Genomic DNA, 144,179 nt, shown 5'->3' on the forward strand with positions numbered 1-144,179 from the left:
ACACTGAGGGATTTTAAATGTGTCTGTCATCATGAATACATTTTTGGGATGATCACTCTGACACTATGGTGAAGCATTGACTGGAAATTGGTGGGAATAGTTAGGAAAACGTTGCCATTGCCAAAGAGAGTGGGGAAGAGAAAGGTATATACTTAAGACGATAGATTCAACTAGACAGAATAACTGATTAAATGGGGGCAGTGGGGGAGAGGAGTCTAGGTTCCTTTCCAACTGGGACAAATGGTTTGATAGTTGGTGTCCTTCATAAAGAATGGGAATGTGGCAAGAGTAGAATGTCTGATGAGGAAAATGAGCAAGTGTGGCTTTGGATGTCTGGAGGTGACTCTGGAACTCCCGGGTGAAAGTGTCTGATTGATGGTTACCACTTGTGTAGGAATTCAGGAAGAAGGTTATGGATGGAGATAAAGATTTGGCAGTCATCAAAAGACAGTTAGGAGTTGAGACCAGATAGATAAAATCACTCAATAATGTGTGTAGAGAAGAGAAGAGAGAAGAGAAGAGAGAGAAGAGAGAAGAGAAGAGAAGAGAAGAGAAGAGAAGAGAAGAGAAGAGAGAGAAGACACCAATGAGAAAAGAAGAGGGATAAGGCTATCTTCCTCAGCTATATAAACATTTAAAAGAAAAGACAAGGAAATCTCAAAGAAGACTCAAAAGTGGCAATCAGATGTTAGTGAAAATGGAGATAAAGAACTCAAATGTAGGAAATGATAGGAAGGTTTGTATGAGGTGTTGCACATAGATCAGACTTGTAAAGGAGTGAAAAGTTCCCCGTGAATTTGTTAAGAGGCGGACGATGATGTTGGTACGAGCAGTTCTGCTGGTGCGGGGAGGACAGGAGCCTGTCAAAGTGGGGTGCAGGGTGAATGAGATGTGAGAATGGAGAAACAATGGATATTAACCACGAATAAAAAAGTCTGTGTTGAAGATTGAGAGAGAGGAGACAATCTAAAGCAGCACTGGCATCCGGGAAGGATTTTTCTCTTCATTCTCTTTCCTTCCTTCCTTCCTTCCCTGGACAGGTAGGCAAGACTTTAAAAAAAAAAAATCATGTTAAAGACCTAAGGTTTTGTTCTAAAATTAATGGGGGGACCCTGAGGGGTTTTGAGTGTGTCCACCGTCATGAGCATGTCTAGAATGCCCACTCTGTTAATACTGTGAGACATAGACTGGCGATGGCTGACAGCAGTTAGGGCTCGCGCCCTCCCTCCCTCCCTCTCCTCTGGTCCTTTTCTTTTCTTCCTTCCCCCTGCCCCCTTCCCCTCCTCTTCTTCCTTGTCTTCCTTTGTCTTCACCTGTCCTTCTTCTCTTCTCCTTTCTCCCTGCCTTTTCTCTTTCTCTCCCTCCCTCTGTATTAAACGACGATATTGCTGTGTTGATGTTGGGGGGGAAAGAGTTATTGTGACGGAAGCATTTGAGAAAGTTTTCTGAGGATGTAGGATTCAGAGCACAGGTGGGATCTGTTTCTCCTTTGTAAAATAAAGTCTAGCATTAATGCCACATCGTTATTGCAAAAACTGAGTAGAGATAAAATTGTGGAAAAGGATTTTCCCACAGGAAACTCCTGTATCAAGTTAGTTACTGCTACCAGTGCCGCAGCAGCCTGCGGTTCTGCAGACAAACATTAAACTGGAGAGCTACTTTTCCTTTTATTTATATTTGAGAATATTTTCTTTCTAATACTCATGGGTTTGAGTTATAATAATTTTCAGGTTTTATGAAGTTTCGCATATGGGCAAAAAAGGAAATGGCTTCAAAAGGGAAAGAAATATTTTCCCTAATCCAATATGAGTTCATTTGCTGCAGTTCCAGAGAATTTTATTTTAATGTCAGTTCACAAATGCTTTAACGGTGTTATGCTGAAGCAGTGGAGACAGCTTTATTAATTGGAATCTTTCATTACATTCATGCTTTCTTTGCTAGGGAAGCAAGGAGCTTAGATTTTGAAGAATTCATTAAAATGTCAGTATGCATCACTCAGAGAAATCATTTCAGCAATCTTTTAATCTTAAAAATAGGGTGAAAAGAACCTTTACACTCATTTCTTTGTGCCAACAAGTAGGAGCCCAGTTGATCAATGTCATGAGTTAGAGCCCAGATTATATACACTGGCTGAAGAACTACTGGCTGATTCCATTTAATGCATAATTTTTCATCATCACTTGAAATTGAAAAGCCAAGCTGAAGTTAAAAAAAAATACTTACATAAGGGAAGAAGAGCTTCTGTTGGTTATTTGCTGATTTTTCTTTTACAGGATAAAAGGCACAAGCAAACTGCAATCTCTACAGAAGCTTTGACAGGCCTGGGATCCTCACCTGTGTTGAGCCTCAGTAGTAGCTCCTACATTTTCTTTGTGTGTTAGATCATCTTGAGGGCCTAAGGACAGAAATAGATCCTCTCCCCAGAAAAATGCTCATATTTACAAACATTTTGCACACCATTTTGGAACTTTCTTGGCACATTTCCTCTCCTGAAGTCCACAAATTTCAGGTAACAAACTGCTGGTTTATGTGTTCAGTTCCCAGAAACAGTTAACTAAAGGACAATTCAGCTTTTAATCTTGAGTTTGAGCCCTAATATCACAGAAAGCTATATTAAACTTTTGTTTGAGAGGGGGGCTCTGAACCTCAAGGGACGGTGTGATTTGTACATTGGCTTTCACACTAGAATATAGCCACTCAGACCTAACTTTTCCTGGTCATTCAGAGAAAATAAAGCAGTCTTTCTATCCAAAATCAGTTTGAAAAAAAACTAGTTAATGAGAAAAAACCCTCTCTAGGGAGTTGGATATTGGCATTAGAATGATGCTCAAGAAGCATGTAGCCCTGGACTGTATGTCCATGAATGTCCTTGTAGCTCCCAGTTGGATAATGACCTCCGGGACCCCCCACCTGAAGAGCGACATGAAGGACTAGATTAGAGAAAAACTCTGTGTTTGTTCTCTGGCATGTATTTCCTAAGTGCATGTTCTCTAATTTGTGAGTTTAGTTTCTAAATTTTGCTTCAAAATAGGTCCTGGCATTTAAATTCTTGATTTTATTCTTAAAATTCCTTTTTTTAAAAAAACATTCCATTTTTCATCTGGCATGGCACCATCTAAAGTTTGGCTCAGAGGAACTGGGGGTGAACCCATTCCTAAACACAGAAGTTTGGGAACCTTGTACTATTTTAAAGTAAATATATATGGTCTTCTAAGAAGATACTCCTACTGGCAGCCAGTTTTCTTCTCTTCATATGTATGGTATTTGTAATTCACAAAAGACTTTCATATTAATGATCCATATTTTAAATAAGGGGAAGACATTACTATGTCAGACTCATGGGTGAGGGAGCAGAGGCTGACAAATTATTGAGCCATACAGTTGGTAAACGAAAGCTGGGATTCCTTCCTAGGCCTCCTGGCCTTTATTTGGATGTGTTAAGTCCTCAAAAAATCCATTTTGTTTGCTTATACTTATGTTGGTAAACTGAATGATTACTTCAAGCATATAATTATTTAACAATATTATCATTGTGATTTAATATCACCTTGGGTCTATTCCTGGCCATATTTCAGTCCTGTTAGTAGTTAACCACCCACCCCCTGGATGAATTTTAAGCCAGAACTAATCTGACTTCTGCTTCCGAATCAATTTGTCTCATGAGGAAAGTAGTTCTTTTGTTTTTCATGATCTCCATGTGAATTACTGCTCTGTTTGATGTCACATTTCAGAAGAACAATTCATCCATGAAAGGTCATTTCACATCAGCCTTTCAAAAAAATAACCTTAATTTCGTATGAACTCATTGTATAAAGTGTTGTAGTTATAATAAAAGCTCATTGTCACAACACCAGAGAGAATGCCTCTTGCTCACACACTGTGTCATTTCTGTGTTCGTAGTGCCTCCCAGAGTGCGTGGCACTGGGTGTCTGTTTAATTGAATATTTCAAAATGTCACAACATAGGTCTTGTGGAAGTAGAATTGGATTCAAGAAACCATTTCCCAAAGTTCCTAAATTTTATAGAAATGTTGGCCTCCATCAAGGAGAAAAGTCCTAAACTGGAAAAAATGTTAAAACTGCAGAACTCCAAAACTTACTTAATCCTAGAGTCATGCCTGAAATAGGACTGGGAAAAAGTAAAAGAAACTCAACAAACACATAAATATGCTCTGCACTTGACTGGACTTCTCAGTGAGCATGCAAATCAAGGCCTCCCTTTTCCTATTTATACATTTCTCTTCCAAATGTTGACTGATTGACTTTAGATTAGATATGCTTTTGTTGCTGTACTTTAAAAAAAAAACACAACAAAAACCCTGTAATGCTGACAGCAGAAAATGCATGCCTCCTTGGTCTTAACAGCTCAACAATACCTTTCTTTCAATTTTATTTGGATAGAGCTTCGTGCTTCTCTATCATTAAGCCCTAGTTGCCCAATTACAGTGCTTTGGGACACTTAGAATTATGCCTGAGGTTTTTCAGCAAATTCAGCTTTAAAGCAAATGATCCCAGTAGTCAAAATTATTTACTGAACACAGTACACAGTTTCTTCTAGAAGGATTATTTAAGGCCTATTACACTTGCTGGATCCTTATATTATAAAATGCTTGGGTACTTAGTGAGGCAGTTGCCTCTTCTCATGAGGCCTTCTTTTTTGGCACCAAATGGTGAAAGGAGCATTATCTGTTTGGGTGGAACAGACTCATGCAGATGGTTTTAATCTGAAAGCAGTTTCCATTATTCTGGGCCATTTTGAAGAGGGATAATGAGTTGTTCTGTATCAGGGCATTATCTTTAAATACAGAGTTAAAAGTTTTTTTTCTTTAATACTCTCTTTATGTTTAAATATATATAATCATGTAAGCTACAAGGGATTTGAATGTGTCCTAAATCATCATGCTGTTTCAACATATTCCTTTCTAAATCTCTGGGCAGAAAACATTGTACATGATTGTCAACAAATAATAACCATTGACGACTATGGGGCGTTTTCTCATGTGTTAGTCTTGAATAGCTCTCAGCTGGCTATTTCCAACTCCATTTTACAGAGGAGGAAATTGATGCTTTGGCTGGACAAATGGCCCTTGTAAGGTCACAGTGCTGGTAAGGGGTGGGTGAGTGAGTGTTATGTATAGGGTAATCTTTTGAGTTCTTGGACCCAATTCTAATGAGTGTGGGGGTGTATGGGGTGGGGGTCTCCCCACACACCGCTAAGGAATTCTTGGACACCAGCAGGGCGTCTGAGTGTCCAACTCAATTCTGACACTGTCCACCTGGAGATAGCATCAGGTTCCACAGGTTAAGGGGTCAGCCGTACAAGACTGTCCCCCACCTGCTCAGACACCCGTTGCAAGGCCAGGTTGTTAACCTGTACTTCTAGCTGACTGGCTATAATCAGTTGTTCCGAAGACCTCCTCCTTGAGTTTGATTTTTATTTATTTGCTAGAGTGGCTCACAGAATTTAGAGAATCATTTTGCTTATTAGATTCCCGGTTTATTACAAAAGGCTATAATCAAGAAACAGTCAGATGGGAAGGGATGCATAGGGCATGGTATGTAGGAAGGGGCTCAGAGCTTCCATGCCTCTCAGAGTGCACTTTCTTCCCAAATCTCCACGTATTCAACAGCCCAGAAATTCTGTGAACCCAGTCCTTTTGGGTTTTTATAGTGGCCGCATTACATAGGATGATTGATTAAATTATTGCCCGCTGGTGTTTGATTCCACCTTCAGCCCCTCTCCCCTCCCGGGAAGTCAGAGGGATGGGACTACAGGTTCCAAGCCTCAAATCACAGAGCTGGTTCCCTTGGCAACCAGCCCCGTCCACAGGTGGTGGCCAAAAGTCACCTCATTAACATAACAAAAGACCGCTCCCCGCCCCTTTTCACTTAGGAAATTCCAAGGATTTTAGGAGCTCTGTGCCAGAAAAGGGGGGTGAAGACCAGATATGTATTTCTTATTATAAATTGCAATATCAAAGTTTAAAAAATGAAAACAGTAAAACCATTTATAATAATTATGGAAGATAGAGACCAAAAAGAGGATTTCAAATACCTAAACAGAGATCTGTAAGATATTCTGACCTAAAGTTGAATGTAATATATTTTAAAACTTGGGACATAATTTTAATGAAGTGTTTTAACAATCTTGTAAATTATTTTTTAAATCACTCTCTATCCTTTATAGTAATTTGGGTTTCATATATCAGGTTCGTTTAAGTGGAGTCCACCCACATCATTTGGAACTATATCCATATAACGCTTGAAACATGGGCCACCCTTCACCACGTATAATCTAGGTCACTCAGCGCTCTTGGTCTTTCTTGTTCATAGAGATTGTGGTGCGCTTTGTTGTAGTGAAACTATGTAATGATATTTACATCCAATATTACCTTTCGCGGTGACCTATAAAGTTCTTTTACGCCTTCCTCTGATCTACGTGAATTTATGGTTAAGCTATAGACATCATTATGTACTTCAAATATAACATAGAAATATGATTGGCTTTTATCATCAACAGTTTCTCTTTTGGGGTATTTTTTCTAAGCCTGTATTATTTTTTTTAGTTTAGACTGCGAGAAAATCCAAAAGGAGGTGAATTTACTCAGAAGAATCACTTTAGAAGTCGGTGTCAATTATACCTGATTCACAAGATTAAACAAACCAAATCAACCAACTGAACAAATAACAAAAAATTCTCACAGGAAAATCTCAAGGAAAAACTTCCTTTGGTGTATTTTCAGACTTGCCATGAACACAGTAGGCATTTGTTAAACTGAATTGAATAGACTATTGTTTGTGCCAAAGACATTTCTTTGTAGTAACCCTGATGCTGATTGTGACTTGTCAGTGCTGCAAGTTGTACTTTTTCTGGGAAACACATTCAGATAGCAATTAGTGTGTAGGAAGTTACAAGAAGTGTTCGCAGGGAAAGAACTAGAAAGGGGCAGAGGTAGAAGTTGTTCTCCAATGTAGTCTCAGCCAAAGCTTTGGCTGACCCCTTAGGGAGATTTTAAGATGGGCTGGACTTTCCAATTTGTGTCTTATTCTGGTGAGAGCAGCTAGGCCTTTATAATCTGGCACTGACCAGCCATTGACTGTGGGCTACCCTCATCACTCCCTTGGAAGACAGCCTGACCTTGGGCAAGGCAGCTGTCTCCAGCTGAAGGCAAATTCTGGAGAGGGTAGACTGCTGAACTCGAAGGACTTGTGGCTGGTGTAATTGGAGTAATTCTTGGTTCCCTGAAAGGGGAACTTGAGAGGTGCTGCACTATATTCAATACAGAGACTATGGCCAGTGATCTAAACAAAAATGGCAAAGAGGAATATTTTGATTATGTTGTTCCTTCTCCACATCCCATCTTTCAATCTCTGATTCTGTTAAAAGACAGGCATTTTTTTGTTTGTTTCGTTGCTTTCATTTCACAGGTAGACTCATGAGGTCTGACTTGGCTAATTATTCTGACAATTTACTATTCATTATCTTACACAGCAGGGAGCCTCTTTGGACCATCAAGCCTGTAAATTTATGATTGCACATTAATCAGTGAAATATAATTGCTAGCTACTGCCTCTGGGCTTGGGGCGCATTGTATATGCCAGGATATATACAATTAGCCCCAAGGTTTGCTCAGGAGCACTCGCCCATCCAAGAAGAAAATGAACATTACAGTAATTGAGAAAATGAACACCTTGGGTTATTTTCTCGCTGGCAATGGTTAGAAATTCTTACCATTGAATCTTTGTTTTTCATTATCTTGCAAAAGCATTGATAGGCAAGAAGCTGGAGTAATCCCCCTTATCCATGGGGGATATTCCTAATACCTTCAGTGGGGTCAGAAACCCGTGGTAGGACCTGAATCCTATATATACCTTCATTTTTCCTATACATACACACCTACAATAAAGTCTAATTTATAAATTAGACACAGTAAGAGATGGACAATAACTCTGATAAAATAGAATAATTACAGCAATACACTGTAATGAAAGTTATTACTTTTATTGTGGTTTCTCTCTCTCAAAAGTCTTATTGTACTGTACTTACCCTTCTTCATCCTGTGATGATGTGAGCTAATAAAATGCCTGTGTGATGAGATGAAGTGAGCTGAATGGCATGGACACTGTGTTGTAACGTTAGACTACTGTTGCCTTTCTAATGATGCGTCCAGACCTTCTGCTTCCAGACCACAGTTGACCCCTGGTAACTGACACTTGAGAAAGTGAAACTGGGTAAGGGGGGGACTGCTGTATTTAGCACACATAGAATTTAAGCTTGTTTGGGGTGAGGAAGATGAACTGCAAGAGGAGGAAATATGAAGTTGTGATGCAGTACAGACTCAGTGCTTGGACTTCCCTTTCTTACATCTTTCACTAGGTGGAATGGGGCAGTGGAACTTGACCTGGGAGTTCTGGAAATCTTCTGAAAGTGTATGTACAATTTTAGCTGTGTATACATCTGTAGTTATTTTTTTTTCTGAGTGTATATAGCTGGCATTAGATGCTCAAAGTCATCTATAAGCAAGAAGTTTAGGAATCATTACACTAAAAACCCCACCTCATTCATTCTCTGACTCTAAGCTGTTTTCTCTGTAGCATGCTTAAACATGTATTTGGACACTCCAAACACCTTCTTCAACTTTTCTACTGCTAATTCATCTCCAGCAAGCCCTACTACTGTTTTCCCTATTTATGTTAATAATATAACATTCATTTAATCATTCTCTTCAGAAATCTAGGCATTCATTTCTCCTCTTTTCCTTTGTTTCCACTTTTGAGATCTGTGTAATGATGTGGTTGAAAGACACAGTATCTTCTCTCCTAGAATCTCACTTACTTTGGTGAATGGCTGCTCAGAGTGCTCCATGCAGCCCTTACTCAAGGACAAATAGTTTGACAAGGTAATTATAGGAGAAGAATAGAAAATGTTTCATTAGACCAAGATAGAAGGAAAGAGCCAGTGAGGTCTAGTTTGCGGGACAAATGCCTAGATAGCCTTTTGCTCTGAGGGGAGTGAATTAAGAGAGGGTCTTTCCCAAACCAGTCTAAAGCTTGCTGTCTTAGCACAGTGATTATGCAGGGGAAGGTACATAAGCTGCAACCAACCACATGCAGGTTGGGTTTTGGGAGTCCAATAATCTTTGAGATGACCTGCTGTGAATTCTGCTCAGTAGCAATGCTTCAGACTTAGTGATGCAAAAGGACCCAGGCAAGTTCACAATTTGGAAGCAATACAAATGCCAGGTAAGCAAAGAAAAGGCGGGCCACTCAGCGAAGGTTCTAGCTCTTAGCAAAGTTAGGCAGATTTTCCCAGTGTCTTTGCCTCCCATTCCTGAGGAGGAAATTGTTTTTCTAAGGCCTCCCTTTTCCACGTATTTTTACAATAGATTCATCCTTGTAAACAATCTGTATATCTTTTCCTTGAAACTCTTGAGAATATGACTTGCTGACTAGTAAAACCTCTTTAGTTAAAAGGAAAGAATTCTCTATGAAAGGTCTTACAGGTGTTTATTGATGACTGGAATTCCAGTCACTAGGTACAAAGCCTTTCTCATTCCAGAAGGAAGGATGAGGAATAAGGGAGGGGAAGAAGTAAGTCAAGTAATATTTACTGTGCATCTGTCATGGGTCAGGCAGTGGTGAAGCCCTTCATTCAACAATCTTCTTGTATCCTTGATCCTGCCTGCCAAGGTAGATGTAATTTCCCAGAGGAAGAAATTAACATCAGTGAATTGATGCAGTTTGCCCAAAGTTAGTCGCCCTCTCCTTAGGGAAATTGCCATGACTATGACACCAGCAGTGTGACCAGGGCAAGTCACTTAATGTTTGGCGCTTAGGGAAGGCTATAATGACCCTCATTTGTATTCTTTGGTTATGTTTGGACCAGGAGGGTGACAAGAGGAGCCTGGAGCTAGCTATGGAAGAGAGAGGAAGTTTGATGTAGAGCTGGCTGTTTACCTATTTCCTCTCAGGTCCAGTCACTTCCCCTGTGTGTCTTCTGGCTATTGCTCTGGCACTCTGGAAACTACATTTGCAAGACCCCTTTGCCAAGGGGGTTAGTTCTTTTTAGGATCTGCTTAGGAGCACTAGAGAGAGACAGAAAATGGGAGGAGCAGAGAAGAGACCTCTCTCCCCTCTTCACCTGTTCCTCCAGTGTGAGGCAGTGTGGGGCCCTAGCTGCAAGAGCTGGTTCCGACCTGTAATCACCTTCAGCGCTCTAAGGACTGGTGTGCTCAAACCCACTCAGAGGTAACAGCCGTGGCCAATGGTCCCCCCACGCCTCGGAGGCCTGAGCACCAATTCCTCAGGCTCCTGGCCCAAGCTCCTGGTTCTTGTAACCCCACCTCTTCCTTTCCTTCTTCTAGCCTTAGCTCAGGGTGTTAACTGCTTCCCCCCCACCCACCTAAACTCCCTTTTTCTTCCTTCAGTCATTTGTTCAACATTTGAGGATGTAACCAATTCCCTGTATGAAATCCTTTGTATTTTGAAATGTGGCATTGGTTTGTTTCCTGACCAGATGCTGGTTGTGTGTGTTTGTGTGTCTAAGCTGTGGAGTAGATGGACATCTTGGGGCCCCAAAGGCTGGAGAAAAATAGAATAATCTCTGACCTGGTCTGGCAAACTGCTTGTCCCTTCAGGGGACTGTGAGAGGAGGCATTGTCTTGACTAAGACCATCTTGGAAGAAAATGTCTGAACTCCGTGTTAGTCTCAGCAAGAACATTGCTTATGCATGGAACATGTGAGGTTTGGAGAGAGGCTGTAGATGACATGTCTCTTTAAAGTAAATGTAAGAGGCCACACCAGGGGAATCAGATTTTCATGTTGTAGCCTCTTTTTGTATGTCAAGTGGAAAAGAGAATCTTTTGCAATTTGATCCCTTTCACTAGAGACACCAAAGTGGTCTGCCCTCCTGTGTCCAATCCTCTTACCTTCAGAGAGCTTGAGCTGAGATGGTGTGTAAGACTTGATCCTTCCCCCACCACAAATTACCCAGTTTTTCTTTTTACTCAAATGTCAGTGAACGCTTTCAACTGTTTTCTAAAGGAACAAATTACCTATTTATTAAAATGAGTTAACTGTAGCTTGCTGACAAACAGCATTTCATTTTCAGGAACAGCTGTCAGACTTTTAAAACATTAAGAGCTCATCAAAAACATTTCAGAAAGTACAGCCAAAACCATTTAAGTGACTTTCTAAAATCTGTTCTGCTCATATGTACTCAAGGTAATTAACTGGTGTAGTAGTTTTCATATTCTGGGTAGAGATTTTTTGTTTTTTAATGTGTTTCAGAAATTTTCATGGATATATTCACCTTAAGGTCAACAAAGGTACACCACGTGAAGCAATGAAGATAAAATGACCATGTTCCATTGGAAACTTAGACTCTCTCCAAAGGTGATGAGGCCTTGTTCCATGTTAGGGAGGCATATTTACTCATACCTCTCCTTTGTTTAGGCTTCTCCTTCACTCTTTTCTCCAAATGTTTTCTCTTGTAGAGCCCTCCTGGGGCCCACCAGATGTAGTGATCAAAAGGCCCAGCTGGGAAAGTCAAAAGACTTCTGCACGCTAAGCAGTTTGGAATAGAAAATCTGGAGTTCCAGCTGGATTCCCGTTTTTTGAAATATATTTCATATATTCTTGTCTCAATTTCTCAATGTAAATAAGATTTCCAAAACCAAACCCATGGAAGGGTTAGGCATGCTATGACTATCCCTTGGAGATTTAGCACATAAATTATGTGTGAAAGACTCTGAGAAGTCCTGCAGTAAAGAAACAAATTTAACTTTCTGGAAGGAAGTGATTTCCACATTTATATGACCTTGCAACATTTCTTTCATTTTACATTTTGAACGGCACAATACTCTGAACTAATTTTCCTTAGAACACATTTTTTGGATACTGTGTATAAGTGAAAGAAGGAAGACGAGGACATTTTCAGCAAAAGAGTGAAGTCTGGAGAAAAATTAAATTCAGTCGTATTTACTTTGTGAAAAATATGAGGCATCTTACATCAAGACTCTCTGAAAGGGATAGAAAAACTGTTTTGAAGTAGTTTACAGTGAAAAGGGAATTTAATATTTCACAATACTGAAAAACCCAGGGTAGACTTGGCTTCAGACACTGCTAAATTGAGAGAATGAGCAGTATTTTACTCCACCTCCAGTGCTGCCATTATCCTGAGTCCTAGCCCAGTCTCTGCAAGCCTATACTTTCTATCTGTGGCAGCATGGTAGATAGCTGTAGAATCTCCAGCCATCTGTGTTTTCAGGATGGAGTGCAATGGGAAAGAGACTCCTTCTTTGGTGGAATTAGTGATGGAGACTCTTTGAGGTCAAATTAATTGAGAATGGAGGCAACAAGGACCTAAAATGGAAACTGAGGATTGTTGCTATAAGAAGAGAGAATGGGTGCTAGAGGAGGGACACAATCAAAATACCAGAACAGTAATCGAGTGCATCTTCCTGGTCTATTTTCTGTTGTGTTAACAGGAAAGAACAACCCTTAGAGCATGCTGTAAAAGTATGTGTGTTTACTTGATTGACAGGACAAGAGGAGAAGCTCACAGTGTTGACTGGATTCCCCTGCTGCCCTGGCAAAAACTGGAAAGAGATCCTGGTTAGAAGCAGTCATTGGTGGAGTGGAAAGGAAAGCAGAAGCCCTTAAAAGAAAAGGATGTAAATGACCATTGAGCGCCTCTACATTGAAAATATGGCTCCAGTAGTTTGCACTTGCAGGTGTCTCTGAGCCAAGGAAAGAAGATGAAAAAGACAAACAAGGAAAAAGGGAAGCCTGTGACTCGCCTTTATTGAATCTCATTCCTTCGGTCTCCACCATTTCTCTGCATCCCAGTGTCTATTTCCCTACAATTTTCCACTGCTTAAGGGTTACCCCAGTTCTTCACTTTACCATTCCTTCTTCCCCTTTGAGGTCTCCAGGAACTGGTCTCTGCAAATGATCACACAGCCCCTGACCTCTGTCATTTGGATCTAGAAGTCTTCTTATTTCTGCTGCCTAATAAGAGGTGGAATGTAAATTATTATTCATTGTAAATAGGGAAGATACTTCCCTTGCATATCAAAGATGGCAGTCTAAGTGATTTCCCTTCTTCCCACTTGGGTCAATATTTTACATGTATTAATGTTCAGTCTTTGTGTGTATGTATGTGTGTGAGAGAGAGTTACACTGCTTTTATGGATTGTTGCCCAAAGTACCTCATAGACTGGCCCCTGCCTCCCTTCTAGCTTTCTCTCTCATCATTCTCTGATTTACACTTTATGCTCCATCAGGGCAAATCTCCTGTAGTTCTCAGTGCATCCTTATACCATACATGCTGTCTTGGGTTGGGTTCCCCAGAAACAGCCTAAGATGGGAATTCTTGTACCAGGGTTTTTTTTGAGGGAGTGCTCTCAGGAGAACCTGCAATGCAATGAGGGAAGCAGGATAGGGCAGGGGACGAATCCAGGCAAAGATATGTGTTCGTCTGGAACACGGATTATACCACCAAATTTTTCTATTTTGAGGTAAGAGGATTGGCTTTTTACACTTACATTTCCTTATCAGTCCATTATTGACTGTGGGCTGCTTTTGGAAAAGGGGGAGCCTGGCAGACATCCCCCAGTGAGCCACCGCCCCCAGGCTGAGAACGGCTCTCAGGAGAAGGCGTAGCTGTGAGATGGCTGAGCAGATGGGAGCCCTACCGCAGCTACTCCGAGCGTCTGCTCACATGGTTCACTCCACGGAAAATCATCGGCCCCTCCTGCTCCACTGCCTGAAAATGTGCCTTCGTACCAGTGGTTTTCAAACCTTAATGTGCATCCAAATCACCCTGAGGGCTTGTTAAAACTCAGAATGCTGCCTCCCACCGCACAAATTCTGATTCAGTCACTCTAAGGTGGAGCCCCGTGATTTTTATTTCTAACTAGGTTCCCAGGCAGGGTTGAGGCTGCTGGTCTGAAGCCCGCACTTCCTGAGCATCGGTGGTTTAATAGGTTCTTCCCATCCTTCACAATTCAACTGAGGGGTCATCTCCTATCCATTCCCACCCCACCCCCATCTGGGATGAGTACCCTTTTTGCTTCACAAATACCCTATACATTGGTCACACTGCACTGGAGTTATGGAAGGGGAAGACTTTGCTCCAGGTGTAGCTAGAAGGATATGAGGAGTCCACCAGGAGAGTAAAGGATGATACATGCTTAGACTTCCAAGGAAAAGCTTTGAATGGATTTCCCATAAAAATAAATTCTGTGTCATTACCTTGGAAATTCTTGAGGACAGCACACTGTCTTATTCGTCTTAATATACCTGACCCTTGAACCTCACCTGATACCCTGTAGGAATCCAGCACGGGTTTGTTGAATTAATATCAATCTTGTATAAAATTAGTTTTATGGGAAATATGTTTAACTTATGTAAGTTAACTACTTACATAACTTAAAATTTATTAAACTTATTTATGGGAAATTACTTCAATTTATAAAATTTTGGAAAATAGTTTAATTTTTAGTTGAGGGTTGCCTCCTCTAGTACTCAACATCTATCCCTAAATGTCTGTAGAAAGACATCAACCTGACATTTTTACACACACAAATGAGTCACTTCCAAAAATAAGCACCATTTCTGGCCCTACACTTACTTAATTCATGAACCTGTAATTTGCCTTTGGAAAAATCATCTCATAAAATGATGATGACTTGAGGTTTAAGAAATTTGGCGCAGAGCTAGAAAAAGGTAAACTTTGTGGCACCACTGCAAAATACAAAATGTAAGCAGCATTTAATGTCAGTAGCTGTTTAATGCAAGCATTCACTGTAGCAGACAGTCTTCCTTTAGAAAACACAGGCCAATGACAGGGGATAACAAATAGATGCCATTTCCAGAGAAAGTAGGAGTGTTCTTTCCAGAAGAAACATGATAACTGGGGAAAAAATTAGCAAAAGGTGACTTTGGAAGAGTGTCTAGGGAGTATATAATGCAATGGCTATTCAGGTATATATTCATCAAAGCTGTTGACATACTTCTCTTATTAGTCAATGTTTAAAGTGTTGTTTTAAGAAAATGTTGCATCTGGGAAGTACCAGAGGCAAGAGGGTCTGGAGTGGCTGCCGCTAAACCCCTTGCTAATTGGACACACCAGCTACCACTACAACACTTGTCTACAGCCTTACCTGACAGGTTCAACAGCCTGCATTAACTCAACATTTAGAATTAACATGTTTACTTAAGAAACACAAAGTCTGATTCAATTAGCATCCAAAGTCATGGAGGTTACAGAATTTAATGTTGGAGGTTCTTCTTAAAAAATTATAATCCGATGTTTACAGAACGTAATGATGAGATGTATGTTTTTTTTGTCTTAGAGGCTGAAAACATAAAATATTGGATTAAAATTATGAAGCTACTCCGACATGATCTATTAAGAGCTCTGAATGATGCCTAAGGATGTAGAAGAAGAGAAAAACACTTGAGTAAGTCAACAGGGTTCATGAGACTTGTTTATGCCAGGAAAGCAGGATGAATATTTCTGTCTAAAAGTTAATTAACTATTTTGCCTCAGCGAGCCAATTTGTCGTCTTAAACTTTGATTCATTAACTATGAGATGAGAGGGCTGCTTGTTCCTTAGTGTACTTGGAGACTGAGTTTGTGTTAAATGATGCTGTGAGATATTGTCTGTTCTTTCCAATGGAAACTAACCAAAAAGGCTATTATCCTGAAAGTAAGACATTTTAAGTGGCAGTAAGTAGATGGGTACTCTTTCTTAGCAAAACCTAAAAACGATATGCAAAGCTAATCAGCCCTGATTAACTAAAACAAGGGTAAATCCAGGATTTCCAAGTCTGCACATTTAATGGGGCATGGAAGTTGCCCAGTTGGCAATTCTGAAGTCCTAAGACTCGTGAGCTTATGGGGGATGCCCCTGCAGGTTTTGCCACTTGGAAACTATAACTTAGGGGGAAAAAAATGTTGTGATGAAAAAATAAATCTCTATATGTCACTATATTGGCTTCATTTCTAATTGCCACATGTTTTCTGAAAGCCCATTGCTGGTTATGGAGCATCTTTGAGCTCATGAATGGACAACTGGAAAGAAAAGCATATAAGGGAAAAGTCTGCCATGATACCCCGTCCTCCTAGGATAATGATCCTTATGATTGTAACCACAGCTGCAGAAGATATTTGAGGAGTCAGAGTATATGATTTTTAAAGGGAGAGTTTGAACACAAACACATGACTAACTCTGTATCATAGGACGTATTTGAGAATATCTGTGAAAACTCAGGTAACTTAGGGAAGTTGGGTCTGTAAATCCTGAGTCAAGTAGAAATAGAGAAAATGGTATTCTTCATAAGAAATGGTAGCTTTTGTCTCCAGCATACCATCTCGACTTTCTGTCTTGCACTGACCCCCTGGCCCTAGTGAAAAAGGAGGGAACACTCCTCTGCCTCTGTGTGAGAAGCCTTTTCACATGTGCCGATACTAAGGCCCCTTGAATCTGAACTAGGCCATAAGTGCCACGAGGGTGGGGACTTCGGGTGTACATACATGTATGCCTAGGACCTGGAGCACTGCTGATGGGATGAATAAAGGGGAGTTTTAAAATATATTCATGAGGTAATAGTGTTGTTTCTGTGAAATGAATAATGAATTAAGCTGGTTTTCCTGCAAGGCCTTGGATGTTGGGGTTTATAGACAGTAAAACAGTGACTAAGCACAGAACGTGTAGTCAGATGAGTTATAACCTCTGCTCTTCTACTTCCTATGTAACACCAGGCAAGTTACTTAGTGTCTCTAAATCTTAATTTTATCTTTCATAAATTAAGGTTAATAATGATAATATCTTTATTATAGGCTTCCTTTGAGGAATGAAAAAGGTATGTTTATAAAGTGCTTTGCAGAGAACCTGCTACTTAGCTGTAAGAATTTATGAGGCTGCCGTATGCTATGAGGTTATTAATCCAAAATGGAATTTGTCTCAGAGAGAGTAAGAAAATACCAGTATTTACAGTTGAGGCTTTATAAAGACAGAAAAATTCAACTAGCAGACATTTATAAAATAACATTGGCATTTCCAAAGATTCCAACTTATGATATATTCTGATAATAACTTACATTCATGCCTGCTGTCTTGGTTTAACAAGAAGAAACACAGAGTTGAGCAAATCGGATGTGTCTCATTATATAAAATAAATAAAGGCATGTCTGATGATAGAATGAATAGCAAGAACATTGACAAAAATGGGCAGATCCATTATTAAGATTAACTCTCTCAAAGTTATGTTATCAGCAATGTAATCACAGTGGTGAAATAGAATTTTTTTCAAGATTCTTGAGGTATTAAACTTTAGGATAGAATAGTGGGTGTGTAGGCGTGTGTGTGCATGCATGCACGTGTGAGAGAGAGAGGGAAAGAGACAGAGAGAGGGACAGAAAGAGAAAGGAGGGGAGGAAGTCGGGGAGAGAGTGAGACAGAGGGAAGGGAGGAAAGGAGACAGGCTTTCGGGAGATAGATGCCTGGAACTTCTGTTGGGCATACTCAAGGGAGTGGAGCTTGGTCCTTGTTGGCAAATATAGTGCAAAATATGAATACTCTTTATTATTTACCAAGCAGTTTCACATGTTAACATAAGTAATGAGCCCTGCAACATTATACAGGACATGCTTTTAATTCTTAACTAGGCACTAGGTAACTAGGCACCAGGCACTCTACCTTTGGTTCACAGTGGGTACCTGTAAATTCTTCTCTATAGAGGGAGAAAGAAGAGATGGCGCTCTGCTTCTTGCAGCTGTTTTCCCCTTGGGGGGATTCCCCTGAGGCTTCCTCCCCTGCACTGAAGGTGTCAGGACAGGCTACTGTTGTTTGGGGTAGTTGTGGTGGTTGAACACTGTGATATACTCACTTCTTGCAGCCAAAAGAACACAGACAAATACACATACACATACAGAATGCTGAAGACAATTCAAGCAGATCTTTTAAAAAACAATTGTGATAAAAAGCACATAACACAAAATTACCATTTTAACCATTTTTAAGTGATTAAGAACTTTAAAACAGCTTAGTCATGTTACATGTATTCACATTGTTGTGCAAGAAATCTGCAGAACTTGTTCATCCATAAAACTGAAACTCGGTACCCATTGAACTAACAACAACTACACCTCTGGCCCATGGAACTCACTGTTCTACTTTCTGTTTCTATGTTTTTCAGGTGAGTGGAATCATACAGTATTTGCATTTTTGTTACTGACTAATTTCACTTAGCATAAGCTCCTCAAAGTTCATCCATGTTGTAGCATCTGTCAGGATTTCTGTCTTTTTTAAAGCTGAGTAATGTTCCATTATATGTACTTACCACGTTTTCTTTATGCATTCATTCATCAGCAGACATTTGGTTGCTTCTACTTCTTGGCTTTTGTGAATGATGTGATGAACATGGTTGGCTGTAGAAATGTCTCCACTTGCAGTACACTCCTTTATCTTACTTGTGCTTAAAAAGATAAATAATGAATAAATGAATAAGTGAATGACTAAATGATGCCTTTTGGTTTTGGGTGTCTGTTGAGCTGACTTGTAAACTGGATGGCTTGTATTTGAGAAGTATGGAAAGGGCAGTTTATCAAGCAGAGACTTAGAATTCAAGAGCCTGTGCCCATCTCCTTGCACATGAGAAGTCAGGATTGCCTGTTGTGGCTCTATTAGAGAGGATGTGGCAGGACCAGTAGTCAGGGCAATGGAAGAGGCACTATCTGTCATTACTAATGTGGAATATGGTAAAAGACAACAGAGATCAAGAACAAAGAGTAAGAGACCAGGGCAAATGGATGTGTGCAAAAAACTAGGCAAGACTTTGGATATCAGGAACGGGACAAAAGCAGAAAGAAATGAGGCATTTATAGTTGATAAATTAATAATAGAAAACTATTAATAGTGCTAATAAGAGTTAAATTTATTGATTACACAATCTGTGCCAGATAATGTTAAGTATTTTTTGTGCATTGTGTCATTTAATCCTTAAGACAATCCTGATGAGGTAAATTCTATTGTTACTTTCACCTTACAGATGAGAAAACTAAGTCTCAGAGAAACTAAGTAATTTACCCAAGGACATGGTTACTAAGTGGAAGAGTTGGTTTCCAGACTCAATTCTGGTTGTAAGCAGATATGAACTGGACTGTGTGCATAAGGGGATAAGTAAAACGTCACTTATTTCTCCGTAATGATCTTTGTAATGCATTTCCTGATGTGTAACAAGTACCATTTATCATTTGATTAAGATTCAGTCAATGATCTTTGGATAAATGAGATATTAGCATAGTTTCTCTCAAATTCTGAAGCTGTTTCCGTATAAACAAACAAATAAAGGATGTAGGAGTGGAAACCTTAAGTTCTGAAGTTTTGAGAGACCCTGTAAACATTTTGTCCCCATATATAGTCCCATACTTACCATAATTAAGTCCTTGCTCAAAAACACTGTCACTGCAGAGAAGGGGTTAGTGTTAACTGATGCCCATTTTAAGAGTTAAAAACATCTAGCTTCCAAGTCAGTTTTCTTTTGTTTTAATTTTGCAATCATATATCTGGCATGAAAGTTTTCATCCTGTGGAATAGAAGGACATTTGAGACTTTGGGACAGTGATCATAGACTTTCAAACATGTGAAGGAATCGCCTAGGAGGAGGAATTGCAAGATCTGTGGATGGGCAAGGGTTGGGTGGGATGGAAAGAATGATAGTTTTGGTGCCAGAAAATGTAATATAATATTAGTTCTCTACTGACTCCAAACCTGCAATTAAAATGTTACCACATTTTCAGAGATACTGTGTGGTTCAAGTGAAATAATATGTGATTATACTTGGTAAAATGTAAATTTAGTAAAGCAAATTGTAGACATTTATTGTCACAGCTGAATTACTGATGTCCAGAATAAGCCCTTTAAATTTTTCATTTTTTATGCATGATAATGGTTCTAAGATTGATTCAAAGAGTCAAGAGAAATCCCTGAAGCAACTCAGCATAGCTTGAAATGGGGATTGTTCAACTAGTCAGGATGGGACACGGCACCATGCCTTTTCTTGGAGAAAATAACTTAACTGCAAATTCACCGATGTGGAGTTTGAGTGGCTGGAGCTTCAAGTTTCAGAAACCACTCACAAGACCCACAAGAGGGAGCTCATGCACTTCTTTGGCACTGATGGTTAGCTTTCCAGTATCTCATTCAAAGCAGACAGTAATTTGGGAGCTGAGGTGTGATAGAGAAAATGGATCATAAGAAATGAACTCCTTCAAGAAAAATTATTGGGAGATATAAATTTAAGTTCTTTAACGTGTTTGATTGAAAGTTCTTGGGAAAATTCTGGCCATAATCCCTTTTAACCAACTCCCTTAAAGGAAAAAAGAACCGCTGCTATCATTTTAGATTAATATTTCTGGCTTAACATCCATTACAAATATTCTCTTCCTGGAAAAGAGCATTGAGAGCTGATGATCCAGTAGAAGTGATGCCCAACTCCACTTAGCCCAGGCAGCTTTGTGAAGCAACCAGGAATGTCACAATTTTGGCATTTGAAATCACAGTCTGTTTCAGTTAAACATTCATGGAGGAAGAAATATATGCCCACAAATTTTAAAACATGCTGATTGCCTGATGTACCTCTGTAAAGATTGTCAGAGACTAGAAAAGAAGTTGTGTGTGTGTGTGTGTGTGGGTGTGTGTGTGAGTAGGAAGGCCTGATGGGTGGAAGGCAGCATGTTACAATGGCAGTGAAGTCCTTAGTTTTGATTTTACTCATTATATGATGTGGCATACTTGTAAGGGCTGTGCAACATGATCAAAGGAGAGATGTATAAAAAGTCTAACCCCTCTGCTTGTGAAGCAACACACTCAATGGAAGAGATGAGTTTTTGGCTACCAGTATCTTATAAATACTACATTACAGTGGAAAAGTAGGTACATCTATAAATTCAGTGTATTATAAATTTTATATATATTAACTTATAAATAAGTCATTCGTTTTATGGAATGCTTATTTTCCAGAAGAGCTTTGTGTAAATTGAATTGGTATATATGAAATGGAAGTTTTTTCTTAAATCTCATAATAAAATTGGAAATGTATTTCACTGAATGCATTTTTGGCCCAATAAATAATAAAATTACTAAGGCAGTAAATCTTTTAAAAGCAAACAATTAAAGGAAAATAATGATTGTTTTTGACCAACCATTAACAAGGAAATATTTTACTATCCATTAGTAAGTCAGTAATGAAACAAACCACAAAACGCCAATTCATACGGTTGAAGTTTAAACTGAATGAGATGCAGAAGGTCAGTTGTTATCAGGTGAGGCTCCCAAAGGGTGTACATAGAGGGGTGTTCATTGTCTGCAAAATTAGAAACTGGTTTAGGCAACACTTTCAAAGTGAATCTATCTTGCAGAGATGAACTAATATATGAATTTAAAAAAACAATGAGAAATGTAACTTGCATTTTCAAATCATCATGATCAGAGAATTATTTTCTATTAGGAAAAACTCCAAGGGAAGTCACTTTTAAATCAGAAGACTGATTTGCCTGCAGTCAGAATAGAAGGGCTGACTTGGACAGTTGGAGGGGGTTTCTCAGGTAGGCCCTCTGAGTTACTGTTCCTGACCAAAGGGATAGTTTTTCCAATAGGATAGAAATATTACATACCTGGGGTCAACATCTTCTTTTCTGGATGCTATATAGATGGTAAGATACAGCTCCTGCCCCCTTAGGATTTCCAGCCTAGTGGGGGAATAGACAGTAAACAGGTAGTGAATTCACTGTTTTGATGAGGATGCTGTGGGACCACATGAGAAAAGGGCACCTCATCCTGCCAGAGGATGGGGGAAGGATGAAGGAATCTATTAGAAGGAAAGATGTGAACTAAGCTCTTGATTTATCCAGAGAATTGCACAGAATTAACAGGCGTTTTTCTTCAAGGATGTTTCAAACCCAGTTGGCAACAACTTTTACCTCCAATGTGATTTAGGATGTTAGCATTCATCAGGTCAGGGTAGGGCCAGTTTATTTGGAATCCCTGTTCTGTTCCTCTGAGTGTTGTTATGTAATTCACCTCAGTGGAATTTGCTGAGGCATGGGCTCCTGAAAAATTGGATATGGTACATATTTGACTTGAGTTTTTGGCTTTTGTTGGTGTAGTGATCAGCTTACTGCATGGTCTCTGTGGTGGTTTCATTGTTCAGCTTGGTGTTGATAGGCATTGCTAGTCTGGTTAATGGTTCACAAAGGGAATCCATTAATCAGGAGACTGAGGCTTATTAAGGAACACATAACTGATACTGTAAAATGAAACTTGGGATTGCAAAGGAAACTTTCTTTCAAGGGCTGTATTGTCAAACACACATGAGCAAAACTGAATCACCTATATATTTTTCTGCAAATATACCCACTCAGGGCCTCATCATAATCCATTCAGCTACTCAGGCCAAAATCTAGGAATTATTCATGATTTCTCTCCTTCCCATATAATCTATACCTAATCTCTCAGCAAATCCTATATGCTATACCCTCAAAATATACCCCAAATCCTGCCACTTCTTATGATATCTGTTACTAAACCTCTAGTCTAAGGAATCATCAATTCTCACTTGGACCTTTACAACCAGTTGGTATCTTTTCTTCCCATCTCCCCTCACTCTTCCTCTCCTGTCCTAACCCATCTTCTATACACTAGTCAGAAAGATCTTTCTAAATATAAATTGGAGAATGTCATCCCAGTCCATTCGGAATGAATTCAGTCCTGCCCGTGGCCTAGGAGACCTCGTCCCGATCTGGGCCTGCACTTCCCATCACAACAGCTGCACTCATCTTCCTGGCTTGAGAAGTCTTAGATCTTGCCTTCATCTTGGGGCCTTTGCACCAGCTATTCCCTGTGCCTGGAACATTTCCTCCAAGATTTTTGCCTGGCTACTTTTTTTTCAACATTTTGCTCAGATTGTTATATCCAAAATAAGTCTTCTTTGGCTATTCTAGTTGAATTAGTCTTTCTTCTCTTCCCCAGTATATCTAGCATATAACCTTTTTTCATCTTTGTATCATTTACTAGTGACTATTGCTAGGAAAGGCTTTCTACTTTTAAAGACCTCTGTGATTAGATTGGGTTCCTTACCTTAATCACATCTTCAAAGTCCCTTTTAAGATATTTTCAGGTTCTTTTTTAGGTCATGGACTTCATGGGGGGGTGGTCCTTATTTGGCCACATCCCTTTGGAGGTGAGGGTCTAAGCCCCACCCCAAGTAACTGATCAGTGTACTTATTCCGTGGAAAGAAGCCTGTTAAATTTATTTTTATTCACCTGGTTATACTTCCATAATATTTGTATTTAAGATTTTGTACTTTTATAGCAAAGTATAATGTAGATTGAGAAAGTGCACAAAATAGGAAAGAATATCTCCATGAATTATGAAAAGTCTGTTTCAGTAACACTTAAATCAGAATGTTCCACTATCCAGAAGCCCTTCATGACCCCTCCAATCACAAATTCCCTCCTTTTCTCAAAGATATCCAGTCACCAAAGATAAGTTTTGTTCATTTCTGAACTCGACATTAATGGAACTACAGAGTATAAAGTACTTGCTTCTGTCTTCTTTGATTTAACATTATGTGTGAAGGTTTATTTCTATTGTTACATATAGGTGTAGTTAATTTGTTTTCATCATTGCTATATAGTATTCTACTTTATGAAAATACCAAAAAAAAAAACATGTTTAAGCTAGTATCCTCTAGACCAGGAGTTAGCAGACTTTTTCTGTAAATGGCTGGATAGTAAATATCTTAGGCTTTGTGGACCAGATAATTTTTATTGTAACTATTCAGCTCTGACATTGTATCATGAAGGCAGCCCTAGACAATGTGTAAATAAATAGATGTGGTTGTGTTCCAATAATTTACAACATAAGTAACAGGTTGGATTTGGGTTTATGGGCCACCCTTGAATATTTGAATTGTTTCCAGTTTGGTGCTATCACGAATAAAGATGTGTAATCTCTTGTACATGTCTTTTTGTGTTTTTATATATGTGACCTTATAAGATACCCAGCAAGGAATAAATTACTTTAATCAGTTTTAGTAGATGCTGCCCATTTTTCCAAAGTGATTTTCTTTACCAGTGTACATACTTCATATTCTTATCAACAGAATTTTCAATTGTTGAAATTTTAGCCATTTTGGTGGGTATGTTGTGGTGTTTCCCTAATGTAATCCTTTTCAGATATGTCACCTGGGAAAACCAGTGGGTGAAGTCTGTCATCTCAATATATAAAATGCACTGGTTGTTCTAACGCTTTGTTTTATTTTTATGCAAAATATTATAGGAGATTAAATAAAAATCAGAACATTGAACTGTGTATAGTTTTAAAAAAAGAAAGCACTGGAATTTGGCTTGGCATTGAGAACAAAGAGGTTTAAAATTAAGTGGAAGATTAAAGAGCCTGTAAATTGCTTTGACTGGAGAAAATTTTCAGTTTTCAGTGTGGTACTAACAAGAGCCAAGAGTGCTAGATTCAGAATGAGTTCTAGGTATCTAACAGCTAGTGTCCAATAGGTTATATGCTTATGAGAGAGAGCAGAATGGATGACTCCCAAATTCCTGACTTTGGTATGTGGATTATTTTGAGCTGAAGGCAATCAAGACCCAGTAGGCTCAAGAAAAGCTTTTACCTTTTTCTTCACTATCTAAGAGAATTTATATAGGGGGCCTGACTCAGAGAGAGAACTGTTACCTGAGATAATTTTGTTGGAATGACCTATGTGGATGGCAGGGCAAATACTAATTACCAAACATCTGTTCTTCTTATTGTCCTATGAATTACCCTCTTCCCCTTTGAAGCCCATGCCCCTGTCCCATTCCTTAGCTCAGTGTGACACATAAGCCCCAATTGCCCAGCTTGCCTCTGGGTCTCATATTTTTATGGGGCTCATGTACATACAAAATTAACTCTGTTTTTTTTTCCCATTAATCTGTTTTATGCCAATTTAATTATTAAACCAGCCAAAGAACCTAGATGGGTAGAAGGAAAGATTTTCCTCCCTTGTACTTACAAACTGAATGAGCTTGAATAAATTGCTTTAATAGTATTGTTACAAAGTAGAATTAATATCTGCCCCATCAATTCCACATAAATTTTGTGAATATCAAATATGATTATATTTATAATAATACAAAATATCCAAAGAGAATTAAACTTCATTAAAATGTTTTATCCACCCAGGCACACCAAATCTTAACTGTTAAGAATCTCCCAAGTTTCATGTAGTTCACATACATCTGTAAAAATAGTTGAAGGAATTCTTTTAGTTAAAGCACTCTGAAGATAACAAAAGGGTCAACTGAGATGAAGGAAAGTGTGATATTATAATTTATAATAAGAAATGTATATTGCATCTTTATTCCCTTTTCTGGGACGGAACTCCTAAAACCGTTAAACCCCATCTAAAGATAGGGGCTGATTGCCAAAGGAACCAATCATGTGATTAGAGGGTTGAACTTTCAGGCCTATTCCTCTGACCTCTGGGGTGGGTAGAGAAACCAGAGGTTGAATCAGTCACCAATGGCCAACGAGTTAATCAAGCATGCCTCTGCAGTGAAGCCTCCCTAGTAATCCAAACGGACAAGGTTCAAAGAGCTTCCGTGTTGCTGAATGCATGGAGATGTGGGGAGAGTGGTGTGCTGAGAGGGCATGGAAGCTCTGTGCCCTTTCTTGCTACTTTGCTCTATACACGCCTTTTTTCTGAATTATATCCTTTTTAAATAAATGAATGATCGAGTGAGTAAATAGTTTTCCTGAGTTATGTGGGCTGCTCCTTAATCAAATTAATCAAACCTAAGGAGGAGATCGTGAGGGAACCTCTGATATATATATAGCTAGTCAGTCAGAAGTACATGTAATAACGTGGGCTTGTGATTGGCGTCCTGAGTTGGAGGAGGTCCTTGGAACCTCCAATCTATAGCAGGTGGGTCAGAAGCATAGGTAACAACAGGCTTGTAATTTGCATCTCAAGTGTTGAGAGGGGACACCTTACAGCACTGGATACTTAACCTTGTTGAATCTGACGGTATCTCCAGTTAGATAGTGTCAGAATTGAGTTGAATTGTAGGACTCCCAGTTGATGTCCAGAGAATTGCTTGTTGGTGTGGGGAATCCCCCATCTCACTTTCTGCAATACACTTTAAAATTGGTCCCAGAACACCAAAAAAGACAGTCAAGTTACATAATAGGAGCTATACATAAACAGCTAGCCTATACCTAGAGAGGTACATTATTCTACTATGAAGTGGCATTTTGGAGTTTTCTAGTTCTCTGTCACAAAAAAAGTGAAAAAGTTGGTGAGAAAATTCAGTGATGAGGCTAAGAGAGTACTTATTTGGTCTGGATTTATCTTTACCCAGGTGCTAAGAATTCTTTCTGTTTTCTAATTTCAGTGGAATTTGATGCCTTCCTGCTTCATTGGATCATAATACTCTTTGCAGATTATTCTCAGACTCTGATAATGTTATTGTCCAAAGTTCAAAGCTTTACCATTTAGTTTCAGTGAAGGTGTAGTTTTTCCATTAAGTTCTGCAGAATGACTGACCATGCTTTTTAATAGGGATGACATTCTTTCTTCTAATTCTCTTTGTTTTTGCTGGCTCTCCAACTTCAGTAATTGAAAAAGTCTACAAATCTTACTCCTTTCAGCAAGAACAATAACTTCTTGCTTAGGGACCAACCTGATAATTAACTTATCTCCCACCAGGAGAGAAAATGGATGTCATAATGCTTTCTGCAAAAAAATTATTAAACATTCCTCTGCTAGGAGTATGTTTGTTTTTGACTATTTCGTTGTCAATATTGCCTAGCCTTCAAAAAAAGTTTGTAAAATGTGACATACTATACAAATATTAATTTGTAATATTGTTAATCTTACTGAACCTTGAAAGACACATTCCTTTTTCTTTTGCCCTTTGCAATTCTTTGATCTTCTGCAAAACCAAGAGAGAAGGCCATGGGGATGGATCCTAGGCAAACAGAAAGAAAGAAAAATTTCTCATCTGTTTCTATTATTTCCAGATTTTACAAAATGAGTACCATAAAAAAATACATCTCCCAGTTTCTTTCTTCTAAACAGCTTTATTGAGGTATAATTGATATACAAATAATGGACATATTTTATATTTATAATTTGATGAGTTTGGATATTTGCATATACCCGTGAAAACAATTGCTTTCCTTGCACCTAGTAATTCTATGTATCCTCGGAACAAAAGAAGTTTGGTTTGTGGAAGCTCCTAATTTTGTTCTTGCTTTTCAGCTCATACGGTGAAGCGTTCCAAATTTGTACAGTCAGGCTATTGATTCCAAGAGTTCTGGACATAAAGTCTAACTTGGTCTCAGTATATAAGATTTTCGTTTTTCCCTTAAACCTGGTAAAATTCATATTTAGAGTAAGTTCTAAATAGTTTCATTTTTAAGAGTCTAACATGGGATCATCAAAGTAACAAGTCTCAACTGTACCACTTGACATCTCATTAACACTGGTGTTACAATATCCAGTGCCTGGGTGCTTTGAGTTAATGTGGGTGTCAACAAGGTGGTGGAGGTGAGGTATAGACAGCAAAGTGTTCCTGGCACTTGACATACTACTTTAAGGAAAATGTTACATTTTCTGAGCATAGCAGATGGTCGCGAATGTAATAGAATCTCTAGGTAGAGCAATTTAAATGAATACTGTGTAAATGCTTCTGAAATGCAAGTTAAAACATTCCTGACACCAATATAATACAGCACAATATAATTTGATGGAGAGCTGCCATGTTTTGGCATATTTATTACAGAGGAAACTGTGATCTAATCAAGTTCATTACCTGCAGATATAGATATAGTATTTATAGTTATTATTTTATGTGTCTCTGCAAAAAACCTAAGTTCTTTCTTCATGCCTTAGATACAAGTATTTTGACTAATTACCAGCTACAATTCACGCACATTTATTGAACAAAGTGTATGTTTATTTCATCTGAGATTTGTTTTGTGGAAGGAGGGAAGAAAGAGAAATCTTTATACTGCTGGTTTATAAATTAGGTTTATACTAGTTAAAAATCAAAATGTTCAAGTGCTTTTACTTTAACTATTCATAAATACTTTTCAATTAGTCTACATGGTAAGTACTTCACTGAACTCTACAGCCTGAGGTGACCAGATGGTAGAATTATAGGATTTGTAGCTCACAGGGATTAAGAGGTCATTTAATCTAACATCTTAACTTTACAGAGGTGAAAACTAAGCCTCAAGCCGTGACTTGTGTTTTTTAAGCAGTAGTTTCTTCCTTTATAAAATAAAAGAGCTTTAGACAGACAAATGAGTCTACGATGAATAGATGGAGACAACTGATTTGCTTATGACATTGTATTTAACATTCTAAACAAATCAAAGTAGAGCTCATGGGAAGTTATGATACAGAATGCATTAAGGTGCAGCAGATCGTGTGGTGATATTACTGTAGGTGGTGATTCCCAAGTCCCAGAATAAAAAGTGTCATTTCCGAAGTAACTATAATTGGCTTTCAAACTGAGACTAGGATCTCAAGGTGTATGTTCTGTACATTAGTATATGCCACCCTGGGTAAATGTCCTCCATCAACGCTTTCTCACTCTTCTGTGTCACTGCTTAACCTGTGTAAAGCTGCGTAACCTTTTCTTTAAAGCTTTGTCATGCTATTTGTCATGCTCTTTAGCATCCATTTTTTTTTGATACAGTACTATTTCCATAAGGATACAGAATAAAATTTCAAAGTAGTCCTTTAAACTCCAGTGATGCTTAACTTGATCACAGTGTTTTATTTATTTATTATTCATCTATTTATTTATTGCTATATAGAAATTACTCTTATGGATAGGTTATAACATGAGGAGGAAAAATAGACAAATGCCGCATGACGTCCTGCATTCTTTAAGGTCTATTCATGTAGTGTTGGGTAATATGGAAGCAAAAAGGAAAATATCAGCATATACAAAAGTTGTAGCAGATTGTTATCATTCAGACAATGTAAAAAAGTGTATATGTAGTTTATTCTTTTGTTTTTCTCTCAATTCCTTTAAATTTGCAGTTATTTTTATTTTTCTAATGTTATAAACAGCATGTTTTCATTGTGAGAAAGTTTTGAAAATACAGATGATATAATTGAATATATTCTCTGTAATTATAAATATCAAGAATAAAATATTATTTAATGGTTTGTCTTGAATATGATGAAAACTTTGGCATGTAATAATTTCATTCCTTCTTTCTCTACCTTCTAAATTTTTTGGTGTTAACTGGGATTTAGCTCCAGATTACTTCTCTTTCTTTCAAGACTAATTTTGAGATGCCATTTTGATAATTACTTTGAAGTTTAAAGACATTAATAATTATATTCTAAGATGAAATGTTTTATAAACACAAAGAGTATTTGATTAGATTGTTTTATCACTATCAATTCTTTTATTCTGAAATTTCCACAGCTGATTTCTTTATTTGGTTTCCCTCTTGGTGAGCTAGTGTATGTTCCTGAGCAATTTCTCAGGAGGAGAATATATGTGTCACACTCTCTTTCTTACTTGCTTAAAAGAACTTTTAGTTACTTTTGCACCTGTAAGACCAATGATTCTTGTTTCAGAATCATTTCTTCCATGTACCATTGGTTTCTGGTATTCCAGAGACAAGTCTGATTCCAAACGCATTCCTTTTTGCACCTTCTTAGGTAATATTTTCCTTTCTTTTTTTTTTGCTGTGGTAATTATAAACCTCTTAAAAAAGACATAAAAAATATCAAGATTAACAGAAATTGTCCATATGCAATAGATCTAGGATTTAACCTCTTCCGTCGTAAACACTCTTACTTAATAAATAAACCCTTTTTTTCTGAAGACCTATGTCTTGCTTCATTCCAGAACTTGTCCCCATGTTCTTTTTCTCAGTATCCCTGTGTTCTGTTATTTCCAGTACACATAGATGTTTACAAATCTCTTTTCTTTCATCATGTTTATTTATCTATTATTTTTGAGTTCTGGAAAAAATTCTTGAGTTTCTTTTATCATTTTTAATGGCATCATCTGCATTTTTGTTTATGTTGCTTACTATCACCATTGTGTTTGGTAATTTTATAATGTAGTTTTAATTTCCATGCCACCTTCTCTGGACTCAGAAAGCATTCTGTTTTCTTGAGCTTATTTTGATATTAGAAGCTGGGATTTTTTTCTCCAATATTACTGAGAGCATGAATCCAGACTCCCCTTGCATTTTTCTCCTGTTTCTTGCTGCTCATTGATCTTCTCTGATTCTTAATGTCATTTTTCCTCCTTTGAAATACAGTTCTTCATACATTTTATGACTTTTTCCTCTTGCCGTTTTCCATTTTGATAGATGGAGACACCTTCCATTCTAACCGCCTTCTGGCCTCCAGGCCAGGGACTCCGGAGGAACCTCAAACCTAATGGCCTTGGCCTGATAGTTTCTAACTCCTCATAGTCCAAGGTTATAGAGTAAGGGTCAGTTAGAGTTTCTTTACCTCCTTGTCATTGCTTGCTGTATCTTATTCTGTCTTGTTCACTCTGCATTGTATCTAGCAGAAATTCCTTATATTTCTGACGAATGGATAAAATTCTAGTTTTCACAGCTGATAAAAGTTATTGCTTATTTTTATATTCTGTGGCCCCAATACTTATCTATGGAGCTTTAGCAAGATACCTTTATTATCTCAACATATTACTCAGAAATACTTGGTATATTTTAGAGACCAATTACTCTTTACTTCTTTTTCTGGACAAAATAAACAGTCATCTGACCTCCGACTCTCTGATCTATCAGCTTTCCATATGTCATGGTCATTGTACTTAACTTCCCAGTCTTTTAGAATCACCTGCTATTCCCCCTAAACAACCACATGTCATATCTCTGTCACACTCTTGAAAATGCATCCATCAATTTTTAGATCAAAGACTCTCTGTCTTCTCCCAGGCAGATCTATTCTTCACTAAAACAATTATCCTGTTGTTTAGTTGTTACTCATATGCAAATAACCCTTCCCACTAGGTTATAAACATTTTGAGGGCAAGTAGTATGACTTGTTCAATTCTGTATCGCTAGCTCCTAGCAAAATGCCTGGTACATGGAAGGTAACAGATGATTGAATGGAGCGAGCCTGTCATGAGCACTTTGGACAAGCATGTCAATAAATCATGTTTGTTGAGTATGGAATGGTGGACATTGGTCATCAGGTCAAATGGGAAAACATCTCAATAAACAAATCCAAATATTACAACCAATTATTGATCTACTTTTTAATGGACTAATTCTGGAGATGTAAAGACCTACAACCTCATATTTCTCCTACATCTTTCAGAGGTTCTCATAAATCTTATAGAACATAGTTGTACAGAATTTTAATTTTAGTGAGTAGTAATTATGAATTTATATATATAAATATGTGTATATATATATATGTATGTACATGTGTGTGTGTGTGTATATATGACTGATTTGAAGTTTCCCTTCCCCTTGAAACTATGTAAAAGTATAGGGAAAGTATAGTTTTTCTTCACATTACTTATATGAGGAATTTTTTTTTTTTTTTTTTTTTTTTATTGAAGGGTAGTTGACAACAGCATTGCATTACATTAGTTTCAGGTGTACAACACAGCGACTCAACATTTATATACATGATATTTCTAGGTACCAGGTATCACCATACCAAGTTGTTACAATATTTTGACTATATTCCTTATGCTATACATTACATCCCGGTTACTTATTTATTTTACAATTGGAAGTGTGTTTATATATATATATATATATATATATATATATATATATATATTGTGAGGGCATCTCTCATATTTATTGATCAAATAGTTGTTAACCACAACAAATCTATATGAGGAATTTATATCTGAAAATAAATTAGTATCATTAATATCACAAAATTAGAAAGATAACTCAGTCAAATTTAAATTTGACTTGTGCTTTTAAGATTAGTGGGAAGGATAATCCACACATCCTCTTAGTTATGGTGTGTCCACAGTATTCCAAGTTTATTAATCATGAAACATTTATTGGTGAGGTTTCAAATAGCCTCTTATTTGGTGCATCATTTAATACTAATAGTGGAAATAACAGATAACCCTGTTTCATAATTTCACAGTTTGCAAAGCTCTTTCATACACATTTAATCCTTTGATGCCAGCTGGTAATGAAATGTTTTCTAATTATTATGCATCATTGGACAGGGGGAAGCCTGAAGGCCAAAAGCATTTAACAGGTATTAATTATAGCCATTTAGTTTCCTCTGAACTTTAATTGACATTCCCACAGGTTACAATCCTTAAATATTCTATACATTTGCTTCCTTCAGTCTTTCCTCTCTTCATTTATCTTTTAAATATGCCATGTATTGTCCATTTTATACATTTTTGTGGTTCAATCTAGGGTGTTTCCTACTGCAAGTGATAATGTAGGTGCTACGATATCCTTGATTTCTAATGAGCATATAATAATGTGTGCTGGAAACAAAATAAATAAATTCCATAAATGGTTATTGAAACTGAAAACTTAAGGAAGACTATTTTTGCACAACCCAACCACACAGATATAGTGTAATATTTACAAATTAATGTAAAACATTACATTGATTTGGAAATCATAAAATATATGGATCACTGATTTGGGAACATAATTAAAAATTGAAAACCAAGGAGATCTGCAGGCCTCTGTGAGGGCATTGAGCTCAGTGGCTCTCAGTGTTCCTTGTCGTATAGACCCAATCACACAGTCAAGAAAATTCAGTCTCATCATCATGAGAACAGAATCTCTTTTTCTCCCCAAGATGATTCACATTTACAGTTCACAGACACACATACACACACATACATATATTTAGGGTAAATGATAATGACATGAAGTTGAGGAGGAATATTTGGAGTCAGTTTTCTTACCATGACTTAAAACACAAATAGACAAAAATGTTTATCTCATTAGTAGCTGAACCTTAGACTAAGAGTGCTCAGGATAAATTTCCTCATACATAAGTGTAAAACAAAAATGATAACCAACATAATACATCATGCATGATGTTTTCAAATCAACAGAAAATAGGATGATGTAGAGAACTACTTCTTTACAAATGCCATGAAAACCCTACATCCTGGGTGGACTACTTCTGTACCTAATTAGTAGTATATATATGCACTCTGCTTTGATATTTCTATTTCCTAATTCTTATAGTATGTTGCACATTTGTCCCAAACTTTACTTTTCCCCATGTACATGCCCTTTGTATGTGACTGTGTTTCTTCCCATTAAACAAGTATTACACATTTCTCTGGCCCTTGACTTAAGTTCCTGCATTCACTTGCTTTGGCTAATAGAATAAGGAAAAATGACAATATGCCAGCTCTACATCAGGCCTTAAGTGAACTTGCAAGCTGCTCCAAGCATGCCCAGCCCAGAGCAGCTGACTTCCAGCAGACTCATAGATGTATGAACAAACCAAGTTAAAAACTCCATGTATATAGCTATATTTCTGCTTGTCTCTATTTATCTTTCTATCCATCTATCAATCTTTTGATCTATCAATCTATCCATCCATCTCTTTATGTATTTATCTATCCCCCATACTGTGTTGTGGGTTAAAGCTTGAAATATATATGAATCGAGATTCCCTTCAGGGAAACAAGAGATATTATTTGTCCAGTACTCTCTGAGTATGACTCTGAGTAGAAAGAAGGCAGAAAAGGCTTGTAGTACTCTAAAATAACATAAGTATATACCTTGTTTTATAAAGATATTTATTCCAATTTCAAAGTAACTAAAGGCAAGAATTTTTTTTGAATGTTTCAGGTAGTTTTGATGTGTTTCATGGTATGGCAAAGAATATGGACAAGCTCATTAGATCTCAGAATTAATTAAACTAATGTTTTTAACTAAGACTGTAAGGGAATTTGGGAAGTAAACTTAAAAATTTTATGGTGGATTGGAATTTGAAGTGTTTAGACTAACCCTTGCTGTATGACAAGTATTCCAAAATCTCGATAGCACACCACAGGAGCATTTATTTGGCTCTCACATCTGTGGTTGGTTGGGTGTCTCTGCTGGGCTTGGAGGCAGCTATGCCACGTGCCTTCCTGATTTTTAAGTCCAAAATTAAGCACTATTACTTAATCCTGTGCTGGCTGTTTGCTGTTGTGGTTTCATCCTTGTCTTTTCACTTGGCTTGATTACAGCTTCTTGAGTGTTTGAACCTTTGTCCACAATTTAAAAATTATCTCCAATATATGGTTAAGCATATGACTCAAATGATAAGCCCTTAATAAGTATTGGTTTATCTGGCAATTTGTATAAAGTTAGAGGAATTGTTCAGAATTTGGAAGGGGTGCATTGAATCACTTCCTAATTGATTGATTGATGCATTAATGTATTAATTTACCTAGCCTTTTGTTTAGCAGTCACTGTACTAGGACTTGAGGATTCAGAAAATTCCAGAATCTTACCCCCATCCTCATGGAATTCAGTCAGTAGGGGTGAGATCTCTAATGGAAAAGAATATGTGCATTTCAGAGTCTAGATTATTATTGAGTACTATTACTTGAGCATTATAGAAATCACATTTAAAATACACTCTTGCAAAATTACTATTAAAGCCTAATTTTCTTATTAAAATATAAACCTGAATTATATAGTCCAAATATAAGTGAACTTTGTCTATATCTTTTCTAAAATCAGTTAGCCTCATTCCAAACTCCTGATCTTTGGTTTTAATATAAATTAAAAAATCCTCCCGCTTTCTGCCTTCCACACACAAACCTGTTCTTGCCCCTCAGGCCCATTCATTGCAGCTTCCAGCAATGGAAGTGAGGAGTGCTAAAAAGAATTTTATCCTTTACAAGGAGCTCAAAAATCTAAATGCAAGAAGAGAAATAAGTTGATAGATTCTATCTATGTCTCCTAATTTCAGATATTATACGAGCATCGTGAAGATCCTTAAAACTAATACACATACACACAGAAAGAGAATTTTGTAGGTCCTGATTAGAATCAAACAAGAAAAATCTTTCTTGAGGAGATTTTATAGTGAAAAAGAATGATGTTTTGTTCCCAGTTTTTATCTAACACAGAACTGATACTGAAATCATATAGGAACTTTCTGTCTACTATTTTTAGTTTGAAGACTTAAAGCAAATGAAGAGATCAATCTGTCTTTAATTTTTGAAAGAAACTGTAAGACTACCCAATTTGTAATGTTATTTTATAACACCGGTGAATAAATTATGTCTACAGGAAAAGGCGAAATGCATCAGCTAGCTGTATATTAAATTATGTTGGGAAATCTTGCCAAGTATGAACATGATGGTTTTCCTGGCCAAAATGGAAAGTATACAGTTATTTTTGTTATTCATACTTTAAATTCATTTGGTCTCAAATGTCCAAGTAACTAAAGCAAAATTAGAATTTTTATCCATGGAATGAGTGCTAAAATGATTTAAGGTCTAGTAAAAAGCTGTGATAAAATTTAAAAAGGGACATTTCCGTAGCTAAGTTTTTAGAGTATTTTTCTCCTACAAACCAATGTTTTGTTTTTTATTTATGTATTTTGCTCTCTTGGTTTGAAAGTAAAAAATGGAACGTGATTCTACATGATTGAATAACTAGTTGAACTGCAAATGTTGTATTTTAAACAAAATTATTGATTTCCCAGATTTCAATTAGGTGTAAAAATGTAATTTCTGTTTATGAAATTTCCATAAGATATAGGAAGAAATGTGTTTGCTAGGGGAAGCCTATAAAATGAGATAATTTTTATTAGCTGATATTCAAAGACTTGCTTTAGGCCTGTAGGACAAAGTTTATGTACCTTAGGTTTTAATATCACACAGAGAGATGATATTTAAAAATCTACTAAATACCTTATGAAAGATAATTTCCCTTCCCCAATTCAGCCACTCCTCTGCCATCAAAATCTTTATTCAAAATAATCCACTATCTCTTGCATTTGCATACACATTCTTTTTTTCTTACATGTATACACTTTCACATACACATATTTGAAAAATTTAAATGCGATCTTACCCTACACATTTAGGAAATGTATTATTGTCACAAGAGTTTATTTTGGTGACTCTGTAGTGTCAGTCTATGCAAATAAACATCATTACTTACTAAGTGCAGTGTATTCCATAGAACTGATGTGCCATGATATATTTAGTTACTCTGACAGGAATTTGATTGACTTGATGTACTTGCTTGAAGAGTACAGCAATGGACTTTGTTAAACATGAATCTCTGGGCAAATAGGAATTTCTATGGGCTAAATATATGGAAATAAGATTTATGCATGTGGTTTACAGAAATGTTAAATTTTGATAGATATTTTCAAAAATACCTTCTAAAAATGGTTTGTGACTTCAAACTCCCACCAGTGGATTATGAAAGTACCTGTTTCTTTATGCCCTCCCCAAAATGGATATTATCAACCTTTAAAAATTTATGTAACCTAAGGAGTAAAAATTGTATACTGATTCTATTTTAGTTTCAATTTTCCTGTTTATTTTAGGGTTTATATATAATAATAGTAATAATATATAAAAATTAATTAATAATCTATACTAATGTTAAGGTTAGTATTAAATAAATATAATTTCATATATATTCAGTATACCATTTTTCCTTCTGTGAATTTTTCCTTGTATCTTTGATCCAATTTCTTGTAAGGTCATTGCTTCTTAATAACATAGAGATCTTCATATGCAATGATAATTACTTAAACTTTTTGGGAATATATTTTCTCTCAATATTGTGTTTTATTGTTATGGTTGTGATCTTTGCTAAAAGGAAATTTTAACATTTTTATATAGTTGATCTGTGAATTATTTTTGTTAGTTTGTGGGACCCCCTTTCTCATTCCCAATATTAAAAAGTCATTATTATATCTAAAAATTTTTGAAAATAGTTTTGTTATTTACATTACCACTCTAATCATTCTGTGATTGATTTTGTGTATGGTGTTCAGTAGGGTTTCAATGTAATCATAATTTAAAGGGCTATAATACTTTTAAAATAATCCAACCTTTCTCTGCTTATTTAAATTTCCATTTTCTCTTATATATGAGTACACACACACACACACACACACACACACACACACACACACACACACACACACACACACACACACACGCCTCTTCTAGATGTTCCAGTTTGTCCACTTATCTAATTGTCTAATATACTGCTTGCATTTTCAGAGCCACATAATATGTTTTGATACCTGCTACGGCAAGTCATCCCCCTTGTCCTTTCCAAAGAGCCTTGTCTGTTTGCATAAAAGTCCACTTTATGAATTCGAATGGGATCGTATTGAATTTATAATTACTTTATGGAGAATTTTTGTTTCTTTGGTCCTGAGCTTAGTGACTCTTTGTTACACAACCATCCTTATGTTTGAAATTCCTTGTTTACCTGTCTAGGGATGGTATTTCTACTTAGCTTGCTCCCAGAATATGAGGGAGCTACAGAACATGTTGCTGCGCTTGCCACCAGCTACCTTCCAGGCGTGGGGCGAGCTGGAACCACGTCCTGTCGCTTGCCCCTCCATGCCCATAGTTGTGGCTGCCACCTGGGTGCAGATGCTGCTGCACCCGGCAGTTCTCCAAAGACTCACCTGCTGTTTCCCAGGGCCAGGTGTGGCGTCCTTCATCTGCTGATTCTGGCTCTGAAGATCTTCGAACCACTCTTAACTCTGCTGCAGTTTTCACCTCTGTGTGTTTTTTGAACTGCGCTTTCCTCCGGTTTGACTTTCTGAGCTATAACCCCACTGACTTCCTGTCATTCAGGAGTTGCTCTCATTTCTTTTTATTTATTTATTTATTTATTATTTTTATTTTGGTATCATTAATCTACAATTACATGAAGGACATTATGTTTACTAGGCGCCCCCTTCACCAAGGCCCCCCCACATACCCGTTCACAGTCATTGTCCATCAACATAGTAAGATGCTGTAAAATCACTACTTGTCTTCTCTGTGTTGCACAGCCCTCCCCGTGTCCCCCCTACACTATACATGCTAATCATAATACCCCCTCTCTTTTTTCCCTCCCTTATTCCTCCCTTCCCACCCTTCCTCCCCAGTCCCTTTCCCTTTGGTAACTATTAGTCCATTCTTGGGTTCTGTGCTTCTGCTGCTATTTTGTTCCTTCAGTTTTCTTTTGTTCTTATACTCCACATAGGAATGAAATCATTTGGTACTTGTCTTTCTCCGCCTGGCTTATTTCACTGAGCATAATACCCTCTAGCTCCATCCATGTTGTTGCGAATGGTAGGATTTGTTTTTTTCTTATGGCTGCATAATATTCCATTGTGTATATGTACCACATCCTCTTTATCCATTAATCTACTGATGGACATTTAGGTTGCTTCCATATTTTGGCTATTGTAAATAGTACAGCGTTAAACATAGGGGTGCATCTGTCTTTTTCAAACTGGAGTGCTGCATTCTTGGGGTAAATTCCTAGAAGTGGAATTCCTGGGTCAAATGGTATTTCTATTTTGAGCCTTTTGAGGAACCTCCATATTGCTTTCCACAATGGTTGAACTAATTTACATTCCCACCAGCAGTGTAGGAGGGTTCCCCTTTCTCCACAACCTCGCCAACATTTGTTGTTGTTTGTCTTTTGGATGGTAGCCATCCTTACTGGTGTGAGATGATATCTCATTGTGGTTTTAATTTGCATTTGTCTGATGACAAGTGATGTGGAGCATCTTTTCATGTGTCTGTTGGCCATCTGAATTTCTTCTTTAGAGAACTGTCTATTCAGCTCCTCTGCCCATTTTTTAATTGGATTATTTGCTTTTTGTTTGTTGAGGTGTGTGAGCTCTTTATATATTTTGGATGTCAACCCTTTATCAGATCTGTCATTTACGAATATATTCTCCCATACTGTAGGGTACCTTTTTGTTCTATTGATGGTGTCCTTTGCTGTACAGAAGCTTTTCAGCTTGATATAGTCCCATTTGTTCATTTTTGCATTTGTTTCCCTTGCCCGGGGAGATATGTTCAAGAAGAGGTCACTCATGTTTATGTCCAAGAGATTTTTGTCTATGTTTTTCCTAAGAGTTTTATGGTTTCATGACTTACATTCAAGTCTTTGATCCATTTTGAATTTACTTTTGTGTATGGGTTTAGACAGTGATCTGATTTCATTCTCTTACATGTAGCTGTCCAGTTTTGCCAGCACCATCTGTTGGAGAGACTGTCATTTCCCCATTGTATGTCCATGGCCCCTTTATCGAATATTAATTGACCATATATGTTTGGGTTAATGTTTGGAGTGTCTATTCTGTTCCATTGGTCTGTGGCTCTGTTCTTGTGCCAGTACCAAATTGTTTTGATTACTGTAGCTTTGTAGTAGAGCTTGAAGTTGGGGAGTGAGATCCCCCCCACTTTATTCTTCCTTATCAGGATTGTTTCAGCTATTCCGGGTCTTTGGTGTTTCCATATGAATTTTTGAACTGTTTGTTCCAGTTCATTGAAGAATGCTGTTGGTAGTTTGATAGGGATTGCATCGAATCTGTATATTGCTTTGGGCAGGATGGCCATTTTGATGACATTAATTCTTCCTAGCCACGAGCATGGGATGAGTTTCCATTTGTTAGTGACCTCTTTAATTTTTCTTAAGAGTGTCTTATAGTTTTCAGGGTATAGGTCTTTCACTTCCTTGGTTAGGTTTATTCCTATGTATTTTATTCTTTTTGATGCTATTGTGAATGGAATTGTCTTCCTGATTTCTCTCTTTTAGTTTATTGTTAGTGTATAGGAAAGCCACAGATTTCTGTGTGTTAATTTTGTATCCTGCAACTTTGCTGAATTCCGATATTAGCTCTAGTAGTTTTGGAGTGGAGTCTTTAGGGTTTTTTATGTACAATATCATGTCATCTGCAAATAGTGACAGCTTGACCTCTTCTTTACCAATCTGGATTCCTTGTATTTCTTTGTTTTGTCTAATTGTTGTGGCTAGGACCTCCTGTACTATGTTGAATAACAGTGGTGATAGTGGGCATCCCTGTGTTGTTCCCGATCGCAGAGGAAAAGCTTTCAGCTTCTCGCTGTTCAGTATGATGTTGGCTGTAGGTTTATCATATATGGCCTTTATTATGTTGAGGTACTTGCCCTCTATACCCATTTTGTTGTGAGTTTTTATCATGAATGGATGTTGAATTTTATCGAATGCTTTTTCAGCATCTATGGAGATGATCATGTGGTTTTTGTCTGTCTTTATGTTGATGTGGTGGATGATGTTGATGGATTTTCGAATGTTGTACCATCCTTGCATCCCTGGGATGAATCCCACTTGGTCATGGTGTATGATCCTCTTGATGTATTTTTGAATTTGGTTTGCTAATATTTTGTTGAGTATTTTTGCATCTATGTTCATCAGGGATATTGGTCTGCAGTTTTCTTTGTTGGTGAGGTCTTTGCCTGGTTTTGGTATTAGGGTGATGTTGGCTTCATAGAATGAGTTTGGGAGTATTCCCTCCTCTTCTATTTTTTGAAAAACTTTAAGGAGAATGGGTATTATGTCTTCCCTGTATGTCTGATAAAATTCCGAGGTAAATCCATCTGGCCCGGGGGTTTTGTTCTTTGGTAGTCTTTTGATTACCGCTTCAATTTCGTTGCTGGTCATTGGTCTGTTTAGATTTTCTGTTTCTTTCTTCTGTCTTGGAAGGTTGTATTTTTCTAGGATGTTGTCCATTTCTCCTAGGTTTCCCAGCTTGTTAGCATATAGATTTTCATAGTAGTCTCTAATAATTCTTTGTATTTCTGTGGGGTCCGTTGTGATTTTTCCTTTCTCGTTTCTGATACTGTTGATTTGTGTTGACTCTCTTTTCCTCTTAAAAAGTCTGGCTAGAGGCTTATCTATTTTGTTTATTTTCTCGAAGAACCAGCTCTTGGTTTCATTGATTTTTGCTATTGTTTATTCTTCTCAATTTTATTTATTTCTTCTCTGATCTTTATTATGTCCCTCCTTCTGCTGACCTTAGGCCTCATCTGTTCTTCTTTTTCCAATTTCGATAATTGTGACATTAGACCATTCATTTGGGATTGTTCTTCCTTCTTTAAATATGCCTGGATTGCTATATACTTTCCTCTTAAGACTGCTTTTGCTGTGTCCCACAGAAGTTGGGGCTTTGTGTTGTTGTTGTCGTTTGTTTCCATATATTGCTGGATCTCCATTTTGATTTAGTCATTGATCCATTGATTATTTAGGAGTGTGTTGTTAAGCCTCCATGTGTTTGTGAGCCTTTTTGCTTTCTTTGTACAGTTTATTTCTAGTTTTATTCCTTTGTGGTCTGAAAAGTTGGTTGGTAGGATTTCAATCTTTTGGAATTTACTGAGGCTCTTTTTGGGCCTAGTATGTGGTCTATTCTGGAGAATGTTCCATGTGCACTTGAGAAGAATGTGTATCCTGTTGCTTTTGGATGTAGAGTTCTGTAGATGTCTATTAGGTCCATCTGTTCTAGTGTGTTGTTCAGTGCCTCTGTGTCCTTACTTATTTTCTGTCTGGTGGATCTGTCCTTTGGAGTGAGTGGTGTGTTGAAGTATCCCAGAATGAATGCATTGCATTCTATTTCCTCCTTTAATTCTGTTAGTATTTGTTTCACATATGTTGGTGCTCCTGTATTGGGTGCATATATATTTATAATGGTTATATCCTCTTGTTGGACTGAACCCTTTGTCATTATGTAATGTCCTTCTTTATCTTTTGTTACTTTCTTTATTTTGAAGTCTATTTTGTCTGATACTAGTATTGCAACACCTGCTTTTTTCTCTCTGTCGTTTGCATGAAATATCTTTTTCCATCCGTTGACTTTAAGTCTGTGCATGTCTTTGGGTTTGAGGTGACTCTCTTGTAAGCAGCATAGAGATGGGTCTTGCTTTTTTATCCATTCTATTACTCTGTGTCTTTTGATTGGTGCATTCAGTCCATTTACATTTAGGGTGATTATTGAAAGGTATGTACTAATTGCCATTGCAGGCTTTAAGTTTGTAGTTACCAAAGGTTCAAGGTTAGCTTCTTTACTATCTTACTGTCTAACTTAACTCACTTATTGAGCTATTATAAACACGGTCTGATGATTCTTTATTTCTCTCCCTTCTTATTCCTCCTCCTCCCTTCTTCATATGTTGGGTGTTTTGTTCTGTGCTCTTTTTAGGAGTGCTCCCATCTAGAGCAGTCCCTTTAAGATGCCCTGTAGAGGTGATTTGTGGGAGGCAATTTCCCTCAACTTTTGCTTGTCTGGGAATTGTTTGATCCCTCCTTCATATTTAAATGATAATAGTGCTGGATACAGTAATCTTGGTTCGAGGTCCTTCTGTTTCATTGCATTAAGCATATCATGCCATTCTCTTCTGGCTTGTAGGGTTTCTGTTGAGAAGTCTGATGATAGCCTGATGGGTTTTCCTTTGTAGGTGACCTTTTTTTTTCTCTCTGGCTGCTTTTAATACTCTGTGCTTGTCTTTGATCTTTGCCATTTTAATTATTATGTGTCTTGGTGTTGCCCTCCTTGGATCCCTTGTCATGGGAGTTCTGTGTACCTCTGTGGTCTGAGAGGCCATTTCCTCCCCTAGTTTGGGGAAGTTTTCAGCAATTATTTCTTCAAAGACACTTTCTATCCCTTTTTATCTCTCTTGTTCTTCTGGTATACCTATAATGCGGATATTGTTCCATTTCAATTGGTCACTCAGTTCTCTTAAAATTATTTCATTCCTGGAGATCCTTTTATCTGTCTCTGCATCAGCTTCTCTGCATTCCTGTTCTCTGTTGTCTTGTCCATTAAAGGTCTCTTGCATCTCATCCATTCTGTTTTGAAGTCCTTCCAGAGCTTGTTTTATTTCTGTATTCTCCCTCCTTAGTTCTTGCATATTTCTCTGCAAGTCCATCAGCATGGTTATGACTTCTGTTTTGAATTCATTTTCAGGAAGACTGGCTAAATCTATCTCCCCAGGTTCCTTCTCAGGGGAAGATGTAGAAGATTTTGAAGCTGTCTGGGTTAGTCTTGTCTGGATCAAATTTTTTTGTCTTTTCATGTTGATAGGTGCAATGGTGAGCTATTGACTTTCTGTCAGCTGGGAGAGCCAAGGCTTTCCACTTGCTCCTGGCCTTTCTTTACTGGGACAACTGCGACATCTAGTGGCTCGTGTTGGGCAATTGCGTGTAGACTGGGTCTCTGTATCTTGCCCGGCTGTTATGGAGGAAGCTCCCTTGCTGTGGGCATGGCCAGCCTCAGGCTGCTGCTCTTCTATGGTGGGGCCCTGGAGGGGTAATGGACAGGGGGCTCTTTGGCTGTTTACCTCCGTGAGGGGTCTCAGAGCTGTTGCCCAGGGGGTTAGTGTGCCCAGAGTTCCCTGGAATTTCCAGCCACTGGACTGTGACCCGGGATGCTTCTATCCAGCTGTGGGATCCCTGTCCCTTTAAGACTTTCAAAAAGCATTCGCTTTTCTTTGTCCCAGGGACGCCAGCTGCGGGACCCACTCACAGGTCTTACTGCCCTGTTTCCCTAGTTTCCAGCACCTCACGCATGCACTGTGTCTGTGCTCTGGTGCTGATGGCTGGGGCTCGGTGTTTAGCAGTCCTGGGCTCCCTCTCCCTCCCTGCTCCGACTCCTCTCCTCCCTCTGGGAGCTGGCGTGAGGGGACTCGGGTCCCGCCGGGCTTCGGCTTGTATCTTACCCCTTTCATCAGGTGCTGGGTTCTCGCAGGTGTGGATGAAGTCTGGCTGTTGTCCTGTGTCTTCTGGTCTCTCCTTTAGGATTAGTTGTATTTGTTGTATTTTCAAAAATATATATGTTTTTGGGAGGAGATTCCCACTGTCCTACTCACGCTGCCATCTTGGCTGTGCCCCCCAAGTTGCTCTCATTTGTTAACAACATTTGGATAAAAAAAAAATGCCACTGAGGGGCGGAAGATGGAGGCGTGAGTAGAGCAGCGGAAATCTCCTCCCAAAACAACATATATCTATGAAAATATAACAAAGACAACCCTTCCCAGAATAAAGACCAGAGGACACAGGACAATATCCAGACCACATCCGCACCTGAGAGAACCCAGCGCCTCGCGAAGGGGGTAAGATACAAGCCCCGGCCCCACGGGAGCCGAGCGCCCCTCCCCCCAGCTCCCGGCGGGAGAAGAGCAGGCAGAGCGGGAGGGAGACGGAGCCCAGGACTGCCGAAGACCCAGCCCCAGCCATCCGGGCCAGAGTGCAGGGCGCTCGATACTAGGAAAACAGGGCAGCAAGAACAGTGAGCAGGCACTGGAGGCCGGGTGCCAGAGGACATAAGAAAAGCGCGCGAACATTTTTTTTTTTTTTGCTTTTTTGCTGTTTTGTTTTGGCAAGCGCTTTTTGGAAGTCTTAAAGGGATACAGACCCCATTACTAGGGAAACAGGGCAGCAAGACCGGTGAGCAGAGGCCTGAGGCTGGCACCGGAGAATAAAGAAAAACTAGCGACCACCTTTTTTTTTTTTTTTTTAAATTAAAAAAATTTTTTTTTCTTTTTTTTTTGTGGTCGTTGTTTTGTTTTGGCGGGTGCTTTTTGGAAGTCTTAAAGGGGCAGGGCGGGTCACTTAATCCAGAGGTAGGGAATCCAGGGATCTCTCCGCACCCTAACCCCTGGGCTGCAGGGAGCAGGGACGCCCCTTATGGAGATAAATAGCCTCCCAGCCGCTCCTGCTCCAACGCGACTCCACCACTTTGGAGTAGCTGCCTGAGCCAGGCCACGCCCACAGCAACAGCGGAGATTAACTCCATAGCAGCCGGGCAGGAAGCAGAAACCCTGTCTGCGCGCAGCTGCACAGCACAAGCCACTAGAGGTCGCTGTTCTCCCAGGAGAGGAGGGCCACAAACCAACAAGAAAGGAAGTCCTTCCAGCCGTCACTCGTCCCAGCTCTGCAAACTATTCCTATCACCATGAAAAGGCAAAGCTACAGGCAGACAAAGATCACAGTGACAACACCAGAGAAGGAGACAGACCTAACCAATCTTCCTGAAAGAGAATTCAAAATAAGAATCATAAACATGCTGACAGAGATGCAGAGAAATACACAAGAGAAATGGGATGAAGTCCGGAGGGAGATCACAGGTGCCAGAAAGGAGATCGCAGAAATGAAACAAACTCTGGAAGGGTTTATAAGCAGAATGGATAGAATGCAAGAGGCCATTGATGGAACTGAAATCAGAGAACAGGAACGCATAGAAGCTGACATAGAGAGAGACAAAAGGATCTCCAGGAATGAAACAATATTAAGAGAACTGAGCGACCAATCCAAAAGGAACAATATCCGTATTATAGGGGTCCCAGAAGAAGAAGAGAGAGGAAAAGAGATGGAAAGTATCTTAGAAGAAATAATTGCTGAAAACTTCCCCAAACTGGGGGAGGAAATAATCGAACAGACCACGGAAATACACAGAACCCCCAACAGAAAGGATCCAAGAAGGACAACACCAAGACACATAATAATTAAAATGGCAAAGATCAAGGACAAGGAAAGAGTGTTAAAGGCAGCTAGAGAGAAAAAGGTCACCTATAAAGGGAAACCCATCAGGCTAACATCAGATTTCTCAACAGAAACCCTACAGGCCAGAAGAGAATGGCATGATATATTTAATACAATGAAACAGAAGGGCCTTGAACCAAGGATACTGTATCCAGCACGACTATCATTCAAATATGACGGTGGGATTAAACAATTCCCAGACAAACAAAAGCTGAGGGAATTTGCTTTCCACAAACCACCTCTACAGAACATCTTACAGGGACTGCTCTAGATGGGAGCACTCCTAGGAAGAGCACAGCACAAAACACCCAACATATGAAGAATCGAGGAGGAGGAACAAGACGGGAGAGAAGAAAAGAATCTCCAGACAGTGTATATAACAGCTCAATAAGCGAGCTAAGTTAGGCAGTAAGGTACTAAAGAGGCTAACCTTGAACCTTTGGTAACCACGAATTTAAAGCCTGCAATGGCAATAAGTACATATCTTTCAATAGTCACCCTCAATGTTAATGGGTTGAATGCACCAATCGAAAGACACAGAGTAACAGAATGGATAAAAAAGCAAGACCCATCTATATGCTGCTTACAAGAAACTCACCTCAAACCCAAAGACATGTACAGACTAAAAGTCAAGGGATGGAAAAACATATTTCAAGCAAACAACAGTGAGAAGAAAGCAGGGGTTGCAGTACTAATATCAGACAAAACAGACTTCAAAACAAAGAAAGTAACAAGAGATAAAGAAGGACACTACATAATGATAAAGGGCTCAGTCAAACAAGAGGATATAACCATTCTAAATATATATGCACCCAACACAGGAGCCCCAGCATATGTGAAACAAATACTAACAGAACTAAAGGGGGATATAGACTGCAATGCATTCATTCTAGGAGACTTCAACACACCACTCACCCCAAAGGATAGATCCACTGGGCAGAAAATAAGTAAGGACACGGAAGCACTGAACAACACAGTAGGGCAGATGGACCTAATAGACATCTATAGAACTCTACATCCAAAAGCAGCGGGATATACATTCTTCTCAAGTGCACATGGAACATTTTCCAGAGTAGACCACATACTAGGCCACAAAAAGAGCCTCAGAAAATTCCAAAAGATTGAAATCCTACCAACCCACTTTTCAGACCACAAAGGAATAAAACTAGAAATAAACTGTACAAAGAAAGCAAAGAGGCTCACAAACACATGGAGGCTTAACAACATGCTCCTAAATAATCAATGGATCAATGACCAAATCAAAATGGAGATCCAGCAATATATGGAAACAAATGACAACAACAACACTAAGCCCAACTTCTGTGGGACACAGCAAAAGCAGTCTTAAGAGGAAAGTATATAGCAATCCAAGCATATTTAAAAAAGGAAGAGCAATCCCAAATGAATGGTCTAATGTCACAATTATCGAAATTGGAAAAAGAAGAACAGATGAGGCCTAAGGTCAGCAGAAGGAGGGACATAATAAAGATCAGAGAAGAAATAAATAAAATTGAGAAGAATAAAACAATAGAAAAAAATCAATGAAACCAAGAGCTGGTTCTTCGAGAAAATAAACGAAATAGATAAGCCTCTAGCCAGACTTATTAAGAAGAAAAGAGAGTCAACACAAATCAACAGTATCAGAAACGAGAAAGGAAAAATCGCGACGAACCCCACAGAAATACACAGAATTATTAGAGAATACTATGAAAACCTATATGCTAACAAGCTGGGAAACCTAGGAGAAATGGACAACTTCCTAGAAAAATACAACCTTCCAAGATTGACCCAGAAAGAAACAGAAAATCTAAACAGACCAATTACCAGCAACGAAATTGAAGCGGTAATCAAAAAACTACCAAAGAACAAAACCCCTGGGCCAGATGGATTTACCTCGGAATTTTATCAGACATACAGGGAAGACATAATACCCATTCTCCTTAAAGTTTTCCAAAAAATAGAGGAGGAGGGGATACTCCCAAGCTCATTCTATGAAGCTAACATCACCCTAATACCAAAACCAGGCAAAGACCTCACCAAAAAAGAAAACTACAGACCAGTATCCCTGATGAACATAGATGCAAAAATACTCAACAAAATATTAGCAAACCGAATTCAAAAATACATCAAAAGGATCATACACCATGACCAAGTGGGATTCATCCCAGGGATGCAAGGATGGTACAACATTCGAAAGTCCATCAACATCATCCACCACATCAACAAAAAGAAAGACAAAAACCACATGATCATCTCCATAGATGCTGAAAAAGCATTTGACAAAGTTCAACATCCATTCATGATAAAAACTCTCAGCAAAATGGGAATAGAGGGCAAGTACCTGAACATAATAAAGGCCATCTATGATAAACCCACAGCCAACATTATATTGAACAGCGAGAAGCTGAAAGCATTTCCGCTGAGATCGGGAACTAGACAGGGATGCCCACTCTCTCCACTGTTATTTAACATAGTACTGGAGGTCCTAGCCACGGCAATCAGACAAAACAAAGAAATACAAGGAATCCAGATTGGTAAAGAAGAAGTTAAACTGTCACTATTTGCAGATGACATGATACTGTACATAAAAAACCCTAAAGACTCCACCCCAAAACTACTAGAACTGATATCGGAATACAGCAAAGTTGCAGGATACAAAATCAACACACAGAAATCTGTGGCTTTCCTATATACTAACAATGAACCAACAGAAAGAGAAATCAGGAAAACAACTCCATTCACAATTGCATCAAAAAAAATAAAATACCTACGAATAAACCTAACCAAAGAAGTGAAAGACTTATACTCTGAAAACTACAAGTCACTCTTAAGAGAAATTAAAGGGGACACTAACAGATGGAAACTCATCCCATGCTCGTGGCTAGGAAGAATTAATATCGTCAAAATGGCCATCCTGCCCAAAGAAATATACAGATTTGATGCAATCCCTATGAAACTACCAGCAACATTCTTCAATGAACTGGAACAAATAATTCAAAAACTCATATGGAAACACCAAAGACCCCGAATAGCCAAAGCAATCCTGAGAAAGAAGAATAAAGTAGGGGGGATCTCACTCCCCAACTTCAAGCTCTACTATAAAGCCATAGTAATCAAGACAATTTGGTACTGGCACAAGAGCAGAGCCACAGACCAATGGAACAGACTAGAGAATCCAGACATTAACCCAGACATATATGGTCAATTAATATTTGATAAAGGAGCCATGGACATACAATGGCGAAATGACAGTCTCTTCAACAGGTGGTGCTGGCAAAACTGGACAGCTACATGTAGGAGAATGAAACTGGACCATTGTCTAACCCCATATACAAAAGTAAACTCAAAATGGATCAAAGACCTGAATGTAAGCCATGAAACCATTAAACTCTTGGAAGAAAACATAGGCAAAAACCTCTTAGACATAAACATGAGTGACCTCTTCTTGAACATATCTCCCCGGGCAAGGAAAACAACAGCAAAAATGAGTAAGTGGGACTATATTAAGTTGAAGAGCTTCTGTACAGCAAAAGACACCATCAATAGAACAAGAAGGATCCCTACAGTATGGGAGAATATATTTGAAAATGACACATCCGATAAAGGCTTGACGTCCAGAATATATAAAGAGCTCACACGCCTCATCAAACAAAAAACAAATAACCCAATTAAAAAATGGGCAGAGGAACTGAACAGACAGTTCTCCAAAAAAGAAATACAGATGGCCAACAGACACATGAAAAGATGCTCCACATCGCTAATTATCAGAGAAATGCAAATTAAAACTACAATGAGGTATCACCTCACACCAGTAAGGATGGCTGCCATCCAAAAGACAAACAACAACAAATGTTGGCGAGGCTGTGGAGAAAGGGGAACCCTCCTACACTGCTGGTGGGAATGTAAGTTAGTTCAACCATTGTGGAAAGCAGTATGGAGGTACATCAAAATGCTCAAAACAGACTTACCATTTGACCCAGGAATTGCACTCCTAGGAATTTACCCTAAGAATGCAGCAATCAAGTTTGAGAAAGACAGATGCACCCCTATGTTTATCGCAGCACTATTTACAATAGCCAAGAATTGGAAGCAACCTAAATGTCCATCGATAGATGAATGGATAAAGAAGATGTGGTACATATACACAATGGAATACTACTCAGCCATAAGAAAAGGGCAAATCCTACCATTTGCAGCAACATGGATGGAGCTGGAGGGTATTATGCTCAGTGAAACAAGCCAAGCGGAGAAAGAGAAATACCAAATGATTTCACTTATCTGTGGAGTATAAGAACAAAGGAAAAACTGAAGGAACAAAACAGCAGCAGAATCATAGAACTCACGAATGGACTAACAGGTACCAAAGGGATAGGGACTTGGGAGGATGGGTGGGTAGGGAGGGATAAGGGGGGGGAAGAAGAAAGGGGGTATTAAGATTAGCATGCATGGGGGGGTAGGAGTAAAGGGAGGGCTGTACAACACAGAGAAGGCAAGTAGTGATTCTACAACATTTTGCTATGCTGATGGACAGTGACTGTAAAGGGGTTTATAGGGGAGACCTGGTATAGGGGAGAGCCTAGTAAACATAATATTCGTCATGTAAGTGTAGAGTAGTGATACCAAAAACAAAACAAAACAAAACGAACAACAAAAAAAAGGGCAGTTCCTTTGTGGTAACCTCCAATGAGTTCTACACAAGGGTATAAAGGGCATATAAAAGTGTAGGCAAAGGGTCTGTTTGCGTTTATACAGAAGATCAAAACCTAATTGGGCTACCCCGAAAATAAACTAAGATACGATATGAAAGAGAACTTCCAACATCTGCACTCTCTGGAAGACTCATGCCAGAAGATGATCATCAAAAAACCCCAACAAAGATCCACGCACTGCTACAGCTGTAGATGCACTCATCCCACCAGCTCCTGGACTTGCCATGGGAATGAGGAAGGAGATATCTAAGCTGGCCTGTGCATACAGTAAAACAACAAATTTGACTGGATCTATACTGTTGGAACTCAACCAAGAATTAGGAGAAGTGCCAATTGTAGCACTCCAAAATCTTACAACTACAGACTATTTACTGTTAAAAGAACATAAGGAATGTGAACATTCCTCAGGAATGGGTTGTTTTAATTTGTCTGATTTCTCTCAGACTGTTCAAGTTCAGTTGGACAATATCCACCATATCATAGGTAAGTTTTCACAAATGCCTAAGGTGCCTAACTGGTTTTCTTGGTTTCACTGGAGATGGCTGGTAATTACAGATATGCTTTGGTTATGTAACTATACTCCTATTATGTTAATGTGTGTGTGCAATTTAATTAGTAGCTTAAAACCTATATATGCTGAAGTTACTCTACAAGAAGATATGTCAAAGAAATAATCAATCTTCCCATGTTTCCTTCCGCCTGCTACTTCTATAGCTTTTCTTCTTCCTTCCTAATTACAACCCTTAAATAGAATTCGTGCCTCATATCAAATTTACCGAGTATCATAATTCTTCCAAGTGGTAAAGATACCTCAAGACAAATGCTGGGCATAGAAGCTACAGGGCATAAATATGCAAAGAAATAAAAAGCTAGCCATTTCAAACAATAAGGCTTCTCTCTCACTTACCAACTCTACATTTCCCTGTATGGCCCCGGAAGATGACTGGTTAGCCAGAGACGGGTAAGATTCCTCAAGGGAGGAACAACCTAAGACAGGCACAGTCACAGGGGGGTCATCAGGTGAGAAATTGGGGATCAACAGAGGTGAGGCTTAGAACCTCACCCCCCCCCCGTTCTGAGAGAAATCCTCTGCATCCGTGGATGTTTTATTGCCCTTGTCTAGCTTGGATTAACACATAGTCTACAGGCACACACCTGATCATCTACATTTGCTCTCTTACAACACTAAACTATGTTTTCTACCTTTATCTTGTATCTACCTACCACTTCAGCATTTTATTAAAAATAATAATAATAAAGAGAGGAATGTGGTATCCACATATAAATCAAGTATAAAAACCAAGTGAGTATTCATATTTGAACTGACTGTTTATAGTTCATAATGCATGAGCAAAACCAAAAGTTTCTGTGATGGTTGCCCTTGTAATGTTCACTATGTAACTTATTCATTATGTAAGAATTTGTTCTCCATGTAAGAACTTGTTTGTTATGCCTCAGAAGATTGGAGACTGACGAAAATTAGGCTTGGGGTGGATTAATGATTGTGCATTGAGCATTGACTCCCCTATACAGAATTTTATTGTTGTTAACAACCATTTGATCAATAAATATGAGAGATGCCCTCAGAAAAAAAAAAAAAAGGACAGACTTCCAATGGTAAAAATAAATAAGTAACCGGGATGTAATGTGTAGCATAAGGAATATAGTCAAGATATTGTGACAGCTTGGTAGGGTGATAGCTGGAACCTAGAATTATGTATATAAATGTTTTATCACTGTGTTGTACACTTGAAACTGATGTAATGTAATACTGTGCATCAACTACCCTTCAATAAAAAATAATTATCTAAAAAAAAAAATGCCACTGTTTAGATAATTTTCAGTAGGATGGTGGTTCCTCTTCCTGTTACATTTTCAGTAAATTAATTACATATTTTCTGGAAGAAAATAAACAACTTCCCTGTGAGACTCGTGCCTGTAAAGCAAGGATGAGATGCCCTCTTTGACAGGGCTATTTTGGAGTTTAGATGAGAGACACGTAGATCTTAAACTCTCACATGGATCTTAAACTCTTACCATAAAATATGTTCAATAAATACCAAAGAACACCGTTTTTCTTTAATCTTAATAGAATCTCAATCTCATATAAAAGAAAGTCCAGTCCAAGGGGTGCAAAGTGTTATTGGTGCACAATAGATTGCCTTTTGAGAGCATCTGCAGCACCTGAAATTTCCCAGGTAAAACCTGTTACTAGGAATTCTGCAGGCAGAATGAGAGGCGACTGAAATTTGGTAAGTATTCTGGATGTGTCTGGCTCCATGGCTCTATTCTAATAGCAGCAAGAAAACTTCATGAGAAAAATGATGCTGGGGTATTCCCAAGAAATGATAGTGGCGCTGTGTGTGCCGTCAAGCTTCTTGTCTGTTGGGCAGGTGCTGCCGTAGCAATTCACTGACAGTCTGTGCAGGTAGGTCCCAGAGCAGCAGTTAGAGCACTGTGACCTGAAGGGCCATGAGACATCACTTAGTGTGATAATATCATAGTAGCAGCTTTGAAAACACTGACAGTTGGTTGTTCTAATTAAAATCTAGTTTTTAAAAGTGATCGTCTGTCCTATTTGTAATCCAAGCAGTGAGTGCATGAGTTCTGTCAAAATTCCAAGTGAAAAATGTACAAGTCCATGTAAAATACATAAGCTTTTTGCTTATTGCTTAGTTTTTTGAAACTCAAACCTGAATGAATGTAAAAAGTAGAGGCTTGTAGCAGGTATTAATATGGCCATCACGAATGAGAAACAGAAAAGGTGAGTGATGTTCCCTGAATAATTGTGCGGTAAGTCAGGGTAAAGCACGGATTTGTGATGAATTTTACTGGTGTTTAGACCAGCATTTTCCTCCTGGGTCTGTAGTGCTGCTTTTCTTTTCCCTTTTTGATGTACATGAAGGGCATTTTGCTCTGATACTAAATTTTGCTCTTTCATAGCAGAGTTGGCATCCAAATCAAAACATAAATAAATAAAACAAAAAAAGAGGTACTGTACGTGTCTGGAAGCATCTGTAGTGAATTTGAAATTTCAAGGACAACTTGGAGGTACCAGTGATTCATGAAACAGGAATGTTAGCCAAGTCTGATGTAATATTTTATATGAAGGTCTTTTCACTTACAAAGGTCTCAGTATTTAACAAAATTAAATATCCAAAGGCATCCATTTCATCCTGCACAGACTAATGATGTGCAAATCGGATTGGATGGACCTGAGAAGTCATTTAACATACAGCAAGTGTTTATAGCAACTGAGCTAAGCAGATAAAAAAGACCCTGTTCTTTTGAAAGTCCAGGGGATGGCTCTAAGCAGGCGGCCGCAGGCAGCCAGCTAAACTGACTCTGTCCAGGGCTCCAGATTTCAGGAATACCACCATGGGCCGGCTATATTTGCTAACCACACATTAAAAGTTATGAAATGTTTATTTTTGGTTTCTCAGGCTAGGGAAAGTTAAAGATCATATCTGTAACCAAATAAGCTTATGAGCCTCCTATACTTCAGATCTTCTCTGTAACCTCAGTCTGTGCAAACAAACTCAGGTTTATCCCTTTTATATGGGAGAAGAGATTATCATTCCTTATCGGTGAGGCACCACAAGTAGTGAATTATATACAGCTGCTAACACTGGAATTATTTTGAGCCTTGTGCTTTTGTGAGACTAACGCTCTGAGGACCAGCGCTACCATTTGCTTCTGGAATACCATGATCTTACTGGCTTTGTTAGAACTGTTCTTTCTCCTTGGAAAAAGATTATGCTAGTCCTAGAAGCTACTGGTGTCAAGTTTTTAAATTGTGTTCAGAAACCCACTCTGTTACAACCCATCTCACATCCCTGTAATAGAGAGCATAGTAAGCTACACAGATATCAACTTTGTTCGTATAATCCATCTGGTCTTCAAAAAAGATTTGTACACTTTGAATGAACATTTTCTTCCTAGAAACAGTAACACATTGGCTTTTAGAGTTCTTAGTTCTGTTCTAGACTATATTCCCAAAGCCGGTTTAAGTTGAAACATACGTATGACAAAATCTCATTGGCCTGAATTTATGGAAAGGGGGAGGGGAAGTATGTCACTAGGAAGTATAGTTGATTTTAAGTAAAAGGCACTTTTATTGCACTCAAGTACAGTTGGCAGTGAAAGGCAGGCTAACAATGTTTGCCTATGCATGCTTTGATGTATGAATAAGAGTGCACTGTAATTTGCTTATATTTCTGTGGTTTTGACATTCTGGAAAAAGTTATGGGGGAGCATAAAATTTAGCCTAGATTTTCCTGATGGCTAAGACAAAAAGTAAAAACTGTTGGGATATGTAGTGCTATTCATCATCTAAGAAACAATTTTCTGAGTAGAGACAGTATTTTTACTGACAGTGAGCTGAAGGTAGAGTTATTGTTCCTAACGTATTTGCTAGTCAAAGTAGTTAATTAACTGATATTCTTCTTTTATTGAGCCCCTACTATATGATCAGGCACTGTGCTAGGGATTGAGGTCTATAGACAAATAAGACAAAGTCCCTGTACCCAAGGAGCTAAGAGTCTCTCTATATAAATAAATATAAATAAAATGGTGCATAATAATTCTACAAATAGTGCATCTTTATTCAAATGCTTGTATTTTTCTTTTTCTTTGATAAATGTGGGGACATAATGTGAAATCTTAATTAATGTATGCTATCCCTTGGATATTTGAGACAGTGCTTTCAGAACCACACATTTAACCCAGAGCATAGAAAATTCAGAGCAACGAAGGCTTGACATGTCTGTTAAACTGTTTTTCTCAAATACCTGATATAGAAATGAGGCTTTGGTAAATTTTGGGTCACAGGCTGTCAGTGGTAATTTCTGAGATAAGAACCTTGGGTCCTAAATGTTATGTGCTGTTGATTGAACACTTTAGATACTAGACATTTCAGAAGCAGGCTTAGTTTTCTTGTGACACTCTTAGTCTGATGGCATTTTTATTGTTTTTTGCCAAGATAGTTGACCAGTCCCCCTCTGCTCTCACTGAAAATCATGGGGACCAGCAGAAAGCACCAATATTTTCCTCCAATGAGGTCTCTGAAGCTATGTGAGCCCTTACCACATTGAATGTTTAAGTAATTCAATTGTTCTAGTCGCTAAAATACAAAGATTCATACAAATCCTACTCACAAGGAATTAATCACTACAATAAGTATGTCTTAAGGGCTGGAGAAGCACAGAAGAAAGTAATTTATTATTGCCTCAGCAGATTAGGGAAGTCTTTCTACTCTTAAAGGAGGTAACATATGAGTTGTATTTTTAAAAAGAGAAGAAATTAACCTGGCAGAGAAAGATGGAAAGTTATTTAGTGCTATCTCAGGTATCACCACATAACGCAACACCCAAAACTTAGCTTAAAACAACAATAATAATTTTTTTTGGCTCATGAATTTTCAGTTTAAGCAGGGCTGGACAGGGATAGCTACTTTCTACTCAGTGTGGCTTCAGCTGGTTGGCTTGATAATTTGTTGGCTGCTTTTGGGGTGGCAGATCAACCAGAGCTTCTAGGTGAAGCCCTTTTTGCAAAACTGCTTGGGCTTTCTCACATTCATGGCAGCTGGGTTTCAAAAGTGTGTGCTGCAAGAGACATGAAGTGGATGTCTCTGAAGTCTTGGGCCTAGAAATGAGCGCAGGATCTTTTTCCCTGCCTGCCAACATTCAAGGAGAAGGGAAATAGACTCCCAGAAAATTTGTGACAATCCTTAACCTACCACATCTATAAATGAAATACTCTCATCAGGGAATTCCTAAATGCACAGTTTGGTTGGAGAATGTGGAGAAATCAATTGTGGCAAAGGGAGGGAGTGAAAAGGTGACAATTGGGAGTATGGGGAGATGATTGTGTGTGTGCATGTGGGTCACATTCAGGCAGAATGTGAATGGCCTTTTATACTATATGCTTGAGTTTCACAATCATTTACCCCCAGAACTGGCCTGATCATTCTGTGTTTAGAATGTTCGATTGGGTAGCTATGTGAAGGATTGGTCAGAGGTAAGTGACATTACAAATAGCATAGATGGACAGGAGTTCCTGTAATAGCTAATGAGAAATGTGATAAACCTGGGCATAAATGGAAGAAGGGGATTAGGTAAAAAGATGTAGTCCAGTGAATTTACAGATACAGATTTAGAAGAAACTGGTTCCTAAATTGATATGTAATTAAGAGATAAGAAAGATCAGAGTGGTCCTAAATACAGCTTGAAAAGTAGAAGAAAATACAGGACACAGAAAGAAAATTATATTTGGGAAAAGAGAGAGAAGATGAACCATTTAATTTTGGGGACATGCTTGATTTGAGGTACATTTGACATTACTAGACTAAAAAGTTTCATAAGCAAGTGGTTGCATGAATAAAGAACTCCAAATAAACATAAGATGTGAACCACCTAAATTTGTAGTTTTCAAGCTCAAAGTGTTAGTTGAAAGTACAGGCATACATGACATCAGCAAGAAAGAAACTATTTCTCTTGAGAAAAGAAAAAACTTGAAGACAGAATTTGGGGAATGGAAAGACTTAAGCGTAATGATAACAAGACTGAAAGAAATGGAAAAAGCAGTAGAAGTAGTCAGTGCCTTACTGATTCTACAAATCAGAGTGAGCAAATATCACATCTGTGTCACAAAACAGGTTGGGTTAGCAGTGCATTACTTTCAAAACTGATGTTTGTGATCTATATATTTATTCAAGGATATATAAATGAGGAGGTAGGTATACTATTTGTCTCATATTTCCCAACATTGCATGTTGTAGCAGTACTATAGAGCACATTTATGCTCAATGGTTGCAAATGCAGGGACTTTTTTTTTTTCAATTCCAAAGCTATAACAGCTTTCAGAAAGATTAGAATATAGAGTCTAATGTTCCCTCATATACTATGTGTGTGATTTAACCCCTCTAGAATAACCATTTTCCCTAAATAGCTCTTTTCATCTTTTGCTGTCAGGTTCACTTATTTGGCTATGAAGTCACTAATTCTTCCAATACCTAATACCCAATAGTTCAACAGGGTGAGTAAAATGTGCCCAGCTAAAAATGTGGGAAAGAATGGCATTACTTCAGTTGGTGAAGGGCTTTCTCTAAACTGTACCTAATTCTGAGATCATAAACTATTTGGAATATGAATATTTTCTTTGAATATTAATAATGAAGGCATATTAAGATTGCTTCATTTTTATTTGCATATCTCTCGTGATGCCATCTGGAAGACCGATTTATACCTGGTCCCCAGGGAGCCATAGAAGAATCTGCTGTGAACTTCCCAGGAAGAATGTGAGCAAGTTTTGTCAGTACCTCTAGGTACTGTACTGCAACCACTGGGAGCTACCTTTACTCCGCTCAGAGCTCACTTGAACTGCAGTCAGTGAATCTATGCCCTACTTCAGGGAATGCCTGAAAGGGTCTGGGCATCAGGTCTGATTCTCAAAGGATGGTGTTACCCTAGACCCAACCTTCAGAAGCTTTATAGCAACAACTAGAAGAATCAGAAGGGGCATTGTTGCAACATCATCCCTTTGAGAATAAGAGAGAGGGAGACACATGCCGCTGTTGGCCAGGCTGATGAGAGAAAAGGAGGTAAGGAATAATGAATGTGTCAGTGGAGACTAAGGCTGCTGTTGTCTTGGGCCGGCACTGGCAGCAGTGAAAAGAACAGGATTCAAAGTTTCCATCCTTTTGTAGTTTCACTCCAGAAAGTACATTTTCAGCTCTTAAAATGAGTACTTAATGAATTTTATGCCTTATGTTCTAGTAGGCACTCATCATCACATTTCTTCCTTTTATCTTTACAATTTCCTTGTGATGCTATTCATTGTCTTCTCATTTTGAGAAGGACCTATGAGGACCAGAAGATTCATTGAAATTAATTAAATTGCCCAAGGCCTCTAAACTGAGAGAAGATTTCAGCCAAATCTATTTCATTCCAGTCTATGTTCTTACATTATAAGATGATGTCTTTCTAAAATCTTCCATTCCATATTTATAACATAAAGAGATAACATTTATTGAGCCATAATTTGTATGCCATAAAATTCACCCATTTTGAGTGCAATTCAATGACTTTAAAATTATATTTACAGAGTTATGCAACTATCACCATAATCTACTTGGGGTATTTAGTGCAAGAAAATATTTAGGACTATTTGTGCTTTGCGCATGTAAATGCTTAATAATTAATTTTGAGTAAGTAAATGAGAGATAGGGTAGGAGGTGGATTCCAAGTGGCACCAGCTTCACATATGTTGACTTGAATGAGATCTTCAGGTTTCCTTGAAATGGAGTCATCTAGGACAAGGTCACACTGGTATATATCTATATTTGTGCTGGTATATGTCCAAAGTCACAATCTTCTGCTTCATTGGACTTGCATTTTCATTGTCCCCTTAACCATGGGCTTAATCATTCTTTGGAGATGTATAATGTAAAAAATATTTCTTATATTTTGCTTCTGCATTTCCTTGAATTATTATTTTTCTGATAGCCTGAAGACATATGTAAGACTTCACTGAAGAAAATGAATTTAACAACTAACTAGAAACTTAAGAGCCATTTCCAGTAAATCTTTAAAATACCTGTTTAAAAAAACTCATTTTCTCTGAGCCATGTTTTTCTCATCCATGAAGTAATACTATAATTGCTTACTACATGGAGATTTGTGTTTCATACAAGGATTTTCTTTGGATGTTTCTGGCTATTTTTCCAAAGGAGACAGGCAATATGGTGATGGGACATGTTCCTACTTATGTGAGTTTGGAACAGATAATCAACTTTCTAAGTCTTTGTTTGGCATAAATAAAATTAAGGTCATTCTGAAACCTAAGGAGGTAATGTAGGTGAACCTCCTGCTTCAGTACCTGGCAGATAGTAAGTCTTCAATAAAAACCTGAGTGAATGATTGGATGAATGGCTCACTGGGTGGGGGATTTCTCTGACTCAATGAGTTATTGTAAATATCTCCCTGAACATGACAATGACACTATTCTGTTCCCAAGAGAGGACTGATGGCCAAGGGGAGGAAGCACAATAGCTTGTGTGGCATCAGATTGTTTGGGGAGGGAGGTTGGTAAGTGGTAAAGACACACGAAGAGACCTGGTTTCACAATCTGATTCTCTGTGAAATGAAAGGATTCACACAGTTTACTTAATCTTGCAACATGTAGGCCTTGATTTATTTCTTTTCAAAGTGGAGATGATACTCTTTGTATCATAGGGTTGTGGAGGAGATTAAATAAGGTAATGAACAGAAAGCAGGTACCACAAAGTTTAGTTAATTGTAGCGTTCAGTACGTGTGACTTTCTTTTCTCTTTGCCTCCTCTCTTTTTCATGTTCTAAAACACTTGCTTTGTAGATATGATGTTACTTTAAAATTAAAGATAGAAGTATTTATAACTTTCTTATATGTGGGAAAGTATTTGATGTTTGAAGGATTTGTTCCATTATAGGTGGGGGTGAATTGCAATGTTGCTAACGCACTTACGACATTGGGTAAGCTGCTTACCCTTCAGTGTATTAGTTTTCTCCTCCTGAAGTAGGGAAAATAAAGGTACTCACTTCATAAAGTTGTGAAATACTGTAAAATGTTTCATTGAAAATCACTTCACAAAGAGCTTGGAACACAGGTAAGCCTTTAATAACACTGACTACTAACTGTTAGTTCAGTTCAGTTTGGACTGAACTCCCTAAATTGGAAATGGCTTTATCAAGAATAAAATGACATTGGGTCACAAATATTTAACCTGATTGGAAATATAACCACCAAATTATAATCAATGGTGCATGATATTAAGTTTCTACTAGAACTTTTTAAGTTAGGGATGGGAAATATAACTTATGAGTTGTGGCCAACCCATGTTACTTTTGACATTGTGCTGGAGGCCGATAAAAGCAGCCAATACTAAACTACTTATTTAAATTTCCCACCATTCTTCACATTCAGCAGTACTAATTTTTATTTCATTATGTTTTATTTAGTTGTTGAACAAATTTATTTAAATGAATTGATATACAAAGAACTGTACCTAATTAATGTGTACAATTTGAGTTTGGATATATGTGATCCCATCACCACAATGAGGTAATAGAAATACCCAACACCTGAAGTTTCCTTGAGAGCCTTGTTCTTGTTTCCATTCTGGCCATTGTGGAAAGAACATTTAACATGAGATCTACCCATTTCACGAATTCTGAAATGCACAGTGTCGTGTTGATGACCGTGGGCACTATGTTGTACAGCAGATCTGTAGCACTTTTGCATTTTCCGTAACTGAAACTTTATACCATTAAACAATAATTGCCCATTTCCTCCACCCCTCAGCCCCCTGCAACCACTGTTGTATTCTCTGCTTCTGTGAGTTTGACTATCTCAGACACCTCATGCAGATAGAATTATATACTATTTGTCCTGTGACTGATTTATTTCACTTAGCACCAGGTCCTCTAGACTCATCATGTTGTCACAAATGGCAAGATTTCCTTTTTCTTTAAGGCCAAATAATATTCCACTGTGTTCATAAAGCACATATTCTTCATCTCTTCACTGTTGATGGACACTTGGATTGCTTCCATAGCTCACTGTTGTAAATAAGCTGCAGTGCACATGGACATGTTAATGCCTCTTTGAGACCTTGATTTCCATTCTTTTGGATGTATAACTAGAAATGGGATTACTGGATCATATGACAGTTCTAGTATTGTTTTGCATGTCCCTGATAATGACATTGACCATCTTTTCATATACCTGCTGGCCATTTGTATGTCTTTTTTTGAGAAATTTCTCATCAAACCTTTTTTTTTTTATTGGGTTATTTTGGGTTTTTATTTGTTTTGTTTTTGCTATTGAGTTGTATTTGGAATATATTTGGAAACTAACTCCTAATCAGATATATGGTTTGCAAATATGTTCTCCTGTCCCATAGGTTGTGTTTTCATTCTGTTGATTGTTTCTTTGCTCTGAAAAAGCTTTGTAGTTAGTGTTCATTTATCAAGAGGAGTGGTTTAGTTCCAGAATGAAAAGGATTGCCCATGCCATGCCAATTGCCCTTACATAATTTTAAGTGGCAGTGTTCAGAGACAGCATTTTGTCTGAAGTTGTGTCATCTCACAGATGATACTGACTTTATATTAAAGGCATGAAAGTAACTAAATGGTGGAAAGTCCAAAGGAATGATGATCACAAATCCATGCTCCATGTGAGAAGGAGGAGGGGGGTAAACCTCTACAAACTGTAGGGAGATGTACCCTTTCCTCAGAGTATTTCCTGGTAGAAAGCAAAGCAGCAAACTAGCACTCTGAAGTCCAAGTTTTCCAGGAGCCTGTGTCTCCTATAAAGTGGGAAGAAACCGCTCCACAATTCTGCTATTCTCTAAGCTTAATGAAATGCTAGCAGGCTGCCCTGCTGTTCCCTGTATCTTATATTTCCAGGCCTTGCCACCTGTGCAACAAAAGCAAGCAATCTATTTAGAAGAGTGTTTTTCATTCTCTTAACTCTGAAGGTCTTTATTCTCAGCATGAGATTATTGCAACAACTTAACAAGCCGTGTTTTCTCCCCATATTTTCCTTTCTTTTCATTTTGCACCTATGTCCTTTTAAGTCCATTCAGGCCTTAGGGAAACATTTAGTACTTAAGCTTTGGTTTTTCAAGCTCAATCGGGTAGAAAATCTAACACAGAATGTGTGCACAAACGATAGCTCTGCACAATAGAGACGAACAAATAGCACAAAGAGAAAAGAAGAATATGAGTGTTCAGGGAGCAAGGCTGCACTTGAATTCAATTTCCCAACAGCAGAACCGATGCTTTCTCTCAAGATTCCCAGGTTTCAAATTGGTCATATATTGAGGGCCAGTTACCTGGACAATGGGGGGAAATGGCAGTCAGTAATTATGATCTTGGTTTCTAGGTTGTTAGGAGACTAATATTAATCCTGAAATTGTATGAAGAATGTGTTCATCTGGCCATAATTGTGTACTCTCCTTGAAAGCATTTACCAGAAACGCTAATTTAACGCAAATCACCCCAGGGGAGTATTTCTGAGCTAGTGGGGTTGGCCAATTTATTGGTTGTCTCAGGACAGTTTTTCCAGAACAGAAATAGCAACAGGACACTCACAAAAAGATACACGTATATATTTTCATTTTCTATCAGATGAACAATTCAGTATAAAGATTATAAGAGCACACATTGTTCTTTGAAAAACAAAGTGCCTTTGTTGGCTGGCTGTCAAATGATCATGAATGCTACTGAGTTACATGCAATTAAAAGCTTCATAAGATGGTAACACCAGGAGATAATACTGTTTTGAGAAAACATTCAATTTGAATAAATACATCAAAATATTGTCTTTCACAGGGAACTATCTTTATAAAAGAATTATTCATCCTATGTTTTTAATCTCCCTCAAAATTAAAGGATACATTACAGATGCCTTGTTTGTATTTGTTTTTGTTTTATGAGAGAAAAAAAGATTGAAAATCCCAAAGATCCAGAAGTGTTACATCTTTAGAGACAAAAGAACCTTAAACATTTGCTTTGGCTTGCTTCTTAGGATTATTTTGATTGCTCACAATAAAGAGTATGCTTTCATTCCACCTTTTGTTCTTCTTCAGTCATTTACTTATTTCATCATAGTTGTCTGGTAGGAAAAGGCAAGTTCCTGAATTTTTGGAAATGAAGTTCCTAAATTTGATTTTTGAGACAATGCGTTTTTAAGCTTTATAGAGAGTGCTCTGAAACAAGATAATCTCATTGGCTCAAGGGGTGAACCCTGTTGAAGATGACTGTCTAAGGAAATAATAATTCTCTATAAATGTAATGGCTCTTGGATTGGAAGAGAAAGTAGAAATAGTCTCAAAAAAGAGGTTGCTTTATTTATTGCCAAGATTATGATGTTCAGCTTGTTTCTATCTCTGATTACAGTGATTTGGCATCTTAACATTAAGCAAATATCAGGAATAATGGAGATAAAGTGTCATTATAACTACTAAAATAAATACTCCAAAAAAAATAAAAACCTTAGGGAAAGCCTTTCCCACAGTGAATTGTTTTAAATGTTAAAATATATAATCATATATATGATTGCCTTTTCATTTTCTTGATCATTTCTTTTGCTCTACAGAAGCTTTTTAGTTTGATGAAGTCTCACTTATTTATTTTTGCTTTTGTTGCCCTTTGTGATTTTGGAGTCTCACCCCAAAAATCACTGGCAAGACCATGAGATTTCCTTCTGCCCTGTTTTCTTCTAGAAGTTTCACTATTCCAGATCTTACATTTAAATTTCTAATCCATTTTGAGTTAACTTTTTGTAAGTACTATAATATAGGGGTCCAGTTTCATTCTTTGGCATGTATCTATCCACTTACCCAGCACAATTTATTGAAAGGATTAACTTTTCCCCATTGAATTTTCTTGGCTCCCTTGTCAAATATTAGTTGACCATATATATATGCATCATTTTATTTCTGGCTTTTGATTCTGTTCTAATGGTCTGTTAGTCTATTTTTATGCCAGTACCATAGTGATTTGATTATGATAGGTTTGTAGTATGGTTGGAAATCAGGAAGTGTGATGTTGCCTGTTTTGTTCTTCTTTCTCAAGATTGCTTTGGTCATTTGTGATCTTTTGTAGTTTCATATGACGTTTAGGATTGTTTTTTCTATTTCTGTGATAAATGTCATTGGAATTAAGGATTGCATTGACTCTCTAGATGGCCTTGGCAATTATGGCCATTTTAACAATATTAATTCTTCTGATTCATGAACAGGATATCTTTCCATTTATTTGTGTTGTCAGTTTCTCTCATCACTGTCTTACAGGTTTCACCTCCTTGGTTTACTTTATTTCTAAGTATTTTATTGCTTTGATGCTTTGTGAATAGGATTGATTTCCTTATTTCTTTTTTCAGATAGTTTGTTGTTAGTGTATAGAAACACGCATGATTTTTGTCTGTTGATTTTGTATCCCACAAATTTACTGAATTCATTTGTTGGTTTTAACAGTTTTTTGGTAGAGTCTTTAGGGTTTTCTATATACAGGTGAACCTTGAACAGTGATGGGGCTAGGGGCACTGACACCCCCCATGCAGTAAAAAATATGCATATGAGTTTTGATTCCCTCAAAATTTAACTACTAATAGCCTACTTTATATAAAATGGTTCACTTAACTTCAGATTCAACAAAGAGTAGAAAAGTAGCAGAGAAATGGGAGCATTGTAGGGTCTAACAGAGAAAGAGAGCAAGCAGAAGGTGAATTAGCTGCTCTACTGGTCCCTGCCAGGGTTGATGCCTGCCTGCAGGTGGATCAGGCCTGGGGTGGGAAGTGCACACTTGGACGGGGCAAAGATTTCCCTCTCCTCCTTCCTCTGAGTTACACAGTTTGGGCCTCAGCTCCTCTGCTCCTCTCAGATCTTGGGGTTTCTCTGTGGTCCAGGCACTGGTCTGTTTGCTCAGTTGGTTAGAACATGGTACTCATTACACCAAGGTTGCCATATAGGCCACTACTACAATGTTTATCCTTTTCCATTTCTGTCTATCATAGCACCCATGGAATCTATTGCCTTACATCCAATTACAGATGCTGTATATTTATTTTTAAAATCTGCATAATTGGACCTGTGTAGTTCAAACCTGTATTGTTCATGGGCCAACTGTATAAGATCATGTCATCTGCAAACAGACAATTTTTTGTCTTTCTTTCCAGTTGTGGTACTTTTTTTTATTTTTTTATTTTTTATTGAAGGGTAATTGACACACAGTATTACATTACATTAGTTTCAGGTGTACAACATAGTGATTCAACATTTATATACATGACAATTCTAGCTACCAGCTATCACCATACCAAGCTGTTACAATATCTTGACTATATTCATTACATCCCAGTTACTTATTATTTTACCATTGGAAGTGTGTACTTTTTGTGTGTGTGTGTGAGGGCATCTCTCATATTTATTGATCAAATGGTTGTTAACAACAATAAAATTCTGTATAGGGGAGTCAATGCTCAATGCACAATCATTAATCCACCCCAAGCCTAATTTTCGTCAGTCTCCAATCTTCTGAGGCATAACAAACAAGTTCTTACATGGAGAACAAATTCTTACATAGTGAATAAGTTCTTACATGGTGAACAGTACAAGGGCAGCCATCACAGAAACCTTCGGTTTTGCTCATGCATTATGAACTATAAACAGTCAGTTCAAATATGAATACTCATTTGATTTTTATGCTTGATTTATATGTGGATACCACATTTCTCTCTTTATTATTATTATTTTTAATAAAATGCTGAAGTGGTAGGTAGATACAAGATAAAGGTAGAAAACAGTTTAGTGTTGTAAGAGAGCAAATGTAGTTGATCAGGTGTGTGCCTGTAGACTATGTGTTAATCCAAGCTAGACAAGGGCAATAAAACATCCACGTGTGCAGAAGATTTCTCTCAGAACAGGGGGGGTGAGGTTCTAAGCCTCCAGTTGTGGTATTTTTTATTTCTTTTCCTTGCCTGATTGCTCTGGCTAGGACTTACAGTACTAAGCTGAAATAAAGTGGTGAAAGTCGGCACCCTTGTCTCAATCATGATCTTAGAGGAAAAGCTTTCAGCCTTTCATTGTTGAGTATAATGTTAGCTGTGGGTTTGTTCATATATGGTCTTTACAATGTTGAGGTACATTCCCTTCATACCCAGTTTGTTGAGAGGTTTTATAATGAAGCAATGCTGTATTTTGTGATGGGCTTTTTCTACATCTACTGAGATGATCACATGGTTTGTATCTTTCATTCTGTTAACATGGTATATTATACTTACTGATTTGCTTATATTGAACCATCCATACATCCCAGAGATAACTCCCACTTGATCATGGTGTATGATCTTTTTAATGTGCTGTTGAATTCAATTTGTTATCATTTTGTTGAGAATTTTTGCATCTATATTCATCAGGGACATTGGCCTGTAGTGTCCTTATCTGGTTGTGGTATCAGGGTAATGCTGAACTTAATAAAATGAGTTTTGGAATTTTTCCCTAAACATTTGATCCTACTGTTCTCACTACACACACAAAAAATGCATAACCAAGTGAAGCGATGGATATATTAATTAGCTTGATTGTTATAATATTTCACAGTGTATACAGCAAAATATTACATTATACGCCTTAAGTATATACAATTTCTATTTGTCAAAAATACTAAATAAAGCTGAAAAAAGTGGTTAAATGAAAAAATTATGCAACACTAAACAAAAAATAAATCATCATCATGTTTAAAATTGAAAAATAAATTATCTTGACATTGCCAGGTTTAGCAGACCCAAAATTCAATAAATTATTTTTTCTTTAAAGAAATGACAATAGTAGTTTGAATCTACATCTGGAGTAATTAAAAAAGCTATCATAATAATTTGGTGTAATTATGATTCATGTTCTTCTTCCCTGCTTTCTCAAACTGTATTTCACATGCAGTGTAAATCATTATCATTCACCTGGTCATAGATGCTAGAAATCTAAGAATTCTATTTGACTATTTCTTATGTCTAAGCTACCACCCCCACTCTGTCATCCAGTTCTCCTAATTCTAACTCAAAAAGTCTGTTATATTAGCTCTTGACCTTTTCTCACTCTCACTGGCTGAGTTCAATGTTTTATCTCAATGCTATGGCCTTCTAAGCAGCCTCCCTATCTGGACTCCATCCTAAAGTCAACAATGCTCCTAGAATAGACTTTCTAAAATACAAATTCATTCCCTTCACTGTCAACTTTGATTCTCTCCATTGTGCATAGAATCAGGTCCAAACTCCATCAGACACCAAGCTCCTGAATCAGGACCCAACCTCCCTTCCCACCATCATAAGCCCTCTTGCTCTTCTACGGACCGTATACTTCAGTTGCATTTCTCTGAACGTTGTAGTTTCTTTTCTTCAGACTTCAAATTTGTTCTTTATTTTTCCTAGACTGACTTTTCTCTCCTTCATTCAGAGAATTCAGACTCATTTTTCAAAGCCCTGTAAAACATCACCTCCACATAGATTGTCTTCATGATACTCTTAGAAGAACCATTAGTTGATCCCCTGGATTTGGTGTCTATGCCTTTGTTATGAACGTCAATCTTTTTTTTTAATGTTTGCTACACCGTAAAAATGAGTTTCTTGAGAGAAGGGACTAGATTTTATTCATTTTGATGTCCCATTATCTAGCACAAAGCCTCACACATGCTGAATGCTCAGTAAGCATTTGCTGGTTGGGTAGATGAATGAGTAAAAATCAATCAGAATTTTCAACACTAGATAAAGTTATGAAACAAACAACAGGTCTTGCACCCCTGGCTTTCCATATAGGGATTTTACACTGCCTTCTAAACATGGTAGCACCCAAATCTCCCCTTCTTGGTGGAAAACTCAAGAGTCCAGGGCTTTGATATTTCTTCTTTCTCCTAAACTTAATTGTCCATGAAATATGAAGCTAAAAGCAAGGGTTTGAGAATCAGACTGACTGCAACCAAATCCTGGTCCCCTTTTTTACAAGCTGTGTGAATCTTTCCAAGTTATTTAATGTCCCGGGCCTTACTTTACTCATATATAAAATGTTTAATTATAGAAACAACCTCATAGTATTGTGGTAAAGATTAAATGAGTTAGTGCATGTGAAGCAACCAGAATTGTTCTGGCATGCACTTCAATTAGTTTTTAGCTATTAGAATTACTGCTCCTGGGTCTCAGTCACCTAGGGCTTTACTGATCAGTGACTAGTGAGAGTTACAAATGCACCCCTACAAAACTCTTAATGATTGAGAATAAGGAGTTCTCCACTTCATCATGAGAATGTTTGTTTTAATAGCTTTAGTGATACATGCTGAAGAAACGGTTAATGTATGGGCATTTTGAGCTCTATGAAAGTTTATAGGTGAGATTACTGAATAGGTCTTTTTCCATCAAATCACAATTTTCAGCTTTAAGTATTTATTGAAGATTCTCATTTTTCCCTGATGATGCTACCTATATACTGAGGATTACAAGGGAAGAATGAAAGAAAAAATAAGGCTTTATTAAACATAGGGCAAACAACTTTTTAACCTAAAATACATGATATAAAATACATGACTGGACTTGAAATATATAAATTCAGAGAAGTAATATAGTTGGTTTGGGATAATCATTAAAAGCTTTTTGGAAGCTAAGAAAAGCTTCTTGGAAAATAAGAGAACCATGATTGATAGGTGGGGTTAGGATAGGAAGATAAGAAACACAGAAGACATGGTATCAATTTGAGAGGACACTTGTGTGTCTACTCAGTGTATAAGCATTGCTGCCAATAAACTCTCCTGGGGGCATTTGAGTTTGTGTTTATTATTCAGAAGTCTCAAGATGAAATACCAGTTCTTATCTACTTATGCCTTCAAGTGTCAAATGTTGGTTACTGCAGTGGGACTACAGAGGGCGGAAAGGCTCATGTAAAGGATATTATACGGAATATCATACCTTTGCTTGTCTGTACCATAATCTATTGTGTGATAATGTGTGGTTTAAGATACATATATGAGCTTGATATAAATATATTCCATGACTTTGAAATTCCAAAGAGAGCACAATGTACAATTAGTTTTCCATCTGAATGTACTTTTAAATAATAGCAGTACTTCTATAATGCTTCCTATGGACAGACCCATTCCACATTCAGATTCTTTTTCTTTCTCTCCCATCTGTGTTTCTCTCTCACCTTGTATCTTACAAATGCTGTGTATATATCCATAGGGAAACTCTATTGTATCTATATCTTAAAAGTAAGGGAATTGAAGGAAAGAGTTTAAGAAATTTACTTAATAACACATAGCTGCTAAATGGAAGCACTGGAACTCAAATCCAGGATGTTCTGGCATAAATACTTTTTTTTTTTTTTTACAGAAGATGGATTCGTGTTTTATTGGTGGTGGATAAATTTGTATTTATTGGGACAGAGGAAAGAGACGAAGATTTGATATTTTGTGTTCAGAACACCTTCAAACTCTGAAATGATGACAGTGAAGTTTGGTTTGCATTTTTATGTATTGATTTTTCTGGACATATATTGCAATTTTGCCTACCAGTTCAAAAGAATATTTATGTGTTTTTTGTTAAGACACTTATCCTCCTTATCCCCTAGGGACAATCTATCAGTGCAAAATGACTCTGGAAATGAACATTTATTTCTGAAGGATTACTGAGCAACTGGGGTGAATGATCCTTTCTATGTCAGTAGCCCTTGGAAATGCCCTACATCTCCATAATTTTTGCTAAAAATTGATTTTCAGGGTATATTCATGGGTGAAAAAATAACCTAGGTCTTCCACAGTTTTGACCATGTATCATTCTGGGTTTCATTTGACAGTTTTCTCAATGTAGAGGATGTTTTTGATAGTGTAATGGCAAAATCACATGGTATCATCTTCCTTTCAAATTACATTCTGATTAGCTTTCAATATTCTTTTTTAGCTTAGGAATTAGCATAAACTGATAGCCTTATATTAGGAACCTGAAAAATCAATTGCCACATGAATATTACCAGTTAGATCAAGCAGGACATGGCATATGGCCCACCATCAAAAAGAGGCCTGTCACTTTATAGAATCTTTAAATTAGAAGAAAGAAATATCAGTATAATACTTCTCAGTTCTCTGTACTTGAACGTGGGCTTTGAGCTATCTTTATGATTGTGTATTCAATAGAAAAGTGTTTAGGGGCATAGGCTTGCAAGTCTGGTAGCCTTGAGTTTGAGTCCTATCTCCACATACTGAGCTGTAGTCTCTCAGATTCCTCATCAGTAAAATAGGATTAAATAAGCCAGTGTATATAAAATGCTTAGGAAATAGTATCAGTTAAGGAAGAGGGACTGATGTATAGTGACCTCCATCTACATACTCATCATTTATTTTGTGATTAATAGCAGCCACTTATAAAGTAAAATATGTTTAAAAAAGTCTCCTTTATTCACTTAATCCTCAGGGTCTGAGATTCAATGAGTAGAGTGGAAATGCAGTTGGAAAAACAGTAATACAAAGGCCTAATTGAGGACCTTATTGAGGTGTTCTCATTTGGGGCCTCTTCACCATGCCAACAGGAGAGAAATACCTTCATTGTTTGATGTCCCTCTTTTATTCCTGTGTACCATGTGGTCAAAGGCCTCATGGAAATACGCTTCTCATTATTAACATTCAGTGACCTTTGGAACATGGCTGATCTCTCCCTTATGTCCCTATCAGTAAAATTAAAATAATAATATTTACACTACATACTGTAACATGGACATAAGGACAGAATGAAATTATTAACAATATTACATAAATTAAAGTTGAAATATTGGTCAGAGCAAACACAGTTGGGACGTTTACTCTGTGGCAATTATGGTTCTGAGCATTCTGCACATATTAACTCATCTATTTGAAAAACCTTTTAAGGTGGACACTACCATATACCCCAACAGGGCAATTACAACATCTTCTTTTTCTGATTTGTCCTGTATATTTCAACTAAGAACCTACACATGTAGCCAGGTATACACAAAGTCATACAACTTAATGACAGAGCTGAGATATGGACTGAGGTGGTCTGGCTCTACACGTTACCGACATCTAAGCGATTTTGACATCACCTTGCAAACAATAAATAACAAGGAACTGGATGATCATGCACACTTTAGCTTTCCACCTGTGGGGAAGAGGAGTCTAAGTGGATTGGGGATTCCCACTTGGAACCCAGTTGGGGAAGGAACCAAAAGCTGGTTTTATTTTGTGATGGCATTTGAGGAAGTGTATGAAATGTTGTCACTCTGCCACCTATTATTATCACAAACTTGCATGAGTCACTCAGTTGCTCTGATTATCTATTCCCTTATTTATAAATGAGGATAAAATCTGTATTATAAGGTTTCTGTGAACATTAGAGATCTGCTGTATAAAGTGCCTGGAGCAAGTCATCACTGAAGAAATAGCTGTGTATGCTGTGAAGGTGGAGGCAGGCGTGGTAGGAGAACCAAACCACACACACCAGGAAGGGCCACTCAGCACTGCTGGGTGATATTTAGCAGGGACGTGAGATAGTAAGGTTTTCATATTAGAAAGTTCCCGTTGGTAGCAGGATGGAGGCTGGGCTGCAGGGACTAAGCTGAAGAACAGGAAATCTATTGGGAAAGTATAAAAAATAGAGGACGAGAGCCTACAAGGTAAAGAGAGAGGTTGTGGACTTAGAACGGAGATGAGAAATTTTGGAGATAGAATATATTTTTCTACCTCTTAAGCAGGGCAGTTTTATGGGATTTATAAAAGGAATCTTTAGGAAAATCAAACATGAAAATAAGTCTCTTTTGCAGACAAATCCTATTTAGAACATTCCCCTTGGTTTTTGAGGCAGAAGAAAGATAGGTGTTCTGCATGTCAATTTTCTGCCTGTGAGCTCTCTCCATCTCCCTTTCAAAGGGTCGGTAGGGATGACTTTGCTTTGGGCCATTGGTACCCTTCCACGACTCCTTTCTCGCACATCCCTCACCATATTGCACTATTTTTGTGACTATCTCCCCCAATAGGTGTAGAGCTCAGTGAATGAAGAGTGTTTTTTTCTGAATGTCCAATATTTGCATAATGTATGGCACAGAGCAGGTATTCAGTAAACATTTGTTGAATAAATGAATGTGTAAACAAATGAAAACATATTAGTTAGCATAAGATCCCTGGAACAGGAATAATAGTTTTGAATCCTGATTCCACCACCAGTTACTAGCAGGATAACAACCTTCTAAGCCTGTTTTCTCATCTGTGAAATGGAAAACAGTATCATACTTTCACAGTGAGTTTAAATGGTACAAATAAATAAGATGTGCTTAGCCTATTCCCTGATACACAAAAAGTATTTATTTAATTAAATGAGAGGTACCACTCTTACTACCAAGCTTACTATCACGAAGACAACTGGACTCTTGATTCCTAACCACAGTCCTCCATCCTTTTACTCTGCTGTGCACTAAACCTCTGATTTGAAAAACCAAATTGATGGAACTGATGATTATATTAACTGAACTTGCTGAACAGTAGGATAGGTTGGTTTTTCTTTTCTTTCATTATTCCAGCTTACTTTCCCACTCTCTGCCCCAATGCAATCAAAGCCCTAGCATATATCTATATCTGTATCTATATAATCTGTATGTATATCAATATCAATAGTTCTGTATCTATATTTATCTATCTATATATGGTGTATCTCTCTCTATATCTCTAGGAGAGGGATATATGTGTGTGTGTGTGTATATATATATATATATGTATATGGATGTGTGTTTCTATGTAACCTATATGTCTTTTATATCATATATCATAAATAGAAGAGATATAATGCACATATATATATCTAGGAGGTATATATATGTAAATATATAGATCTCCTATATTACTTATATGATCATATATCTACATAGACATAGCTATTTCTTTGCCATAGAGAAATAATCAAAGAAGGAAGCTCAGCTCACTGGGAACCCAGAAACAGAAGCAGCTTGATCCTGTTGAGGTAGTCAGGCAAGTGGCTGTCTCTGAAGATTGAGACCAATATAAACAGGAGTCACTGGGACAATTGGAGAGTAGTTTTCACAGCTTTGTTTTCTCACCAACTGACCAAACAAGAAAGATGAAACTCAATATGTGGCAAGGGCTCCCCTTTATATGCTTTCTCCTGCACCTTCCACATTTCCAAATAACTTGTTTGAGAAGCACACTTTCTGCTTTTTATTAAGCACATGATTGGGCTGGGTTTCTCTGTATTAGGAAACTTAATTTGCCAGTGAACTATAGCTTCAGGTTGGCCATCTGGAAAAATAAACTCCTCAACAGCCATGTAATTTGTCTTTTGTCTGGTTTCAGGCAGTGGATTTGGGGGGATTAGTATTGAACAAACAGCAAACAGGCGCTTTCCTGGCTCCTTGAAGCCCTCTGCCTTCTCCAAAGGGGCATCTTGGTAAGTTATAAGTTAACAAATGATTCTTACTCCTACAATGCCTTTGTCAACACTATGTATATATGAACCTAATTTTCAATAAAATGAAACAGCTTCCTTCTCTACTTGGGGAGGTGATGCCATAAGGACCAAAGCCTAAGGTCAAAAAAAAGCGTATTTCCTGAACACAGGGTAACACACCAGCTGTGCCCTTGCACCAGAAGGTGAGGGGGTGGCAGGAGGAGACCTTTCTTAGCTCCTAATGCTCACCCCCTCACCCCCACCTCAACCTACCAAGTTGCTAGCCTGCTTATTTGGGAAAAGTCATGGAAGACAATTCCCATGTTTCACAAAATCTAATAGTAGTTTTTCAACCAAAGCTTAACTACCAGATTACCTTTTTAGATCTCAGCAGGTAATAGGTAGGGCTTGGCAAGCCAACGTCAAAAATCATGTTTGCTCAGATAAACCCTTCGGTCCTGATAAGTTGTGTTTATTATAGTGCCAGATACAGTTACAGAATCATTCTCCCTTTTCCTTTCCTTGATAAGGAAGCAATTAAAGAGACATCATAGCTGTGGTTAGATATGGTCTAAGCAATCAGGTAGATCTAGGTTCTTGGCTTGGTTCTGCCACTTATTAGCTAAGTGAATTTGGCTAAATTACTTAACTTTCTAAGCCTCAGGTTTTCCATCCACATAATGGGAATAATATTACTAAGAATCATGGACTCCATCTCATAGGATTATGGTGATTACATGAGCTAATGCAGACATGTGAAGGTGTTCACACAGGTCTGGCAAAAGTTCTCAGTAAATTAAAAAAAATTAGGACCAATGTACATTTGTTAGACCCATACCACATACTCCCATACTCTGTGCTAGGTTTTTAAGATAATAATTATACATTTTATAGTTGCATTCTTTGCCAAGAACTAGGTCAAGGACTTCATAGCTGCCATTTCTGTGATAGGAGAATTGTTGAAATTCTAAGACGTTAGTATTTCAAATTCACTTCTGGTGTCATTTAAGTCTAGATGCTCAGACTCTTTGCTTTTACCAAGCTGCTGATCTCCTGACTATAGGAAAAAATGTGAAACGGTGACTTAGTAATTTCATACTGTTTCTCACGATCCTCCTAGAACAGTGACCACAAGTAGGTAGTGCTCTTATCTCCACTTAACATAAGACTTGGTGTCTTTATCCAAGTCTAGTGCAAAAGAAACCAGTTCAGATATTCAGTCAAAGAAATTTACCATCAGAGTCAAAAGCTGCTATATTCTACAGCTCTGTATCAATTAGCTAGAGCTATTGTAACAGAGTACTACAAATCAGTGGCTTGAACAGCAGAAATTTATTGTCTCACAGTTCTGGAGGCTGAAAGTCTGAAATCAAGGTGTTGGCAGGATTGGTTCCTTCTGAGGGCTCTAAGGAAGGACTGTTCCAAGCCTCCATCTTCTCCCTATGTCTCTTTACATTGTCTTCCCTCTATGCATATCTCTATGTCCAAATTTCCTCTTTTTTGCAAGGACACCAGTCATATTGGATAAGGGCCCCCTCTAATCACCTCACTTTAAAACTTGATTACCTCCTCAAAGGCTCTATTCTCCAAATAAGGTCAAATTCTGAGCAACTGGGCGGGGGATGTTAGGATTTTGACATAGGAATTTGAAGGGGGACACAGTTCAACTCCTACCAAGCCCATCGGTGAGAATATGCCTTGCCTGCTGCAAAGTTTAGTAAGTGTGCATTGAATTAGAATGAAGAGCACCATCAGTCTCAATCTTTAACCTCAAGGCCATTTCTTATTGCTTTCCCTCTCTCTGTTACCTGTCATCCCACCAAACCAATCAAACATTACTTCTTTCTATGCAAATTCTTTTTATTTGACACTATTCACTATCCTTTGTAACTTCTTAGGGAAAGCTCTCCTCATACTCTATAACAGAAAATATAACTGTAATAGAAAATGTTGCTTGCTTATCCTGAAGCCACTCTTCCCAAAAGGTTCTTCCTTGTTGTGACAACTTGTCCCCCAAATGCCAAATGAATGTTACCCTTTTATTCATTCTTTTTTTTATTTTTGGATAGGTAGAAGCAAGATGTCTCACCTTTAGTACTATTGACGTTTTGGACCAGATAATTCTTTGTTGTTGAGGTGTCTTGTACACTGTAAAGTGTTTAGCACCAACCCTGGCTTCTGCCCAGATTCCAGTGACACTAGCCTATTTGTGACAAAAATGTATGTAGACATTGACAAATGTCCCTCGACAGGGGAGCAGAAGTATCCCTGTTTGATAGTCATGAATGAGAATGGGCATAGAAGGCAATATATGGCAGATAGTAGGCACTCAGGAAATGATTTTTCTCTTCCTAATATTTCACTAACTTTGGATATTCTCCAAGTCTCTGTTTCAGCCTTCTTTATTTTCAATAAAATTTGTGCATTAAAAATGAGTAACATCTTAAAGCGTCTGCTTCATCCAGGATATGTCCCGAAGATGTCTCTCCCAGGGCTTCCCAATGCCCTATCAGACATTTCTATTAGATTGACTAACCACCTCCTTCAAATAAGCACACCTAAATGAAACTCATAATTTTACCCACTCAAACACATTTCCTTTCCTAATTTCATTGTTATAAATGATGGAATCACTTTTTACAGTCACAGAAACTTGTGAGGTGTAAGTACATACAGTCCCTTAAACGTTTGGTAGACCTAATTTTGTATTCCACTGTTTATTATGGGAAGTCATGTAAGCTCTCTGAGCCCATTCACATGTATGTAAGCATAGTGTTAAAGCACAGGAATAATATATATTAAGAAAATCACATATTGATTAGGGCTTAATATTTATTAGGAATAATGAAGAAAACAACTTTACATAGAATAATTTCCTGTTTATCATCTAAAACTTGATGTAATGAGTAAGTCATATTAAAAAAGCATCAAAGCAGGTAGGTAAATGGAGTAGTTTCCTAGAGAAAGAATAAGAAACTTTAACATTAAGTGTATATGCAATACCATGTGCTGGTTATTTATCATGTATTTTTCAGGTGTTAGGTACAATCTTCAAGTATAGTAGTATACTGATGCTTTTGTGGAGTAGTGGAAATGTTACTAAGCAGGGAAAGCACACCTAGCTTTGAGACTTAGATGTGCAAACTTAGGCTCATCACTTCATCTTTATATGTGTTAGCTCCTTATCCACGAAAACTGGATAATATCCCTGCCTCACTGGGTTATGATGAAAACACTGGAGGGACTGGCTTGGGTGCTGAGACAATCCCCTTTTAGCTAAATTGTATCCTGGCTGGGATTTATGTTTGCCAAACCACACTGTACAGAAGGCCCAGACATCTGCTAATGCCTGTTTTATTAGTAAGATGGTCATTATAGCATTTCTCAGGGCTATAAAATGGGAGGCGTGAAGATACTTTTTTTTGTTTTCCAAATGGCCAGTACTCATTCTAGGGTTTTGGTGGAAGAAAATGTGCATTCAAGATAATTCACAGATTTTCAGGAAAAATCCTGAGTATTCTAAAGGCTGACTCTTCTTCCTAACCAAGTGAGCACAGGTCAACGGGGGACCAGCTCCATGCAGTCCCATCTTTGTTATGCCCTGTCACTCACTGGCATCAGGGCTAATTTGGGTGATGAAACACCTCATATTTATTGCCAGAGCACTTGTCTAACATTTGGGGGTCATTTGATACTCCTAGTGTGATAAGTTCCACTCAAGTGGAAAAACTCTTCTGTGAATTATGTGTCAGCTGTAGGGGAGGAAAAAGAATTTTCTCCCAATAGTCTGAGTTCTTATCTGAGGCCTTGTAATAAAAGACAGATTAACAAGAGAAAAACAAACAGAAGTTTATTATTATGTGCACCCCCTGTATATATGGGAGATAAGCAGAGAAAAATGCATAACCCCCTGAGTTGGCTTAGAATTCAGGTTTTAATATCATCTTGATAGGGAAAAGGGTGAGGTGGGGAGCAGGTATAAGCCTCTTAGGGGAGAGTAAATGATTTTTAGAAAGGATGAACCTTAGAAGAATGGGACCTTAAAATAATAGGTAGGAGATACGATAGCTTGTGACAAAATTTATCTGGGTGTGGCAGCGACTTCTAGTCTCTCCCGTGAGAAGCTGATGACACTCCCAGGGACGGAATTTATAACTATTGAATTTCTTTTGGAGGAATTGTCTTTAGTTAAGGGGAGTTTACAGACACCCCCATCCCTGTATTTGCTGCTTTTCAAGCACCTACAGCTCAAAATAATATACCAAAATTATGTATTTTTTTTTGGTGGGGGGGGGGCACGTCCTGAACTCTAACAATCATATCTTGGGGTGGCATTCTCAGCTGCCTTCCTATATTAAATTCAGAATCAGAATGATTGGTGAGCTACTTGTCCAGCTTGAAATTGGGTGTTCCCTAGGAAACAAGGCCACCACTGGAGCTCAGAGGGTCCTGGCCTAACTACCGATTCTCTCCGACACACCCTGGACATAATGGCTACTGACATATACAAGCTTCAGTACATTTTTAAATCCAGAAGGTGGTATTGGCCACTTCCATACAGTGCTGGGAAGTACTCTTAGGAGACCACATCTTTCATTTGAATAAGCAAGAGAATAGCATGGTGTTATTGCCCCACAAGCTCCTAATGCTTTGGGAGTGAATCTTCAAAGATTCACAGGAGAAAACCTTTATCCAGAGGTGAAAAAAAAAGAGTCTCTGTAAGAATTGAGATTTTTTTGAATTTGATAGATTTCTCAAATGGCATTGGGGATGGGGATTTGGTAGGTAGCAGGGAGTAGGGAGAATAAAAAGTCTGCCTTTCTTGTTACATGCTGAAGCCTGTCACTTAAGGGTGTGTGCCTGATTATTTCTCTTTCACGCATAGGTGCCCTGTTAGCTGAAGGTGCTGTGAAAAGTTGCCAAGAGATAAATTCAACTGTTAATGGGAATCATTACATGGTTCTGTGTGTATTTTCCTGGCACCCTCCAAGATCTATAATTTGGAGCTGAACAGCTGTTTTCTGGTGCTAGTAAATAAATGTATTTAAATATGTCTTAAATGCATTGTTCAGAAAATGTACACAAAACAGGATGCCTTTCTAGTATTAGGGAACCTGTAAGAAGAAGGAAAGGAAACCTTATCAGTTGACTAGTGCTAACATTTATTGTGTGATTGGGATAGTGTTACATTCTCTCAGTGCTGGTTATAAAGATGGTAATTAAGTGGGCAGTCCCTGTAGGCTTCCAACCAAGACCAATGTAGAAGCATTTTTCCATCTCAGGTTTCAGCTCCTACCTCCCCTAAGAGGGAACTGGAAAAGCAAAATAAGAAGACCTTTGAAGCCACATAATGTCTGGTCTGTCCTGGCTAACTGTGTCGTAACATAACTGACATTGTAGTAGGTAGCAGGAAAATCCATGTCAGAAACAATACAATTCCACGTTTTGTTTGTAGTGGGAGCAGAATCTGCACCCCCATGCTCCTGGGCAACCGTTTCCTGTTTGCCTAGAGAAGTTGATGGCTGAGTCAACTGTTGACCGGAATGTGGTATCAAAATGGCTGTTGTACAGTACCACTTTTTAAAAACACCTCAATATTTAAAAGCTGAGCTTTTTAATTAAAAATACTGCTCCAATATTCCTCTTCTACTTCACCCATGCTACCAGCAGCTTCTGTCATATGACTCCTAAGAAGACACTCAGTTTGATTCTTCAAGCTGTGTGTGAATGGGAAGCCACAGCCTAGCGATCACTGCACTGGGTCAGCAGGGCTACGACTCATCTACTGAGCACACATCTGTGTTTAGCTGAGAAGCCATTGCTCTCCCATTTTCTGTGAAGAAATGCAAAGAAAATATAAGAAAAAAGTCAGGACTGCCATATTTTACTAAATTAAAACAAAAAGGACTATCAGGACCTACCTGTGAATTTGTGGAGTAAAAGTGTATACCTCTCTAAAAACTTGCTTAAACTCCCAAGCTGCCATTGCACCCTATTTTTTTGGAATTGAAGAGTTTCAACTTTGAACCATTTAGCTGGTTTGTAGCCTATTGTACATGGTGCTCAGTCCTGAAGGTTCCTGATACATCTTCAAGCCACCAGTAAGACCTGAGGAAAATATGCTTAATGAAGGTAACCATTTGGGAATGTCTGCATCAGACTGATTTCAGACTAGTGTCTAAGACTGCAAAATGTCAAATACTAGGCTGACTGAGAATTGTGCTAAGATTTAACTGAACCCTTTAATTCAAAAGCATGAACTTAAAAGAAAGAATCCTGAGGAAATCATCACTTCCTCAAATCTGACTGAAGGTTGAGAGGGATCAAGGGAAATTTCAAAAGCTTGGAAACTAGTCCCCAGGAAAACAATGAATAGGGCCTGGAAGAAAAGGAAAGAAGACATGCTGATTAGCTGCCCCTGTAGAGAAAGTCTCTGCCACTTGGCTTCCTTTGATGAGATTACAGAATTCTGAAACTCGTTCCCACCAGGAAGGTAGACTTGTTAAAAGAACATCCTTCTAAGCAGACAGGGAACACATTCCTCCTTCTTGGGAAAGTATATGTTTCTGCTCTCTGGAAGGACTTAATCATGTTTTTTCATCCTTGCAACCAGAGCTTTGTTTCAAAGGGTTCTGAATAAATACGGTCTAAAATGAAGTTTAGATTGATTTGAGGATATTGCAAGAATTCCAGATAGCCAAATCATTGCACTTTTTATCTTCATACAGTATTCCTCAATAGGGCAGAGAGTCTTTAGCGATCCTCTTAAATTTCTCGTCTCAGGATTGTTTCAGTTGCATTTCTCCATGGTTCCCTCACCACCACTCTTGTTAGGGAAGGAGAATCCAAGCTAACTTACTTGATGTGACTACCATAACCTAGCAAATAATGTCTGTCCCCTTGCTTTTCATATATCCTCAACTCTCACCACACCTGTATACTCCAATGTGTACTCTCATAATTTAAAATACTTTAGCGTTGAACAGGATTTTAGTTTAAACTTCCCAGCCTAAGCAGGAAGCCCTATTCCTGACTTACAGTTACTAAGTTTTCCTTAAAATATTCAGCGTCAGGGAACTTCTTGGTTGACTTAAACATGTTTTGATATCTCTTAATTCACCATCCTCCATATACACCTTCCCCTCATTTCTTGGTTTAGCTCAACCTCATGTATCTTTCCAGGCCCAGCTTAAATCCTACCATTCCCTCAACAGCTTCCTAGACTAAAGATGATAATATAAACTGATAAAACCAGCAGAATCATAGACTCTCAGTGAGTTAAAACCTGAAATGAATATAGAGATGTTCTAGTATAGTCTCCTCATTTTACAGATAAGGGGATTCTGACTGAAATCCAGACCATATTCTACATTTTGACCTCCTTTTTAATGCAGCCATGAATGTGCTCCTTTGTCAAGCACTGCAAATATGTTTGTATTTTTTTCCTTAATGCAAGATTTTGAAGGCAATGATTGTAATTTCTGTCCATATTTCACATGGTGTTTCATACATACTAGGTTTTTCTATCTCAGTGCCATCCAAGAGAACTTTCTGTGATGGTGTAAATGCTTTTATTTGTTTGCACTGACCAATGTGGTAATCACTAGCCACATGCAGCTTTTGAGCTCTTTAAACGTGGTCGGTGCATCTGAAGAATTAAATTTTTTAAATTATTTCATTTTAATTACCTTAAATTTAAATATATATTATATATATAAATTTAAATATAACTGCGTGTTCCTAGTCTTCACCATATTGAACAATGTAGCTCTCATTCATTGATTCACAGCAAGTGAAGAAAAATTAGAATACATTTGTTGACGATGACGATGTTTTAAACATTGTTTGAATCAGAATAACAGGTTTAGAGATGAGAGGGATCAAATCTCATCACCTCAATTAATGCCCCCAGAAATGTGAAAAGGCATTGGTTCAGTGTCATGGTTACCTAGGAACAAAGCTGCCACCTAGGGCCTATGCCTTCTTGCTAATAGTATTTCCTTTATTTTTTTTTCTTCTTCGTCATATGTCTTGAGTAAAGTAGAAGGAGGAATCAAATAGTAAGTGGAAGGGAAAACCAACAGAAATAAAAAAAATATGGCGAGGATGCAAGAGGATTATTGATAAGAAAGAAAAAAGAAAGCATGCATGCCAAACGAGAGTAGAGAAACTTTCCAAGAGTAGAGAAATATTAGAGAATGGAGAAGAGGAAAGGGGGAAAAAAAAATACCTCATACTTTCATTCATGGGTCAGTGTAAATGAAACAATTCCCTTTTAAATGTAAAACAATGTTACTGTAATAAATCAGGGACCATTGCTTAGGTGTGCCCAGGATTACACAATGCATAGAGGTTAGTGGTTACTGAACCACGACAAAACCCTCATACTAATGAATTACATTCCTTAAGACCTTTGTCAAATCAATCAAAGAACTCTCTCTGAATAAGCATGAAATGTTAACATCTGGTTCTCCGAATGGAGATAATAGTTTCATCCAAAGCCTTAGCGAGTCAAGCTTTTATCCCTCCTTGTTGTCCACTGATCCCACTTTAATCTTCCTCTTGCTTTGCAGCTCTTGGACGAAGGAGAGACCTCACTGAAGCTTCGGATTCGCTTAGAGACCCAGGAAATAGCACTGGTGGAGGTGAAGCGTCTGGAAGCCTAAAGACGGCTCTAGGTGCCCCTTCTCCCTTAGAGTCCTGGTAATCTAAGCAGCTTCAGCAACCTTTGGAGAGAAATGACTTGTGTGGATACTGTAGTTTATTAGTAAGAGAAACAGCTAATTCCCCAAAGCTGACTGGTGTTCAGAACAGGTTGCTGCATTGTTTGTTTGTTTCACAGTATTTTGTATTTTATAGAAAGAAGGAAAAACTAAGACTAATATCTGAGACTTCAAAATCTGTAACATGCACTTTGTTTTTTTTTGTATCTTTCCCATTCTGGCAGGGAAGTGAAATGACACTGCATCTTCTCAGATGTATGTGGAATAGTTTTTTTTTCCTTGATAATATAATGGTTGTCCAGTTAGGTCATAGGCATAGCAAGTTTTTCTTTTGCATCTTGAATGCTACTTTACCTGGAGACATGGCACCAATGTCACAAGCTAGTGTTAGGATTTATTCATTTAGGACTCTAAGGTGGGATTAACCATCAACCTTCCAAATCTCATTCTCTCTCTTTGTCCTACCACTTTTCTTCTTCTAAGTTTCCTTATTTCCTATTAACAACTACTGCCCTTCCTGGTCAACTTCATTAAAAGTCTGTGTGGGCATTTTGGCTGTCCCTTTTCTTTTATGCCCTACCTTGAGTTGATTGCTCCATCGAGCAACTTCTCTTTACAAATTATCTCCCCTTTATCTGCCTCTTCCCATTTCATTGCCTCTACCCTAAGCCAGAGAGAGTGCTGTTAGCTTTCTTTCTTGTCACCAGTTCAAGCTACATACTGTCCCTTAATGAATCATTCTAAAGATTGGGAGTAATTTTATCACTGTATAGTTCAAAACTTTTCAACAGTATGAGGTACTTAAAAGGGAGAAGAAGTCGAAGGAGAGGAAGAGGTAGAGGAGAAAGGAAAAGGAAAAAGAAAAAGGAGGAGGAAGTTGCCAGTGGAGCTAGAAAGCTAAGAAAGTTTACTATTTATAAGAATTCGCATATAGTACTGACAGCAAGTCAAATCGGTGGGAAACTACATTTCATGAACTAGTTGTGAATATTGGCTTTAAAATATTTCAGTTGTATTCTTACCTTCCAACATACACCAAACTAACTTTCAGATTGATTAGAATCTTAAATGTGAAAAAAAAAAGATTCTAAAAATACTTAAAAAATATGAGAAACAATTTTATATCAAGATTAGAAGGATCTTTATAAATAAAATTTAAAAAGAAGAAAGAATAATGTAAAAGATTAAATATGAGCATCAAAATTCCAATAAAAAACCCATTTGCAAAGTTCAAAAGCAAATGGCCATCTAGGAAAAATATTTCCAAGATATATGACATACAAAGTGTGCATGTAATTAAAATATTAAGATCTTGTAAAAATCAGCAGGGAAAAAAACACTCGAGGAGAAAAAATTTGCAAAGATTATGGAGAGGGAATTCACAAATGTATATAAATAACCTATATCAGGAAAAGAAAGACATCAGAGCAATTGTGCTTTTTCCCTCTGTGCGTTCCTCTGTTGTTTTAAGCCCATAGAATCCCTCCTTATTTTAGGATTAGTCAGTCAGATTTTTGCTAGCTTATGTTTTCGGTTTGCATTTAATATTTTAATTCACTCTATTTATTTGGATGTATGCTCTGAGTCTTAGAGTCAATTTGATTGTAATCTTTGCCCTTCTTCCTAGACTGTAAGCTCCTTGAGGGCAGGAACAACATTCCATTTATTTTTGTGGCCCCTGCAGCATACAGTAGTGGATGTATGGCACACGTAGTCAACACAGAAGGGGTAAAGAGGGAGAACCAGAGAAGTTCTGAGAGAAGAGGCATCTTTTGAGATTAGTTTTAAAAGTCTAAAATATTTTCTAGATACTGTCGTTCTTTTTCCTTTTGTGTATTTCTTTCAGGTTAAACATGGCCTAAAGGCAGGATAACATGACATAAGAGAAAAAGATACTGAAGAAAGACGTATGAGGAGTCGAATACTGACCCTTCTAACTGCTTATGACACTCTGAGCCTCTATTATTTGTTTATACAATAGTATAGAGATTACTACCTGCATGGTTATTAGGAAGAGGAAAACCCACCTTTGTGAAGTGATCAGCATACCGGTCCATTCCCTTTGTACTACATACTTTTCCTGCTATTCTAGGAGAGGCACTTTGCATCTCATAACCTCTTTTTCTGTAGTGAAGTAAAAATGTGGTAATTTTGTGTGAAAACATCTTGTAACACAGGATTTTTAAGAGCACAACCTACTAGGTATTAAAGTTTTGGTATATATTTAAGTGTAAATTGCTTATTATGCCTTTGTTAATGATGAATTGAATGGAAATGAAATTTGGGTAGTGTCAGTAACTTCCAAGCAGAAGAACAGAGGTCAGAAAACAACAAAGTTAAATGTGAAAAATAGGCAATTAGCAATTTTGAATGTAATGGAGTCCTGTAGTAAAAACAGCACAGATTCTGAGGTCAGGTAAACATGAGTCTGAGGCACAGCTCTGCCACAAACTCTGTGCAACCCTAGGCAAGTTACTTGCCCTCATTGAGACTTGGTTTCTCCAGCTGTCAAGCTGGGATTAATAACGTCCCCACAGCAGGGGTGTCGTGAAGATCAACGTGATAAGCAAATGAAAGCATATGGCACATAGTCGACATTTGATAAATATAGTCGACATTTGATAAATGCTTCTGTTTTTGCTTCTTTTCTTTCCTCTCAAAGACTAAATAGCCAGCCTGAATCACCATAATATCTCTGGGCATTTATATGTTTAAAAGACCTGAATATGATTTCTTAAACACCCACCTAACTCCCAGTGAGTGACTTAAGCCTCAGAGAGAATAGATTCTGCTTTTAGAAATGTGTTCAGATTGATCCCTGTGTTTACAATAGGATTTTTGGATCCATGTATGTCTTATGACACACAGTCTAAATCTCCATGCATATTCAGCTGATCTCGGTTTGTCTTGCAGGCACACAGCCATCATTTTGCTCTTGTGAAGACAGAGAACATTGTGTACCAATTCCTTTGTTTTAAAGCATTATCGGTAGTCATTATCACTGCCTGCTTTTTAAATTTTGTGAGCTGTAAAATGTGTACTCTATACTCTTGGGAAGGTTTTTTTCCCAGTGAGAATATTTAAGTTGAATGTTGTTTTAATAGTCTGGGAGGGGAGAGACTGGTAATAAAGCAAAGCATTTGAAATTTTTAAAATAAGCAGTACATTTATAGGAATTATGTGAGGATGTTATTAGTGATTAAATATAATATAAAATAATACTGTATCTAGAGTGAAAAATGCTAATCATAACCCAGCAGTTTTTTCTAGCTCTTTCTATTTTTTAATAAAACAATGCTGATATTTTAGAATGAATGAAGCATGTCATTCTATATTTGCATCAGTTAATTTTGTATAATTGGATATAGCAGAATATTTATATTGCTACTTTGTTTTTAAAATTGTTAGTTAACGAATATAATTTCAGTCTCTCTTATATTCCTTTCAGATATGGCCTCGAATGAAAAGAGACAACACCCCTTTTCTCCAGTGATAAAACACTCTGCCCACACCATCTTCCCTCCCTTTCCTTAGTGTGGAGATGTGGGTTTGCTCTTCCCTTTATCTGCACGCCTTGGTCATACTGTCTTGTGAGAATCAATAATTTAGTAATTAGCCACTGTCTTAGCTTCAGAATTATTTCTATTAGGGAAATAGTTTAGTGTTTGATTTGTGTCTTTTATGTCCACTTAGCACTTTGAGGGAATTATTTAATTACCTAAGTTTAAGGTTTAGGTTGATACAGTTTTGCTTGTCCCCATTTCAGTGCTAAGGTAAAAGAGGCCTAAATTATCCCACATTCTTACCTAGTGAGTAAGTTGAAATTATAACCTGTATCTGAATAGAAAATAAATTAAGTTTTTTCCCAATTTGAGGCTGACAAATACATTAATATGATGAAGTCAAAGATGATTTCATCTTGCCACTTCTCCGGAAGTCGTGGATGAACGTATCCAGGATATCTGAAAGATTCTCCTTCTCACACTGCTTTCCCTATGGGAAACAGCGTGAGGGAAAGGAAATTGAGTCCTGACCCTCCCTGGAGGAAATGCTTACACATATTTGGAATCTGAGGGGCAGCTGCCAATTTCACCTGGGGGCAGGAAGTACACACCTGTTAGCTACATGGTTTTTAGAATAGCCTGTATTTGGCCAGATTACAAGGAACACTGTTGTTACGGCATCAAAAAAGGAAGCTGACTTACATGCAAGTAATCCTTATTAAAGGGGATTTTAGGAAGCTGGACACTTGAGAAAAGCAGGCAACTGTGAAAAGAATATATCCTGCTTCCCTTTGTAAAAGCCAACAATTACCCCAAATTGGGTTGGGATTAGATAAGGCAATCTGTTGTAATAGAGTTGATATCTGGGAAGGGAAGAAGTTTGAGTTATTCAGAGATAAACCTCTTATCATGGTTCCCTTTCCTTGATCATCTTTATCCTTTCACCCCACCCCTACCTTTATACCTAGTGGTTGCTGGTGGGTTGAGGAAGGAATGACTTGGGAAGTGCTCCTTAACCAGGCTTTTGTCTGCATTGTCCAAGGCTCAAGGCTTTCTCTTCAGCAGACTATCCTGCCCTGTCATTAGTCCTAGTGGCAAAAGAGCCACATTCTCATGAACTGACCCATGCAGAGAACAGGTCACCTCAGATGGAGGCTTGCTGCTTTGTTTAAAGGCTACCCAGATTCCTAGGTGTTGAGGCAAGAGGCAAATATGTGGGCACACTTTCATTGCTCCTTAGTTTGTTTTTTGAGCAGTGGAAGAAATGCGGTTCCACCTGCTGGCTGAGTGCATGGTTTCACGTGGGCATGGTAGATTCTGACCTTTTCTGATTGCAACTGCAAAAAGAGTCTCTGTGAGAGAAACAGTTAATTCTCTCTGAATGTTACTAGAGTTTAGGGAGAATAAGTATTTTTTTCCCCCCTCTTTTTATATTTCCCCTTCACTTATGCTTAAAAACAGGTAATTGGAGCAGGGCTGCAAAGTGTAATCTTGCCCCAAGGCTAAGTTTGCCACCTAATGACACATGGTTGTTCTTTACTGAGGCAGTCTTGCACTCATTATCCCTAAATTAGCTCCCTTTTCTCTTTTGCTTTATTATTCATCCACCTTCTTCCTTTGGATTTTTCCAAGTGAACCATGGCAAAGTGTGTCTTTGTGAGGTTGTGTGTCTGTGCAACAGTGCATCTGTGTGAGAGAGTGAATAGCCCCCACGCCATTCCCCTCATTTACATTGTTTATTGAAGCTGCAGCAGTGGAACATGGACAAGTAGAAGCTGAAATTCAGTTGCAAAGTTCCATTGTTACAGCCTGATGCAAGCAGATCAAACTCAAGAGATAATTCCTCTAAGTTGAAACTGGCTTTTGAAAGAACGTGGCTGAAAGTGTGTAAAAGTATAAACAGGTCGTTTACATCCTGTTCTGTCAAGAGAAAAGTTTCATACATTATATCCAGTTAGACTTGTAACATAAGGTAAAGATAAGAAAGTGCTCATGTGGCCTTCTTTGTTCAGACCTGGGTTGAAATCCCACTTTACCCCTGGTAACCTATCATTACTTAGCCTATCTGCGTCTCACTTTTCTCACCTAAAATAGGGATAATATCAACTTTACAAGTTTGTGGTGAGAATCCAAAGAGATGATATTCAAGATGCTTAATATACTTTTGTTATGTTGTAGACAACAGATTATATTAAAAATTTGCCATCCTTTTTGATTTGCTTATAATAAACTGAAACAGAGCTTTGAAAAGTTTTGGCCTAAGAGTCTAAGAATCTGAGCTTGGATTTTTTTTTTTCTCTACAATCATTTCTTTCAGCAGTTTGGAAAGGGACCTAGCATTTCTGAAGCACACCAACATTTCTGCTTTACATCAGACACTGCTTGGCAGTGTAATCTTATTGAATACTTGTATAAACTCTGCAAAAGCTTATTATTATTCCCATTTTGTAGATGAGAAAGTAGAAGCCCAGAGAGGTTAAGAAACTTGCCCAAGTTTCCAAAGTGGAGGAGCAGGTATGCCACAAGGGTTTGTCAAGTCCCCAAGGGTGGAAATCAAGAATTAGGGTCTATTTCATTTGCCTGAACTTGCTGTAAGAAAGTTACTTCCTCTCACATATTATACAAAATCTTCTGATTCAGAGGGTCAGTTTGCCAGAGAAGGGAATTAAGCAAATATGCCTACCTGCTTGATTCCTAAAGTAAACATGTGGTATGTGTATTCAAAATATCAAATTTGCTTTCGATGTTACTGAAAGATTCCATTATTTCTGCTTCCTTCCAAGCTGATTTCCTCCAGACACACATTTCGTTGATTACAGCATTTCCAATTTGTCTTCTGTGTCCTACCTTAATATTTCAAAGATAATCATTCTCCTTACCCCACCTTATTCCAGTTCAAATTTCTTTTCTCTTCATTAGGCCTGAGGTACCTGGGTATTCTCAGCCTCTATAGCACCCGTAACCCTGGGTTGTTGGTTATGTTCTGTTGTCCTTCCACATATAGCCTTGTTCTTATTCTATGAAGTCATTCCTTCCTTCTCTACATTCCTTCCTCCTTCCATGAAACCAGAGTTAGCCAGGAGAGAGTTCAGAAAAGTGGTGTAGGGGGACACATAAAGGTTCTAATTCTAGTTGGATGACCTTGATAGGTGACTTAAATCTCGATGTCTCAGTTCCCTTACCAGAAAAACAAATGTTCCAATGATTCTTACTTGATCATGGCTCCAAAGGCTATAGATGCCGTGGTCTCCATCAGAGGGTGCTGCGCCTACACAGCAGGCAAGGAGAGACCGAAGAAAGAGGGGAGCCACTCTGGATTGGTAGGTGACAGGTTTCATGAGCAAGGGAACTTACATATAAAGCTTGTCTTGGGTGACTGCCAGATGAGTAGATCTCCACACCCAACTGTCAGAATCTTAAAAGTTGATACAGACGCTTAAACTGGGTTCAGTCACATGTTCAGGCCAGATGGTCTCAACAACCCATTACTCTCTCAAGGTGGTATGACTGAAACAGCTCCTTTTGTGAGCATGGTGAGCAGCAACATACATTCCAAGAATGGGGGAAGAAGGGAGGAGCCTCCAATTCCCCAGGTCCTTCTCAATGGTCAACTGGCGGCTATGTCCTCTCAATGACCTCCTCCAACAGAGGTACAATCTCTTATTCAAGGACAGAGTTCTTAGCAATAATAATATATATATATATATAATACTTTCTATTAATAAGAACAGTATGTAGACATCATTTTATTTGTTCTTTCCAACACAGCGAACTTGGGCCAAGTCACCCAGCTGGTGGGTAGCAGAGCCAGGGCCTGAATATGATCCTCTCAATTCTGAATTCTTTGCTCTGCACCTCAGCAGGGTTAGGTAAACTGGTTGGGACACAAGGAGGGGAAGATCAAAGGTTTTTTTTTTCTGTGTCTGTGTGAACTGGGCTTGGGAAGTGACTGGATACTGTAGACTGAGAGTGGAAATATAAGGACAGATATGGTACTGTGCATTTTTCAAAAGAAAAATCTTCCTGATTAATTTTCATTTCAGGCTTTTGATTTTTCCTAAACATCTACAGGATAACATCTGAATAAGAGAGTGTGTGGCTGGGAGTGAAACAGAAAATATAACTTCGATTTAATAATCCTAAACTCAATACTGAAGAATGCAGTTCAGGTTGCTATAGTAACTTAGGGGATTTTCTATGTTTTCTGGATGGTATTTTCCCCAAAATGAGAAATAGTTCTTATTTAAAAATCCATTCTATGGTTAGCTCAAAGATTAGCTTTATACAGTCCCTTGAGTTACAATGCTAAGCACTGTAACTTATTTTTTGATGTCAAGATCAACAACTCCTTCTCAAGTGGACCCTGTCCTGCCTTTGTAAGATGGATCACATTTAAATCTGTCTATTGTATACTCAGTGGTCTCTTTTGGCCACAAGAGTTCATTCCCCATTAAAAGACCAGTGACATATTTCAGATTCTTTGTGAAAGCATCAAACATACTTCTCTTTGTTTAGGAGGTGATCTGTTCGTCAGGGGAGTGAACAGGGCACAGGGAGATGTGGGGGGTTCATCAGTTGGCATGGAAGTCCCGGGTAATGAATGCATTACGCCTGACCATTTCTCATCTAAGATTTAAACCAGTATTTATTTTTGAAAGGAAATTAAACCCATGGGTATCTGCCTCAGTAGCCTTGTTAACTTTTATCGATAGGAAACAGGAAGTTACTTTTTTTACCAACATTATAAAAGGCCTAAAGATCAAGTGAATTTTAATCTTGGCAAATACAACTTCTACTGTGAAAAGCAGAACAAAGGTGCTAGGTAATAACAAAAGAAAGATAAACATTATCCTTAGGTGTCTTCCAAGATAAGAATGGTGGTGAAGACTGAGCAAGTTCTAAGAATTACTGATTGTTTCATTTTGTCCCAAAGCCAATATAATTAGTCCTTGAATGCATTTCTCACATGTGTAGGTAATGGTACAATTTGTTCAAGCAATCCTGGTTGTAGGGGCTAAATGCTTAGAGTAAAAAAGAAAAAAAAATACTGTAATAACATCTTTGACTATTTGTGACTTTCCAAACAAAAAATTATGAATGTATGCTTTTTATTCCAAGGAGACTCATTATTTTGATCTCTATTTTTCAAATATAAAACAGAAATGTTTGGAAAATAGGAGATATTTTATGTCATCCTGAAAAAAATCTGTCTTTACTACCTTAAACTATCTTCTAAGGTGATTGATTCAAGAGAAAATTGTTTCACAGAGCATATTCATTACTTTTTCTCACCCACTGTAAGATTTGACACTGACCTGTTCTGATTTTCTGTGTTGAGCTAATTCAGTCTAAGATTAATCCATGTTAAAGAGCTCTCTTTAGACTGTCTGTAACTCTGGTGGGGAGGGAGTGGGGTGAGGCAATATGTCCCCACCCTGGGACAAATAACCTTTGAAGCCGAAATCAGGCAAAGGGAGAAATAAAGTGGGAGAAATCTGTTTATTGTCTACAAGCTGTTGTCTGCTTCTGCTTGCCCACGTCTCTTGTGACCCAGCTGCAAAAGGACCCCACCCAACCTCTCTGGTCCAGATATGCCCTTGCTCCCCTTGTAATCACCTGTTGATATGGAGATGGACTACTTTTCTCCACCCCTTGGAAACACCTATTGATATGGAGATGCACTAAGGCCAGGCAAGAGATTCTGGAAATATTGCAATTTTACCCACACTGTCCTTGGCCTAAATAAGAATTTCCAGAGATGGTGGGGAATATTGGAAACCACCTATTACAGTCCCAGGGACAGACTGATAACCTAGTGCAGGGAGATAGGCACAAATATTTGACGACTCTCAAGAGGGACCTGTGGCACTTAGTAAAAGCAGAAATCCTGGGCCAGATGAGGTCAGGATGCAAGGTGCTTAGTATCACCACAACTCAAGCACAGGATTTTATTTCTGCTTGTAACTTGCCAGGACCTGAAGTTCTAATTTCTCTATGAGATCCTTACTTGGTAAGGTGTCTCCAGGATTGTTCTCCCCTCCAAGCAAAAGTCACATTGTAACAAGACATTCTTTGGCCACAGATTCTCCTCTAAGTAGTGTTTCTCAAAATGTGATACCCCAGACCAGCAGCATCAGTGTGATCTGAAAGGTTATTAGAATGCACATTCTCAGGCCTTGACCAAGAATTACTCAGCCATAAACCCTGGGCTGGGCCCAACAATCCATATTTTAACAAGCCATTCAGATTATTCCTGTGCTTGCTAAAGTTTGACAACCATTGTTCTAAAGTGGATATTACCTTAAGGCCTTTGGTGTAAAGCTGCAATGTAATCATATTACAGCAGTTTGAATTTATGCACAATTCTATGAATTTAAATGCCAATTCTGTGTGAGGAATTTGTTATTAGCCACATGTTTTAAAGGAATGTATGGATTATTTTCCTGGGGCTGGTCAATCTGTGACTCCCTGCTCAGCCTGGTCAACTCAACCTCCAAACAGTGGTTACCACTTATGTGTGATGAGGCTGCTTGATTCCTCCCTACTCTACCCCTCCCAACAGTCAAGCTAGATTCAGCTGGCCCAGAATGAAAGAGTGCCTGTCAGTCTTTTTCTAGTATATTCTGAAGCAACAGTTAATTGTGCTACTTCTCCTGCTGTGCCTACTTGGACTCCTGATGAAGTCCTTACTGTCCCTGGAGCCCAAAACTCTTGGAATAAAGCTCAGTCCCTCTCCAGTACCAGATTGCACAGTCCTCTACCTGGAGTGATTAAAAAAATCTACTGTCTTTAATTTCTTTCAGTGAAGGGTGTTCCCCTTTGTTTCCTACCTAACTGAGGTAATGGCAAGTGTGACTTTAAAACTTCTGTTTATGTACATGTTTTAAGCCTGTGCTTTTATGCCAAAGCCACTCATCTAAAGAGACACAAAACTATTTTCACTCCTACTTTGGCATCAGAAGTCAGTCCTGACTTTGATCTGTGTTGGATACATATTTTTCAGAGGTACCTCCAGGGACAGGAATTATTTATGGCTAGTTTGACCTTATATACAAATCCTTATATGATCATGTACCTGGGGAGCAGGGCTATGCCACCTGTGACCCCAAGTATCTCTTAGTCACTTCTGGCTTAAGTTTGTCTTCCCACTTTGTCTTCCAGTTTGAATCATAATAGGGGAAGCATCGCCTTTCAAAAGTGTAATCTGAGCTACAGGCACCAAGTGATACTGGTATTAGATAACCATCTGAAAGAGGTAGGTTTTTGTAAACTTCCTCCTGGGAAGGGAGCCAAATCCTATGACTGGCCAGTTTAGGAATCCTGTCAGTGGGAATATTTGGTTGGAAATGGATACAGTCAGAGAGAGAGGTAGGTCCTAAAAGTCACCCAAATACTTAATGGGCCATTTTCTACCATAACATGCTCAAAGAATTGAATGCTAAGTGTTTGTGTCAAGCATGTGTACATTTAATTCTTGCAATTTTACCCACACTGTCGGGTGATGTAGGGATTATTGGGATCCCTAGTTTACAAGATGAGTCAGCCAAGCCTTGGAAAGGTTAGGTGAATCTTTGTCAAGGAGCAAGGGAATCAGGAATGGCAATTCCAACCTTGGACCATTCTTTCATAAATTCTGTCCTTTAACCACTGTACCACTGGTTCTCAATCTGTTGGACACAATCCCCATATCCCTTTATAAAAAAAATTTGAAAGGCTCCCTTTACTATCATAAAATAAAATGTATAGATAATGTAACCTACCTACATACAAAATTTTAGAATTCGTAAAATGGAATAGTGCTCAGCAATGTAAATGAGCAAACTACACAAAGCAACGTGGATGAATCTCAGAAATACTACTGAGTAAATTCAAGCACAAAAGAGTATATTCTTTGTGGTTCCACTTGTATGATATTCAAGAGCAGACAGATGAATCAATGGATTAAATATCAAAACATTGGTTGCTTTTGTGGTGGAGAAGGCAGGGAATTGACAATAAAGAGGCATGAGGAGAGTAGAGTTCTATATCTTGGTGGGGTATGGAATGTATGAATTACATATTTGTGAAACTCATCAAAATATATACTTACGATTTGTACATTTTCCTTTTTGTAATTATAACTTGGTAAAAATTAAAGTGAATATAAGATTCTAACAGTAATATATATAGGATAAATAAAAGTATTTTAAAATAATATAATTTCAATATAAAAGTGCTTGGGATCATCTATATTCGGGCATAATGAAGTAGTCAGATGCTTGCATCTAATATTGATAAGTAAATTTGGATTTTCAATTTTGAATTGAATATTGTCAAAACTTTTTTACATCATATTTTGAAATATAAACAGACTATATGTATATAAATACACACACACACATACACACACACAGATTCAGTTGGAATGGGGCAGATGCAAGTGCAGACAGAGACTGTGTTATACTGGGTTCATGGGTATCATAGTAGTGCTGTTTGTAATGGAATGATAAACAGGACTAGTAATCTAAGAGTCACAAAAATTTTTTTCCAATTTTTTCTTTGATTTACGACAGGGGTGTAAATTCTGGAAAATTCAGTGAATAAAACTATGCAAAAATTACTTTTGTGCTTATATATAAAATAGAATTGAGTTTAAAGTTCAGATGATTACACATTGAGTTTTTATCAATAATAATGTCCAAGCAAAAAAAAAAAATTATGTGAATTACAGGATGTTGCTTTTTTGTGCAGGAATCTTCTCCTCTGGCAGGACATTTTACATTCCTGGCCTTTGCCCTCCAAATACATGTAGGCCTGAGCCCAAACATTGTGAAAGCTCAAAACCCCACGCATGTCTGTATCAGCAGCACTGGCTGAGCTGAGAGCTCTGCTCCAGACAGGACTGCAAATTTTAAGATCCTTCTCAAGTGGTACCACTTCTGTGGCACCTTTAACTTTTTCCAGGCTCATCAGCATGACCCTCTTCTGTCCTCTTAGAATCCTAAGGATATTTCTATCTTAGAGATTATCTTTTTATTCTTTATTTTTGGTAATTGTTGGTATACTTGTCTCTGTATCTCTCCTGAAATTACGAGGTCCTTGGTGTTGGACATGTTTTATCTCTAGCACCTAGCACAGTTTAGGCCGTCAGCATGTGTTTGTTGAAAGCATGCATGACTAGATTAATAAAATAATGAATGCAAACATCAAATCTGCTGAGTTGTCATGAACCAAGCCATGGACTGAATTTATTTTTCTTTAATATGATTATTTATTACACACATACTATTGTGTTGTATAGCTGGGATTTACAAGAATTAGAACTTAGATTGAGAAACAATTCTTTCAATAAGATCTTTTTTAAACATGTTATTGGCATTAAAAGGTAAATAAATAGTTATATTTCACATAAAGACCTCCTTCTTTTCATTTCCTTTTACTGAAATCAAGATGTGATGATAAGGGCTGTATTAGTTTTTAAACCCAAACTACCTCACTATTGTGTAACAAACAAACAAAAAAATGAAAGGGGGGGGGAGCAGGTTATATAGGGACATATATATTTATTCAAGAAGACAAAATGTGATTCTCCTGATACTGCTGTAACCAGTGGGAAAGAATGCCAGGTTGCCCATCATGCCAGAAGAGCAGCTGTTACCTCTGCACCTGAAGCTTTATCTGGATTCTTACCGTGTTATCTGCAAACAGTCTCAACAGGGCCTACATTCATAGCTGCTAACCGCACCTCCCGAATTGTAGAGTGGGCTCCAAAATTGTGATTAGATAGACTTGTCTGCTTTCCAATTCCTCCCAGCTGTTAAGAACACTGGATCACTTTTTAGATTTCTCAGCTATGTGGAAACAAAGAGGTACAGTGTAAGTATCCACCAAATCTCAGCCTAGCTACCGTGGCTTTGCTTTGCAAATATGAGAGTTGGGCTCCTTGTGTTTATTTTTCTCATAAACCAGAAAGGGCTAATAGAATTAAGATTTCCAGAAATACCCAAGCTTGAAGATATGTTTTACTATAAATGTAAACAAAAACAAAACAGTAGAAAAAGGTCACAGTTACACTTCTATAAAGTCCCTTTTGAAGATTTTGGTTTCCTTACATATGAAAGTACAGAATTCAGACCTGGTTGGGGGCAGCCAAAAGGAAAGGCTACATTTTTTTACAATCTGTTATATCCTTTTTTTGGGGGTAGTAGGAAATTATTTCTGCATATAATCCTGATGAAGTCTGGCCTGGTCATTTTGGGGACAATTTAAAAAATACTTCCTTGTATTTGGACTCCAAGCGAAGATACTCTAATTTTGTTATTGCATTTGGGGCATTTTACTGAGAAAAAAACCTTTAGATGTCTCTTGGGAGAGTAGTTTTAAGGCTAAATGGGAATACTTTAATATGTCTGAAAATGTCTCTTTTTCCAAGGAGTTCAAGGTAGTCATTCTTCAGGCATTTCATCTCTGTGCAGCTTTTCTTCACCTGCAAACATTTACATATACTTCTATAAGACAAATTGGATGGTATCTGGAAAGTCTATAGATTATTTCTGAATATATAATAATTATATATATTATTTCTGTGTATATATATATTCATTCACAAATAATCAATGTACTTTCTGAATATATACAGCACCTCTCAGAGGAAGTGAATGCTCTTCTCAGAAGAAACCTGATCTCGCAGGCTCTGGGGAGTTGCCCCCCGCCGGCACAGGAGTTCTGGGATGAGAAGCACCTGGGTGTCCCAGGTGCCAGACCCCTCCTCCAGACTCCTCAGTAAGGAGTCTGTTTTCTGCCACCTGATTCAAACCTCCACGCCAAATGCGGGGAAGGGCCCTGGCTCAAAGGCTGTGCGGGACCACCGCAGGCCAGACTCGGGGAGTGAACTGCGCATGCTTGGCGGCCCATCAGTCTTTTTCCAGGAGGCCTGAAAGGGCAGCGGCGCGGCCTTCAGGTGAGGTACGTCGGGGCCCAACTCCGTGGCTGCTAAGGTCCCGCCCTCAGCAAACTGAACCATTGCTCTCGGGGCCAGCTGTTTGTGCCGGCAGCTGTGAGGTGTCTGAAATTTGTACTAGGAGCCCACCGCCGCCTGTCTCTGGCGCCTTTCCGCTGCAGAGCTGCCTCAGGGAGTTGTTCTGACCCAGCCCAACTGCTTGGCAGGCTGTGGTGGCCCCGCTGGCCCCTTCAGGGCAAACGCCTCCATCCGAAAATGCTCCTCTTTCCAGCCGCGTGGGGAATGCCCGGGGCCAGGCTGGGGCTTGGGGTGGCCGGCCGAGTGGGAGGTTCCCAGGAGGCAAACGCGCGCAGCTGGGGCCCGCAGGCCGTGCTGTGTGGCTCCGCCTGTGGCCTTGTCACATGCTTAATTACTAGTAAGAACATTTGTAGGAGAAATAAGAATCGCCCTGTAAAATTAGGTAAGATCAAGAGTTGCACATATGTGAATACAGGATAGAAACAAGAAACAAAAGATACTAAAAAATAAGATGTTCCAGAACACTTCCCAGTCACGTGACAAACGAAGTGAATAGAGGTTTAGCTCTCAGCACTACGCTACACACAGTCCAACTTCAAAGAAATAATGGGCAATTCACTGGATCCAGAAATAAAAACAAATTCAAAGCCAGAGCCCCCTGGTGCAAGTTGGTGTTGCCAGACCAAGATGGTCCTGTGGTCTAGGGAACAATAAAAACCAGGGACTAGAGATTTAATACTCACTAATGAGGTCCTGGCCAAAAAGAATTGGGGAGTTGAAACTAAAGCCGTAGTCTAAAGCTGGAACCATAAAGGGCTTTATGCTCTTTCAGAGGTTCCTAAAAAACTCCTCAGTGGAACAGAGAAGTAGGGGTTTGGACTGAGGGTGAGGAGAAAATAATTCTTCAATAAGTAATTGAACCGCCAAGCATTACTCACAAATGGGGCCCAAATTCATGCAACTTGCAGTGTTATGGCAGGTTCATGCTGAGAAATTAGCATACTTTCCCGCGACCAAGTGAAACTCCTGGGATTCAGAGCAGAATAAATACAAAACGGGGGTTTTCCCGTAACTCAACGTCCCAGACTCATAGCAAAAGTAATCCAGACTAAAAACATTGATAGAAATGATAATCATGGGTAATTGTGTAGCATTGCAAAAGACGTTGAAGCTAAAAATGTATATATTAGATAACAAGATCCTAAGGTGTTTAGTGTTAAAGTTCTAAGGTTCTTTAATGATTCAGAAGGAAGGAAGAACTAATTATTAAATTAGATATTGTTAAATCAAGTATGCAGATTAAAATTTAATCCTAAACGTTGGAAGGAAAAGACTAAAACACAGTTTTAAAATAAGTAAACAGTAAAGCAAATGAAACCACAGAATTTCACAGAAATCACAGATTATAGAAGATGTAGTCACAGCAATCAAAGATGAAAAAGACAAAAATCAAAGAGTAAATTTAGTAAATTAAAACCCCCCAAATAGTACAAACAAATGCAAAATAATTGTAATAACAATAAAAAATAAGTAGATTAAATTCAATTATTACAAGACATTTTCACATAGGAATTCTTTATGAAACCTCAGGGCAGAGATTGGACAAGAACACTAGCTGTAATGAGAAAAATTAATGTTTGTAGTATTAGCTTACCTTATTCAAAAATCACTTTAATAAAACAGTTTGAAAAACACTGTCCCAGTAGCTCCAGGCTAGAGGTTTCACCTTTTATAAAAGTCCAGTGGAAAGGGATTGGTAACTGATTTAAGTTGGTAATTGCTCTTTTTAAACTGTTAGTGAGTTTGGGTTATCTAAACAAAATTTTATCTTTTTTAATAGGGTCCCAAGGAATTGATCTCTTCATGTGTTAAGAGATATTCGAAGTAGATAGACATAACCTGTATTTACAATAAAGATTTCAGGTCACAGATGATGTAAGTAGCACTTGTTATATTATGAGACTGAATTAAAGCCACTGTGTGTGTGTGTGTGTGTGTGTGTGTGTGTGTGTTGAACTACTACTAATAAAACCTTATCAGAATATTCAGTAGCATGAATTTACATGTTCTGTTACCAGCATACCCAGTTATTTTTTCTAAGATACTTGAATCTAAAACTTGAAAATAGAATTGTGCAGGTTCAGGATTATCTCAGATGATTTTTTTTTCAGGAAATTCCAAGGAGGGTGGTCTCATTTTCTGACTAAATTATTTTATTTTCCCAGTTGAGTATCTATATCTGAGATTTGTTCTCTTATGAACAAACTTTGTTATAAGCGTTCTACTTCTTCTCTTCTTTTTTTTTGTAATAGTACAACCTAACCAAGGTCAAGTCACTTTAGATTATTTAAAATATTATGAAAATGAAACTTTCTTTTTATTAAAACATTTTTCTTTTCTCCCTCTAGTAACTGATGTGACATCCTTAGACGTAGACCCTAAAAAGCTTTGAGAGAATTAGGGCTTTATCCATAGTCCTTTCTAGCTTTCCACTTCAAATATTGTCTCTTACTCTGAATTAAAATTATCTGTATTTCACAGGGGACTTTTCATGAAGTTTATTTTCATTTCCAGAAACAAAGTCTTATTTAGCGTATTGTACATGATCTGCCTCTTTAATGCAAAGATTGCAGCTGGATTAACAAAATGTTATATTACACAATCTTCTCTTTTGCTACCACAAACATTTTCTCTATGGTCATGCAAATATGACTTTATGTTTTCTTAATGAGGTAGAGGGAAGAACTAATATTCATTGAACATTGGCAATTTAACAGACTGTAGCAGGCACATTACATAAACAATTTATATAAAACTTTCAACTTTATTGGTTAGCTTTAATTTCCCCGTGTTCTAGAGGAGGAAAAAGAGTATTTGCTGAAGTCAGAATACTTTTGTCTTCCACAGCCTAGTCTAAAAGGTATGATATTGATTTCATTTATGGGTATTTCAAATGAAACTTTTTTTCTTTAAGCCATAATAGTGTCTTTACAGGGGCTTGACTTTAGAGGCTAGAGTGTTAATTTAAAGCATTAGTAGTTAACATTTTCTTATTTCTGTGTCCTTTTCTACTTTTTATAAATAGTTTTATACCTGACATTTCTATTTTGAGATATTTTCCTGTAATGTCTTATTGAAAGATCTTAGATGCAGTCATTTTAAATAGTTACTGCAGTGTATTATTTTAGAGAGCATAAATGTAGAATCCATTTGTTGTTTGTGTGTGTGTGTGTATATACACACACACACACAAAGTTTTGGTAAAATTATACAAAAAATTGTACAAATTTAATCTGTATAGTTTGGTACATTCTAACATACAAACTACCCATGAAACCATAGCCATAATCAAGATTGAAAGCATATACATCCTCCTAAAATTTCCTCCTGTACCTTTGTAGTTTCTTCCTGAATTCCCCTTCCCTTCTCTCCCCTCCAGAAAACTAGTGATTTTCTTTATGTTAACAGAGATTAGTTTGCATTTTAGAGTTTTATATAAATGGGATCATACACCTATACTTAGGTGTCCTATTTCCCCCTAAGTATTTCCTATTTTTGATATCCATTTGTGACTGGGTTTTGGCTTCTTTCACACAACATAATTATTTTGAGATTCATTTATGTTGTACTGTGTATTCCTTTTTACTGCTGAGTAGTACTCCATTATAGAAATATATCACAGTTTATCTACTTAACCTGTTTCAATTGGCATTGGTTTGTTTATAGTTTGGGGCTATTAATGAAATTTCTGTAGTTGTTCATGTACATGACTTTGTGTGAGCATATTTGTTCTTTTCTCTTCATCAAATACTTAGGGGTGAAATGGCTGGATCATATGGTATTTGTATGTTTAACTTTTTAAGCAAGTGTCAAAGTGTTTCCAAAATGGTTGTGCCATTTTATATTCTCACTAGAAGTTTATGAAAATCCTAGTATTTTCACACCTTCATTAAAATGGTATGGTGAGTCTTTTTCATTTTAACCATTCTGTTAGGTATGTAGTGGTATCTAATTGTGGTTTTAATTGGCATTCCCTTCCTTATGGCAAATAATGTTAAGCATATTTTCATGTATTTATTACCAAACACACATCTTCTTTGATAAACTGTGTGCACAAATCTATTGCCTGTTTTTATTGGGTTGTTTGCCTTTTTATTGAGTTTTGATAGTTCTTTATTCTGGAAACAAGTCTTTTGTCAGATGAGTGCTTTGCAACTATTTTCTCCAAGTCAGTGGTTGGGTCTTTTCATTCTTTTGGCAAAGTCTTTTGAAGAATAACCCTTTTTAATTTTGATGAAGTATAATTTATTTTGAAATAAAGTAGTCTCACGATTTTGTTCTTCTTCAAAGTTATTTTGGCTCCCCTAGTTCCTTTGCATTTTCATGTTAATTTTTGAGTCAGTTTGACAATTTCTATAAGAAAGCATACTGGGATTGTGTTGGGTCTATAAATTAATTTGAGAAGAACTGAAATTTTAATAATATTGAGTGTTTTGACCATGAACATAGCTCATGAACCTTCAATTTTCAGGCCTTCTATAATTTCTCTCAACAAAGTTTTGTAGTTTTCAAGTGTACACATCTTCCATGTTTGTCATACTTCCCCCTAAGTATTTCCTATTTTTGATATTTTAAAATTACATTGGTTTATTAAATTTCAATTTCTGGTTATTTGTTGCAAGTTTATAGAAATACAATTGATTTTTGTGTATTAATCCTATGCCCTACAACCTTGTTTAAGTTGCTTGTTAGTTCTGGGAGCCTTTTTGGAGATTCAGTTGGATTTTCTACACAGATGATCTTGTTATCTGTGAGTAAAGACAGTTTTGCTTCTTTCTTTCAAATCTGGAGGCCCTCTCTTTCTTCTTCCTCTTTAAAAAAACATGTTTTTTGCTTGATTACACTGGCTAAAACTCCCAGTACAACACTGAATGGAAGTGGTGAGGGCAGGCAGCTTTGTTTTCTTCCTGATCTCAGGAAGAAAACAGATTTTCATCATAATGTTATCACCGATAGATTTTTTGTAGGTGCTCTTTATTGCTTTGAGGAAGTTTCTCCTATTCCTAATTTCTTGAAAAGTTTTATTAAGAATGGATTTTGAATTTTGTCAAATGCTTTTTCTGCTTCTGTTGAGACAATCATATGTTGGGGTTGTTTGTTTTGTTTTAGTTTGTTAATATAATACATTATTTTGGCTAATTTTGGATAGTTATGCCACCACTGCATTCCAGCAGGAGAGTTCCCCATAAACACTACTTGATATCTTATTCTTTTTTTTATATTTTTGGATTTGATTTGCCAAACTTCTATTTAGTGTTTTTGCATTGGTTCTTCTAGTTCTTGCTCTTATCATTTGTTTGGGGGCCCATCTAGGGCTAATTATCCCACATCAGTGAATTAAAATGCTTCTGGATACTCCACGCAGTACCCCTGGAATTAGAAGTTACTTCATTCCTTCTCATAGGAAGAGGCACTCTTCCTCCCACTGACCAATACACTGATCCCACACACGCCCTGATCAATACACTGTTGAATAGTTTAAGTGGACCCTTTGCAGATCCCTGAGGTTCTCTCTGCACCACTTTGTCCTCCCTGGTATTTAGTAGTGTGAACTCTAGCCACACTGTTCTCCGCACTTCCCTCAACTCAAGGACTCTGCCAGCATTTTCAACTTCCCTCAACTCAAGGACTCTGCCTGCATTTTCCATTTTTTGTTTCACTGCCTGGAAACTCTCATGGTAGTAAACGGAGGCAGTCTATTGGAGGGCTCATCTCATTTAGTTTCCATCTCTCAGACATCACTGTCTTTTGTTACTTAGTGTCCTGTGTGTGGAAAACAGTATTTTAAATTATTTATTTATTTTTGCTTGTTTCAAGTGGGAGTATATTTTGCTCCTGTTACTCTGTCTTGGCTTTGTAAATGTCCTCCATTAGTGGTCTAAAAAATTATAATGAATATGTTATGAATATTTAATGCATATATAGTATGTGTTACTTTATATTAAATCATGAGCCCTTTGTTGGGTATATTGTTTTCTATTGTTGTTATAACAAATTGCCACATGTTTGGCAGCTTCACACAAATTTCTTACCTTTCAGTACTGTAGGTCAGAAGTCTGACACAGGTCTCACTGGGCTAAAATCAAGGTCCCAGCAAAGCTGCATTCCTTTCTGTTGGCAGAATTCAGTTCCTTGTGCTTGTAAGATTTGAGGTTCTTTTTCTTGCTGGCTGCTAACTGAAGATGATCTCAACTTCTTCATCATATTTGTTGTCTCATAATTTCTTTCTTCTACTTTCAAAGCCAGCAGTGGTCTGCTGATGTCCTCTCACATTGCAGCACTCTCAATCATTATTCTACCTCCCCCTCTGTCTACTTTTAAGGATCCATGTGATTATACTAGATCTACCCAGAGAATACAGGATAACCTCCTTATCTCAAGATTCTTAACCTTAATCACATTTTCAAAATCCCTTTTCCCATATAAGACAACCTTCACAGGTTCCAGGGATTATGACATATCTTAGACTACTTTATCTAAACTAAGTTATAGAACATGGATACCCCATTTATAATGTCAGAGCAGGCTATGACCTCTATATGGCTAAACTGGTATGCCTATAGACTGGCAAGCTGATTTAAGGTTTTACCACCTATGAAGATTTACTATCAATAATGAAGCTCAACGATGACAAAAGCAGAGTATTTAAGCTCTAAAAAAGAAAATTTTTTGAAGATGAAAAGCATTTTTAAACTAAGTGTATCAGTTGATGAGGATACTCTTAGTTAAAAGACCCTCCTAGGAGTTGAAAATGTCATTTGGGGAACAATCACAAGATATTTCAAGAACATAAGGTATCCAAAACAGAATCCCGTTGTCTCTTAGGAAACATTTACTACATAACATGCCCTATTCTATACATTATCTTTGTACCGAGGGAGGTCACAATCTAGTAGAGAAGATAAGTTTATATTAAACCATCTAAACTACAAGCTAGATCATGATAATTCTGTAAATAGATACTTGGTTAGCATTTGAAGCATAAATTTACAAGTAAACTAGAAATCAAGGAGTTTGATGAAACTAAGCCAGATAGATCAAGAAAACACAAAAAGTCACAGATTACGAATGGCATGAAAGAAAGAGGGGAAATTACTACTGACCTGTCAGACACAAAAAGATACTAAGGAAATATTGTAAGCAACTTAATGCTAATACATTCATAAAGTAGATGAAGTGGACAAATTCCTTAAATGACACAGACTATCAAAGCTCATTCAAGAAGAAATCAATAATTTGAACTATTTCTATTACATAAATTAAATTTGTAGATAACTTTTTTCTCCTCCAAAAAAGAAATCTTTATGATCCAAGATGGCTTCTCCATTGAATTCTATAAAACATTTAAGGAAATACTGAACCTATTCTATGTAAACTCTTCCATAAAATAGAAAAACAGAGAATACTTCCCAACTCATACAAACCAGGCAAAGGTAACACAAGATATAAAGCTAATGTTTCCCATCAAAGTCATGAAAATTCCTAACAAAATATTATTAAATCAAATCTGACAATATGTGAAGTAAATAATAAATCCTGACCAAGTAAGGGTTGCCTCAGGCATATAAGGTTGGTCCAACATTTTAAAATCAGTTAATGCAATTCAGCACATCAACAAACTAAAAAAATAAAGACCATATTGTCATCTTGGTAGATGAAAAATGTACCTCACACAATTCAAGATGTATTCATGAAAAATCTTTCAGCAAGGGGAACTTCTTGAACCTGATAATCTGTGCCTACAAAAACCCTATAGGTCACATTTTACTTGATGCTGGTTGAGGAAATTCTTTTCCCTCCAAGATTCTGAGGAAGGTAAGGATGTCTGTTCTCATCAAGTAATAAGGCATAAATACATACAAACATAAAAATAAGCAGGCAAAAGTCACATAAATTTGAAAAGGAAGAAATAAAACCATCAGTATTTGATGATGATACAATTGTCTATGTAGAAAAATTTTAAAAAGTTTTTGTAAATTCTTTGAGAATGCATAAAATTAGCAAGGTAGCAGGATACAAATTCAGTATAAAAACCAACTGTACTACCTTATAATAACAAACTTGCAAATTGAAATTTTTAACTATCTTGTAAATGGACGATGAAAACCTTGAACTTCTTAGGGATTAATGTAACTAAATAATTGAAATATTTATTTGCTGAAAACTACAAAATTAACACATACATGGAGAGATATACCATGTTTATGAATCTAAATACTCAGTACTTTTAGGATGTTCATTCTCCACAAATTGATCTATAGATTCAATGCAATTCTAGCAGGCTTTTAAAAAAAATTGAAACGGGTAAGCTGACACCAAAATGTATATGAAAAACAAAGGACATAAGTAGCCAAAACAATTTTGTATAAGGAGATCAAATTTGGAAAAATCACACTACTTGATTTTGGGGCTTATTATAAAGCTACATAATCAAGGAAGTATGATATGGTATACAGATAAACATAAATTAATGGAATAGAGCAGAGTCCATAAATAAACCCATACATCTAGGGTCAATTGATTTTCAACAAAGGAGCATGGCAACTCAATGGGAAAGGAGTGTATTTGCAATGATGCAGGAATAATTGGGCATCCATATGAGAAATAAGTATATTTTACACTATAAAAAAGTTAACTCGATATGAATTATAGTCCTAAATTTACAAGCTAAAATACTGAACATTTTAGAAAAAAACGAGAAAAATCTGTGAGCTTGGATTAGGTGAAGATTTCATAGATAGTTTACAAAAAACTCAAACTATAAAAGAAAAATTGATACACTGAAGTTCATTAAAATTAAAATTCCCTGTTCTTCAAAATAAATTTTAAATAAATTTAAAGGCAAGGCACAGAATGGTAGAAACTTTGCAAAATTCCTGTTGGATAAAAGTTTGTACTAGAATAAAGAACCCTTATAAGTCAATAAGATAACCCATTTAAAAATGGGTAAGAGTTTGAACAGAAACTGACCAAAAGTTTATGAATGACAAATACATGAAAAGATGCTGAACATTATTAGTCATTAGGGAAATATAATTTAAAATTTTGATGAGATTTTACTGAGCATCTACAAGAATAGCTAAAATTTAAAAGACTGACAGTACTAATTGCTGGTGAGGATGCAAAGCAAATGGAGTTCTCATACATTCCTACTTGAAAAACAAAATGGTACAGGCCCTTTAGTAAACTGGCAATTTCTTTTAAGTTAAACATATAGTCACTACAATGAGCCAGATATCCCACTTGTAAGTCTTTACTCTAGAGAAATAAAAATAGATGTGTACACAAAGACCTTACAGAATATTTATAGAAGCTTTATTCTTAGTCCCAAATTAGAAATAACTCAAATGTCCATTAACTGGCAAGTAGAAAACAAATTGTGGTATATCCATGCAATCACATTTTATTACTTAGCAATAAAAAGGAATGAACTATGTGGGAAAGTGAGTGAATGTGTATACATGCAGCAGGGAGGGTGAATCTTAAAAGCAGTGTGTTAGGTAAAAGAAACCGGGTACAAAAGTCTATGCTCTCTGTTTCAGGAAAAACTATTGGACTATAACCAGATAACTGGTTCCTAGATGTTGGGGGTGGGGTTAGGGGGTTGACGGTAGGTGGCTGCGAGGGAAATTTTTGAGGTGATTAAAATATTCTCTATCTAGATTCTGGTTGTGTCAGTGGCACAACTTTATATATTAGTCAAAACTTGCTGAATTTTACCCTGACAAAGGGTACATTTTATTTCATCTTTATCTTTGAGAAGTTCACAGCTTATTATGTATCAAAGAAGAAATTTAGATACCTTGATGTACTTTTTATACTTCAGTATACCTGAAAAATGAGGCAAATATCAAGAAGATGCTACCACTTTTTCTTCTCATTTGTTCCAATATAAACACAAATATTCACTTCAATTTTCTAAGTAATTCCTTGATGGTCAGGGAACTACATGACTTATATAGTCATGTACTCTCATATCATCACCTACTGGGTTTATGTGGATTTTGGAGAGAACTTGCAGATGTAAGACCAAGAGCTAGAGGAGGTCCCAAAGAACAAGAAGCACAGAAAATCCCCTACCTTGAATAGTGGGTGTGGAGAAGCCTCACTCAGGGTGTGGTGCCACCAAGACAAGCTCAGGATGTAGGCTCCATTCTCACTGGAAAAGTACTCAACATCTAGCAGTGTCTTGGCTCTTTCTGACAAACCTTATTTCCTGGAGCAAGGGAGGCTCCATGTGTCGGGGTTTTTGACTTCCTGCTTTCTGGGAGGGTGTATCTCACTCCTCCACAAGGCATCTTGAATTAGGAGAGCTCACTGCCCTAGTGCATAGGCACTTAGTCATGCGTACCAGGTCATACATACTCTTGCAGAATTCAATAAATAAACAGCTAGTTGTTTAGCCCAAATTGCTATTATACAGAGAATGTTTCTGTATACTTTGTTAAGTTTTCCACTTTACAAATGTCCCCCGGTCAATAGATTATATGATCTATTTTCCAGTTCTCTGAAGAAACTCAGTAGTTCCCAAGAAAGTCTTTATCATCTTACTCTCAAATATAATCAGTTCAATTCAAAACTTAGTTTTTCAAGCTTTATGATATTCCAGACACGGGGAAAGGCTGGGGTTCAAAGGATAAGTCTTGGTCTCTGTCCTCAAGAAACCCACAATTATTAGTATTCATCTAAAGAAAGTGTCAAACACTGATGTATTCTGTATAGATATGATTATCTATGTTACAGTTTGTCATGTGCCTCTATTCCTTTGTCTTCTCTTGTTTTTAGAGATAAAGGAACAGGGACCAGACCTATTTTACATTCCAACTTTGATTCCTTTCCTTAACTTTCCTAAATTTTGTTCCTATTTTTCAATAAAATATCCGTTAACTATTTGTGGAGCATATACTATGTGCCAGGATTCATTAAAGGAGAGCATTGTCTCATGTCCTCACATTTTCACTGAGGGAAAGTAATTTCTGTTGCAATCTCTACAGGTGGAAATACTGGAATGAACAGTTTCAAATTATCTCTTCACTTATTTAATCTTTTCTTTCCTTTAGAAATATGAGTAACTGCCCTGTTTCTATTGGCAAATCCTAATATCTATTGGGCAATATATTCTAGGGGGCAGAATTAGTCCACTGAAAGGCATATGGTGGGGAGAGGTAATCCCTTATCTCTGGATTTATAAAGATCTAGTTGCACTCAGGTGAGGCAGGCACTTCTACTTCAATCAACTACATTGCAAGTCATCTAGATATGGGTCCTCTGTGATGAAAGCAGGCCATTCTCCAGAATCTCTTTTGGAAACTGAAAAAGCATATCAGACCATATTTGTCTTACAGCCTGTTCTCTTCAAGAAGTGAAGAGGTGCATTCACCAAAGGAGGTGCATTCACCAATTTAGGTCTATGGAGGGGGCTTTGTGTTTTGGAAGCAGTTGTCCCCATATATTTAATAGAATATCTTTTGTTGATTCCATGTTACTTTATCTTTGATTCATTCAACAAACTTTTACTGAGTAGCTACTGTGCGCTGAGGTTTGAAAATGCAATGGTGCATGAGACAGGTTTTCTAAAACAGATTGAAAAATGAAAAATTCAAGAAAATGTCAAATAGTGGAAATAAAAGAGGGTCATGTGATGGAGAGTGGCTGGAGAGCTCTTTAAATTGCAAGGTTAGGGAAGCCTCCTCTGAGAGGTAGCATTTAGGCTGCATCTTGAATAATCCAGCTTCATGTGAGGGAACAATTAAATTTGGGAAACACATAAGGGAAGATCTAGAAGAAGAGTATCCCTGGTAGAAAGAACAGACCGTCAAAGCCCATGAGCTTAATACAGGTGGATGGGTAGAAAGAAGTCAAGGATGACTAGTGAATGTTTAACTGAGTGAAAACAATAAAGGATGATCTAAAGTAATTGGTAGTGTCACTGCTGACCCTCCTTTTTTGTCCCCTTCTTGCACTTCATCTCTACTCATTTCCTGTTATCACTCCACTTTCTTCTGAGCCTCAATTCCCTTACATAATATGCTGGAACTCTCTGATACAACTAATTTTTTTTTCAGAATGTAACCCTTCACATCATGAAGTTGCCATCAGTAATATTTTCATTTTCTGAAGGATTCTAACTAGAGTGCAACAATATGTTTTTTGAAGTCTGTCCTTATATTCATTTGTATCCCTGATACTTGAATCCACAGTATTCTCTGTTTTAAATTATTTTCATAAGGAAGCTTTAAAAAAGTTATACGTTTTTAAAACCCTATGGTTTATTTTATGAAACCCATGTTTTTCCTTGAATTTTCTGTTTTATATACTTAGTATTTGGGGCTTTCTTTCTTTCTTTTTTTCTGTCTTTAGGTTTCTCTGTGTTTTATTTTAGTTCTACCAATAGTTATTCTCAGCAGTCACTCATTATACAATTGCAGCAGCTGACCCATAATATACTCATAACATTTACAGAATAAATAGTTCTTTATCTGACTGTTTCCCAGGAGAAAACTAATCCTTGGGTGTGGAAGTGGGATTCCTCAGCTAAATGAGTGCTTGACATAGCCAGGCACCTAACAGACGGTTGTTCCACTACTGAAAATTGTCTGGGAGAAATGCCTAAGCACTCACGGTGGTCTTAAAAGAAAGTGAGAGACATCTGTCAGGATCCTCCAAGCAGTTCACCTCTCTAATCAGACCATCTGAATTCCTGAGTGAAAGATAAGAAAAAACCCTGCCTACCCATAGGGCAGTCACTCAACAGTAGTAAAGCAGAATGTTTAAACAAGGTACACTTAGCTATGTCTGTCAGTCTGTCATTTAGTGAAGAGGCAGGGGTGCAGTGGAGAGCTAGGAGGAAGGAGGAGCAGATGAGGGAGCGGAAGCAAAGAAGCCTGCTAGACCTGAGTGCATGAGCAGTTGATGTGCATATACAGAGGCAATGCCTTAAAATCACAATGTAGCAGCGTAAGACCTTGTTGCAAGTCTGAAACAGTAGCTGCAACATACTGATTTTGAAAGATGTCCACAGAGAAAGACTGGGTCAACTCTAGTGAACCACCACTGACATACCTTGTACCCCTGATCTTTCATGTGCATTATTTTGGTGGGCACTAAGGGCATTTGGCCAGGGTATGTGAGTTTTTGTATGCAGAGCCAGAGCAAAATTTTCCTAAGGAGCTATTTTTTTTTAGTTTAGCTTGATGTAATGGAAAGTATGAGTTTGCTGTTTGGTATTGGGTGAATCATTCAGTCTTTCTGAAGTCTAATTTTCTTATCTATAAAATGATGAGTATAATACATACACTGAAAAGCCATTATAAGAACTGCACGTTAGGTATGTAAAATGCATGAAAATACAGCCACCATTAGTTTTAATGGCATGTTCTCTTGGAAGTTGTTGAGATTGTTACTGATGACTTAATTTGTGGTTAGTATAGATGCATAGAACTCCAAGGGGAGAACTCTTTATGGAAATTTAATAGAACTATCTGAAAACCAAGAGTGGACTCAATTCAGTATCATTGGGATTAGAGTCTGTAACTGTAGCCTTACTGTAGTGTCTACTAAAGGATATTTGCATTTGGGAATATCTAAGCAATGTGGTGGGCCACCTCACAGTCCATTTTGCCATGGGGATGCTCAGGAAGAAGTTAACTTGCAGACTTCTCTGTATGCATTCACTTAAAGGTGGATAAATGTGTTGCAGAGGGGCTACATCTGCCTATGTGCAGGCATCTGTTCCATGCAAACTACTTACTTGCTTGTGGGAACATATAAATCTAAACAAAGTAATAGGACAACTTTCAGGTATATTGTCATATTCAAAATCAAGTTTTTCAAATCTGCTTTAAGTGCATCCCTAAAGGATTCATAGACTTCGAACTCATTGACAGAAGTGTGCAATTTTATATGTGAATTTTTCTGGGCTGAATTTTCATAGTTTCTACTTTCAAAAAGTTTTCTGATCATAAAAAGTTAGGCATCCCTGTTTTATTGTATAGAATTAGGTAAGACAAAGAAAACTGACTGACGTAAGAAGCTTTTGACTATCTGATGTTTAGCGGACAGGTGGTCTCTTTCAGTTGGGTCTATTTATATTCTTTGAATTACTGTCAACAGCAAATGAGTAATAGTAAACAGGCTGTAAAGTTTCAACTTGAAATATTCCCTACAGTTCCTCTCTAGCACTTTTATTTTCAGACCCTCCTCCTTTAGTTTCTAAATTTTCTAAATTGAATTATCAGTTTTTAGGTACTGGGAGAAGCTGATGGAGATAAATCATATAATAGAATAAAAAGATAGCTAGCTGACTGAAAAGGCCTTAGGGAGTTTTGAGGGAATTTATTAGAAATCTGACATTAGGCTTAAAATAGTTTGAGGAGTAATGAAAAAAGGGATTTACAGAAGATCTGGCAAGGCACATTTTATGCTAGTTAATTAGCCTTGAAGAATCAAAAGAAGTAATTCCTGTATTGTTATTGTGGGGGAAGTATCTCTTTAAGAATTAAGTCACCAAATGTAGAAAATTGCAATTTTTAAAAATTGAGATAGTAATAGTGGACATATATTACAAATTATTTTATATATCATCTTATTTAATCTTTACAAACACCCAATGAAGAAAATACTATTTATCCCTATTTTAATGATGAAGAAGTTGATAGTTAGTCAACTTGACAAAAGTCCCACTATAAATGATGGAGTTAGGAATCAAACACAACTGGCCCACTGTGATATCGACAAAGAAAGGACTATAAAACCTCAAGCTACATATGTAGCTGAGAGATATAGTATTACTTATGTTGATGATTAATATTGACAATGCCATTTATTAAGTATTACACTAGTTATTGGATAAAATATTATTGCTGCAGGAATAATACTGGCTAGCAATAAGGCATTTAGAGGAACAAGTCATTCCTGATTCTGTGTCTTGATATTCTGTGTTTATAGCCATTCTCACTTCCCACAGTGGACACCATATTTGTTATTTTAAATTCCTTTCATGGATTTCAATATAGTGTGGCTTAATTTTAAGCAGCTCTAACATTGTTTTTGTAAGTTAGGTATATTTTAGCAGTTGTACTGGTAGCTTCAGTAAATTTCACAGGTCATTCTAACCTTTCATTTTGATCTTGGAGACATGTACTCTGAAGTTCATGGGAGAGACTGGTATCACAAACCTAGTCATATACACAATGAAATACAAAGGTAATGAAGTGTCACATTGCTCCATTAGAGAAAAAAGGAGAAACTGTTATCTTTTGTGATTGGTATGTTGCCAGGGACATGGCTGTTTTTCATAAACAAGTGTATTTTTTATGAATTACTAATGTATTTTTCATGAAACTAAGCTGTTAATTCAGAAGAATACTTTAAAAAATAATTAAATATGAAGAAAACAGTATATCTGCAGACACCAAGCTATAAAGCATAGCTGAACATTGTAGTATTTTTAACATCAATGACATTTACTTAATTTAGTCTTACACTCATATATTCATGCATTTACTCAACATTCAGTGAACGCATACTATGTATCAGTACCTGTGTTTGATACCATAAATAATTTAAGAATGAAATAAAGAAAATCCTTGAGTTTTCAGTTTCTCCCAATCACATGAAAAATAGTCCATAAGTAAAAATATATTTTTCTATGTAACATGAAATTATGTAATTGCAGAATCAGAGTTGTTTAGTTGCCTCTGGATTTCTGACAGAAATTGGGTGCATTCAAAAGGATATGATGTTGCCACATTGCTGAGGTCCTAATCTATCATAATCTTACATGATTCTTCTACAACATCTCAACAAATGATTACTTCTCTCTTCTATTTCTCTTCCTTTTCTTTGACCTGATGATATGGTAGCCATTTATGGCCAAGGTTGAAACTAGGAGTGAAAAATAGGTATGGAGTTTTGCCTAATTTATCCCTAATTATTTAGGAATGCTTTTTTTTGGTTAAAATCAATGAACACGTTTTAGTCAATTCTCTAGACTTTGAATTTTCACATTTTGACTATGTCTGTCTTTCTCAAGTAGTTTTAACATTTCTTAGAATCGTTGTCTACTGGCAACAAATTCCCTTAATCTTTGTTGGAGAAAGTCTTTATTTCTCCCTTTTTTAAAGGATAACTGTAGGGTACAGAATTCTAGGTTGGTGTTTTTTGATTGTTGGTTTTTTAATCTCCACACTTTAAATATTTAACTTGTTTGCATTGTTTCTGAGAATTTGGGTATCACTAACTTCTTTCAAGGTATTTTCTTTGTCTTTTTTATTTTTTGTGGTTTCACTACTATGATAACTAGTTGTAATTTTTTTTTTTTTCATTTATCCTGTGGTTTGGAGTCTGACATTAATTTAGGGGAAATTCTCAGTCAGCATTGCTTTCTGTAATATTTCTTCTGTTCTTCTCTTTTTTCTCTTTCTAATATCCCCATTACATATCTGTTATACCTTTTGTAGTTGTCCCACAGTTCTTGAATATTCTGTTCCTTTTTTTCCATCTATTTTTCTCTTTGCTTTCCAGTTTTTATTGATGTATCCTTAAGCTCAAGATTCTTTCCCCAGTCATGTCCAGTCTACTAATGAGCCCACCAAAGGTAGTCTTCATTTCTGTTAGAGTGATTTCTCTAGCATTTCTTGTTTATACTTTATTAGAATTTACATTTCTCTACTTAGCACATTCCATCTGTTCTTGCACACTGTCTGCTTTTTCCATTGGAGTCCTTAGCATATTAATCATAATTGATTTAAATTCCTGTTCTGATAATCCCAACATCCCTACTGTATATGCATATGGTTCTGATGCTTGCTCTGTTTCTTAAAACTGTGTTTTTTTGCCTTTTACCATGTCTTTTGATTTTTTTGAAAGCCAGGCATGAGGCACTAGGTAAAAGGAACTGTAGTAAAGAGGTCTTTAGTAATTTGGTGGTATGGTGTAGGAAGGGAAAAGTTCTATAGTCCTGTGATTAGCTCTCAGTCTTTTAGTGATTGTAAACTTCACAAGTGCTTCTCAGCCCTGTATCCCCTTATGTGAGACAGGATGGCTAGAGGGGCCTGGAGTTGCACATTTCCTTTCTTTCATATTGGTTAGGTTCTGATAGTATAGTAGTTTAGGTTCTACTAAAATTGTTTCTCTTGAGGGCAGGCTTTGTTAGGAAGAACAGAATGCTCTGATGTATTTCAAATTTTTCCCCTCCCCCTAATGGAAGCAGAGCTTCCTCTGATACTCACTGTGAGTACCAGGTAGAGCTCTTAGAGGTGAAACTCACAAAAGTGTTGTGTTCTTCTGGAGTTTTAACTCTCAGAATTGTCCATGTTGAGCTTTCAGCAACTGGCTGATTACAATCCGGGTATTCATATCCTGTACTGGTTCCCAGGGGAGTTCTGGTCTAGTAAGTTGTGATACTCTGTAGCCATCTGTCTGCCTCTTTAATGTTAGGGGCAGCAGTTTGCCCTGTGTTCTAACTTTTCTAATGGATCTAAGAACAGTTACTGATTTTTCTGTTTGTTCTGCTTTTCATTTGTTAGGATACAATGATGATTAATTAGGACCTCCTTACATGCCAGAATGGAAACTGGAAGTCTCTAAAAGACACATAATTAAATGTAAATTATTCACATTTTCGTCTGTTTTACCAGATTTTTAGCATCTTAGAGAATATGGCAAAGAATTCCCTGTGTTCTGAAAAGCTTTTCAGAGAGAATAGCATGATTGGCATTTTTTACATAATTAAGCCAACTCATATTTTATGAATGCTTTTAGGTATCAGGCATGGTTTTAGGTATTTTGACATATATTATCTCAATTTATATGTACACTCTCCATTTTTACATGGGAAGGATATAGGTTGAGGGAAATTATGCTGTTGTTTGATATTAAGTTATGCTATTGGTAGATGACAGAGTTAGGATTGAATTGGTATTTCTGACTTGTTATCCCTAGTTGATAATCATGCTTCTCATCTGAGTGTTCTCTCTTTTCCATTTACTAAAATAGTCATGGTTGTTTTGACTTTTGAGAGGTAAGGGGGTTATCCTAAGAAGCTTAAGTATACTGAAAAAAAAGAAGATTCTTTGTCACAAAATTCCTACATCTTGTCATGGTTATTAGAGTGAGGAATTACATGGCTACTAAAAAAACAAGCGGTAATTTTTTTTCTCTAAAATCATGATATTAATGACCTGAGCACCTTGAGAGACAACTATCAATGTTATTCTATACTTACAGATTCCTAATTAGCTACTCTGCCTGTATTTATTCTTTCATTAATGGAGGACAAATTACTTTATTTTTGTTTTTAAAATAATAAACAAAGTAAATTTTGTTTCTGTTGTCTATATCTACTGTGGGCACTCAGAGATAGTTTTTTGTCTGAGGTAGTTTGTAAGAGCTCAGAAGAAACATGGGCAAGAGGATGTGATTCTCAGCCTTTCAGAAATCACATACCAGTTTTCAATTAAAATAAAATAATATAAATTATATTATTAGATATTGGACACATTTTGATAGATAGGTCTGGTATTATGAGGCAGATATATAAATCTAGGTAGATATTTAGGCAGTCAGATTTCATTTGAACATCTCCATACCAAATATAAATAATTTTGAAATGAATGAATGTAAAATTAGAGGTTAGACTGAAATCACTCTTAAATGCATCTATAAAATAGTAATAGTTAAAAGATACTGCTGCTATTGGTTTTATTTTGACATTACAATTATTCCTATAGAATTTTATGAGAATTGAATTTAATTATTGTTAAGCAAAGATGCAAGTAGACAGCATGATTCTGTTTTCATAGCATTCACTACACTTAATTGAAAGCTTCATGAGTTCTGAGGCATCATGTTCGGGAAACTTAATTTAGGGAAGGTTCTTTTGATATTTGGGAGCATATTGTTAGGAGCCAGGAGACTTGAAGTAGGGACATCTTTTTATTTCTGGAATTTCTCCTAAGCTCTGAACCAGAAAGTATACCTTTCTAGGGTCAGTAGATATGATTGTGCATTTACTGATATATGGGACACCTTAAGTTGCCCTCCTTCCATAGTAACCTTAAATAACTAGGCAGGCATGGCAGAAAGAGTATGAGCTATGGCATGAGGCAAATCTGGATTTATGTATCAACTTTCTGCATTTGTTTTGTCATTTCAGAATAGCAGGCATGATAACTATCTCATGGGAATGTTATGGGGATTAAATGAGATGCTATAAGTAAATTACTCAGCATGATTTTTGACATATACTAGTCGATAAATGTGTGTTGATTAAATTAATGAAAATATTATATAAAAATTAAGGCAGCTATCTTTCAACAGAGAGAATACATAGCAGAGTGAAGAGTTAAAGAGCAATGTATAAAACAATTAAGTAAACAGTAGTTTGAAAAAGAAAATAACAGACATTTTTGACTTAAAAGAAAAGGTGCCTGAAATACTCATTGCCAAGTTCATTGGGTAGAAAGCTTACTTTAGTCAGTCTGGAGTATAAAAGGAACTATGTCAAAAAGAACTCATCTCAAGAGGATTCAAGATGGTGGCATAGGAGGTGAGACAGAGAACTCTTCCAAAAACCACATATAGTACAAAAATACAGTTAATACAACTAATCCTAAAAGAGCAACAGGAAAGAAGGCTGCACCAGACTGCATACATCTGGAGAACAGAGCAGACATCATGAAACAGGGTAATGTACCAAAGCCTTGATCCGGCAGGACCCAAGCCCTTCCTCCATCCCAGCTCACCAGAAGGAGGAAGAGAAACAGAGCGGGAAGGGAGTGGAAGCCTAAGACTGCTGAACACCTATAGCCTTGGAGATCTGCTTTGGGAGCACAAACCTACATTGCATGGTGCTCTGGAGATTAGTGGGGTTGGAAAGCTAAGACAGGCAGAATACTTGGAGAGACTGAAATTCCAGCCATTTGTGGAGGACAGGGATCCACATCCAGCTGCTCTGGGACAAAGGAAAGGCAGACGGTCTGAGAGGCTTCCTATCAGCAAGAGGGCTGCTGAAAGGCAGGGTTTTTATGGAGCTTGCTGTGTGGGAGAAGGGATAGGTGGACAAGGTTGTTTGGGTGCGCTCTGCCCAGCAAGTTGGGAACTTCCTGGCTGACTACTCAGCTCCGAGGCCCCTCCACTGTGATACGCAGCCTGCTGCACCTTCCTCCTGTGCTGCCGGCACCAGCTCGCAAACCGGCAGTCCGTGCCCTGGTGTCAGGCCAGCCAGAGGGAGGCCCCGCCTATGGAAGCTACAGACACAAAACACAGAGGCTTACACCTGTGTGCTCGGCCAACTGGTTCTGACAGTGGAGACAGGCACTGCAGCCGGGAAGCAGGAAACAACTCTTTCCCTCCCCCAGGCGCCAATGCTGCTTTCCTGTCACCTTCGATATCACTCCAGGGCCTGAACAGCTCCAGAGACTAGAAGTTCTGGGCACTGGAGAGTGCCACATACAAATATGAAATGTCAAAGGAACCTGGTTCAAACAAAAATCTCACAAACCCCAGAAAAAGGGTTAAATGAAACTGAACTCACCAATCTTCCTAAAAGAGAGTTCAAAATAAACATTATAAACATGCTCATGGAAGTACAGGAAAATATTCAAGAATTCAGGGATGAATTTAGGACAGATATTCAATCATTAAGACATTCCATATCTGAAATGAAACATACAATGGAAGGTTTTAAAAGCAGATTAGATACAGTGGAGGAGACAATACATGAAATAGAAATTAGAGAAGAGGAATACAAAGAAGCTGAGGCATAGAGAGAAAAAAGGATCTCTAAGAATGAAAGAATATTGAGAGAACTGTGAGACTAATCCAAACAGAACAATATTTGCATTGTAGGTGTACCAGAAGAAGAAGAAGAAGAGAGAAAAAGGGATTGAAAGTGTCTTTGCGGAGGTAATTGCTGAAAACTTCCCCAATCTGGGGAAGGACATAGTCTCTCAGGCCATTGAGGTGGACAAATCTCTGAACACAAGGGACCCAAAGAAGACAACACCAAGACATATAATAATTAAAATGGCAAAGATCAAGGATAAGAACAGACTTTTAAAGGCAGCTAGAGAGAGAAGAAAAGATCACATACAAAGGAAAACCCATCAGGCTATCATCATACTTCTTAACATAAACCTTACAGGCCAGGAGGCAGTGGCATGATATATTTAATGCAATGAAGCAGAAGGGCCTTGAACCAGGAATACTCTACCCGGCAAGATTATCATTTAAATTTGAAGGAAGGATTAAATAATTTTCAGATAATCAAAAGCTAAGAGAATTTTACCTCCCAGAAATCACTTCTACAGTGCGTTTTGGAGGGACTGTTATAGATGCAAGTATTCCTAAGGCTAAATAGTTGTCACCAGGGGAAATAAAACCACAGCAAAGAAAGTAGAACAATTAATTACTAATCAGATGGAAAATGAAATCAACTACCACCAAAGTCAATCAAGGGATGGTACAGAATGTGATACTCAATATATAAAGGATGGAGAAGGAAGAAAAAGGAGGGAAAAAAAAGAACCTTTAGGTTGTGTTTAAAATAGCATACTAAGTGAGTTAAATTAGACTGTTATATAGTAAGGGAATTACCCTTGAACCTTTGGTAACCACAAATCCAAAGCCTGCAATGGCAATAAGTACATACCTATCAATAGTCACCCTAAATGTAAATGGTCTGAATGCACCAATCAAAAGATGTAGAGTCACTGAATGGTTAAAAAAACAAGACCCATCTATATGCTGCCTACAAGAGACTCACTTCAAACCCAAAGACATACACAGACTGAAAGTAAAGGGATGGAAAAAGATATTTCATGAAAACAACAGAGAGAAAAAAGCAGGAGTTGCAGTACTTGTATCAGACAAAATAGACTTCAAAACAAAGTAACAGGCAAACAAGGACATTACATAATGATAAAGGGGTCAGTCCAACAAGAGGATCTAACTATTATAAATATCTATGCACCCAACACAGGATCACCTACATATGTGAAACAAATACTAACAGAATTAAAGGGGGAAATAGAATGCAATGCATTCATTTTAGGAGACTTCAACACACCATTCACTCCAAAGGCAGATCAACTAGACAGAAAATAAGTAAGGAGACAGAGGTACTGAACAATGTATTAGAACAAATAGACCTAATGGACATTTACAGAACAATCCATCCAAAAGCAACAGGATGCACATTCTTCTCAAGTGCACATGGAACATTTTCAAGAATAGATAATATACTAGGCCACAAAAAGAGCCTTAGTAAATTAAAAAAACTGAAAGTGTACCAACCAGCTTCTCAGATCACAAAGGTGTGAAGCTAGAAGTAAATTACACAAAGAAAATGAAAAAGCCCACAAACACATGGAGGCTTAATAACATGCTCCTAAATAATCAATGCATAAATGACCAAATAAAAACAGAAATCAAGCAATATACGGAGACAAATGACAACAATAATTCAACACCACAGAATCTGTGGGACACAGCAAAAGCCGTGCTAAGAGGGATGTATACTGCAATACAGGCCTACCTCAGGAAAAGAAAAATAATCCCAAATGAACAGCCTAACTCACAATTGATGAAACTAGAAAAAGAAGAACAAATGAGGCCCAAAGTCCATAGAATGAGGGACATAATAAAGATTAGAGCAGAAATTAATAAAATCGAGAAGAATAAAACAATAAAATCAATTAAAGCAGGATATTGTACATAAAAAACCCTAAAGAATCCACTGCAAAACTACTAGATCTAATATCTGAATTCAGCAAAGTTGCAGGATACAAAATTAATACACAGAAATCTGTTGCATTCCTATGCACTAACAATGAACTAGCCAAAAGACATCAGGAAAACAGTCCATTCACAACTGCATCAAAAAGAATAAAATACCTAGGAATAAGTCTAATGAAGGAAGTGAAAGACCTGTACTGAAAATTACATGACACTCATGAGAGAAATTAAAGAAGATAACAATAAATGGAAACACATCCCGTGCTCATGGATAGAAAGAATTAATATCGTCAAAAAGGCCAACCTGCCTAAAGCGATCTACAGATACAATGTGATCCCAATCAAAATACCAACAGCATTCTTCAATGAACTAGAGCAAATAGTTCTAAAATTCATATGGAACCATAGAAGACCCTGAATAGCCAAAGCAATCCTGAGAAGTAAGAATAAAGTAGGGGGATTATGCTCCCTGACTTCAAGCTCTACTACAAAGCTGCAATAATCAAGACAATTTGGTACTGGCACAAGGACAGACCCATAGACCAATGGAACAGAACAGAGAGCCCAGATATAAACCGAATCATATATGCTCAATTAATATATGATAAAGGAGCCATGGACACACAATGGGGAAATGATAGCCACTTCCACAGCTGGTGTTGAAAAAACTGGACAGCTACATGCAAGAGAATGAAATGGGATTATTGTCTAACCCCAAACACAAAAGTAAACCCAAAATGTATCAAAGACCTGAATGTAAGTCATGAAACCATGAAACTCTTAAAAGAAAACATAGGCAAAACTCTCTTGAATATAAACATGGGCAACTTTTTCCTGAACGCATCTCTTTGGGGAAGGGAAACAAAAGCAAAAATGAGCAAATAGGACTACATCATGCTAAAAGCTTCTGTATAGCAAAGGACATCATCAGCAGAACAAAAAGGCATCCTATGGTATGGGAGAATATATTTATAAATGACATATCTGACCAGGGGTTAACATCCAAAATATATAAAGAACTCACATGCCTTAACTCCCAAAAAGCAAATAACCCAATTAAAAAATGGGCAGAGGATATGAAAAGACAATGAACAGACAATTCTCCAAAGAAGAAATTCAGATGACCAACAGGCACATGAAAAGATGCTCCACATCGCTAATTATCAGGGAAATGCAAATTAAAACCATAATGAGATATTACCTCACACCAGTTAGGATGGCCAGCATCAAAAAGACTAGGAACGATAAATGTTGGTGAGGATGCAGAGAAAGGAGAACCCTCCTACACTGCTGGTGGGAATGTAAACCAGTTCAACCATTGTGGAAAGCAGTATGGACGTTCCTCAAAAAACTCAAAGTAGAAATACCATTTGACCCTGGAATTGCATTCATAGGAATTTACCCTAAGAATGCAGGAGCCCAGTTTCAAAAAGACATATGCACTCCTATGTTTATCGCAGCACTATTTACAATAGCCAAGAAATGGAAGCAACCTAAGTGTCCATCAGTAGATGAATGGATAAAGAAGATGTGGTACATATACACAATGGAATATTATTCAGCCATAAGAAGAAAACAAATCCTACCATTTGCAACAACATGGATGGAGCTAGAGGGTATTATGCTCAGTGAAATAAGCCCCATGGAGAACGCAAGTACCAAATGATTTCACTCATCTGTGGAGCATAAGAACAAAGCAAAAACTGAAGGAGCAAAACAGCAGCAGACTCACAGAACCCAAGAATAGACTAACAGTTACCAAAGGGAAAGGGACTGGGGAGGGTGGGTTGGAAGGGAGGGAGAAGGGGAATAAGGGGCATTACGATTAGCACACATAATATGGGGGGTGGCACGGGGAAGGCCGTATAGTACAGAGAAGACAAGTCGTCACTCTATAGCATCTTACTACGCTGATGGACAGTGACTGTAATGGGGTATGTGGTGGGGACTTGATAATGGGGGGGAATTGCAATGTTGCTCATGTGATTGTATATGAATAATACCGAAAAAAAAAAAAAGAACTCATCTCAGAGAATGTAAAGATTTTGCTTGTATCCTCAGGTCTTAACCCAATCTTTGGCACACTTACGTTCCACAAATCTTTGAATAAACTCTTAGGAGTTAAAAAGGAAAAACAACTGCATTGTGAAAAAAGTAGCTTATTATGATTGTTATTTGTGGGACAATTTTGTAAATTATTTTGACAAATAATAATGGGTGATGTTTTTACAGCCCATAGAGTGATGTTACAAGGTATCCCATTTAATACATTAAGTTGTGTCTTAAAATCTTCAGACTGGCCCCATGAGAGTGCTCCGGTCAGCTCTCCCTTTAAGAGAAAACCCACTGCAAGGAAGGGTTCATTCACCGCAGTGTCCACACTGATGCCAGCCTCTCCCCAGGCTTCTCCCAGCCAATGAGTGGAGTCAGACCATTTCTCCCTGAAGCAGGATTCCTCTAACAGGCAGTCTTTGCTGTGGGGATCCCAGTTGGCCTCACAGGGACATTCTCAGAACTAAACTACAGTCTGAGGCTCTTCCTACACAATCCCTCACCTTCCCTTTTTTTGTTTGCTGGTGTCAGACCTGCCTCATGATCTAAGGCTCTTCTACCTCTTTCTGCTTTCATCCTTCATTGCTCTCTTTCCCCTTCATCCTTCATAGGTGTCCAGTATATGTCTTAAATTTCTAATAATGTCTTGATGTCTGCTCTCCCAGAGGGCCTGAGTTGATACACAGAAAATGCTAAAAAAAAGTGTTTCTATAGAATTAATTACTATAGAGTAATTAAGGTTATGTTAGCACATTTTCCTATTTATTTGGAAATACGTTTTTATACCAATAGGATCTCTGTAACTGGTGGATTAATGAGAGGTCAAGCAGGTGAAGAATGGAAAGTGTGTTTTGATCTGGCAACGCGGGAGTTATTGGTGATCTTCCTGTGTGTTATTGGTGGACAGAAGGAATGGAGACCTGAGTGATGTGACTGAGGACTTAGTACTAGATGAGGAAGTAGAGACAGAGCATGTAGACAACTCTTTGTAAGATATGTCTTTGAAGGAGATAGGTAAGAAGGACTGGTACGTTAAGAGGGTTGAGGAGGACTTTGTGAGAGACCACATAGTAGAGCATGTTGGTGGCTTATGACAAGGGATAGGTGAGAATAAGAGACTAAAGAGATAGCAAAGAGAGGGATACCTGCTTTTTCCCATCAGAATCTATCCTCTTGCTTTCCATCCCAATTCAAATTTCAAATATTCACAGCTTGATTGAAAATCTCAGTCATGGAAACTATTGACACAAAGATCATGTCTCTTTATCTGAACAGTGTGTAAAGCCATATAAATTTTTTATTTCACCAAAGAGAGAAGGCATTTGAACAGGAAAGTAACTTTCCTCAGCTAAAATGAAGTTGGGCACAACCTTAAAATACACAAAGTTAAATAATTTAGGGTAAGTGGTGGCTAAAAGTTCATGCCACTCGATTTTTAAAAAATTCTATAGATAGGGAAAATTTAAGGGGGAAACCATTGAGAGGCATGGAATTTTGAAAGACTGTTGGACCTCACTTCACCTGTTTTAGGATTTCAAATGTTTGAAGCCATTACTGATAAATGGATTTTGCCTTTAGAATTTAAGCCTTGTTCTTCTGAATTCATTACTGATACATGAAAGCTTGAATGATCTCTGAGGTGTTTAACAGTTTCAGCATGGTGATGACCAAGTAGGAATAAAATATTTGTTCCATTAGTTGTTAAACATTTCTCAACTTCACTGAGAATTTTGACAGTGATATAAGAAGAAAATGAATTGAAGAATATGAATTATTACTATTGAACCAAAATAGATGGAGGTGTTACTTTTTTCAGGCTTCCTTTCTTATCCTGATTCAGAGCATTGTTTTTGTTAAAACATAATATAGATAATATTAATTGTGATCTATTAGAGAAAACTAATCAATACTGAGGTCATTTTGAACTCTTAGGATTCCATAATTCTGCATTAAATTCCTTCTGTAGCAGACTTCAGAGATTTCAGAGAGTTGGTCTCAGTTTTGCAGATATCTTTATGAATTAGTAAGTTTTGTATTAATATTAGCATAAAACCATAGAGCTCTAAACTAGGAAGGGACTTTGGAAATTCTTTATGGCTTTCAATCAAAAAGGGACCTTGAAATGCTATGTAAAATTTTGTTTATAGTGCAGTCAGATTCTCATAGATTTTGTCAGATTCTTAAAGTAACAGACATAGTGAAAAAGAGCATCTAAAACTATATTTTATAGGAGAGCAAACCAATATCTTGAGAACCAAGGCCTTTCCCCCAGATCGCACAAAATTTTAGTGGGGATAATTTATATTACTATGACACTCATTTCATTCTGAAGTTCATAAAATCAAACAGATATTAAGACTCTTTACTGTCCAGGTCATTCATCACAATCAGTTTGCTGCATGGCTCTACTGTATCATTTAGGTGCTTTGACAAAGCTTTAATTTTTTTAAGAGAAAAATTCAAGAAGTAAAAGGAGATAGACACCTTTGCCATTACTGTGAAAAATTTTTTAAAGGCTATAAAATGAAGTTTATCAAATTAAATGCAGAGAAGAAAGATACATCAGCATTTTGCATTGCACTAACCCCATGATAACATGATCTGAGAAGTGGAATGTGTCCACTATTTTTCTGTTTTTCTATTTCAGGAGTGAATAGACATTTCAAAAGAGGCCAGCTGCTATTTCCATTGACTTAATGAGTTTCTTAATGCACCCCATTGTGCCTCAGTATTACAGAAACATATGGCACATTTAACTCTTAACTATGGATTTGACTTTTTATTGTGCACTTTCCACCTATGACTCTATAGTTTCTAACATACACATATATGTATGATATGTGATGTATATGTGATATACATCATATATGTTAGATATATATGATATATACCAATGTTGTGTATGGATATGTGAGTGAAATGGCTTTTTCTTCTTAAATGTTCCAATAGCTCTATGTTCTGGAAGGAAAATAGTAAAAAGCAACACAAAAATCCACCCTTATTAAAAAATACTGTGAATGTTTAAGACTTTCAAGAAAAGTATTAAGAATATAGAAAAGGTACAACAAAAAGGTTTAAGTCAGTAACTTGATCTACTAGGCACGCTATCATGAAATAATTACATAATGGCCAAATATTAAACATGGGCATTCTTATAAAGAATTAGGTCACTAAATCCTGTCTTAAGAACAGAAATGCAATCAGTTAGGGATTCAGAAAGGAGAGGAGAACAACAATAAATAGATAGGTTTCTTTATTTTTCTTCTGGTAATGATTTTCCATAACTTCATTCGATAATGAATCTCAAGTTATAAGTCTTCACCTAAATCTTACTACATCATTATAGATATGTAATTATAGTAAACTCAACATGAGAATTAAGTCATTCCCTGGGGCCACCTGAAAGAGCTCAGCGTTAACTGCATTATGGCACTGGGTTTTGATGTGCAGCTATTATTTTCCAAGCTCTGACTTTGAAGGCATTGATCAAAAACTACCACCTTCTACCATGCACAATAACCCTGTCAGAGGCCTGACAACACCTCATAACAACCACCTTATGCTCACAAAGAAATGAATTTCAAAACAAAAAGATGTGAATGGCTAGGAGCCAGGGAGGAACTGATTTACTGAATTTACCTCTTATTTAGAATCCTTGTTGTGAATGGAAGCCATTTTTTTACTCACAACAGCTTTTTAATTGGGATACTTATAATAAAAGGTCCAAAAGACAGACTGGCACAGCAAAGGATAGAAGAGAAAAAGGCAGAAATGTATAACACCTTTCAAAGTTAATTTTATCATATTTAAAAACAGTAATGAACAAAAAATTATTTTCTAGGCCCTAGAAAGCAATTCCTCATGAAGAAATAGAAAGTTGAGGGTATGTGAGGAATTGATTAACATAACTTGGTTGTGTACAATCAATAGAATACAGTAGGAGCTAGCACATTAAAATGTATCTCTTTTTTTTAAATTAATGATTTTATTTTCCAAAATGGGCATATATGAATTTCTGTTTTGAAAGCCCTTATTTTTCTAATGCTGAATGGCATGGTTCACGACAGTTACCTTGAGAGGAAAAGACCACGTTTGGATTGAATGTTGGGTTTTTTTTTTTTTTTTTTGAGAGGGCATCTCTCACATTTATTGATCAAATGGTTGTTAACAACAATAAAATTCTGTATAGGGGACTCAATGCACAATCATTAATCAACCCCAAGCCTAATTCTCAACAGTCTCCAATCTTCTGAAGCATAACGAACAAGTTCTTACATAGTGAACAAATTCTTACATAGTGAATAAGTTCTTACATGGTGAACAGTGCAAGGGCAGTCATCACAGAAACTTTCGGTTTTGATCACGCATTATGAACTATAAACAATCAGGTCAAATATGAATATTCGTTTGATTTTTATACTTGATTTATATGTGAATCCCACATTTCTCCCTTATAATTATTATTATTATTTTTAATAAAATGCTGAAGTGGTTGGTAGATGCAAGATAAAGGTAGAAAACATAGTTTAGTGCTGTAAGAGGGCAAATGTAGATGATCAGGTGTGTGCGTATAGACTAAGTATTAATCCAAGCTAGACAAGGGCAACAAAACATCCACGGATGCAGAAGATTTCTCTCAAAACAGGGGGGGTGAAGTTCTAAGCCTCACCTCTGTTGATCCCCAATTTCTCACCTGATGGACCCCCTGTGACTGTGCCTGTCTTAGGTTGTTCCTCCCTTGAGGAATCTTACCCGTCTCTGGCTAACCAGTCATCTTCCGGGGCCATACAGGGAAATGTAAAGTTGATAAGTATGAGAGAAGCAATATTGTTTGAAAAGGTTAGCTTTTTACTTCTTTGCAGATTTATGCCCTGTGGCTTTTCTGCCCAGCATTTGTCTTGAGGTATCTTTACCACTTGGAAGAATTATGATACTTGGTAATTTCGATATGAGGCACGAATTCTACTTAAGGGTTGTAATTAGGAAGGAAGAAGAAAAGCTATAGAAGTAGCAGATGGAAGAAAACATGGGAAGATTGATTATTTCTTTGACATATCTTCTTGTAGAGTAACATAAGCATGTATAGGTTTTAAACTACTAATTAAATTGCACACACACATTAACGTAATAGGAATACAGCTACATAACCAAAGCAGACCTACAATTACCAGCCATCTCCAGTGAAACCAAGAAAACCAGTTAGGCACCCTAGGCATTTGTGAAAACTTATCAATGATATGATGGATATTGTCTAACTGAATTTGAATAGTTTGAGAAAAATCAGACAAATTAAAACAACATATTCCTGGGAACTGTTCACATCCCATATGTTCTTTTAACAGTAGATAGTCTGTAGTCGCAAGATTTTGGAGCGCTGCAACTTGCACTTCTCCTAATTCTTGGTTGAGTTCTGACAGTACAGATCCAGTCAAATTTGTTGTTTTACTGTATGCACAGGCCAGCTTAGATATCTTCTTCTTCATTCCAATGGCAAGTCCAGGAACTGGTGGGATGAATGCAGCTACAACTGCAACAGTGCTAGGATCTTTGTTGAAGTTTTTTGATCATCTTCTGGAATGACTCTTCCAGAGAATGTTGATGTTGGAAGTTCTTCTTCATATCGTATCTTAATTTGTTTTCTGGGTAGCCAAATTAGGCTTTGATCCTCTGTATAAACACAAACAAACCCTTTGCCCACACTTTGATATGCCCTTTATACCATTGTGAAGAACTTATTGGAGACCACCACATAGGAACTGCTTTTTTTTTTAAGAGAAAGGAATATTATCAGAAAAATGTACTTCCATAGCTGATGAATGTTGGGTTTTTAAAGGAGTAAAATTTAGTATCTAATCTGACTTTGGTGATTCTTGAGAGTAAAAGGAAAATATGTTTCAAATTTTTAGTGGTATAAATAAATATCAGCAAAAATTTGTGCCTTGATTTCTGTCTTACTGTTATTTACATGGTGGGAAGTGGGGAAGAAAGGCAGAACAACAAAAACCCCACCATTCAACTTTGCCAAAAGAAGATATGCAAAATAAGGAATTTTGAATTTCTCTTTTTCTTCATACCTTCATTTTTAATGGTTCTGTTATATACAGAAAGAATAGATATATTTTCAAAGTTTCTCATGAGTTCAGGCAATAAGCACCCTTTTTGAATATATCATGAACAACTGTACAAACAGATCGCTTTGTGAGTCTGTATTACAGTGGGAGCTATTTGACTTATGTGGAGAAGCATGAGTTATAAACGGAATATGAGACTACCTTGACAACCTATTCTCTTTGCTACTCTGTTTTTTTAATTTGTAAAATCAGGATACAGGATAATATAATTGGCTTCAATAAGGTGATTATGAGGATCAAATGACATAATGTAGATAAATCTGGAGTACAGGGCATGATACGCAATAATGAGAGAGATATCCTTCATATATGTATAGAAGATCCTTTGGTTATGGAAACCTGGACTGGATTGCTGATGGAAGAACGAAGTGGCACTCGGAGGTCTTGGAGGGTGGAGGCTTATTTTATACCAGCGGGCTCAGAGGAGAGTGATCTCCAAAGGTCTGAGCCCCAAGTACAGCAGGGCCATGCCTTTTATACATTTACTACAAAGCTAGGGGAGAGTTAGCACCCAGGAACTGTTGCAGTGAGAGTTATTAGGTCACTGTAGGTGTATTCAGGATGCTAGTTATATTTTAATCTATTTCTGTAAAGGTTACCTGGATACCATATTGTAACCTAATAGGCTTCCATGACTATGATCAACAAGCTGTTGCATACTACTGAGCTGGGTGGTGGTGGGGGAATACATTGTTACATTGTTTCATCCCAAGCACCCAAGCACCCTGTGATTCCTCTACATTCCTGAAGCCTTAACAGAAATCCTGTTTCCTTGTCTTCCTTGGCTTCCCATCACACCTGCCAAGAGGGGAAGGGATTTGAGAACTTTCTGAGCATTTTCTCATCACTTTAAGATGGTAACGTTTTATAAGGGATGTTTATTGATTAATGGCTACTTTTAAAAATTAACTTACATAGTTAATTTTTAATTAATTTTTAATACAATTTTTAATTAATATTCTTACTAAAATGCTCTGGTGTTCAGTATGTGCCGTTCATTCTGTTGTGATCTTTAACAGCCACGTAAAGGGCTTTCACATACTCCCTGAGTGAAACTGTATTGCTGTCTGTTTAAGGACAGAATTCTGAGGAAATGTTTTCCTCATTTATGTAGATGATTTCTATTCAGTGTAAGATAAATCACAAAGTTTATCTCAATCCCTGAGCATGAATTTACTCTAAATATCCTAAGACAAAATACAGAACAGAAGTTTTGTTAAGTTCTGAGCCCTATTTACATGGTAGACTAAGATCCATTAGAATAAATTAAATAAAGAGCATAGCTTTTGAACATATGTTATGCAATTAACCACAGTGGCACCAAGGTTTCTTGTTATAGTCTTTAAGTCAACAGCACTCCCTTATAAAAAAATTGTCTAAATCAGCAGATTCACAAAAGGCTGTGTAATTTACTCAAAAGAACCATTAGGATGTGTTACAGTGATTGGAGCTTTTGCCACGTTTGGCTTCAATTCCCCCAGTCATACTCAACCAGAGATTTGCAAAATGGTGATTATGTTTTTATGAATTGAACCTTGTAGGATTATTTTCCTAATGGAAATCTGGGCTCTCACTGTTATTTCAGGAGAAAGCAGCATCAATTTCCTACTAGGAAAACCACTGCTATTTAAAAGAAAAAGAAAGAAATAATACATGGGATGATGATGAAATCAAACTACATATTAGAATTCAAATTCATATGGCCTCTTCAGGGAAGTGTTAGTAACATGTCAAAATCTTAAAAAACATTCACAACCTTTTTAATTAAGTACTTTTATTTAGAGAGCTTTATTCTAAAGAGGGGATTTGAAGTATAGAAAACATTTTTAAGCTTACATATTCATCCCTTATTTAAAAATGGGAGAAGACAAAACATTACTAGTGTCCTAAACTAGAAGATTTAAGTAATTATTGTATGACTAAATAATGGAAAAATATATAGCAATTAGAGCTGATGTTTTAAAAAACCTGTTAAAAATGGGAAATGTTTATATCACAATATCAAAAGTGTTATATATACAATATTATCATAATCTTTTATATGTGGAGAAAAGATTAGAAATAAATATACTAACACATTAAGCCATAAATTATAAGTATGTATGTGTGTTTAGATATAAATATTTTGAAAAATACTGGAATACAGTTACAACTGCATGAAAAATATGGAGTTTTGTAAGACTTTAAGAAAAAAATTGTCATAAGTAATATTAAACAAAAATGCAGAAAGCAAAGTAAATAATAGACCATACTGAAAAAGGAATCACACTTTATGTAAACACCACAGAGATAAAGCTGAAAAATATTAATTTTTAGTGCTGGAAATTCTTAAAAAATTTCAGAATACAAAGGATAAGCAATGTGGTATTAATGCTTATTCAGCCAATTTACAAGTCTTGTGGCTTCCATTCTTTGAAACCAAAGATGTGTTAGGTGTTTAGCATGTGCTGGGCATTTAGAAATGGATGTAGAAAAACATAGACACTTCTCTGTTCTCTATCTTTGTTAGTTTCTTATGATTCCAGGTAAGCATCTTCAACTGGTATGAAAAGAGCTCCTAATGCAACAGAAGAAAACATGTTCTACTCTCTTTTTCAATCTGTGTTCCCTTGATGGTGGGAAAAAATGTATATGGCCTCCACTTGGCTTCTTGCCATCCCAGATCAAGGGACCAGAGATGATGTCCTTCACGGTAGTGCTGTTTCCTAAGATGCACCGTGCTGTGGTGAGTTACAGCTCTGGTGTAATGAATTATGTCTCCCCAGCTGCAGGGTATTCTCAGGAGGTGCATTTACTGGTAGATTGGTTTTTGGGGAGTGACAGTTATTGGCCAATTATATGTACCACCAAACATGTCCATCCTTCCCACAGTAATACTCTAGGAAAGGCTATGTCCCATAGAAGGCCTGTTTCATCCTATACCTGGGGTGCCATAGTCCAAGGGCTGAAATGTCACTGTGCAGACTGTGGCCTCTCAGTCATGATTAGTGCTCAGTTACATTTTGAAGAACCCCATGGAAAGAGAAGTACAGCTCAAAATTTGCCTCCAAAACTGACAAAATATCACATTAGCATGCATGGTATAGACCTAAAAAGCCTTGGAGTAGCTGGACAGTATAAGGTGTGCTCACACATACTCTGAAGCCATGGAGTGAATTGTACATGTTTATGCATGAAAAAATTGGCACTTTAGAACTTTTTCTTCTAAATCCCCAAAGCCAGCCAGCCAAGCTAAGCATATCCTCTTTACCCTTTACCAGCAGGTTAGCCCTTAATATTCATCAGCAGGAGAGATGATTTGACTGAGGCCTTAGTAGGGTGGTAATGAGGTTCTTTGGAGATCAAGAATATTAATGAAAAATAACTTCAGACTAGACTTGGCAAATGAAGTGAACCACAGACTTGGAAGTATCCTTAGAGATGACTTAACGTTCAGTTGCCAATGGGAGAAGTGAAGTTGAGAAGGTAAATTTGTTGGTACAGTGAATGAACAAAAAATGGCATTTACTGTAAAAGTTTAGGGTGGACAAGGAATTGGAGTAGAAATGAATAATTTAAAAAGGAGGTATTAGATGTTTTTGAGCTTGAGAGAAATTCTATTTGTTAGCGTCCTTTCCTTCCTTCTGATATGCTTGCATGTTTCCCATTTATCAGACCAGGCTTTTTAAAAAAACTTTATTTAGAATGAGTTTATACATGATATATTTGGGATACTTGCAGACACTTTAATTAAAAACATTTTTTTCTCCCCTTCTCATTTGATGGAACTGTTGTCACTGCTAAATTGCATATGCTAACATCTTTTCAGAGACTCATAAGAACACAGTGCTCAATTGCTGTTTGATGGGATGAAAGGAGAGAAAAGTATATATAATTTGAGAAAAAGAGAGAACATGTACTCTTTTAAGAACATACTACTAACATGAGGAGAGAAGAGATTTCAAGTTTTCCAGTGTATCTGAGAAGATATGAAAGTGTTTAAAATTATTGTTCCAGTGCTGGGTGCTAATATTAGGATTATCTTTGCTCAAAATACTTTCATGTTATTCTGGGCTTTTCTTTTCCAGAGGTAACAAGAGTTTTTATTTTTTATAACAGTTTTATCAGTGTATAATTGACATACAAATAACTACACATATTTAATTACATTACTTTCTAAGTTTTGACTATGTATATGCAGGTAAAATCATTATAATTAAAAAATAATTAACATATCATTTCCAAAAGTTTTCTTTTGATCCTTTGTAATCTCTTTTATCCATCTTTCACTGCCCCTCTGCAACCTGTTTTTAGGAACCACTGATGTGCTTTCTATCACTATGGATTTCTAGGATTTCATATAAATTATATTAAACAGCATATACTTGTTTTTGTCTTCTTTCTCTCACAGTAATACTTTTTAGATTCATGTTGTAGCATGTATCAATGTACTTTTGTTTGTAGCTAGGTAACATTTCATTACATGGCTGTATCAACTGTTGATGGATATTTGGATGTTTCCAGTTTGCTGCTATATGACTAGAGCCACTATGTAATTTTGTGTCTTTATATGGACATTTGCTTTATTTTTCTTGAGTTGATCCCAGGAGTGGAATGGCTAGATCATATGGTATATGTATGTGTATGTTTAACTTTTCAAGAAACTGCCAACTGGTTCCCAAAGTGTTTGCATTGTTTTACATTTCCACCAACAGTATATGAGAGTCTTAGCTGCTCCACATTCTCACCAATACCTGAAATGGTCAATTAAAAAAATTTTAGCCATTCTAATAGATGTGTAGTGCTTTGTGTGGTTTACTTTGCATTTCTCTAATGACTAATGATGTTCAGCATCTTTTCTTGTGCTTATTTGCCATCCATATATCTTCCCTGGTGACATGTTTGTTCAAATGTTGTGCTCATTTAGAAAATTTTGGGTTTTCTTTTGGAGTTTTGAGATTTCTTTACATATATACAATTCCTTTATCAGATATATGTATTACAACTATTTCTCCAGTCAATGATATGACTTTCCAGTCTCTTAATAGTATATTTTGAAGAAGAGAATAATTTAATTTTGATGAAGTACAATTTATCAATTCTTTCTCTTTATGGATTATACTTTTGATGTTGTATCTAAGAAATCTTTGCATAACCCCAGGTCATGAAGGTGTTCTCTTATGTTATGGGCTTTTATGATATACATTTAGGGCTGTGTTCCATTTAGAGTCCATTTTTGTAACTTGCATGAGGTAAGGATCAAAGTTAATATTTTGCATACATTGAGCAAAATTTGTTTAGAAAAACTCTTCTTTCTCCACTTGATTGTCTTTGTACCTTTGTCTAAAATTAGTTGTATATTTATGGGTGGCTCTGTTTCTAAACTGTTCTGTCACATTGGTTGATTTTTCTATCTTTTCACTAATACTACTCTTTTTATTACTATAACTTTGTAATAATTCTTGAAATAAGATTTTTTAGCTTTGTAACTTTATCCCTTTTTCAAAGATGTTTTGGCTATTCTAGGTCTTCCTTTGTATTTCCATATGAGTTTCAGAATGGTTTTGACAATTTCTACCAAAAAAGTGTGCTGGAATTTTGATTGAGATTGAATTGATCTATAGGTTAATTTAGGTAGAACTGCCTTAACAACGTGAGTCTTATAACCCATGGACATGATATATCTCTCCCTTTATTTATATTTTCTTTAATTGTAATCAGCAAAGTTTATTAGTTCCAGTCTTTCACACATTTTATCGTTTTCATTTAAATAGACACATTTTATTTAAGTACATTTACTTAAAAATAATTTCACTCCCTTGTATGAAAACCAGTATCACTTGCCATAATTGGAAGGTAACTCTGATAATAAAATAAAAAAAAAACAGAAAAATATTGTTAAATTCCAGGTAACCACCATAACTTGCTGAGGCTTTTAAAAATGTTTTTGTTATAAAGCATAATTAACACATCTTAAAAAAATCTAAAGACATACAGTAAAATGAACAATTTTCTTTATGTAACCAGGTCTTAATAGAAAAGGGAATTGTTTTCTCACTAGGTAATTCATTTTATTTTAATGTATTTTGATGCAGCACTAAAATCTCATTTCTCATATGTTGTGTATGAGTTCCATAATAGGGAATAACCAGATTTTAGGCAGTAGTGGCTTAAGCAAAGAATAGAGGTGTGAGAAAGTTTGGGTATTACAGAATCCTCAAAGGTTAGGAATTCCTAGAACAGTAGTTGTAAACCTTGGTTGTATGAAATCATCACCTAGAGAGTTTAAAAGACTCAGACCAAAATAATCAGAATGCTTGGATTGGAGTATCGTACCTTTTAAAAGTTCCCTAAGTACTTCCAGTGCTGAGGAAGGGTTGGAGAACCTCTAAGATGTCAGGATGTCCATATGGGAGGTTGGTGATGGTGGTGTGAAGTGGGCGGAAAGCTCAGATTGATTAGCAATGTCTGTCCTGGAATCATTAGGTGGATTGGTAAAAATGCCATTGTTTCTTGTTACATTAGGGGTAGGGTATGAATTGCCCGTGAAGGTAGTTGAATATTATCTTGAAGAGCTGACAGATCCCTGACTCTCCTTTTCATTAAGACCAAACACTGAAGAATTTTCTGCCTCAAATGCTCTTTTGGTTTAAAAGCAATATAACCTTTTATTTCAATTGAAGCCATTATATGTGTATTTCAAGAATATAGTTTAAGAAATATGATAGCATATTTGAAGAATGGTGTAAAGGACCTTCCCCAATACTTTACAATAGGAATATGAAGTATGTTTTAAATAGCTTTAACACAATTGCTACCTATAATGAGTTCCGCATAAGAAATTCATAGACTGGGTTTTCAAAGTATGGAAACCAACTTTACGTGTGTAAATAAACGGAATGCACAAAAAGAATCTGAGTGTGAATCAGTTTCCTCCTTTTTCCTTTGTTCTGAGCTAACACCCATTCAAAACAAGGCATCCCTCAGATGGGAGACATTTGCGGTCCGTCAAGCAGGGCTTTCTCATTAAAATAGTCAGACTTCCATTCTGAAGACATAATCTGGGAAAAGGAAAGAAAAGGAGAACTCCACATTCCAAATCTTCAAACTTGCTTAGGAGAAGCGTGCAACTGGGGGAAGAACTTAAAATCTTGCTTCGTTTAAGAGGAGCAGTAAAAGGCATGGGAGAGAGCTTGAAGAGTATTTTACGAAAATACACGTTGAGGAATCCATGGGGTGAGAAAAGCAAGTGGGAGAAAAAGGCTCCTTCCAGACGGCCTACGCTCTCCGCCCCTGGCCCGCCCTCCCCGGCTTCAGCGCTGGGTCCGGTAAACCCGGTAGGCGGGGTTGCCTGGCCGGCATTTACTCTCTGGCTCAGAAGGCGCGCCTAGCAAAGGGGCATTAACTTGGCACCTCGGACTCCAAGAGGCTCCCAGGGCATCTGCACCTTTAGCGTCTCCAGCTCCAGGAAGCGGTCGTCCGCAACGTACAGCGAGAATTGTGGCGAACTTTATCCGTGTGTGGGTGGGAGGCCGCGGGACACGCCGGTTCTCCCGTCCCCTCATCCGGGCAGGGTTAGCTGTGGACGGCGCCCTCCCAGCGACGACCCCTCGCCAGACACCCCTCGGGAATGGAGCAGTCGCCGTGTGGCAGCAGAGGCCGAGGCAGCGGCCGAACCCACCTGGTCCCGGGGCTGGTGGCCGCGGCCCCTCCGCCCCGGTCTCCGGCGCTGCCAGTGCCCCTGGGGGTACCAGTTCCTCCAACTTTCCTGCGGCCACCCAGCCTCTTTCTGCGGGCAGCCGCCGCCGCCCCCACGGGAAGCGGAGGCTGCCTGCCGGCCGCCGGACTGGAGAGGGGGCCGGGCGCGGTGGGCTGCGGCTACCCGCGGACCCCCAAGTGCGCCCGTTGCCGCAACCACGGCGTCGTGTCGGCACTCAAGGGCCACAAGCGTTTCTGCCGCTGGCGGGACTGCGCGTGTGCCAAGTGCACCCTGATCGCCGAGCGCCAGCGCGTCATGGCCGCCCAGGTGGCGCTGCGCAGGCAGCAGGCCCAGGAAGAGAGCGAGGCCCGCGGGTTGCAGAGGCTTCTGTATTCTGGACCCTCGGGGCCCGGGAGTCAGACGTCCGGGAGCCGCAGAGCGGAGACTCCCCGGGCCTTGAGCGGCCCTGTGACGGTGACTGCGCTGGGACTGGGGGCCTTGAGGCAGGCTAGCGATCCGGCGACCCCTGCTTTCGAGGTTTTCCAGCCAGACTATAAGGAGGAAAAACAAGGTGAGTTGGTCTCTCATTTGCCCTTTGCAGAAGAAAAATGGTTGTTCTGGAGAGAAACTATTTGCAACAAGCAGCGCTGCCCTAGAAGCGGGCAAGAAAGGTTGTTTAAAAGGGGCACTAAAGTTTTGGGAAACTGCTCTGCAGTATGGACATTAAGGAGGGTGTTAAGACCCATCCCTTGTTGGAAGGGGCTTCCGCTCCTTTAGGTGAATAGGGTGAGGTTTTGAAACCGTGAAGCGCGGGCGATGAGATGAGCGACTCACGGTAGGAATAAGTAGGCGCCCAAGTCGCTGTGGCTTTGTCTCTGTCGAGTGGAACTTCAGCAGGCAGTGAGTGAAGGGCTTCTGGCTCAGTGAGAGAAGCTGCCTGTGAGCCTGCTCTGTAATCATCTCAGCTATAAAGTCAGAGAGAACCTTCGGATCCTGTGTGGGAAAGTTACCGATAACTGGGCATACAGTTCTTTACCTTGGGGGCAAACCTGTGGCTACAGCTGGTGGAGGGGGAAGAGACAGAATCTACCAAAGTCTCTTTTAAATTCCCTTCTTTAAAATTTTTAAGCATTCCATCAACCCCGGCTCCCAAGTGTTTGTACACTTTCAAAAGTATAGAAACCTCTAATATTTGAAGTTTCAATTCTTCTCATGGGAAGGAAATAGAGGATTTCCCGATATGTAAAACCATGTATAAGAATTTCAAAGTCTAGTATTAGGGATTTCTTATCAAAGGAGTATTAATTTTTTCTCTTATTTGTAGACTGTAAATCTACTTCATGCCCTGTGTTAGGTGAAAAAGATACTTAAAAAAAATCCCCCCAAATGATTATTTTTTCCTGCTAATATAAATCTCACTGCATTTTAGTGAATTTCATAGTCTTCCACGCAGTGAAAATGTCATTTAGTATTTTTGTATAAATCCAACACAGGTTGTAGCATATGACTATGATAATGGTATAGTAACTTATTAATTAGTTCCCTAAATTATGAAAATTGCAGGTCTTAACAGACCACAGGATATACTTTTGAGACTGTCCCTGTTTAAATAAGGTATATATGATTTTGTGTTTCTTTATGCCAACTCTTTGCCCATGTTCTAGTTTATTTCAGTAGACAGAATAGACTTTAAACATTTCTCATGGAAAATCAAAAAGGACTGAAAAACAAAGTCATTAAACAAAATTGCCCTAAAAAAGAAGTAAAAGTTAAAATTCCATAAACTAAATTGACATATCTGGCCGACAAAACTGCTAGAGATAGATTTAGGTGATTTTTTGTTGTTGTTGGGGGGAAGGCAAGGTGTTCTATTTTAGAGGGTCAATTATTTTATTTTATTCCTCGTCTCAGTTGACCTTCTTGTTTGAGAAGCTACTTCATGACTTTTATAAACTGCCTGCCTCCTTCTTCTCAATATCCATGAACTGTAGTAAACTAGTCTGTGTAATTTACTCATTCATCAGACAGACTAACAGTGATACAGAGATGAATAAGGTTTTCTTATGTGAAGGAAACATATTCAAAAGGAAGAAAATTGTATTTATACAAATACTACAATACACAAGATACAATGATACAAGTGAAGAAGGAAAACCAGCTATCAGAGTTGAGAAAACAGAGATTATGTAAATGATATCACAGTATTTTAAAGATATCTTTTTTCTAGATAGTCTTATACAATCAGTATTTCATTATAATACATTGTACTCATTTAATAATAAAAATTACTTTATGCATAAATTGCTGTAGAGATGAAATTTTGATACCTTACATGCTCAGGGGGACATACTTAATGAATCATATTTATAAATAAAATGGAATGGTGGACCAAGGCCAGTCATTCTCCATTTGGCAGACTTCATTAGAAAAGTTTTATTGTTTTATTTAGACTTAAAAATATTAGAAAGTACTTATAGTTTTGCAGTAGTAGCATCATTTTTGTCATGTTTGATATAATGATGGCATTTTAACCCTCAAAGTATTAAATTGCACACACTTTAATTTTAAAATAAACTATAGCTATTTTTTAAGAGTTCATGATTGCTCCTTGAGAAAACAGAAGTATTGCAAATCATGTTTGCATATCACTGCTTTAGTCAGTATTTGTGGAAAAAGAAAGTGTGATAGAAATACTGAGCAGCCCAATTGACAGTTTACTCTTTCTAATGGAAATAGAGATAAAATACGTCAATAGTGTAAGAGGGGATGTAAACCAAAATAAAAGTTATTTAGTGAATGTGTGCATTGTTATTACCTGGCATTAGCCTTGTAAAAGGGCTTTAAAGATGTTCTTGTTTTATTAATATTCATATGCCCAACATGTTGAGGTAGAAAATCAGATTTTTGTATAAAAATTTTTTTTCAGAATTGTCCTTAATATTGGAAGGGAGTTGTGATTTGAAGCAAATGACTAATATGCTGTTTTTATAAATGCCTTGAAGATACATATAGATTGCAATAGTGCAATATTACAGTTAATTTTCTTTTTCAATAATTTTCAATAAAGCCTTTTCTTGATATTTTCTGGAGATTATGAAAAAAGTACCATCTCTGTATCATCTCTCACATAAAATGAAATAATGAGAGCTCTGGTATAATTTGAGATTGGTGCAGCAGTAGTTATTGTTTTACGTTTGAAATGGAATTTAAAAATTTCTTTTTTCCTCCCATTATTCAGGTAACATAATTAGAAGCTCAAATGTGAGCATGAGAAAACCAATTGTTAAAATTTAGCACTAGTGATTAAATATTCATTTTCATACTAAGATTGTTCCTTCTTTTCATTTCTTATCTAAACAATCATTTTACTTCTTTTCACATAGTGTCATTGTGAAAAAAACGGGTAACAACAAAACTTGGATAACATTTAGGAAGAATCTCAAATTGACAAATGGGGCAAATAGTGAGAGATAGATGTTACATTAATCGTTTGGGGTAAAAATAGACTTTCAACTTCTGATTCTTACATAACTACATTATTAGCATATTATATAATTCTGTGACCCTGAAATAACGTATAAATAGAATTTCCCACTATTCGAACACCTGCATTTCTGAATGACTTTAAAAAAATTTTATTCATTAAAATCTCCTACAGTCAATAAGTATTAGTAATGTACAATGACTGAATGTGTTATTTTATCCAGCAGTATTTTTGAATGGGCTCTACTATGTCCTGGGAAGTTTGCCCTTTATTTGATTTTCTTTTATTCCCCCTCTCTCCCAGAACAAAAAGAGAGTAAGCGTAACTCATGCCAGAGTGGACAAGAAGAACCGGTCTCCAAATCCCATCAACTTGCCCTGGGATCATCTCCTAAGTCTAATGGTGTCATTGGAAAACAAAACTTCAGGTTATCTATTTCAGAAAAGTCAAACAAGGATGATAGCTTTCAGTCTCCTCACCCTGGAGAACAGTCAGGAGGCGAAGAGAGTCCCAGGTCCCTATCATCCTCTGATTTGGAATCAGGAAATGAAAATGAGTGGGCCAAAGACTTTATTGCTTCCAGAGCCAGACTTCCCACAGTGTCCTCAAGATCAAGGGACCCTCTGGATATCCTTACCAAGATATTCCCAAATTACAGGCGCAGCCGTCTAGAAGGCATTCTACAGTTCTGCAAAGGCGATGTGGTTCAAGCCATTGAACAGGTCCTAAATGGAAAAGAACACAAACCAGGCACCAGGGACCTAGCAAGCTCAGGAGAATTGGAAAATACAGCTTTTCAGAGAGGTTCAAATTTTAGTTTAGCTGGAATTGGTTTTGGAACTCTAGGGAATAAATCAGCTTTTTCTCCTCTTCAAACTACTTCTTCTTCTTATGGAGGTGACTCAAATCTCTACAGCTTAAATCCTAGACTAGGTATCAATCCATTACGGCTGGCATATTCCTCTCCAGGAAGAGGACTGTCTGGTTTCATGGCACCCTATCTAACTCCTGGATTGGTCCCAGGATTGCCTTTTCGGCCTGCCTTGGATTATTCCTTTTCAGGGATGATTAGAGATTCTTGCTACCTTCCCAGCAAAGATTCAGTAGCTGGTGGCAGACAGTATTCCAGGTCAAATCAAGACAATCTGTAATGCATCTGCATCTTCTCCCTTTCTGGAGTATTTCTAGAAGCATGCAATAAAACCCCCATTCCTACCCCCAAACACCCACATCTATTAATGTGTTCACTATATATGGTGAGAGGATTATCATGCCTTAAAAATGTTAATTTTTTTTTACAAGCAATATTATAGACTTGGGATTTAAAGATTCTTCTTCAGCATTTATTAAGCATTTAAACATTATGCGTGCCTTGAATAAAGCCATTTCGGGAAATATTTCTACTTTAAATGAATTTTCTCTGTAAAATATGTTGTAAAATTCCTATTTTAAAACTGTACTTGTTTTTATTTTATTGAAAAATGGAGTTTATACTTGTAAAATACATTGTAAGTGTAAAGCAGTCCATCATTACATAAAATTAACCAAAAGGAAGAATTTAAAAAATTGAGGTAATTCCAAATAATTATTATCTTAGCTTTTCCTTTCCTACTGTTCCTTGTGCACAGGAGAGAAAAAAGTTATTAAACTTAAAAAAAAAATTCTCATACAAGTGATTAGTAAAACTTTTGAGAAATTTAAGTTTCTTATTTTTTTCTGAATGCCTTATTTTTCATTCTTTTCTCTCAGTTGTGATAAGTGCCATTAATAAAACTTTTCTTGTAGGAAAACATTGTGAATTATATAAAAGCCTGTGAAGTAAATCTTAGAAAAAGAGACTGCGCCATCTCCTGGCCACTATCCCTAATTACAACCAAGTTTTGGTGGAGTATAGGAATCAGAAGCAAATGGTATAAACTAACGATGTTTTGAAATGGTCATTTTGGATCATGCTACATAGAAATTTTCAGACTATAAAGTGAACATCTACTGTGAATGAGGATTTTAATCTTTAAGTACACTTATGTGTGCATCTTGGGAAATATCCCTTTCCCTATGTTCATTACAAGAATATGGTGGCCATTTTCAAAAGTTAAAAATAATTTTATTCAGAAAATTTAAAAAGCTGCTAGGATGAATATTGATTGACTGTAGATAGATAATGCTTAACACACTGGGAGAGATAGAAGATTTCCAAAGGGGAAAAATTGTCATTAAATTTTAGAGGTTTTCTTGAGATTTAAAAAATAGTTTTTGTTCTCCATCTGGAGCATTTGAAAACTATTTCAGTCAGTGAAAAGTCCCTGAGAAAACTGCTTACAAAACAATTCTATAAAGTTTTCCTTATATGTCATCAATTTTTTTAAAGGACAGTAGATTTATTATTATTGTCAGGAATAAAAGGAGACCCAGCTGTGGTATAAGATAGTTGATGAATTAGAGATGGCTTAAACAATCTCAGCAGCATGATTCACTAAAGATTTCTTTAATTATATGTGTGTGTGTGTCTACATATACAGAGAGAGACACACACATATATATATAAACACACATATATATTATACACTCAAGCCCTATTAGGTCTCTTATCATGATTGCTTTTCCATGGAGCCAAATAAGAATATATTTCTAAAGTATATTTTACCAGTAAGTATCATTTATAAATGCATAGTATCTGATGCTTATTTAAGATGTAAATGTGTTTGAGTATGGATTATTTTTAATGGTGTAAACGTGGGAAAGCAGATGTTGCAAAGATTTGATGCAATCAATATTCATTATTTATAAAAGAGTTAAAAAAATCGAAACCTAAGTGGTACAATGACTGGAAAGTAGTTGATACACAATTAATGTATACTGAGTGAAAAAGCCATTTTGGTTAATAGATTTCTTTGAGACTGATAAAACCAAAGAATTCTATAGAATGGCCTATAGACACATAGTTTTCCATGCAATTTCATGGGGTTCTTGATACCTAAATACCATTTATCATTCTGTTTAGAATTGTTGGTGATTCTTAAATTGTTTCCATTGCATTAATTTGAATTCCATTGCATGAATTCCATTCCATTAATTATCAGTACTATCTTTTGAAAGTGCTAGAGCCTATAGAGGATACCAAATATAAAATATTGCACTCTCAAGGAAGTTACATTATACAGTGGCGATATGGTTAAAAAAGACAAAAATGCTAGAGTTGCTGGATTCTTCATGTGGTTTATAGAATAATGTGCATGTATCTGTTTGAGAGAATTGTTTTTGAACTAGAGAGAACATCCATTTTGGGCAGTATTCAAATTTTAAAAAATTATTTTATGATCTTAAAACATATGTTAATGTACCTAATGCTTTATACATTTCATACACCTTAAAATAATCATAGAACTTAAATCATTTTATAGAATAGGTTGTTTTGTCCAACAATTAAATTGAATGTGAGGAAATTGAGGCTCAGCAGTAGTGTTGTCCATCCCTAAGTTTATAATAAGAGTGGCAATCATCAGGTGTGGAAGTTACTTCACCAATTCAATTAGACTATAAGGTCTGAAGAATTCATGCTTGTCCACTCAAAGCTTTGAATAGAATCTGGCACATAATAGGTGCTCAAGTGACAGTGTACACTTACTGAATTAAGTAAAAGATAAAGCATTAGCTTAAAAATCCATTTATTTAGCAACCATTTATTAAGCACCTACTTTGTGCCAGGTACTGTGCTAGACACAGGGGATAAAGAGGTAAGATTCAAGTCCTTGCCTCGGGTTGCCTGTAGTTCATATAACTATATGTACAAAAACAAGCAGATAACCAATGTTGGTACTGTTTGACAGTGCTGGCCCTTCAGTGAGTTCTGTGTGATATGAGGTTTATGCCCATGGATGCTGCTTGATGTCAACTCCTAGGCCACTAATGAGGGGTGGGGACAAAAAGGGAGAACATGTGTTTCCATATAGTGTGTTTTAGAAAGTCCATTACATTTGTCTGAAAGGTAAACAGCTCTCAGGTCTATGATGATGAAAGCAGGCAAAGAGGACACTTTTGTGCATTTGAAAGGAGATTTGTGTGGAAGTCACCCTAGCTTCCTCATGGCCTCTGGCTGAGAGTTATGGTCTGATTCCAGTCCCAGCGCTGCTCTTCTGGAATTCCTCTGATTCGGTGCACAGACGTCCAGGTCTCAGCTCTTATCTAGCTGTTTTGTGAAAATGGGTTAGAGTCGAAAGGACGACTGAAAAGCATGTGAGTCAAATCATCTAGTTTTTCTCTGCAACTTCTGAGTCAAAAAGATTCTGGGAATTTGAAGATGCCTTTCCTAGAGATTCCTAACTGTGAACTTGGAACCAAGAAAACTATGAAGTGGCCTATCCATTCAATTCTCTATTTGTATAAGTGTGTTTTCCTTAGACATTTGTTTATGTTGGAAATTAAAAAACCTTCAGCATACAAGAAAAGCCTGGGACAAAGCACTTTGTCATATACACTGTAAATAGAATCATTCTCCCCCCACACAAAATAATATGAAGCACATCATTAATTTCATGAAGGCAAAGCTTTCCCCAGGTTACCTTGATTCTGAAATATAGAAGCTCATCCTTTAGGTCAAGGATAGTGGGAAAAATTCTTGCTCAGATCCATTCCTTCTACCCTCACATATCTCCAGGTAATCCTGGTGATGTCTACATTGAAAAGCTAGACCCTTAGTTATTTGGCATCATCCTCTCTAAAATTGAAGCTGTTTTGGTGTAATGCTTGAGAACAGTTGTGTCAAACAAACATACATATATGTATGTATATATATATATATTGGTTTTTGCATACATATTGTATGATATGTATATATATATATATTGGTTTTTGCTTACTGAGTGTTACTTGAATGAGGGACATTTACTAGTCCTGTTTGTTAACTCCATACTAATGATGGGGGTTTCAGGGAAAACAAGATGGCAATGATGAGAACTGTGAAGATGTCTGTTTCTCACTTTTGCTAATTTGGTAATTTTAAAAGATTGACTTTTTTCTGGCTATATCACAATATGCTCAAGTCAAAATGGCTCAAGTCAAAACATTATGTAGTCTGGTGAGACATGCATAGTTTAAAAATAGATGCATAAATATGCCCATATCAAAACCTCTATGTCAAAAAGTTGCTGTAAAATATTTATTAAAATCCATCCTGGAGACAAGTTCATTCAGGAAAAATGGACTAGATGTTGATAAAATTTGGAGGGAATATATTATAGAAAGTTGAGCAAGTGTTCAAGGAACGGTTGATTAGAAGGTCCATGTCAAATAGGTGTTTTATATTTCTGTCCTTGACCTTTTATAAAATTTCTGTCAACCAATTAGATGAAGCAATAAAGGTATACAGTTCATTGTTACCTTATTCCTGAATAACATGCATCTGAGAATAGCATTCATCTTTTGGATGACTGAATCGAGTTATACATGATTGATTCCCACCTTCTAATTCCCATTCTAGTGAGCTGATACAACATTCAAGATATTAGAGTTAAAAAAAACACAACTGCACACATACACAACAAGGAAGAGAGACCTGAATATAAACAAAAT

General features: G+C 37.3%; 1 protein-coding gene and 1 long non-coding RNA gene across 3 annotated transcripts; both read left to right on the forward strand.

Moving 5' to 3' along the window:
* The first annotated feature begins 13,950 nt into the window (after positions 1–13,950).
* Positions 13,951–87,270, forward strand: LOC130682997 (uncharacterized). 2 transcript variants are annotated; one of them, XR_008996536.1, is made up of 3 exons: positions 13,951–15,467; positions 81,860–81,989; positions 85,458–87,270. It is a non-coding gene; the product is annotated as an uncharacterized LOC130682997 (long non-coding RNA). The 2 variants fall into 2 exon arrangements; XR_008996537.1 differs by lacking the exon at positions 85,458–87,270 and adding an exon at positions 84,923–85,305.
* A 47,492-nt stretch (positions 87,271–134,762) lies between these two features.
* Positions 134,763–143,211, forward strand: DMRTA1 (DMRT like family A1). The gene is made up of 2 exons (XM_036924928.2): positions 134,763–135,698; positions 138,915–143,211. Exons 1-2 carry the CDS (start codon positions 135,059–135,061, stop codon positions 139,760–139,762), a joined length of 1,488 nt encoding a protein of 495 aa, XP_036780823.2. The 5' UTR covers positions 134,763–135,058; the 3' UTR covers positions 139,763–143,211.
* The last annotated feature ends 968 nt before the right edge of the window (positions 143,212–144,179 follow it).

The sequence above is a fragment of the Manis pentadactyla genome, chromosome 3 (genome assembly GCF_030020395.1).
Source record: "Manis pentadactyla isolate mManPen7 chromosome 3, mManPen7.hap1, whole genome shotgun sequence".
Taxonomy (NCBI): Eukaryota; Metazoa; Chordata; class Mammalia; order Pholidota; family Manidae; genus Manis; species Manis pentadactyla.

Coding starts and splice junctions, on each gene's coding strand:
- DMRTA1 (XM_036924928.2), top strand. CDS start 135,059: ATGGAGCAGTCGCCGTGTGGCAGCAGAGGCCGAGGCAGCGGCCGAACC. Junction 135,699..138,914: donor CTATAAGGAGGAAAAACAAG/GTGAGTTGGTCT, acceptor CCTCTCTCCCAG/AACAAAAAGAGAGTAAGCGT.